General features: G+C 32.3%; 6 protein-coding genes across 23 annotated transcripts; 4 read left to right on the top strand and 2 right to left on the bottom strand.

Moving 5' to 3' along the window:
- Window positions 1-9,386: 9,386 nt before the first annotated feature.
- On the top strand, window positions 9,387-82,067 carry Aldh-III (Aldehyde dehydrogenase type III). Of its 9 annotated transcripts, XM_075313829.1 has the most exons (12): window positions 9,387-9,706; window positions 23,513-23,604; window positions 32,549-32,617; window positions 44,622-44,659; window positions 47,405-47,463; window positions 67,656-68,058; window positions 68,132-68,526; window positions 69,977-70,174; window positions 75,116-75,231; window positions 80,895-81,030; window positions 81,098-81,248; window positions 81,321-81,823. In XM_075313829.1, exons 2-12 carry the CDS (start codon window positions 23,535-23,537, stop codon window positions 81,339-81,341), a joined length of 1,656 nt encoding a protein of 551 aa, XP_075169944.1. In that variant the 5' UTR covers window positions 9,387-9,706; window positions 23,513-23,534; the 3' UTR covers window positions 81,342-81,823. The 9 variants fall into 9 exon arrangements, with proteins under 9 accessions (XP_075169944.1, XP_075169946.1, XP_075169947.1 ...); XM_075313831.1 differs by lacking the exons at window positions 9,387-9,706; window positions 75,116-75,231 and adding an exon at window positions 74,716-74,831 and having other exon boundaries at window positions 23,400-23,604; XM_075313832.1 differs by lacking the exon at window positions 9,387-9,706 and having other exon boundaries at window positions 23,401-23,604; window positions 81,792-82,067.
- Window positions 82,068-84,869: 2,802 nt separating this feature from the next.
- On the top strand, window positions 84,870-86,631 carry p47 (NSFL1 cofactor p47). Its single transcript, XM_075313841.1, has 6 exons — window positions 84,870-85,110; window positions 85,168-85,307; window positions 85,367-85,789; window positions 85,850-85,981; window positions 86,046-86,258; window positions 86,320-86,631. The coding sequence occupies exons 1-6, from the start codon at window positions 85,009-85,011 to the stop codon at window positions 86,450-86,452; spliced, it is 1,143 nt and encodes a 380-aa protein (XP_075169956.1). The 5' UTR covers window positions 84,870-85,008; the 3' UTR covers window positions 86,453-86,631.
- Window positions 86,624-88,433, bottom strand: LOC142241951 (uncharacterized). The gene is made up of 2 exons (XM_075313840.1): window positions 87,864-88,433; window positions 86,624-87,805 (listed from the first exon to the last, which is right to left on the bottom strand). The coding sequence occupies exons 1-2, from the start codon at window positions 88,109-88,111 to the stop codon at window positions 86,752-86,754; spliced, it is 1,302 nt and encodes a 433-aa protein (XP_075169955.1). The 5' UTR covers window positions 88,112-88,433; the 3' UTR covers window positions 86,624-86,751.
- Window positions 88,434-90,199: 1,766 nt separating this feature from the next.
- Balat (Beta-alanine transporter) lies at window positions 90,200-93,603 on the top strand. Of its 2 annotated transcripts, none has more exons than XM_075313838.1 (4): window positions 90,200-90,397; window positions 90,471-90,777; window positions 92,165-92,423; window positions 92,482-93,603. In XM_075313838.1, the coding sequence occupies exons 1-4, from the start codon at window positions 90,285-90,287 to the stop codon at window positions 93,564-93,566; spliced, it is 1,764 nt and encodes a 587-aa protein (XP_075169953.1). In that variant the 5' UTR covers window positions 90,200-90,284; the 3' UTR covers window positions 93,567-93,603. The 2 variants fall into 2 exon arrangements, with proteins under 2 accessions (XP_075169953.1, XP_075169954.1); XM_075313839.1 differs by having other exon boundaries at window positions 90,259-90,397; window positions 90,466-90,777.
- Window positions 93,604-95,290: 1,687 nt separating this feature from the next.
- On the bottom strand, window positions 95,291-104,351 carry Nmda1 (N-methyl-D-aspartate receptor-associated protein). Of its 9 annotated transcripts, XM_075313844.1 has the most exons (7): window positions 104,196-104,331; window positions 103,204-103,433; window positions 103,035-103,096; window positions 98,567-98,650; window positions 98,020-98,348; window positions 97,700-97,948; window positions 95,291-96,968 (listed from the first exon to the last, which is right to left on the bottom strand). In XM_075313844.1, the coding sequence occupies exons 4-7, from the start codon at window positions 98,601-98,603 to the stop codon at window positions 96,609-96,611; spliced, it is 975 nt and encodes a 324-aa protein (XP_075169959.1). In that variant the 5' UTR covers window positions 98,604-98,650; window positions 103,035-103,096; window positions 103,204-103,433; window positions 104,196-104,331; the 3' UTR covers window positions 95,291-96,608. The 9 variants fall into 9 exon arrangements, with proteins under 9 accessions (XP_075169959.1, XP_075169962.1, XP_075169957.1 ...); XM_075313847.1 differs by lacking the exon at window positions 103,204-103,433 and having other exon boundaries at window positions 98,573-98,650; window positions 104,196-104,351; XM_075313842.1 differs by lacking the exon at window positions 103,204-103,433 and having other exon boundaries at window positions 104,196-104,351.
- A 3,856-nt stretch (window positions 104,352-108,207) lies between these two features.
- On the top strand, window positions 108,208-111,110 carry AspRS (aspartyl-tRNA synthetase). Its single transcript, XM_075309560.1, has 6 exons — window positions 108,208-108,329; window positions 108,786-108,900; window positions 108,960-109,282; window positions 109,353-109,759; window positions 109,827-110,444; window positions 110,508-111,110. The coding sequence occupies exons 2-6, from the start codon at window positions 108,805-108,807 to the stop codon at window positions 110,669-110,671; spliced, it is 1,608 nt and encodes a 535-aa protein (XP_075165675.1). The 5' UTR covers window positions 108,208-108,329; window positions 108,786-108,804; the 3' UTR covers window positions 110,672-111,110.
- Window positions 111,111-123,734: the final 12,624 nt, after the last annotated feature.

Raw genomic sequence — 123,734 nt, forward strand, 5'->3', positions numbered from 1 at the left:
ATATATGCCATTTTTAATACAAATTGTAATTTTAATTTTAAAATTTTATTTAAATGAAATGGATAAAAAAGAAGTCGTTCAATTACCATTACTATATTTAATAAAGTACAAGCAGAAAAGGAGGAATATGATCCCTCCTACAGCGAAATTTAATTTCTGGATTGGTGAAATTGGAACATTATTGCCGCAAAAATTTTGTTTTCTCGCTAAACGTAAATTGGTTATCGAAATAAGATAAATAGTTCCCGAGAAAATAATATGATTGCGACCAATATGTTACATTTTCACCTTCGCGAAATAAAATATTGTTCATATTCCTTCTCTGGGTGTAGCAACCATCACCAAAACACAAGTTGATATGGTTGACTTAAAGTTGTATTTATATAAAATAAAATATTAAAAAAAAAATATATATATATACATATATATATATATATATATATATATATATATATATATATATATATATATATATATATATATATATATATATATATATATATATATATATATATATATATATATATATATATATATATATATATATATATATATATATATATATATATATATATATATATATATATATATATATATATATATATATATATATATATATATATATATATATATATATATATATATATATATATATATATATATATATATATATATGACATATATAACTATTTGTTTAATTTGGCGAAAAATGTGTTTAATTGTTGTTGAATAAAAAAAATTGCAATCAGCAAATCGAAGGCAAACATTCTGTTCCGGAAAAACACATTTAAATTTAAACATATTTCAGGCGAATGCTTTTCAAGTGCTTTCAGATGAAAAACTACACACACAAAATATCACCTAAATTTTTAAATTAAAATCTTTTATTGAATTTGGAACAAAATTGAACTAAATTGGACTTTTAATTTTTCGAGATTCTCTCAAAAAGTAAAGAAACAATTATTCGCTCCAAAGCATGGCCATATTTACCGTGCAAAGTTCATTCTTACTATTTTTGGGAATCGTACGAACTTTTTCTTCTGCTTCAATTTCGCATTCAAATTATTTGTAGGGTCATTGAATGTTATAAAGGGTGATTTGTTAAGAGCTTGATAACTTTTTTTTTAAAAAAAACGCATAAAATTTGCAAAATCTCATCGGTTCTTTATTTGAAACGTTAGATTGGTCCATGACATTTACTTTTTGAAGATAATTTCATTTAAATGTTGACCGCGGCTGCGTCTTAGGTGGTCCATTCGGAAAGTCAAATTTTGGGCAACTTTTTCGAGCATTTCGGCCGGAATAGCCCGAATTTCTTCGGAAATGTTGTCTTCCAAAGCTGGAATAGTTCCTGGCTTATTTCTGTAGACTTTAGACTTGACGTAGCCCCACAAAAAATAGTCTAAAGGCGTCAAATCGCATGATCTTGGTGGCCAACTTACCGGTCCATTTCTTGAGATGAATTGTTCTCCGAAGTTTTCCCTCAAAATGGCCATAGAATCGCGAGCTGTGTGGCATGTAGCGCCATCTTGTTGAAACCACATGTCAACCAAGTTCAGTTCTTCCATTTTTGGCAACAAAAAGTTTGTTAGCATCGAACGATAGCGATCGCCATTCACCGTAACGTTGCGTCCAACAGCATCTTTGAAAAAATACGGTCCAATGATTCCACCAGCGTACAAACCACACCAAACAGTGCATTTTTCGGGATGCATGGGCAGTTCTTGAACGGCTTCTGGTTGCTCTTCACTCCAAATGCGGCAATTTTGCTTATTTACGTAGCCATTCAACCAGAAATGAGCCTCATCGCTGAACAAAATTTGTCGATAAAAAAGCGGATTTTCTGCCACTGATTTTGGTAATAAAATTCAATGATTTGCAAGCGTTGCTCGTTAGTAAGTCTATTCATGATGAAATGTCAAAGCATACTGAGCATCTTTCTCTTTGACACCATGTCTGAAATCCCACGTGATCTGTCAAATACTAATGCATGAAAATCCTAACCTCAAAAGAATCACCCTTTACATATATGAGTACTCAAAAAAAAAAGTTAACTTGGATCCTTCTTAGATTTGTACCTTCCCTTAAGGATTTTGGTATTGATACCGAGCTAAAGATACAGCTTCTTTAAAATAAATACATTTTTTAGGGACCTATTTAGCTTTAAATCTGAAGTTTTATTCCATTTTAGCGATATATTAATAATGCTATTCAGTTTAAAAATCGAAATTATAACAAATACTTCAAAGTACAAATTGTTTTCTTAATTAAAAAAAAAAAAAAAAACAAAAAAATACTTTAAACCAAAGATGCAAAATCGTCAAAATAAGACATACCCTATATTTGATGCGTTTTTATCTTAAATCTTCAATATATCAGTTAATTTAAAAACGATTTCTGTAAATAAAACAAGGTTTTTCTTTACTTTAAGGAAACATTTCCTAACTTCAAAGACATACAACATTAACGCAGGGACGCATATTTCCAAAAGTCGTGTCCTAAATTTAAGAAAAAAATGTGAAGCTAGTTTTATACACTTTCTTCAAATTAAAATTTCATTATTTTAAAGAAAATTGCCCTTACACAATAAATTGCGTGTCCTAAGATTAGGTTGCATAATCCGTCATAATAGGTCAATATTTCTTTTAGTATTTGTGTCTAATATTTTATATTGATTTATGAATAATAAATATTTCCAATTGAACATTTGTTTATTATAAAGTGGTGCCCCAAAAAGTATATTTCACATCTGAAACGACTATACTATAAGTCGTTTCAGATGTGAAATTTACTTTTTGGTACTAAAAAAACTCACAAAAGTACTTTGCCCTAATTTAAATTTTATAATTTCTATATTCCCCTTGCGAATAAAGTATTTTTTTTTCTGTGTGTAGGATTTGCAGAAATATCGTATACCATATACAAACGAATATAATATAATGAATATTAAAAAAAATTTTAAAATTATATGTTTCATGGTATTAGAAAAAAATCGAAAAACTTGTTAAAATCGCCAGACAACTATTTCAAATAATTTATGCGTTTGTTTTTTTTTAAGATTCATAGGAAACTGTCTAGAAAGATCTCTTCCGCTTCTTTCTTTTCTTGATTTGTTTTCACAAAAGAAGAATTCCCCACTGGAATCACGTGAATACTTTGTTGTTATATGCATTATAACCAATATCCACTTACCATACCTATATTACACTTTTTCCATCAGTTAATCGTTTCCAAACTATAGCTCTATGATAATATTAAAACAAAACAAGTAACGAAAGTCTAAAGTCGGGCGGGGCCGACTATATTATACCCTGCACCACTTTGTAGATCTAAATTTTCGATACCATATCACATCCGTCAAATGTGTTGGGGGCTATATATAAAGGTTTGTCCCAAATACATATATTTAAATATCACTCGATCTGGACAGAATTTGATAGACTTCTACAAATCTATAGACTCAAAATTTAAGTCGGCTAATGCACTAGGGTGGAACACAATCTTAGTAAAAAACAAGTAACGAAAGTCTAAAGTCGGGCGGGGCCGACTATATTATACCCTGCACCACTTTGTAGATCTAAATTTTCGATACCATATCACATCCGTCAAATGTGTTGGGGGCTATATATAAAGGTTTGTCCCAAATACATACATTTAAATATCACTCGATCTAGACCGAATTAGATAGACTTCTGCAAAATCTATAGACTCAAAATTTAAGTCGGCTAATGCACTAGGGTGGAACACAATCTTAGTAAAAAAATATGGGAAACATTTAAATCTGAAGCAATTTTAAGGAAAATTCAAAAAAGTTTATTTATGATTTATCGCTCGATATATATGTATTGGAAGTTTAGGAAAATTAGAGTAATTTTTACAACTTTTCGACTAAGCAGTGGCGATTTTACAAGGAAAATGTTGGTATTTTGACCATTTTTTCGAAATCAGAAAAACATATATATGGGAGCTATACCTAAATCTGAACAGATTTCAACCAAATTTGGCACGCATAGCTACAATGCTAATTCTACTCCCTGTGCAAAATTTCAACTAAATCGGAGTTAAAAATTGGCCTCTGTGGACATATGAGTGTAAATCGGGCGAAAGCTATATATGGGAGATATATCTAAATCTGAACCGATTTCAACCAAATTTGGCACGCATAGCTACAGTGCTAATTCTACTCCCTGTGCAAAATTTCAACTAAATCGGAGTTAAAAATTGGCCTCTGTGGTCATATGAGTGTAAATCGGGCGAAAGCTATATATGGGAGATATATCCAAATCTGAACCGATTTCAACCAAATTTGGCACGCATAGTAACAATGCTAATTCTACTCCCTGTGCAAAATTTCAACTAAATCGGAGTTAAAAATTGGCCTCTGTGGTCATATGAGTGTAAATCGGGCGAAAGGTATATATGGGAGATATATCTAAATCTGAACCGATTTCAACCAAATTTGGCACGCATGGCTACAATGCTAATTCTACTCCCTGTGCAAAATTTCAACTAAATCGGAGTTAAAAATTGGCCTCTGTGTGCAAATGAGTGTAAATCGGGCGAAAGCTATATATGGGAGCTATATCTAAATCTGAACCGATTTTGCTGATATTTTGCAAGTTTTTCGAGACTCATAAAATATTCGGATATACGGAATTTGAGGAAGATCGGTTGATATACACGCCAATTATGACCAGATCGGTGAAAAATATATATGGCAGCTATATCTAAATCTGAACCGATTTTTTCCAAAATCAATAGGGATCGTCTTTGAGCCGAAACAGGGCCCTATACCAAATTTTAGGACAATCGGACTAAACCTGCGAGCTGTACTTTGCACACAAAAATACATCAACAGACAGACAGACAGACAGACGGACAGACAGACGGACAGACAGACGGACAGACAGACAGACGGACATCGCTAAATCGACTCAGAATTTAATTCTAAACCGATCCGTATACTAAAAGGTTGGTCTATGATTACTCCTTCTTGGCGTTACATACAAATGCACAAACTTATTATACCCTGTACCACAGTAGTGGTGAAGGGTATAAATATGGGAAACATTTAAATCTGAAGCAATTTTAAGGAAAATTCAAAAAAGTTTATTTATGATTTATCGCTCGATATATATGTATTGGAAGTTTAGGAAAATTAGAGTAATTTTTACAACTTTTCGACTAAGCAGTGGCGATTTTACAAGGAAAATGTTGGTATTTTGACCATTTTTTTCGAAATCAGAAAAACATATATATGGGAGCTATATCTAAATCTGAACCGATTTCAACCAAATTTGGCACGCATAGCTACAATGCTAATTCTACTCCCTGTGCAAAATTTCAACTAAATCGGAGTTAAAAATTGGCCTCTGTGGACATATGAGTGTAAATCGGGCGAAAGCTATATATGGGAGATATATCTAAATCTGAACCGATTTCAACCAAATTTGGCACGCATAGCTACAGTGCTAATTCTACTCCCTGTGCAAAATTTCAACTAAATCGGAGTTAAAAATTGGCCTCTGTGGTCATATGAGTGTAAATCGGGCGAAAGCTATATATGGGAGATATATCCAAATCTGAACCGATTTCAACCAAATTTGGCACGCATAGTAACAATGCTAATTCTACTCCCTGTGCAAAATTTCAACTAAATCGGAGTTAAAAATTGGCCTCTGTGGTCATATGAGTGTAAATCGGGCGAAAGGTATATATGGGAGATATATTTAAATCTGAACCGATTTCAACCAAATTTGGCACGCATGGCTACAATGCTAATTCTACACCCTGTGCAAAATTTCAACTAAATCGGAGTTAAAAATTGGCCTCTGTGTGCAAATGAGTGTAAATCGGGCGAAAGCTATATATGGGAGCTATATCTAAATCTGAACCGATTTTGCTGATATTTTGCAAGTTTTTCGAGACTCATAAAATATTCGGATGTACGGAATTTGAGGAAGATCGGTTGATATACACGCCAATTATGACCAGATCGGTGAAAAATATATATGGCAGCTATATCTAAATCTGAACCGATTTTTTCCAAAATCAATAGGGATCGTCTTTGAGCCGAAACAGGGCCCTATACCAAATTTTAGGACAATCGGACTAAACCTGCGAGCTGTACTTGGCACACAAAAATACATCAACAGACAGACAGACAGACAGACAGACAGACAGACGGACAGACAGACGGACAGACAGACGGACAGACAGACAGACGGACATCGCTAAATCGACTCAGAATTTAATTCTAAACCGATCCGTATACTAAAAGGTTGGTCTATGATTACTCCTTCTTGGCGTTACATACAAATGCACAAACTTATTATACCCTGTACCACAGTAGTGGTGAAGGGTATAAAGAGCGTAGGATCTTCTATATTATAGTATATAAAAACTATTTTGGTTTAAAAACATATAGTGTAAGTACAAACACATACTCTAAGCGCTCTCATCGTATTTGCATATGCGTGGACGGCGTTTCTCACCTTATTTGTATGTATGTGATTCTGAGATATTTGTAAATCCAATGTCGCACAGTGTTTTGTGCTCAAGACCACGGTTGCCACTCTAGCCATAAGCAAACTACCAACATTTGGAGAAAATTTGACCAAAAAAGTACCAAACAAACAAATCTTATTTAGCAAAAGTTTTATTTCTATAGAAAATGTTGTCAACATTTTATTTCTATAGAAAATTTTGTCAAAATTTTATTTCTATAGAAAATTTTGTCAAAATGTTATTCCTATAGAAAATTTTGTCAAAATTTTATTTCTATAGGAAATTTTGTCAACATTTTATTTCTATAGTAATAATATAAAAATTAAAATATACATTTTAGGATTTCCTGATTTGACGTCTTGAATTTTCTTCGTAGAATATAACCCCTTATAATCTGCTTTACATTTATGAACCTTTTTCTCTATTTTCATCCGATCTGATGGCGTGAAATTAGTATATGTTCACTTGCAATAATTTGTATACGTTTATCCATAATAAGAGGTAACCCCATTTAAGCTGATTTATTATTTGTGCATTCTCAAGGAAAAGTTTATACACCCTCAAAAAAAAAAATCGCTTCTTTAACGTATGTTCCAAACATATTTTGCAGGAAGCACATATATTATTGGATACTGCCGAAACATTAATATGTTTGTTTTATGTGAACATATTATATGTTTGGAAGCATTTTGATATGCTTGGAAGAATTTTTCGCAAAGACGATTGTGCTCATTCCCTAACATACTCGTAATTTTCACTTCCACGAAATAATTTAGTTCTTGGCACCTTTTTCTGTAATACAAATATTGTTGAAGAAATTATTCACTTTTATCAATTTTTTAAATTTTGCCTTTCGCCTGCACGGAGAATCGAACCGAGGACCATACAGTTTGTAAGCCAACACACTATCCACTGGACTACGTAGCTGTTATAGTTACCAGTAGATAATTATCGTTATAAGTTACATTTATATAGCATAGTTTGCAAGGCCCACGAGCCCATGCAAACATAACATTATTTAACAGAAACATACATTTGATTGCCACGTGGAGCAGTGGTTAGCATGTCTGCCTTGCATGCAAAGGATCGTGGGTTCAATCCCTGCTCCCACCGAACACTTTTTTTTTTAATTTACACATTTATATTTATATTTATACTATATTAAATTTTTATAATGAAACTTCAAATTGGGGATTATTAAAGATTTATAGTCAGTAACAGTGCTTGATACAAACGAAATTGACTGATTTTTGAATAAAATATTATTTATTTATTGCAAAAATAACAATTTTGTAACAAAAAACTGTTTAAAATTTGGAAGGAATTCAAAAACTCTAACAAAAGAAGAACGTGGAGTATAAACATACATAATTAATTTTATAATATAAACATAAATTTATTTAGGCGTGTACAGTTTTTTACTAGCATTTAACACCATCGCTCTAAAATGCCTTTTATTTTTCTTTTATAATTCATTTTAAAGAAAATAAACTTTTTAAATTGTTTTAGCTGCAAAACTCGAACTTAATGCCCGCTTTTATATTTGATGGTGTCCGTCAACTCCTCGTGGACTACTTATTAATAAAGAGGAACTAAACTTTGTTTTTATACATTTTACTGTGTAATTTTTCACTATTTCCTCCATTTTACTGTCCCAGCTCTAAAAAAGAGTATATTAGTTATTTTTATGAAGACCCCTGATTTCTTTTAACGAACCAAGAAAAAAATTGTGCCCATAATGCCAAAATGATAAACAAAACACATGTCCACACATACATAAAATGCTGCTCTCAAGGCGAAAACATATGCTGTTTGTTTTTCAAATGTCTATTCTCTTGGTTCCGAATGTCTATTCTCTTTATTCAAATTAAATAATATTTAGACTTAAGCATATCAAATTTTTGGCCTTATCATAAAATAGTTTTTCGAAACAACATACAAGCGGTTTCACAGAAATTGTTCTCTTTTGATTCTTTCGCTGTGTTATGTTGATATCTTTCGTCAACTCTCCCGGTTTCCATCTCTATTTCTTTCTCTATACTCTCTCTGTCGCTTTGAATAAAATATCATAACATATGTATGTTTAGTCGACATTTGTAAATTTATATATGTTTGCATTCACACATATGATTTTTATGAAACATTCAAGGTTGAATTACACACCATGCGCCAATCCGTGCGTTGATAGAAGGGTTGATTTTTTCTTATTGCGACAGACTATTCGAGCTTTTGATTTCAAAGAGAAATTTCAACTCTTCAATCATCGGACGCATCGCACGCATTGAACGCATGGTATGTAACTCTACCTTCATGCCCCAAACATAATATATTCTAACATATTAACATAGATGTCCCAAACATTTAGTGTTAGTTTAGGAACATTACATGTTTGCACTTAAATATATTGTGTTTAAAAACTGTGCCCGAAACACATTTTGTTTATATCGGAACATATGAAAAACATATTTTTAACAGTGTATTAACGTTTTCAAATTTTATACCAATTGTAACTAAAATGAAAACACTGTGCCTGCTTTGCGCACGCGTTTTGAATGTAAGATTTATTAATGAAGTGATTGAAACTAATCGAAGCCATAGTGGGAGAATGGAGAAGCTCCCAAAACTAATGTGTGTGTGCGTGTGTAAGTGAGCATGCGTGCTTGCCTTTTGTCTCTAAAAATAAGTCTGGAACATCAAACAACCACCAATTGTAAAGAATTATATTCATAAGGGGGCTAGCCAGCTAAGCTGCTGCCGTTCAAACCTTTTGCTCGTAGTTTATTGATTTTTGTTATAAGCAACGACGCGAAAGCGCTTACCTCCTCCGACTCTAAACCAAACTTTATTATTAGTTTAAATTGTGATATCGCCAGGAAAACAACAGCATTAGCCAAAGCAGCTCTATTTATTTATAAACCCGTTCTGAAGAAAAAACTAAAATTAAAAATTGTTTCCCCATTTTTTTTAATTGATTGATAACCAAATAACAACGAAAACGCTAAAAAAAAACTTCAAGTTATAATCATAAAAGTGTCGGGGGGCAAAAGATAAACAAACTCGCACCGCGACACGGTTGTTAATAAGTGAACGTTTTTTTTCGAGATTTTAAATCTAAATCTTATCTTGGACTTTTTGAAAGTGGTCATCGGTCAATTCGGTCTGTGTTTATTTGTGAGATAATCGCTGCTTATCACAATTGGTAATAATCTAAAATTCTCTCTCAACAAAAATAAAGAAACCAACAAACGAAGAAGAATCAGAGCATTTTGTGTTGTTGTATCAAATTGAAAGTAAATACTTTGTAAGTTGGTGAATGTATGTCTGTGCGTGCGTGTGTGTGTGAATAGTGTTTCCAACAGATTATGTAATTGAATAATGGTAATAGCCATTACCCGGTAAAATAAGTTACATTACTACTCCATTTATTCGTCCATCACATATATACGGCAAGACAAGATTTAGTGCAGATATTCCAAATGCAATCATACATAACGTCCACGGTCTTATTACCATAAGGCCAAAATGTGCGTACGATGAATATTAAAAAAAAAATTGTTGTTGCTTTAGTTGGCATTATTGTTGACAATTAAAATAACATTTAATATGTCACACATGTATTGTTTACTAAAAACAAAAGCAATCGTTTGGACAGTGACGTTGGAAGCAAAAAAAAAATATACAAAAGTTGACAAAATAAAATTTTAAGTAAAATGAAATTTTCATAATGTCCTTTAAGTCGAGGAGTAATATAGCATTAGCCAATTCAATCCAATTTTAATAAATGAAATAAAAAGTTTGCAAATATCCGAAATATAAGTCCATAGTACAGTGATAAAAAACCGGGTTTTTTAAAGTTGTGTTTTTTCGGTTTTAAAAACCCGAACTTTTTTTCCAAAACCGGTGGACGATGTTTTTTTAAACAAATAACCTGCATAACTGGCTCAACCGGTTTTCATAAAAATGGGTAATTTTGAAATGAAAATTTTATTCTATTATCATAAAAAAAATAAAGAAAAAATAATACGAACATCTATTGGGAATTGTTTTCATTGCAGTTTATTAACATACCCAGACGTATCTGCCTGAATTTTGCTTTAAATTGGCGATTTTACAATGAAAATATAAAAAATGAAAGTCGGTTGTTGAGGTCTTGAAAACACCGGCACTACCGGTCCCCCGAAAATAGACAAACCAAAAATTCGTGTAAGAAGATAAACCGGTCCATCGGTTTTGAACACTCTAGTACATAGCCTCGGTTTTTGGACGGTGTTTTTTTAAACAAATAACCGGCATAACTGGTTCAACCGGTTTTCATAAAAATGCGTGGTTTTTAAATGAAAATCTTGATTTATAGTCATAAAAAAAATAAAGAAAAAATAATTCGAACATCTATTGGGAAGTGTTTTCATTGTAGTTTTTTTTTTAAATACTCGGATGTATTTGCCTTAATTTTGCTTTAAATTGGAGATTTTACAATGAAAATATAAAAACCGAAAGTCGGTTTTTGAGGTCTTGAAAACACCGGCTCTACCGGTCCCCCGAAAATAGAAAAACCAAAAATTCGTGTAAGAAGATAAACCGGTCCACCGGTTTTGATCACTCTAATTTTGGATATAACGTATTCATTTATATTCAAAATTGGTAAGCACTATACTATTAAATGGATATCTTTTTTACTTTTGCAAGGGCATGTTTTATGGAAAAGTTCTTCTTTGCAGTATTACGAAGAGTTAAATTGTAAACGTTGATGAGATATGACCAAACACTGTAGTTTGGGAGCAAAAAAAAAACATAAATATATTTCCCAAGTGGTAATAGTCCCCCGAAAAAAACTGGGTAAGTAGTTGAGATAAAAAAAACTGCTTACCAACAACATTTGTACCCTAAAGGTGAGTACTAAGTTCGAGTTTAGCCGCTAAAGTGAAAACTAAATCAGTAAAAAAAAACATAAAATTATACATATTTGTTGCAAATTTTATTATAACTTGATGGGGAATAGCCCGAAGCAAAGTTTGTATTCCTTAAAATGGATTATTAAAGAAAAGTAATCGTGAAAAAAATACGATTTTAGCGGCTAAACTCGAACTTAATACCCACCTTAACCAATAACGTACGCTTGAGAAATGTCTTACCATCACAGGATAATTTCGGTTGCCATACATCAGATTTTCAGGACCCAGTAAATCTTGGAGGTAACTTAGTTAAAAATTGGCCTATTTAAAGCGTGCGAAATACCTTACGGGAAATTGGTTCTAATTACCACTGACTGACTTATCACAGGACTTGAACCTATGCTACATTCATTTTATTGCATTTTTACCCATTTAATATAATTTATTAGTTTCTAAACATTCAATATCAATTCTATACATTTATGCCCATTCCAGGTGAATGTGAATCAATTCCACGATTTTGGTGTCCTACAATCCACTTTCACCGGAAGTTTCGTGAAATCAATTCACTTGCAAAAGTCTATGTCCAAGATGGATGTATTTCCGGTTAAAAAAATACTCGCGTAAAAAATTTGAAATGTTTTATATTTAATTCACGCGTTTTATTAAAAATATGTAATTTTTTATTTAAAAAAAAGTAAATTTAAATAACTCTATTGATTCCACTTATTTTGATTTCCGCCTTAGTGAATTTTTGGGTGATTTGTGCAACCCAGGTGGTTACAGAAAAGTTGAAAAAAGAAAGTTGAAAGAAGAACACTAAATTTTCACGTTCGTGGATTTGACTATTGTTCCACCAAAATTTTTCCTGTCGGTTGCGATTCCGATACAATAAATGCAACGGGGAGTTAAGAGGTTGTTCCAGACTGACCTGTCTACACTCAAAAAAAAGTGAACTCTCTATTTCACTAAAGCCAATTTAACTTTATATTAGTTCATAGAATCATTATGTTTGGAAAAAGTTTACTTTACTCAAATAATTTTTTGCGTACGTTAGTTAAATGAACTAAAACACAGGAAAAAATTATACAAAAATAAAGCATAAAGGATTCCTAATTTCGTATTTCTCACAAAATAGTTCATTATTTCCTTAAATTTGTAAATTTTACCAAAAATGTGTCCATCATGAACTTCGTATGGCACTAAAGACATTCTTGCAATTTTGAACTCCAAGATTTCTCTTAAAACTACAAAATTTTCTTTAACAAGTGCAAAAACTTAGTTATGTCTAATAAATTTTCTTGAATTTGTCGAAAAATATTTACTTATTTTTACCATATCGGAGTGATGCCAGCGCTTGTAATACTGTTTAGTTAAAATTTTCTAAAAAAATTCAAAATTTTCTAAAATTAATCGAAAGTTATCTTTCCTGGTGGGTTCACTGTTTTTTCAGTGTATGGAGTGGTCCTACTATGGTAAATTGTCTCAGGACGTGTCTTTTGGAATGAGTCCAAATCGTGTCCTAAAATGTAAATTTATTCCGTCAATGACAAATCCATGTTAAAGTGATTGGTCCCTTTTATACGGTTTGACCAGAACTGGTCCTTACACACCAGGGACTAGTTCTGTACTAGCCTTGGGGATGATCCGTTTCCCGTAGGGTAGCTTGGACAGTGGACATTTTAAAAGATCTACACGCCAAAAAATAATTCTTCGCTGTAAAGTTTGTTTGGAAGAAAATAATATACTTTTTGTGACAATCGTTGATTCTTTTAAATGATGTTAAAATATTTTCATAAAGACTAAATCAAAAAAAGTCCTTTCTGGCTAATTGCATCTTCCCTCACATCTTTCTTACTTCCACGAGGTTTTCTAGTTCTGTCATGTAGAAGAAATTATTCCATTTTATATTTTTTTTTAAATTTTACGGAGAATCGAAACGTGAACTACACAGTTTGTAAACCAACACACTATCCACTCGGCTACATAGCTGTTATTGTCATCAACAGACAATTATCGCTATAGCCATCAATACACAAGCAACGCAAACAGTTATATTTATATAGGATAGTCTTGGCTGTCCACGAACCAATGTAAGGAAACTTTATTTAACGCACGACCCTTTGTATCCTCCTTGAATACAAAGGGTCGTGGGTTCAACCCGTGCTGCGATCGAACACCAAAAAGTTTTATTTTATCATATATTCAATACTGTGCGGAAGATTCCGAAGAGATGTTCGACATTACACACTACTATATGCAATAGTTAGCATGCCTGCCTTGCATACACAAGGTCATGGGTTCGATTCCTGCTTTGAATGAACACCAAAACGTTTTCAGCTGTGGATTATCCCACCTCAGTAATGCTGGTGACATTTCTGAGCTTCTAAAGGGTGATTCTTTTGAGGTTAGGATTTTCATGCATTAGTATTTGACAGATCACGTGGGATTTCAGACATGGTGTCAAAGAGAAAGATGCTCAGTATGCTTTGACATTTCATCATGAATAGACTTACTAACGAGCCACAACGTCGAATTTTCAGTGAATGGGCCCTAGAAAAGTTGGCAGAAAATCCGCTTTTTTATCGAAAAATTTTGTTCAGCGATGAGGCTCATTTCTGGTTGAATGGCTACGTAAATAAGCAAAATTGCCGCATTTGGAGTGAAGAGCAACCAGAAGCCGTTCAAGAACTGCCCATGCATCCCGAAAAATGCACTGTTTGGTGTGGTTTGTACGCTGGTGGAATCATTGGACCGTATTTTTTCAAAGATGCTGTTGGACGCAACGTTACGGTGAATGGCGATCGCTATCGTTCGATGCTAACAAACTTTTTGTTGCCAAAAATGGAAGAACTGAACTTGGTTGACATGTGGTTTCAACAAGATGGCGCTACATGCCACACAGCTCGCGATTCTATGGCCATTTTGAGGGAAAACTTCGGAGAACAATTCATCTCAAGAAATGGACCGGTAAGTTGGCCACCAAGATCATGCGATTTGACGCCTTTAGACTATTTTTTGTGGGGCTACGTCAAGTCTAAAGTCTACAGAAATAAGCCAGCAACTATTCCAGCTTTGGAAGACAACATTTCCGAAGAAATTCGGGCTATTCCGGCCGAAATGCTCGAAAAAGTTGCCCAAAATTGGACTTTCCGAATGGACCACCTAAGACGCAGCCGCGGTCAACATTTAAATGAAATTATCTTCAAAAAGTAAATGTCATGGACCAATCTAACGTTTCAAATAAAGAACCGATGAGATTTTGCAAATTTTATGCGTTTTTTAAAAAAAAAGTTATCAAGCTCTTAACAAATCACCCTTTATAAGTGGTTTCACTGCAATGTGGAACGCCGTTCGGACTCGGTTATAAAAAGGAGGTCCCTTGTTATTCAGCTTAACTTGGAATAGGGCAGCATTCAGTGATAAGAGAGGAGGTCCCCACTGTGGTATCACAATAGTCTAAGTGAGCCTGATACATCGGGCTGCCACCTAACCTAAGCCTACTACTATATTGATTTTTTATTATGAAACCTCAAAATGTGTCTTATTAAAGACTTAAAGTCAGTTAATATAAACGAAATTAAAAAAAATTGTAACAAAAATTTGTTTTTGGTAATAAATGTTTGAAATTTTCGATAAAAATTCAAAAAACTCTAAAAAGAAAAAGTTTTCGGTACACGTTTTCCAAATGTTTTTTTTTCTTTGCGTGTAGTGATGGTTAGGCATGAGGAAGCTTTCTGCAGAATGGTCGCCGCGTTTCCTCACTCTGGAGACATACGCGCCACTGTGATACCATTTATGAGAAGCATTGCAGGCTTTTTGTGGGTAAACCATGTATCCACTGATACCCACTGGCGAAACTGTGTACCGTACCGTGCAATCGTGCTCAGAAGACGACGTGGATGGTCTTATTTAAAAGTTATATAGTATATAGTACCAACCTTCACATGATTCGTGTCAAAATTTGACGTATGTAAGTCAATTAGTTTGTGAGATAGAGCGTCTTTTGTGAAGCAACTTTTGTTATTGTGAAAGAATGGAAAAAAGGAATTTCGTGTTTTGATAAAATACTGTTTTCTGAAGGGAAAAAATATGGTGGAAGCAAAAACTTGGCTTGATAATGAGTTTCCGGACTCTGCCCCAGGGAAATCAACAACAATTGATTGGTATGCAAAGCGTGGTGAAATGAGCACGGAGGACGGTGAACGCAGTGGACGCCCGAAAGAGGTGGTTACCGACGAAAACATCAAAAAAATCCACAAAATGATTTTGAGTGACCGTAAAATGAAGTTGATCTAGATAGTAGAGGCCTTAAAAATATTAAAGGAACGTGTTGGTCATATCATTCATCAATATTTGGATATGCGGAAGCTCTGTGCAAAATGGGTGCCGCGCGAGCTCACATTTGACCAAAAACAACGTATTGATGATTCTGAGCGGTGTTTGCAGCTGTTAACTCGTAATACACCCGAGTTTTTCCGTCGATATGTGACAATGGATGAAACATGGCTCCATCACTACACTCCTGAGTCCAATCGACAGTCGGCTGAGTGTACAGCGACCGGTGAACCGTTTCCGAAGCGTGGAAAGACTCAAAAGTACGCTGGCAAAGTAATGGCCTCTGTTTTTTGGGATGCGCATGCAATAATTTTTATCGATTATCTTGAGAAGGGAAAAACCATCAACAGTGACTATTATATGGCGTTATTGGAGCGTTTGAAGGTCGAAATCGCGGCAAAACGGTCCCATATGAAGAAGAAAAAAGTATTGTTCCACCAAGACAACGCACCGTGCCACAATTCATTGAGAACGATGGCAAAAATTCATGAATCGGGCTTCGAATTGCTTCCCCACCCACCGTATTCTCCAGGTCTGGCCCCCAGCGACTTTTTCTTGTTATTTGACCTCAAAAGGATGCTCGCAGGGAAAAAATTTGGCTGCAATGAAGAGGTGATCGCCAAAACTGAGGCCTATCTTGAGGCAAAACCGAAGGAGTACTACCAAAATGGTATCAAAAAATTAGAAGGTCGATATAATCGTTGTATCGCTCTTGAAGGAAACTATGTTGAATAATAAAAACGAATTTTGACAAAAAAAGTGTTTTTCTTTGTTAGACCGGGGACTTATCAGTCTGTTACTCGATACTCATTGAGGAAGAGCACACATTTCAAACACGTCTTCCTAATCAAGATCATTAATTTTTTTATTTATATTTATTGTAAAAATAACCAACTTTTTTTAAATTTTCTTTTAATTAAAATATCTTTACATTAATATTAAAAATTGTTGCATTCTAAAATTTATCAATTTACTCTATATTTAAGTTTAAAAGAGATAAGGAATAATATAATTTTTTACATACATAATTTTCATAAAATAATAAAATCGTCATTTCCCCAATTTAATTTGTTATTTAATTTAATTTATAATTCAAAAATTCTGTTTAGCTATTTTGTATTACTCTGAACCAGTGTTTGTATTATATTTGCACACAACATTCATTACAAGACGACGATGCCACCAATTTTGCTAATAATCTTGACACACAAATATCGAAATAAATAAAATACAACTAAGTAGATACGAATACAAGTCCCCATTTAATGACATACATTTTGCACATTATAGTGTGCAACGATATATCAATCCTGGAGACAATGACAAAATCTAAATTTGGAACATTTGATTCGACATCACGTGTTTCAATAATATTAGCGACAAAAAAAAAAATAAATAAATAAACAAATAAAGATTGAAAATACTAATTAGCATATTCATTAGAGAAATGTATGGTGAAGATTCATTCCCATGAATATAAAAGGTAATTAAAAGGTTTTTAGAACGTATATTGCATCAGTCTTTTATTAAAAATATTATAATTTTATGCGAATACAGAAGAAATTCTTGCTCTTATACACTGGTTTTGTTTATAATTTTATGTTGATGTTTTTATTTTTGACACCGAGCCAAATAGTTAGATTGGAAAAATGATTGATTTAATAACAAAGATAAAATAAAGATTAAAGAAATTATTATGATTTGACTACCGTCATCCCAGCTCAGCAAAAATGTAAACGGTCCACTATCGGAAAACAATAAATTCTCTAATATAAAGCTGATAATATAGCGACTCCGGACTATTTTAGCCCGACTGCTTTTCTAATTGCGCTTTTGCCTTTCGAAATCAGCCATCACTTTTCAGTTTAATCAAATGACAAGTAAATTGAGTGTCACAGGTAGCGCAACTATTTTAGTTTGTATTTGCTATCCGTGCCATTTTCAAAACTAGTTTGCAAATGACCTTTGAAAAATAAATAGTATATATAGAATTTTAATTTTATTTGGATTGAGTGCTTGAACTAACAAACTAATATATGCTGAGAACAGTGGCTAATATATTCTGAGAACTTAATAGGTTTTCTTAGACCATAACAATAAAAATAGCAGCAGTGATTTCCCTTTCTTTATGTAAAACTTTTGTAAATAATGACATATAACAGGTTGGCTGATAAGTCCCCGACATAACAAAGAGAAACACATTTGTTTGTCAAAATTCGTTTTTATTATTCAACAAAGTTCCCTTCAAGAGCGATACCACGATTATAACGACCTTCCGATTTTTTGATACCATTTTGGTAGTACTCCTTAGGTTTTGCCTCAAAGTAGGCCTCAGTTTCGGCGATCACCTTTTCATTGCAGCCAAATTTTTTTCCCTGCGAGCATCCTTTTGAGGTGGGAGCCACCGGGGTGCAATGGTTAGCATGCCCGCCTTGCATACACAAGGTCGTGGGTTCGATTCCTGCTACGACCGAACACCAAAAAGTTTTTCAGCGGTGGATTATCCCACCTCAGTAATGCTGGTGACATTTCTGAGGGTTTCAAAGCTTCTCTAAGTGGTTTCACTAGAGTGTGGAACGCCGTTCGGACTCGGCTATAAAAAGAGGGTCCCTTGTCATTGAGCTTAACATGGAATCGGGCAGCACTCAGTGATAAGAGAGAAGTTCACCACTGTGGTATCACAATGGACTGAATAGTCTAAGTGAGCCTAATACATCGGGCTGCCACATAACCTAACCTAACCTTTTGAGGTCTGAGAACAAGAAAAAGTCGCTGGGGGCCAGATCTGGAGAATACGGTGGGTGGGGAAGCAATTCGAAGCCCAATTCATGAATTTTTGCCATCGTTCTCAATGACTTGTGGCACGTTGCGTTTTCTTGGTGGAACAACACTTTTTTATTCTTCATATGGGGCCGTTTTGCCGCGATTTCGACCTTCTAACGCTCCAATAATAGTCACTGTGATGGTTTTTCCCTTCTCAAGATAATCCATAAAAATTAATCCATGCGCATCCCAAAAAACAGAGGCCATTACTTTGCCAGCGAACTTTTTAGTCTTTCTACGCTTCGGAGACGGTTTACCGGTCGCTGTCCACTCAGCCGACTGTCGATTGGACTCAGGAGTGTAGTGATGGAGCCATGAGCCATTTCATTCATTGTCACATATCGACGGAAAAACTCGGGTGTATTACGAGTTAACAGCTGCAAATACCGCACAGAATCGTCAACACGTTGTTGTTTTTGGTCAAATGTGAGCTCGCGCGGCACCCATTTTGCACAGAGCTTCCGCATATCCAAATATTGATGAATGATATGACCAACACGTTCCTTCGATATCTTTAAGGCCTCTGGTATCTCGATCAACTCTTTTTACGGTCATTCAAAATCATTTTGTGGATTTTTTTTTTATGTTTTCGTCGGTAACCACCTCTTTCGGGCGTCCACTGCGTTCACCGCCCTCCGTGCTCATTTCACCACGCTTGAATTTTGCATACCAATCAATTATTTTTGATTTCCCTGGGGCAGAGTCCGGAAACTCATTATCAAGCCAAGTTTTTGCTTCCATCGTATTTTTCCCCTTCAGAAAACAGTATTTTATCGAAACACGAAATTCCCTTTTTTCCATTTTTTTCACAATAACTAAAGTTGCTTCACAAAAGACGCTCTATCTCACAAACTAATTGACTTACAGACGTCAAATTTTGACACGAATCATTTGAAGGGTGGTACTATATAACAATAATATGCATTTAATACTAGCGACGCCATCTATGTGTCAGACCGGGGACTTATCAGCCAACCTGTTATGCAGAACTGATTTTTCTCACTAGTATTTCAGTACATCCAAAGCGACTGTCGATAAGTGAGCGTACACAGCAAAATAAATTTTTGTGAGACCAAAGATTTTATGTCCTTAAATACCCAAGCAAATTTTGCTTAGCATTGGACACGTTTTTCTCTGATATTAACTTTTTTCCTTGTCCAAAAGTCGATAAACTTTTCAATGAAGTCGTTTTGTCTTTTTAGTTAAGTGAATCGACTGGGGTATCCTAACATGAAAGGAAATTTCGTTTCACTAAGGTCAACTTGGCTTTAATACATACTTCTAAAAAAATTTCCAAATTATTATAAATCGTCTTTAAAATTGTTGACTTTTTGCAAAGTTAAAAAGTGTTTGAAAAATAGTAGAAGTTTTGTAAAACTTTATTTTAAAGGTTGTTTTTACTTGAAATATACTACTAGTAGTTAAGTATAATTTCGGAAATATAAAATGTCGTTAACACGTTTTTAATGGATTTTGATAGCACTTGAAGAAAAACGTTGAAAAACAATTAAATTAAAATTTGTTTCCTAGAATCAAGTACTCAATACACGCAAAATTTTGGGAAACGAGTACCGAAAACGTTTTTCTTTTGTTAAGAGTTTTTTCGAATTTCTTCGAAAATTTCAAAAAAATTTTTGTTACAACATTTGCAACAAAAATAATAATTTTTGATTTATATCAAACAATTTGTTTCGTTTCGTTTATATCAAGCATTGTTCTTTTCTGACTTTAACATAAGTCTTTAATAAGACACATTTTAAAGTTTCATAGTAAAAATTTAATATAGTGGTATGTAATGTCGGAACATCTTTTCGGAATCTTCCGAACATATTTGGACTATATATGATAAAAAAAACTTTTTGGTGTTTGGTCGAAGTAGGGATTGAACCCACGACCCTTGGTACTCAAGGCGGACATGCTAACCATTGCTCTACGGTGGCCAAATAAATGTATGCTTCTGTTAAATAAAGTTTGTGCAATCGGTTCGTGGGCGCCGAAAACTATACTATATAAATATAACTGTTTGACGTTCGCGTTGCTTGTACGTTGATGGCTATAGCGATAATTGTTTGTTGATGTTAATAACAGCTACGTATCCCAGTGTATAGCGTGTTGGCTTACAAACTGTATGATCCGCGGTTCGATTCTCCGTCCATGCGAAAGGTAAATTTCAAAAATTTATAAAAAAAGGTGCTAAGAACTAAATAACATCGCGGAAGTGGGAAAGATGTGAGGGAAAATGCAATTAGCCAGAAAAGATTATTTTTTGAGTTAGTCTTTATGAAATTGTTTTTACATCCTGTAAAATAATAAATGTTTATCACAAATAGGTTATAGGTTAGGTTAGGTTAGGCAGCCCGATGTATCAGGCTCACTTAGACTATTCAGTCCATTGTGATACCACATTGATGAACTTCTCTCTTATCACTGAGTGCTGCCCGATTCCAAGTTAAGCTCAATGACAAGGGACCTCCTTTTTATAGCCGAGTCCGAACGGCGTTCCACATTGCAGTGAAACCACTTAGAGAAGCTTTGAAACCCTCAGAAATGTCATCAGCATTACTGAGGTGGGATAATCCACCGCTGAAAAACTTTTTGGTGTTCGGTCGAAGCAGGAATCGAATCCACGACCATGTGTATGCAAGGCGGGCATGCTAACCATTGCATCACGGTGGCTCCCGTGTATATCCTATAAAACGGTGATCACCAGAATGAAACCCTTTTTAGTTTGAAAATTCCTGCCCATTCAATTTCTCGCACTTTTATTCGTCGATCATTTAATACCATATCATGGACTTTGGCTACAATTTCTGTTGTTGTTGCTGTTTTTGGACGTCCACTACGTGGTTCCACTTCAATGCTTGTACGACCACGTTTAAATTCAGCAATCCAATTTTTTACTGTTGCATATGAAGGAGCACTTTCACCTAACACATTCACCATATCGTTATGAATTTCTGGTCCCGATAAACCTTTTTTATGTAAATATTTAATAACAGCACGCATTTCTAATTTTTCCATTGTAAAAGAATTGCGGATGCGTCTTTTTGGAACACCTGTTTCTATATGAAGGCGTTGCCAGATGGATACAAAATTTAACATGTGTTCATAATAGAGATAGAAGTTTCCAAAACAATTAACAATTATATTTTTTATAGGATGGGGTATATTAACTTTGTCATTCCATTTGTAACACATCGAAATATTGCTCTAAGACCACATAAAGTATATATATTCTGGGTCGTGGTGAAATTCTGAGTCGATCTGAGCATGTCCGTCCGTTCGTCCGTCTGTTGAAATCACGCTAACTTCCGAACGAAACAAGCTATCGACTTGGAACTTGGCACAAGTAGTTGTTATTGATGTAGGTCGGATGGTATTGCAAATGGGCCATATCGGTCCACTTTTACGTATAGCGCCCATATAAACGGGCCCCCAAATTTGGCTTGCGATTGCTCTAAGAAAAGCAAATTTAATCCGATCCGGCTGAAATTTGGTACATGGTGTTGGTTATGTTCTCTAATGACCATGCAAAAATTGGTCCATATCGGGTCATATTCATGGTTGCCACTCAAGGCAAAAATAATCTACCAAAATTTTATTTTTATAGAAAACATTGTCAAAATTTTATTTCCATTGGAAATTTTGTCAAAATTTTATTTTTATAGAAAATTTTGTCAAAATTTTATTTCTATAGAAAATTTTTTCCAAATTTTATTTCTATAGAAAATTTTTTCCAAATTTTACTTCTATAGAAAATGTTGTCAAAATTTTATTTTGTCAAAATTTTATTTCAAGAAAAACTTTAAACTTAATTATATACGTATTTAATCGGCCTTTTTTAGTTTAATATATACCACGTATGGACTATGTGGTATATATTACGGTGTTAGGAAGTTTTAAGATACCTTACTATCGGCAAGTGTTACCGCAACCCAAGTAATTCGATTGTGGATGACAGTCTTCAGTAGAAGTTTCTACGCAATCCATGGTGGAGGGTACATAAGCTTCGGCCTGGCCGAACTTACGGCCGTAAATACTTGTTTCTGTTTATACCGCGCTTTTTGTGCTAGGCTAAGAAGTTTCCGAACTGCCCTCGTATGTTTGCGTCAAAAATTGTTTGGGTCGTTTCGTGGCAATCAACAAAACACTCTGGAAGGCGAATACTTGGTCCGAAAATTGTGATTGACATCGACTAGCCGGAGAAGTGTTAAATGTGGTGTGCCGAAAAAAATTTTCGCTCCAATCTATCTCTGGTTTCTGCATGGCTTTGTGCCCTGCTTGGTCTTCATGATATAGTAATTCTCAAAGGTATTAAATAAGCGCGCCAATAAAGTAATAAACTTTTGATATGCACTGTATGCCAAGTATCGAATGCACTTCTCAAGAATATTTACCTTCACTCAATCGTTTAAATGTATGCAATGAATAAATATTTCAAAATACATTCTACAAGTTTAAAAGTATCAACAAAAGCCCTACCGATAGGTCTATCGGTATAGTATAAAGATGATTGAGGATAAAATCCATAATTGTAGCAATAGAATAAAAAATTAATTGCACATAGACTTTAGTTCGGATGTTAGAAACATTAAAATTTCATGATTTTCACATGAACATTCTTCAAGTATAACCTGCATGAAGACACCTGCATGCAAATATGCTCTCATATACGGTCTTAATTGCCTCGCAATTGGAGGGAGGGAGTCTACATGGCGGTTGTTGACGATTTGTTGAAAATGTAATTAATTTCTTCGCCTAGAAATTTTAGACTAAAGCGAAACGGAAGAGAGAGGTCTCGTATTAGCATACTAGCCATTTAGTTTAACACGAGCTCTTTTAATGCACACGACGCGCCGTCATCCAACTTAAAAGAAAATTTTCATAAAAATTTTGCTGGATCACTATATTTTAAAATAACTTCACAATAACATTCATTCATTGTTTTGCAGTTGGAGTCATTAAGTTGGAAATATGGAGGATAATAATAAGGAGTTGAATACAAGCGAAGATACGGTGCTCGAAATACCATCGGTCTATGTTGGTGAGTATACAATTTAAATTATGTCTATAACTCTGTGCATGGTAGTAACCTGTTTTCAATTATTATAAATCCTGTTATTGTAAATTATTATTTGTTGTATAATTGACTTTTGCAAAAACTTTACGTTACATAGTAATAGCATAAATTAAATTTAACATTCAGACTTTGATCTTTTCTGTGTGTAGTTGTACACTTATTACAAACATGTTCAGTCAGATTTGCCCGATATGAAAATGTTTTGTTTAACAAAACATGTAATAATCTGCTGGTAATCCAGAAAGTGTCATTTGTAATTAAATGTATTAGAATAAGAAAGGCTCAAAGTTCGGCTGGGGCGAGTAATAACATACATATATGAACACAAATGGATATTTTGTTATGCTACAAACATAATGACAAATTAATTTACACATCATGGTATGATGGAATGTATAAAAAAAGTGTAACAAAATGTGCTTTAATTTTTCAAAAAGGAAAATGTGTATATCATCCATTTATAGACTATCTTTAGTGTAATCCAATGCAAGTGTATTACATTTTTTTTATATTTCAAGCATTACAATATTGCTTAAATATAACACTACGACTAGGCCATTATATGAAGACTAACTATAATATTTACTATAATATAATATATCTTTAGTGTAATCGAATGCAAGTGTTATTACAAATGATATTAGCTTACCACTTCCACCTTTATTTCATTAAATATTACTCTTTGAAATACTTTTACAACAATAATGGCGTAATTGAAAAATAATTGCCTATTGTTAGGCGCATATATTTTTACAATGATTGATTATTCGACTTTTATGTCGAATCGGGTTGCGAATAAAAACGATCAATTGAATTTCCATAAAATCCTAATCGTAACACACATCTTAATTCGAGAAAAGCAGCTCTAATTTGTAAACACAAAAGTAGCGACTGCCGATCAGAGAATGAAGCCGACCCATTTTTGTCGGCGGCGGCTAACACTAAATTTTCGCCTCCGGCGGCGGCGGCTTGACGGCTAAGCCGATAAAAAATTGTCTGTTCGGCGGCGCAAAATTATCTATTATAAAATCAATTTGAAGTTTTCCGAATTGTAATGAGATTAGTTGTACAACCAATCTTACAATCAAATTTACATTTAATTCAAATTTTTTGAGCTAAATTTTTGTAAAACTATTATAGCAACTTGATACTAATTGATTGAAAGTGGAAAGTTCAAAATTTTGGCAAAAACTATAACAAATATTATTAAATTTTTCTGATATAAATCAATATTTTAGATTAATTGGCGGCTAAATTTGAGTCGAGATGAGTCGACATATTCGGCGGCGGCGTCGACTGCTAAAAACGGGTCGGCGACGGCTAAAATCGGCGGCGCGACTCGGCGGCTTCATTCTCTGCTGCCGATAGACGAACAACTTGTACGTTTACGTGAATGCGAGAGGGAAATCGTTGATGGTTAATGCCATGTCGCCAATTAAAAATCAATTATAATAAATAATTAAAAATTGTCATGTTCTTATTGAAACAAAATGTAGGATATAAGAAAGTAATGCTGTATTGACGTCACCTCAACACTGAAAAAAAGATGTTCCAAAGATGTTGTCTTTACACCGATGATTTTGAATTGATTCCAAGCCATAGAAGCGGAGAATTGAATTAAGGACACATTTAAGACACAATTCTCTTTTAAATTTGAGCTTTGCGTACTTGATTCTAGAAAACAAATTTTAATTTATTCGTTTTTTAGCTTTTTTCTTTATATGCTATTAAAGTCAATTAATAGGGTTTTAACGACAACTTCAATTTACATATACAGAAAAAAAACGACTTCATAGAGAAGTTTATCGACTTTTGGAAAAGTAAAAAACCTTTGCATCAGGAAGTTGCGCAGTGTTGCTAGTATTTTTCTGGCTTTTGTCCCCAAATTATGATGCATTCGTCCCCAAAAATCCCCAATTTAAATTCCTCACAAAAATCCTCAATAAATTTTTGACAAGTTAAAAAACAACAATAAAGAAACAGAAAATGACTCTGCTGTGGAAAATCAGTAATAATTTAATAATAAAAAACAATATTTTAAACCCGCTTGTAGCTGCAATATGACCAAGATTTTAAACCACAACACCAAGAGGCCGGTGATCATCTTCCAAATCCTGGAGATATGAAAATGGGAATTCGGTTACCTTGTAGCTACAGTTGGTAAAATTCTACCAGAAATGGTAGATTTTTGGTAGATTTTTATTGTTTGGTTGATTGGTAGAATTTTTGATGTTTTGGTAGTTTTTGCAAAGAGGTACTTCATAAATTTTCTATAGAAATAAATTTTCTCTAGAATAAAATGTTGACAAAATTTTCTATACAGAAATAAATTTAACAAGTAAGGAAAGTCTAAAGTCGGGTGGGACCGACTATATTATACCCTGCACCACTTTGTAGATCTAAATTTTCGATACCATATCACATCCGTCAAATGTGTTGGGGACTATATAAAGGGTGATACGGTCAAAATTTGGTCAATATAAACTTGACGTATTTCTTTCAATTTTGCATTTAAAAAACCTGAACGCCCCTCATTTTGATTTTGGAATTCACTCTTCAGTTGTCAATATATAAAGGTTTGCCCCAAATACATACATTTAAATATCACTCGATCTGGACAGAATTTGATAGATTTCTACAAAATCTATAGACTCAAAATTTATGTCGGCTAATGTTAGTAAAAAACCAGTAAGGAAAGTCTAAAGTCGGGCGGGGCCGACTATATTATACCCTGCACCACTTTGTAGATCTAAATTTTCGATACCATATCACATCCGTCAAATGTGTTGGGGGCTATATATAAAGGTCTGTCCCAAATACATACATTTAAATATCACTCGATCTGGAAGAATTTGATAGACTTCTACAAAATCTATAGACTCAAAATTTAAGTCGGCTAATGCACTAGGGTGGAACACAATGTTAGTAAAAAAAAAATATGGGAAACGTTTAAATCTGAAGCAATTTTAAGGAAACTTCGAAAAAGTTTATTTATGATTTATCGCTCGATATATATGTATTAGAAGTTTAGGAAAATTAGATTCATTTTTACAACTTTTCGACTAAGCAGTGGCGATTTTACAAGGAAAATGTTGGTATTTTGACCATTTTTGTCGAAATCAGAAAAACATATATATGGGAGCTATATCTAAATCTGAACCGATTTCAACCAAATTTGGCACGCATAGTTACAATGCTAATTCTACTCCCTGTGCAAAATTTCAACTAAATCGGAGTTAAAAATTGGCCTCTGTGGTCATATGAGTGTAAATCGGGCGAAAGCTTTATATGGGAGATATATCCAAATCTGAACCGATTTCAAGCAAATTTGGCACGCATAGTTACAACGCTAATTCTACTCCCTTTGCAAAATTTCAACTAAATCGGAGCCAAAAATTGGCCTCTGTGGGCAAATGAGTGTAAATCGGGCGAAAGCTACATATGGGAGCTATATCTAAATCTGAACCGATTTGGCTGATATTTTGCAAGTTTTTCGAGACTCATAAAATATTCGGATGTACGGAATTTGAGGAAGATCGGTTGATATACACGCCAATTATGACCAGATCGGTGAAAAATATATATGGCAGCTATATCTAAATCTGAACCGATTTTTTCCAAAATCAATAGGGATCGTCTTTGAGCCGAAACAGGACCCTATACCAAATTTTAGGACAATCGGACTAAAACTGCGAGCTGTACTTTGCACACAAAAATACATCAACAGACAGACAGACAGACAGACAGACAGACAGACAGACAGACGGATAGACAGACGGACAGACAGACGGACAGACAGACAGACGGACATCGGTAAATCGACTCAGAATTTAATTCTAAGCCGATCCGTATACTAAAAGGTTGGTCTATGATTACTCCTTCTTGGCGTTACATACAAATGCACAAACTTATTATACCCTGTACCACAGTAGTGGTGAAGGGTATAAATATGGGAAACATTTAAATCTGAAGCAATTTTAAGGAAACTTCGCAAAAGTTTATTTATGATTTATCGCTCGATATATATGTATTAGAAGTTTAGGAAAATTAGAGTCATTTTTACAACTTTTCGACTAAGCAGTAGCGATTTAACAAGGAAAATGTTGGTATTTTGACCATTTTTGTCGAAATCAGAAAAACATATATATGGGAGCTATATCTAAATCTGAGCCGATTTCAATCAAATTTGGCACACATGACTATATTACTAATTGTACTCCTAGTGCAAAATTTCAACCAAATTGGGCCAAAACTCTGGCTTCTGGGGCCATATAAGTCCATATCGGGCAAAAAATATATATGGAAGCTATATCTAAATCTGAACCGATTTCAATCAAATTTGGCATATATGACTATACTACTAATTGTACTCTTTGTACAAAATTTCAACCAAATTCGGCCAAAACTCTGGCTTCTGGGTTCATATAAAAATGCATATCGGGCGAAAGATATATATGGGAGCTATATCTAAATCTGAACCGATTTCTTCCAAAATCAATAGGGTTCTATTTTGACCCAAATTAGGAACATGTGCCAAATTTGAAGGCTATTGGACTTAAATTGCGACCTAGACTTTGATCACAAAAATGTGTTCACAGACAGACGGACGGACGGACGGACAGACGGACATGGTTATATCGACTCAGGGACATACCCTGAGCATTATTGCCAAATACACCATGTGTCTATCTCGTCTCCTTCTGGGTGTTACAAACATATGCACTAACTTATAATACCCTGTTCCACAGTGTGGCGCAGGGTATAAAAAAAATAATCTATATAGAAATAAAATTTTTTGGTAAAATTTTCTCCTAATTTTGGTAGATTATTTCTTGCTCGAGCGGCAACCGTGGTGGTAAATCAATATTAAAGTGAATTGGCTACATCATTTCTGTATTTATCGAATATACGAGTATTGGCCAAATCGGTGATGAAAACTGATTACGGGGACAACGAGTCTGAAATTTTTGCAATTGTAGAAAAATACCTTAGCCAAAATTTAAAAAAAAGAGCTTGGTCTCCCGAAATAAAATCCTGTGTCCGTTTCTAGATAAAATGCTCCATTTTCGAATACCGTGGAATAAAGGACATCATAGTTTTCTTTTTTAAATGTTGACAAACCTCTGAACTTCTTTTGTAAAAATGTAGAAATTTGATGTTAGGTTAGGTGTATTGGTAGCCCGATATTTCAGGCTCACATAGACTATTCATTCCATTGTGATATCACAGTGGTGAACTTCTCTCTTATCACTGAGTCCTGATCGATTCAATGACAAATTTGATGTTAATTTATTATGTTAAACCGATTTCAAAAAAATCCTCAAATTTATGGAAATTCCCCATAAAATCCCCAAGTTCCCAACTCAGAAATCTCGTTGCCATTCACGTAAAAATATTCGCAATTTGGGGAAAAATCCCCAATACTAGCAACACTGCTTCTATGCTAAGCAAAATTCGCATACAAAATTTAAGGGCATGAAATCTTTGGCCTCACGACAATATTTTTTTCAGTGAAACATGTTTTAAGAACAAAATGTCAGAAATTAAAGCCGACCAATTTTTGTCGGCAGTAAACGACATTCATTGTTTTTTATCTGCTGGGGTGGCTTGACGGCAGATATGATACAAATTTGTGTATTCAGTGCTGGTAAATTATCCACTAAAACATCAATTAAACAATTTATGGTAGAAAATAAAATATTTATAGTCAAAAATCAGATTTAAGTTAATATATTTAGGCGTTTAAATTTAAGTCGACTTGGGCCGACATAATCGACGACGGCGTCTACGGACTGCGGCTAAAATCGTCGGGGCGACCCGGCCGCTTCATTCTCTGGTCAGTCGTATTCCTTTTTAATTTAACAACTGAATACGCTGAGCCGTGTCTTTTGTGACCTTCATACTTAAAAAAATATTGCAGTGATGCCAACGATTTCTTGTCCTCAAAATAGGAACGCTAATTTTGCTTAGCATAGAAGCAGCATTTCTACACGCAAAAAAATAATTCTTTCCTCCCAAACGAAATTTTAGACAAACAAAGTTCGTTTCTCATTTGCTTTTCGCTGTAAGGAAGTGTATTTGGAAGAAAAGTATATACTTTTTGTGATAAACGTTTATTCTTTTCCAGGATGTAAAAACAATTTCATAAAGCCTAGCTCAAAAAAAAAACATTTTCTTGCTAATTGCATTGTCCCTCACATCTTTCTCACATCCACGAGGATTTTTAGTTCTTAACACCTTTTCCTGTAATACCAACAATGTAGAAGAAATTATACGATTTTATAAATTTTTAAATTTTTTTTTACCTTTCGCCTGGACGGAGAATCGAACCGCTGACCATGCACATTGTAAGCCAACACACTAACCACTGAGCTATGTACCTGTTATGGTCATCAATAGATAAATATCAATATAAGTTATATTTATATAGCATAGCTTGCGGCGCCCACGAACCGAATAAACAAAGTTTATTTAACAGAAACAAACACTTAGTTTGGCACCGTGGAGCAGTGGTAGCTACGTCCGACTCTCATGCCAAGGGTCGTGGGTTCGATCCCTGCTTCGGCCAAAGTTTTTTTTTTGCTTTTGTTTTTTTTTTTTTTTACATATATTCCAGATATATTCGGAAGATTCCGAAAAAATGTTCAACATTAGATTGTACTATATTAAATTTTGAACTGTAAAATGTGTCTTATTAAAGACCTAAAGTCAGAAAAGAACAGTGTTTGATATAAACGAAATGGACTGTGTTGTTATTTCAAAAATAACTTTTTTTATTGAAAAAATAAAAATTTTGTAACAAACGAATTTTTTTGGTGATAAAAGTTTAAAATTTTCGAAGCAATTCAAAAAACTCTAACAAAAGAAAAACGTTTTCGGTACACGTTTTTCAAACGTTTTTTTTCTTTGCGTGTATGGTTTAAAGTTTTTTTTCTTAGTCCCGAAGTCGCCATACTTTTCAATAAAGTTGTTTTACACTTATAGTTAAGTGATTCGCAAAAAGAAAAAGTAAGAACATTTTTGTTGACTAAGGAATTATTTAAAAGAAAAAAATTATTCTGAAAAATTCTTAAAAATCAGTTAAATCGTCTCCAAATTTGTTGATCTTTTGTATCTTGACTACAAAGCAAAAGATCATTGAAAAGAGTAGTAAATATTGTTCATAATTTTATTTTGAAGACATTTTTTTAGCCATTTTTGAAGTCTGTTCTGAATTTGGAAATTAAAGTTGTCTTTATTATGTTTTTAAAGGATTTTGATAGCATATGAAGAAAAAAGTAGAAAAAAGGAATAAATTTAAATTTGTTTCCTAGTAGCAAATACGCAAAACTCAATTTTAAACAAGTATATACGGCCGTAAGTTCGGCCAGGCCGAATCTTATGTACCCTCCACCATGGATTCTACGAGAGATTGTCATGCACAATCGAATTACTACGGTTGTGGAAATACTTTCCGATGGCAAGGTATCATAAATCTACTTAACATCGTCTTCGGTTTACCTGAGGGCTATATATAACTATAGACCGATATGGACCTAATTAGGCATGGTTGTTAAAGGCCATATACTAGCACAATGTACCAAATTTCAATTTAATCGGATGAAATTTGCTCCTCAAGAGGCTCCAAAATCAAGTCTGGGGATCGGTTTATATGGGGGATATATATGATTATGGACCAATTTTGGCATTTTTGTTGAAGACCATATACTAACACCACGTACCAAATTTCAACCGGATTGGATGAATTTTGCTCATCCAAGAGGCTACAGAGTTCAAATTTGGGGATCGGTTTATATGGGGGGCTATATATAATTATGAACCGATATGAAGTAATTTTTGCATGGTTGTTAGAGACTATATACTTACACCACGTACCAAATTTCAACCGGATTGGATGAAATTTTCTTCTCTAAGAGGCTCCGCAAGCCAAATCTAGGGTTGGTTTATATGGGGACTATATATAATTATGGACCGATGTGGACCAATGTTTGAATGTTTGTTAGAGACCTTATACTAACACCATGTACCAAATTTCAGCCGGATCGGATGAAATTTGCTTCTCTTAGAGGCTCCGCAAGCCAAATCTGGGGTTGGTTTATATGGGGACTACATATAATTATGGACCGATGTGGACCAATTTTTGCATGGTTGTTAGAGACCATACACCAACGCCATGTACCAAATTCGGTACAGTTCGGATGAAATATGCTTCTCTTAGAGGCTCCGCAAGCCAAATCTGGAGGTCCGTTTATATGGGGGCTATACGTAAAAGTGGACCATATGGCCCATTTGCAATACCATCTGACCTACATCAATAACAACTACTTGTGCCAAGTTTCAAGTCGATAGCTTGTTTCGTTCGGAAGTTAGCGTGATTTAAACAGACGGACGGACGGACATACTCAGATCGACTCAGAATTTCACCACGACCCAGAATATTTATACTTTATGGGGTATTAGAGCAATATTTCGATGTGTTACAAACGGAATGACAAAGTTAATATACCCCCATCCTAGGGTGGAGGGTATAAAAATTATTTCTTAAATGTGATCTTACATTAATTATCCGCTTCTTTGTCTCCGAATATATACCAAAATCATTAGTGTAGAGAACATTTTTGGAGCCGGATAACCTTTTTCAGTGTACAGTGGGAGGTTGTTATTTCAGACTCAGGTATTTTTATTGTTATATTTTTATGTTTAGGTCATTGACAAGGGACTTGCCTTTTATAGCCAAATCTGTATGTCACAGCACAATTCCTATATAAATGAAATTTGGACAAAATTTCCGTTGAAAAAAAAAACATTTTAACAAACTTTAAAAATTCTTAAACAAATATGAAACTATTAAAACATGCATGCAAACCACATTGTTTCATACATTTTCTTTATTTTTATTTTTTTACAGAGGAAGAGAATAAATACAATAATCACTATCATGGAAACGATTCAAATAATGTGGAAATTATTGACATAGGTAAGTGACTCTCGCATAAATTATTCATAATAATCATCTCAATACTCTTCATTCATTAGTTTAATTCGGAAATTAGATTGAAATTGATTTGTAAAAAATTGTTTGTTTGTTTATTGTTATGAGTATTAAATATAAATATTATTATTTGGCATTATTCAAATGTTTGGATTAGATAATGCAAAAAATTAAGACAATTTTTAACTTAATATTCAAGAGAATTGAGATAAATGGTATTTACAACTAAAAACGTATAACATTTTCGCATAGATATCATATTTAAATTTTTATTAATATTTATTATGCACTATGGACTATAGATTAATGAATGAACGAAACAATTTATAGAGAATTACTACTAATTCGTTTACTTTCGTATTAAATTAGTTTGTGTTTTTAAGTAGTTCCCTGCTACTACTTCTTAAACATATTCAACGGCTACGACGAATTTCTTATGTAGCCTTGTACACAGAATTGTTGCCGAAACCCATATATGCTTTACATAGCCCTCAGTCGAAAATACAAAAATATTTAAATATTCACAATTCTATTGTTTATGTTCTGATTCAATTCTTAAAATGTTCATGAATTTCATTTGCTTTTGTATTCCGTATCAAAGGTGTCATCCCCGGTTGCTCTATATGTACTGATACTTACTCGAACAAAAACAAAAACAATAACAAAATGAACTCTGTCTACCCCGCAATTATTGTTCTACGAGGGGATATATGGAAGTCAGTACAAACGTATAGAGATAATCATTCGAATATTTAACTTCGACAATTATTAAAGATATCGAGGCACACATATACAAGTAAAGTTGTTGCAAATGAACTTCAGTACATAGGGATATCAATGAATGTGAATACCCCATTATGGGAATACGAAATTCCCACAGTGTTCAGAGAACTAATTGTTTGATACATCAACTAAATGACTAATGGTTCGAACCATCAACTGAGTCCAAAGATGTCACTCGGGATATATTATATATATATAATTAGATCAATCCAGACATACGTGCTAAATGTAAATATCATATGAAACCAGCGGATTTGTTATCTCGAAATATTGTAGACTATATCGATTAGGGCGGTGGAGCTATGTTACTACTAAACGAGTTCGCATTTGGAGAATGAACCACACCCAGAAAAAAGTGACCCCTTCTTTAAGTTAAAATGAACTCATTGTGAAGAAAGTTGAACTTCGTATAGCGCCAAAGACATTTTTATTTGTTTGAACGATGTGATTTTCGTAGAAATTAGGAATAATGCATTCCATATATTAGTTAACATTTTCCTATATTTATATACCACTATACTACAGAATGAAAAAATTTAACTAATTTGAATTCATATATGGAATGATTTTATTGAAATTTTTTCATTCATTTCGACAAATCTTACACATTTGTGGTAAAACTTTTACTTCATAATTAGAACTGCTTACCTTCGTTTTTAAATACAATTTTATTTATTTCTATAAGCAATTTTATCTTCAATAAAAGACATGTTTTATTAATATATTGAATATATTTATTAAGAATCAACAGCATCGAATCTCTTTGAAATATTAATTTATTATTCCACTATTTCCAATTGCCGTGTGATATTATCAACTGTAAAACGCACTTTTTCTTCTTCTTGTAGTTTTCACTTTTAATAAGTTGCTGCCTAACGATTTTGTCCTCCTTTTACAATTTCAATACCTACAAATATAAAAAATCATAAAACATTTTTGTTGCAAAAGGTTAGCGTCACTGAATATTACCTGATAATTGAAGATTCCAAAATGAAGACAAATGAAAGGGTTGTTATTCTGCTGGTGTTTTCTTTCTTTATACACTATCACGAACATTGATAGATTTATTTAAAAAAACGAAAATTTTTCTCACTAATTTAAAATAACAAATATTTTATATATTTTATTTGTTATTTATTATATTATTTTACCATATTATTTTTTAACAATCTCTTCGTATACCAAAACAACGCGATTCCAACTAAAAAAACAACCGACGCGCAAATATATCGATTACACCCACGCGCAAACACATCGATTACGATTACAGGTATCGATTACAGGTAGACAATAGAAATGTAGGAAAATTTCCTATATTCTAACAAGTGTGTTTCCTTAAGTTTTGAAAGGATTGCATACTTCTTAGTACGAATGAACTAAAATATTTTTCTATGCCAAGTGTTGTTCGTATGTATGAAAAACTTTCTATTATAAAGGAAGTCGCAATTATCATTTTATAAGAAATTTTACTAATTTTGAGGAAACTTGGTTTTAGTTCGGTTTTTGTTTATTTTTACGAATGCTTTGTTATCGGTGAATAAAATTTTCTTTTTCAGTAGTAAATTCTTATACCCAGCGAAGAAAATAGTATGAGTAAAATTCCATGCCTTATTCAAGTTAACGAACTAATCCTAACTGCTTACAGTTTAGGATTTTTTTACTGAAACGAGTAAATTTTATTATTTTTCACAAAAATTTACCTTAATGGAAATAAAATGGATAAACTATATTGATGAAAATTTTTTCCTTTAGTTTCGAAGGCACTTTTTTCTGGGTGCATTACATGATACACCAATAAAAGTGGTATATCCTCTAATTGTTCTACTGTATCTAACATAGTAATACTGCTACAACACAGAGTACACACTGAAAAAATATTTTAGTGATATTAAAGATTACGCAACCTCATTCTTAGGATGCGCATTTTACACACTTTTAAGGACAAATTTCTTTAAAAAAAATGAAATTTTAATTAAAAGAAAGTTTATAATCTTAGCTTCAAAAATTTTTTTTCATTAAATTTAGGACACACATTTTAAAAATGTGTGTCCTTTTGTTAAAGTTGCATATCTTTAAACTAATTCGAATTTTCCTTAAAGTAAAGAAACACATTTTTGATTTAAAGAACTCGGCCTTAAAATAACTCAAATATTGAATCTTTAGATTTAAGATAAAAACGCTTCAAATATAGTCCAAGACTTATTTTGAGCATTTAGCATCTTTGGTTTAAAGTTTTTTTTTGGAATTACGAAAATAATTTTTACTTCGAGTATCAGTCATAATTTGGATTTTTAAACTGGCATTTGTTTGTACGTGAATAAATTTATTAATATACCGTTAATATAGAATGAAAATCCGATAAATAAGATATGTATCCTAATTTTAAATTTATAGATCCTATATTTATAGCCAGATAGGTCGCAAAAAATTTCCTTACTTTTAAAGAACCCGCATCTTTGGGTCAGAATCAATACCAAAATCCTTAAAGAAAGGTCAAAATCTTTGGATCCAAGTAAACTTTTTTTGAGTGCACTGACCGTTGAGTACCAGCTTATGCTCCCGGAATGATAGTTATGGGTCTAGTGGAAACACCTAATACGTTTAAATTTTCACACAGATGAATAAAGAACTAAAATTAGGAGAATATAGATGTACTTATGGAAATTTCAGCAATAGCAGAATGTGTGAAATGTCTCAGCACCAGCATTGCCACAACGAAATTTTATTTTGGATCATTTTTTTCTAAAATCGAACCAAAATTCTCTCCAGCGGACCAAATTGCCAATTTGCCTTAAACAATAATATATTTTTTGTACATTGTGCTTTTACTAAAAAATAAAGTTTACTAAAAAATAAAGTTTACATCGGAATGAAAACGTGGACTTTTAAACTTTTTTTTAATTTGGAAAAGTTGACTTTTTGAAAAGATCGAATTTTTAAAACCAATTTCAGCTACCAAAAAAAACGGAAATTCAATATTACTACAAGTTGGCTTTCGACTTTAGAGGTATTTTGAGACCACAACAGACTCTCATTTGGTCCCATGAAGATCGTTTTTACTTCTTTAAAGAATACAATAGATTTCGGAATTTTCATCCGAAATTTTGTAGTGTTGTTCCCAAAACTTGATGCTTCACATCTGGTTTATATAGCTCCATATTCTTATATAGTTAAATACCCCTATTCCATTTCTTGCCCACATTCGAATATGTGGGTTAAAATGGTCCAAAAAGATATAAAACCTGAGCCAAGGCCTGAATCGTGAAATTACCATCCGATTTTCTTCTAAATTAGAAGTATAAAAGTATCCAAGGAATTTAAGATTCCTCTACAACTTAAACGTAGTTTCGTAAAGATCCAGAATCAAATGTAGTTTCCATATGTAAAGTGGATAAATTTGACTAAATTTATCAAAACGGACGGCTCATTGACTCAAATCTAAAAATTTCAAATCTTTTGGACCAATTTTGGTCCGATCGGACCAAAATGGCAACGCTGCTCAGCAACAACAAGAGTCTGACAAGGGTGAATATATTCAGAACAGAGAATGAAGCCCACCCATTTTTGTCGGCGACGGCTGATACTACATGTCCAGCAAAAAAATTTGGAAGTTCTTCCAAAGGCACAACTTTAAAAGCACTTCCAGAAGATGTACTCCCAATGATGTTCTTTATTTTAACTACACAGGAAGTTTTTTTCATTCAATTTTTTATAACATGCTTTTTTCATATTGTTTCAAATTGGTTAAAACACTTTAAGAATTAATAAAATGGTACAAATTATTAAAATTTTGTCAAAAAAAAAAATGCTAAATCCAATCTGAAAAAATTGTGAATTTTGGAAAATATTTGAGGTCAAATGTTTCAAACAAGCGTTAGAATCCATTAAAAATTATTTATTTGACAAAATATCACACAATTTCTTAATTTACATCCAAAACAATGAATTCGGATCACACCAAAAGAAGTAATGCAAATTCAGTGCACCGGCTGTTGAAATGGAGGACTTACGTCCTATGACAAGCCCATGTTAAATTCATCGCTTCTGCGTCAATTTTGCACCACTTCCGGATCCAAAAAGAACATTTTCATTACTTTTTTGGCGACGCTTTTTTTGCTGGGTGTTTGCATCCAGCGGCGGCGGCTTGATGGCAAGGCGATATAAATCCATTATAAAATAAATTTGAAGCAGAGAATGAAGCCGACCCATTTTTGTCGGCGGCTGACACTAAATTTTTGCCTTCGGCGACGGCAGCTTGACGAGTAAGCCGATATAAATGTATTAGCAGCTTGAAATTGATTGAACATTTAGGCAAAAAATACGACGATTATTAATAAATTTTTCTAACCTAAATCGATATTTTTGATTGATTTGAGTCAAGATGAGTTGACATATTCGGCGCGACTCGGCGGTTTCTTTCTCTGATTTGAAGTTATCCGAATGTTAGTAAGATTAGTTCTACAACCAAATTTACATTTCTGTCAAATTTTCTGAGCTAAATATTTGCAAAATTATTATTGCAACTTGATACTGATGGATTGTGGGTGAAAACATTTGGCAAAAAATATAACAATTATTAATACATTTTTCTGGTATAAATCAATATTTTTGATTAATTGGGGGCTAAATTTGAGTCGACATATTCGGCGTCGGCGTCGTCAGACAAAAAATGGTCGGCGGCGCGACTCGGCAGATTCATTCACTGTTCACGAATGATTAAGACAAACAAAATTACATAGTAAATGCGTTAGGATAGGGAGAATCCCAGGCAGTCTATATTTTGAAGCGTGACACTTTCCAATAATTGAAAAATACTCATACAAGCTGCCGATTTTATATCCGTTTGAATAAGTTGGGTACGATCCCTTAAATCATAAATTTCCCCAAAAATATTCTTTTTGTATTGCTTGGCATAGCAACCCTACCATGTATACATTGCTTGGGTACTATTGGATGGACTACTGATAACAATATAGACTCACTCACATATCATCATTTGTGATGATTAAACTACACTTCCAGACAATGTTCGAATGAAATTGAGGAGAGTTGCAGTGAAACAGAATTTAACATAAAAATTTAGTTCAAGTTGAAACGTTCTTAAGAGTAAACAGGTTAGTTCGTGTTCGTGAAATAAGTGGTGGTGTTGTTAAGACTGTTACAAATGTATCGTTAAAGTTTAATAAATTAAGATAAAAATGTTATTAAAATGCATTAATTAGTCAGAAGCAATAGGCATGTAGTGAAAAACAAAACTGTCGTATATGTTACTACAACATTTATGGAAAGCGAAAGTGTTATCTGAAAAAACCTTTTTCTTGTGAAAAAAATTTATTTTTTTGTTTATATATTGCAAATATATCAATGTGAAATAATAAATCCTATCCTCAGTGAAATATAAACTATCTACGAACTAAGTTTAATTATTAAAAAAAAATCAGTATCAATGGGCATCAAGCTCGAAGTCCACGTCACGGCAAATAAATTACAATGGCTTTCAGTAAATATTGAAATGTAACGCATAATTAAAATGTAGAAAGCAATTATTTTGTTATCCACACAGAAATAAAAAATAAAATAATATAAAATCATGTAAAATAATATAACATAAATGTCGACATGATCTAAGTAGTACAATTTTTACGAATGTTCTTATCAAATGAATCGTTTTAATTCGTATTTTTATTCCATTTTTTTGCTATAACAAAAACAACATTTTTGTACTTTGCTATGACAAAAACATTTGAAATTGAATTTCCCAACATGACAAAAATATCAAATGATTATTGCCAACAGATGACAGATACTCGCCATCAAGTCAATTTTTGTTTCAACTATATTCCTTCCTTCCTTTCCTTTTTTTCCTTTTTTTATAAAAATTTTCACAATAACAAGACTTGATTCTGCCAAAATTTTATATTTAGTAAACTAATGATCCGAAATCTGTGAAAACCTAAAATGATATTGATTTAATTCTAGTAGTGCGACCTATTAGGATTTTCAATATGACATCCAGACCATCAAAAGGCATATTGTAAGACTGGGAGATATGCGAAATACATCATAAAATGGATCGATATCAGGGATGAAAAATCAATTTTTTGAATTGTACCAACAAGAATAAAAAAGTGTACTTTATGGGTTAAAATGTACCAAATTTTAAAAACAATGGATTGAAGTGTAGTAACCGGAATATAAAAATTACTTATCAACTTGTAAAATAACGAGGGTGCTATTTGTAAAGGTTTTGTGCGAGTCAAAATTCAAAATCTGTTTCCTTCCAATGTGTTTTTGGTGTCAAAGCCTTCATCATATCTTCATATTCTAATAGTCAGTCAAAGACGTAACAAAATTGGGGATTTGAACACAAGAGCTTCTTAAAGGACCACAAGACTTGCCATTTTTGCTCAAAAATTGGCCATTTTTGCTCAAAATAAGGCATTCAATATTGGAAATTAATTAAATGGAAAAAAAATTTTCACTCAAGAGTTGTTCATAACATGACCTCAGTTTCAAGACTAAAGTTCCATGGAAATGCTTCACAAATTCTGAATATAGTTTTTTATCCATTTCAGGATATAGAAAAAATGGTCTACGTGGCGTCCTCATTTGATGTATTGTATTTTAAATATTCAGCTTGCATTTAATATTCCCAAATGTTATATTTTATTGTCAGATGTCAGATACAAATCGAACTCCAAATTTTAAATTTCTTACCCCTTTTGGTTAGTACCTAAAATATGTGTACAATATATTTTTTATTGGACAATTGATTAATTAGAACTTCTCGAGCATTTTGAAGACAAACTGAGTACTTCAAATTGTACCAAATAGGTCATTGTAGTACCATTGTACTTTTAAGAAGTGGAATGTACCAAATTTAGTACAATTGCACCAACTTTTACATCCCTGATCGATATAACCCACCTTCGAATTTGGTCCTCTTACAGACATCTTTGAATTTGATCAAATGACAGACATCTTGGATGCTGAGAAATCACTAGTCCCAAGATTTACAAATATAATGGTGAACTTATTATAGCATCCATCCATTATGAAAGTACACAAAATATTTAGTTCTCAGGGAAAGTACACATAAAATGTGATATTTGTGTGCCACCTTTTTGTCATATTGCGGAATTTTCCCTATTTATCATATTTTCAGTGGGCACTAATGCCGCCTAAAAGTATGCAACGAAAAAATTCTGGTAAACTACCGGCTTAACAGCCAATTTCTCATATCCGAAACGAACGCTTTCGTTCGACTGAAATGCCAAAAACAGCCTTTATAAATTTAGCTGTTTTGGGCATTCTAGTCGAACAAAAGCATTCGTTTCGGATATGAAAAATTGGCTGTAAATTTTTACATACTAAATTTTAAAGAATGGTTTTCAATAAAATCGAGATAAAATTTTAATTTTAGGTCAGTGAGGAGGTGAATTGAAAAATTTTATTTCTCAATTCTATATATAAAGCACTGATAAAAATGTGTTTAATTGTGACTTGTTCTATTTGAAAAAATATGCCACTTTTACAATGAGTGTGCCACCTTTTATTAGAGTTGAGATAACAGAAAATAGAATGAAGTCTGCAATCAAAACTTTCAAGCCTTATTGCCTAAATTCAAAACGACCCTAGACTGACCTGACGTTATTAACAAGAACATATCACAATAAATAATTACATGGCATACTACTAAACATATTACTATTATAATACCACACTAAATATCATAAAAAAAAACATGGCTATTACTTATCCTGCAGTAATGGAGCGTACAATGAACTGTTTTTCAAAGTTCATAATACGAGTAATTGAGATTAAAGTTATATTTAAGTACATATATATATAACAATGTGTATATATGTATGATCATTTTGCAATGTATTCAGCTTAGGGTTCTAAAGGAATGCGATTGAAGATTAGATTATTATACGTATATGAAACTACGAGTATGTACTTACGCTATAAAATCTAAGTTAGCTTCAGATACATTTAAATAAAGTAATTATAGATATTTTATGAAGGTAGGGGTAAAAACAACAAATGGACATTATACCACAAACGAGTTCTATAATTATCAGAATATATTGTGTAGTTAATATAATATGAAATTTCAGGTTGAGCAAAAATGGAAACAGAATAAAATTAGTATAGCATGTCTTCGTTGTAATAGGAAAACACATTTTGCATGAAAGGTAATTAAAATTAGGATTCTAATTTTGGGTTTTGATGAATGTATACACCGAGAGAAAAACATCTTTTATGCTCCATATGCAGCTCTAACAAAATAAAAATAACTAAACGGAAGATGGGACAGAAGTTTCACCTACATGAACATGACGAAGAGGAGATGTGAACAGTGTTGCCAGTATTTTTCTGGCTCTTGTCCCCAAATTATGATGTTTTCGTCCCCAAAAACCCCCAATTTAAATTTGAATTCCTCACAAAAATCCTCAATATATTTTTGACAATTTTTTTACGAAAAAAAGCAAAAGGCTCTGCTGAAGAATATCAGTAATAATTTAAAAATAAAAATTTTGTTAAATCAAGCAAGCTACAATAAAATCACGATTTCGAACCCCAACACCCAGAGACTGGTGATCGTCTTCCAAATGCTGAAAATATGAAAATCGGAGTTTGGTCACATTGTATTTATGAACGAAAATCTACTTCTAAATATTCAAGTAGTAAAATTTCTATAGAAATTCCCAGCAAAAAAAGCGTCGCCAAAAAAGTAGTGAAAATGTTCTTTTTGGATCCGGAAGTAGTGAAAAATTGGCACAGAAGTGATGAATTTAACATGGGCTTGTCATAGGACGGATGTCCACCATTTCAACAGCCGTTGCACTGAATTTGCATCACGTCTTAAGGTGTGATCCGAATTCATTGTTTTGTGAATTAAAAAATTTTGTTATATTTTGTCAAATAAATAATTTTCATAAATTTTTATGATTTTTAATGCATTCTAACGCTTGTCTAAAATGTTTGAATTAAAATATTTTGAAACATTCGCAATATTTCTTGAATGGATTTAGAATTTTTTTCGACAAAACTTCAATAATTGATACCATTTTATTAATGACTACTATGTTTTTAACCTTTTTGAAACACAAAAATTAAATTGACGCATTAAAAATAAGACAAAAGCGTGTTGTAAATAATTGAATTAAAAGAACTTCCTGTGTTGTTAAAATAAAGAACATCTTTGGGAGTACATCTTTTGGAATTGCTTTTAAATTTGAGCCTTTGGAAGAACTTCCAAATTTTTTTGCTGGGAATAAAATTTTGACAAAATTTTCTATAGAAATAAAATTTTGTCAAAATTTTCTATAGAAATACAATTTTGACAAATTTTTCTATAGAAATAAAATTTTGAAAAAATTTTCTATAGAAATAACATTTTGACAAAATTTCCTATAGAAATAAAATTTTGAAAACATTTTCCATAGAAATAAAATGTTGACAAAACTTTCTATAGAAATAAAATTTTGAAAACATTTTCCATAGAAATAAAATGTTGACAAAACTTTCTATAGAAATAAAATTTTTAAAACATTTTCTATAGAAATAAAATTCCCAAAGTCCCCAACTCAGAAATTTCACCCCCATTCATGAAAAAATATCCCCAATTTGGGGAAAAATCCCCAATATTGGCAACACTGGGTGTGTGCTGATGCTTTTCTTCGTCAATCGTAGATTCCGTCAAGATGTACTGTCTATGCGTACTTTGGAGCTGCTTCACTATTTCCTATTCTTCAATGTGTAACAGTGGGTCCATGTTTCAGAGTCTCTCACGAAACGACGCAGAAACTTCCACTGTTAACTGCCATATATGTACAATGTGTCTACTCTTTGCCCTTTAGACACTAAATCTTCTTAACATGTGGCACAAAGTCTTACTTTTGATAATAACTCACAAATTTCTTGAATGTGAACAATCAGCCCCCGAGTTTAGCTATTTCTTTCTTATTTTAATCAGAATAAATTTATTTTGTAATATTAGAATCTTCAAATATAAAAAAGAGAATTTGAGACATTGGCTCCTGCTATGAATTTGCAAAAAAAAAACATTGTCTACAATTTTATGTGTTAATGAACCTTAACATTAATTGTTAGCGCCTAAAAATATGTTAACATATTTTCTGCACAAATAACACAGACCAAATTATAAACGGTCTTTGCAAACATCTACCAATAATATATTCAAATACATATTGACCGTTATGCTTAACATTGATACAACCCTGTCTGACAACTGTCATTTGGACATTTTATATTGCTGCTCTCTTCATTGAATATTCTGTTGAGAGAATTCTACGACTGTACAAACAAAACAGCTGATTTAAATTAGAGGAGAGAGAAAACACGAAAGTTTATTCAAACGTTATAAAATATTGAAGTCTCCTCATGCAACTACTTTACTGTTGAAGATATATTGAACAAATCAGTTTACTTTTAACGCTTGTCTTATTAAAACGTGTTCACCGGAAACCTCTGCAGTTTTTATTCGAAACTTTGCCGGCCGAAAAAGCATTTTTTTGTCATACATACGAACGGAACCGTCGAATAATATACACAAGTCAAAGAAAACATACCTACTTACCTAGCAACATCTGAATTTTTGTTTTGGGGGTTTATTTGGTTGATTCTTTTCTCCTTCGTTTTGATCTGTTGTCTCATTCATTAATGGTAATTTAACAAAGTGTTCCGTGTTGTTTCTGCTCAAAGTGAGTGAGTTGGGGTATCATTGAAAAATATAGCAAAGATTATAACTTTTCGTAGACCTCTCAGTGTGGGTCGGCGGTCTTCTGAGTGGCCCTCGTTGATTCATCTTCTTCACATAGAACATAGAACAACAATCAACCCAAACGAATAAATTGAACAAAACCCCAAGAAAAGTTTTGAACATAACAGAGAAGAGTGCAGATGATATAAGGCTGCTGTTCCAACTACATTTATGTGCATTCCAAATTAGAATTCAAGTCGTTTGTTGTTGTTGTTGTTTTTTTTTTGTGGAATAACATTGAAACGAAATCTGCTGGTGCAGAGTGTGAATGAAAGAAACAAAAAATAAAGAAAAAATAGCGAAAGTAATTTAAGTAATTTGTGAGAATTTTCGAGTAATTTTTAGAAAAATAAAGAATTGAAATTAAAAAAAGAAACAATTGCTAATTCCACATCCTTTTTTGGTGCAAACTTTCAGATACTCAGCCAGAGGACAAAATGACCAGTTACGACGATGTAAGTAAAACATTTGTTTTTGCACTCACATGCACATGAACACACATGTGCATACAAACCTATCTTGATACCTTATTGTTCATTGTAGGCTAAGTCGATTTGGTATACTTTGCATTTTATACATTTGAATGCGTTAATTTACCTTAAGAAAAAAAATCCAGTCATATCGTAGTCTTTTCCAAATATGTAAAAATGCCTTACAGATTAAAACTATGCATCGCTGATACAATTGTTTTGTTTTTATTTATTTTACAATTTTAATGCTAATTTGGGAAGTTAGTATATAAGACAAAATTGAGCCATCACCCCCTTATTGGATTTGTACTGAAGACTGTGTACGTATAGTGAGGCATGCATACATTGGTATCTGGCATTTTCTTTTCAAGTACTCAAATAAATTCAAAAATCTTGAATATAATAATAATTATATTTCGAAACAACTTATGGCAAAAAATATCGTCAGCTGTTAGAGTAAAGCCATTTTGTTAACATGCGCAGTACATAGAATGATGCCATCCTTAATGGTGATGTTACCATCAGAATGTCAGATACTTTTCGGCAAGAGTTGCCCTCCAAAAAATTCAAAATCGAAGTTTTAAAAAACAAATAATTGTACAAAATAAACAATAAGTAAAATAATTTAAACGAGTTTTATAACCAATATACATATGTTCAAAATTCTTACTTTATGCGCAATGCAGACTATAATTTTACCGGACGACAGTGGTCGTGTCGAACATATCCCATATATTGGTTAAGTCCGAAGGTATAATCGATACTGCTGCATGCTTATGGGATCGATAACACATTTACCGATTATTTAGTCATCGCCGACAATTCGTATCGATTCGACACACTGTAAGATTCTTTACAAACACAAACATTCCGTCCGGAAAAACTTATAGTCTGGAGGACGCAATACCCTCATTGATCGGGGATCATTTAATGAAATGTAGACATGTGTAATTGTTCACATATGGCAACCCTACACACAAAGAAAATTTCATTAAAATTGAGCCAACGAAAATTTTTCATTTATATAATGAAACATTTGCATTAAGACCAATAAATCGTTAATTGTACGAATCGTTTCGTTGATTAACAGAAAATTCGTTATAATAACGAATTCGGTATATGCACAGAAAAAAAATTCACGAAAATTTTTGCAATTAAAATCTTAGTTGAGTTTTAAAATATATTCAATTAAAAATTGAATTGATTCAATAATTTTTTTAATTGAAACAAAAATCTATCACAAAAATTTATTGTATCAATTAGTTTTTTTAATTGGATCAATTAATTTTTTAATTCTACAATAATTTGCAAAAAAAATATGATTTATAAATTTTTATACCCTCCACCATAGGAGGGTAACACATCGAAATATTGCTCTAAGACCCCATAAAGTATATATATTCTGGGTCGAGGTGAAATTCTGAGTCGATCTAAGCATGTCCGTCCGTCCGTCTGTTGAAATCACGCTAACTTCCGAACGAAACAAGCTATCGACTTCAAACTTGGCACAAGTAGTTGTTATTGATAAACCGATCCCCAGATTTGGTTTGCGGGTACTCTAAGAGCAGCAAACTTCATCCGATCCGGCTGAAATTTGGTACATGGTATTAGTATATGGTCTCTAAGAACCATGCAAAAATTGGTCCATATCGGTCCATAATTATATATCGCCCTCATATAAACCGATCCCCAGATTTGACCTCCGGAGCCTCTTGCAGGAGCAAAATTTATCCGATCCGGTTGAAATTTGGAACGTGGTGTTAGTATGTGGTCTCTAACAACCAAGCCAAAATTGGTCCACATAGGTCTATAGTTATATACAGCCGATCGCCAATCACACAAAACTTGGTCCATATCGGTTCATAATCATGGTTGCCACTCGAGCCAAAAATAATCTACCAAAATTTTATTTCTATAGAAAATTTTGTCAAAATTTTATTTTTACGGAAAATTTTGTCAAAATTTTATTCCTATAGAAAATTTTGTCAAATTTTATTTCTATAGAAAATTTTGGCAAAATTTTATTTCTATAGAAAATTTTGGAAAAATTTTATTTCTATAGAAAATTTTTGACAAAATTTTATTTCTATAGAAAATTTTGTTAAAATTTTATTTCTATTCTATTTTACTTCTATAGAAAATATTGTCAAAATTTTATTTCTATAGACAATTTTGTCAAACTTAATTATATACGTATTTTATCTGCCTTTTTTAATTTAATATATACCACATATGGACTCCCTTGCAATTTAGAAGTTTTAAGATACCTTGGCATCGGCAATTGATACTGCAACCCAAGTAATTAGATTTTGGATGACAGTCTTCAGAAGAAGTGTCTACGCAATCCATGGTAGAGGGTACATAAGATTCGGCCCGGCCGAACTTACGGCCGTATATACTTGTTCTATGTAATATTAAAATAACAACTACAATCGACTTAGCTTAAAATAGAAATAAGGCATCACGATCCTTGGTTTTCATTTCTTTGCAAAACCTCCATTAAAAAACCCAGTTTTTCCAGTCACTTTTCATTGCTCCATTGTAATGCTTAACATGAATGTTTTTCACCTGGTTTCATAACATTAATTTCATAATATTTGTGTTTTTGTTTCTCTCTTTTTATATTTGGTATGTTTTACATCGACTCCCGTCCAATATGACCATATCGTGTAATGCTATCCCAACTACACCACAAAAATAAAACAATGACAACAACAACAACATCAACAGATATTGCAAAGATGCCGTACAGCTTTTGTCAATGGAAAAACGCGAGATCTTAGTTTCAGGTAAGTGAACCTACTACATTCCTACAATGTTACCAGATTTCCTATTTAATCATCCCCAAAAACATAGCAATTTTTTGCTAAAAATCTGTAAATATTACACGGTTTTACTATACGTCAGATACACACAAAGAAAAAATACTTTCCTCGGGGGCTATTTTTTAGACAAGCGAAATTTCCCTTTATTCTAAAGCAATAAATTTAAATTCATGACAAGCGTTGCAACGATTGCCTGTACACTGGTAGAAAAAGTTTCGTTATATGTGTCATTAAAATTGAGCCAATGAAACTAATTCATTGATATAACGAAATTTTTCGTTATTGTAACGAATTTTCTGTTAGTCAACGAAACGTTTCGTACTATTAACCAATATTTTCAATGTCTTAATGAAAATGTTTCGTTGTATCAATGAAAAATTTTCGTTGGCTCAATTTTAATGAAATTTTCTTTGTGTGTAGTATTTTTTATTTGTACTTAAAGAAATTTTTCGTTTCGTTCCTCAGAAAAGTAAACTCTTCTTTCATAAATTATCTCTCAAGTAAACTGAAGAATACCTAATACTACAGGCTGGACAAATTCGTTAAAATAATGAAATTTTAATTAAAATAAAGTTTATAATCTTTGCTTCAAAATTTTTTCATTAAATTTAGGACACAAATTTTGGAAATTTGCGTCCCTCCGTTAAAGTCCCATATCTCTGAACTAAGGCTAATTTTCCTTAAAGTAAAGAAACACATTTTTGATTTAAAGAAATTAAATTAACTGAAATATTGAAACTTTAGATTTAAGATAAAAAAGCTTCAAATGTAGGCTATGACTTATTTTGAGGATTTAGCATCTTTGGTTTAAAGTTTTGTTTTTTTTTTTGGAATTAAGAAAATCTTTTTTCTTTGAGGTATCCAATATAATTAGAATTTTTAAACTGGCATTTGTTTCTACGTGAATAGAAGAAGCTGCATCTTTTGCTCGGAATCAATACCAAAATCCCTAAGGGAAGGTCAACATCTTTGGATCCAAGTAAACTTTGGATCCATATCTTTGAACTAAGGCTAATTTTCCTTAAAGTAAAGAAACACATTTTTGATTTAAAGAAATTAAATTAACTGAAATATTGAAACTTTAGATTTAAGATAAAAAAGCTTCAAATGTAGGCTACGACTTATTTTGAGGATTTAGCATCTTTGGTTTAAAGTTTTGTTTTTTTTGGAATTAAGAAAATCTTTTTTCTTTGAGGTATCCATTATAATTAGAATTTGTAAACTGGCATTTGTTTCTACGTGAATAGAAGAAGCTGCATCTTTTGCTCGGAATCAATACCAAAATCCCTAAGGGAAGGTCAACATCTTTGGATCCAAGTAAACTTTTTTTGAGGGTAGGAATTCAAAAATCGTCATACTAACTTTCGAAATCCTAATCAAAAATTATACCGTGTCGAATCCTGTCATTTATAACTTTAAGAAATTGTATGGTGATTGGCCGAGATTCGGAGAGAACGCGCATCGGGTTCTATAAATAGTGGGATTGCTATTCACTGTATCACAGTGTCTTCCTTCTCAAGTCACTAATATCATCAACAATGTTTTTAAAAGGTTCTGCCACTCATTGTTGCACTCTTTTCCTACTTGAATCCAAACAAGAAAAGTTTTATTTGATTTTAGGAAGCTACAAATTAAATTGGAAAGTATTCATGACCACAGAATAAGTATAAAAAAACAATAAATCCAAAATCACAATTTGTAAGATCCTCATTTTCAATTTTTGGTCCTAAAAATCATCAAAGTGTCGGTCACTCATCGCATATGGTAACACTAACCTACTGTCTGGATATCAATCAGATGTTACAATACCAACAAGCTTGTGGTGATCTAATGCATCAATAGATAATAGTTCCACACAGAAATGTGCACAAAACTATGCAGGTTGTAATTGAGAAATAAATTTGCATATTTTTTTTCAAAAAGGTATGCATGAAAAACAAAATTAACAGATTTTCCGCAACAATTTCCGCACATGTTCTTTAAATATTTTGATTGGAAACTTCATTTTTGACATTGTGTGGAATTTTTAAATATTTAAATGTAATATAATTTTTTTTTTTAATTTCTCTCAAATATTTAAGTGTTAGTTGATAGCTACGATTGTATATTTGTATATAAAAGTTATAGTTTAGATTAGAACTAATTTGTTTTATGTTCTCAAACAAGTTGAACGACCTAGATAAACACAACCTACCTCTTCAACCCTCCAAATTCATTATTCATTTCTACAAAATATGTAAACAAAAAACTAAAAATTCCATCGTATTGAAAATGAATTTCCAATACATGTTGGAAATAGCACGTCATTGTGGTTGTGATAGACACAGATTCCTATAACATCTTCAATTTTTTTTACAACATATTCGTGTATGACGAAAAAATTCTAGTATGAATTGAGAATGAAGTAGTTTCATTGTCACAAAACCACACATACACAAAGTAGTGTCTGTGAACGTTTCAATTAAAAGAATTTAACAATAGTGACATAAAAGTCTACTAAAAAGGTCAGTCTACGAATGTAACATCTACAGAAAACAGTGAACAGTTTTAATGGAAAAATGAATTACCTCTCTTAATTTATACTCACGCTGAGTTTAACACAGGGTTGAAAAGTTGACACTTTTCTGCTTTTTTCAATACATTTCGACTGCAAAAAGCACCGTGGCACTACCGCGAGCCATTTGGTACTTTTTCATCACAATTGCTCTATATAGAGTTATTCTGCCCTAAATGTGAATGTGTCTCAGATATCAACTCTAAAAATTATAAATAGCGGACATTGAAGAAATAAACATATTCCAAAATGAGGATATTTTAGTTTTTATTATAGGATCTCAACATTTTTCAGATGAATATTCGTACGCAAATGTGAAACGTGAAATGTGATTTTTTCTTGATTTTGGTAGTTTTTAGAAAGAGGTACTTCTTCATAAATTTTCTATTGAAATAAACTTTTGACAAAATTTTCCATAGAAATAATATGTTGTCAACATTTTCTATAAAAATAAAATTTTGACAAAATTTTCTATAGAAATAAAATGTTGTCAAAATTTTCTATAGAAATAACATTTTGCAAAATATGATTTTTTTTAGAAAAATTAAAAAAAAAAAAACAATGTCCAAATCGGGTTCGATTTAAATATACGTATACTTTTACAATAGTCTTTAAATTTGATATTATGTAATTTTAGCACCTTTTGGCTTCGTAAATTACATTTTTAATACGTTAGTACTTTTTCGTCAACATCATTTATCATCCCTGGTTTAACATTAGGCTGGGAAAAAATTCTAAAAATTTTTAAAAATAAACTAAAACAAAATATTTTTTTTGCAATAAAAATAAGTTATATTTAGCATGAGTTTAACAATGGATTTTTTCTGAGTTCTTACAATAACAGAACTGCCAATGTTACTAACATTTGATACTAACATAATTTTATTGACTTACTGCAGAACTTGTAGTTATCGGGTCTGCTATGGCCACCCAAAGAAAAAAATACTTTCCCCTGAAGTATAGTTCAAAAAAGAGAATGAAAATTCGATAAAAATAGCCTAGGTGTAAAGCCACACTAAAAAAAAGTTTAGTTGGATTTAAAGATGTTGCTCTTTCATTAAGGATTTTGGTATTGATTCCGAGCCAAAGATGCGGATTCTTTAAAATAATAAAATTTTTAGCGAGGTATCTGGATCTATAAAATTAAAAATAGGATACAGATCTCATTTACGGAATTTTCATTCTATTTTCTCGGTATATTAATAAAGCTATTCACGCACAAACAAATGCCAGATTAAAAATCCAAATTGTATACTTCAAAGTAAAAAATATTTTCTTAATTCCAAAATAAAACTTTAAACCAAAGATTCTAAATTCTCAAAATGAGTCTTAGCCTATATTTGAAAAGTTTTTATCTTAAATCTAAAGATTCAATATTTCAATTAATTTAAGGACGATTTATTTAAATCAAAAATGTGTTTCTTTACTTTATGGAAATTTTTCCTTAGTTCAAAGACATGCAACTTTAACGAAAGGACGCAAATTTTCAAAATTTGTGTCCTACATTTAATGAAAAAAATTTTGAAGCAAAGATTATTTCATTTCATTTAATTAAAATTGCATTATTTTAAAGATATTTGTCCTTAATAGTATGTTAATTGTGCATCCTAAAATTGAAGTTGCGTAGTCTTTAATACCACGTAGTTAGTTTTTCAGTGTAGGCAGCATCTTCGGCACGGAATAATCCTAATACGAAATCCTTAAAAACTTCATAAAGTGGGTTTATCAAAAACATACGAATTATTACAAAGTACTTCCTAAGAAAGTTGAAATGTTTTCCATAAAGAAAAATATCTTTTTAATAGATTCTGTTCCTAAGTGTTGAGTACATTTTTGTGTCCTAAAATCTAGGTCATTCAAAGAAACAGTTTTTCTTTGCAGATTATTTTCGAATGTTTTATTTTTTGTATAGAAAAATATTTACTATCCACAAAGAAAACCAGCTTTTCTTGTTTGCATAAAAAAACAGATGCTACAGTAGTTCAATATATGCAGTTAAAACATTTCTGAATCTTAAGTTGAATACTTTCTTTATCTTTTGTTCGAAATTTAGATTTGTGTACAGATACTGATCTTTATTATTTTCATTTTCTTTGTTTTTCAATCTAGTAATCGCTGCAATTCTTTAAATTTTAGTGTGACATATTTGTATTTATAAAGATCCACTTTTAAATACAGTGAAACCTCCCAAAAGTGTACATCCAGAGTCCCTAAAAATTTGAAGGAATTTTGAAGGAGTCTCCTTACAACATAAGAGATAAATTTTATGTGAAAATATAGTGAACGTCTCACGTAAGTTGTGCACGTTTGAGAGGTGGCCGCTTTTCAGAGTGTTCACGTTTCAGAGGTTTCACTGTACAATAATGCAATAGCTACCACAAGAAATGTATGAAGGAATGGGAAACTTATAATTAAAATTTCAAGACCAGATTGAAAAAGAGCATCATAAAGTTTGGAGTTTTTTGTACTTCACAAATGTCTATAAACTTAATTGAAATATGTTATTCGTCAAGACAACATATAATGTAACATAATACCTCATTCACATTACACTTGCAAAATCCACTTTAACTAGATTTCAACTGTCATTTGCCTTATAAAAAGGGGATTTCAAATCCGCTTTTACTCGATTTCGAGCCTAATGTGAATGAGCTATAAGAATAAACTGCATGATCCATCCCCCTTGGATGCGAAAAGATAGAATAAATTAAATTAAATTAGTATAGTATATCACTTGAAAAGTTCAATTGAACTTTAATCATTTTTGATACAAAAATATTTAAATAAGAAGAAAGTTCAAAACCCTAATTTAAAAGAAATTTTTCAAGTAAGGAAACTTTGTCCTCAATGTTAAGAAAACCAAAATGATTTGAAACATTAAATTTTTGATGCAAAACTTGTAACTCAACTGGATCCAACGATTTTGAATTTATGTTAAAGATTTTGGCATTGGTTCCGAGCCAAAGATAAGGCTTCATTTAAATAAATTTTAATTTTAAATTTAAATCTATAAAATTAATCTATAAAATTAAAATAAACAAAATCCATTGTCTCTTCGCAATATATTAACAAAACTATTCATGTGCAAATAAACGTTAGTTTAAAAATCCAAATTATTACAGTTACTATAAAGTAAAAAATATTTTCTTAATTTGAAAAACAAAATTAAACCAAAGATGCAAAATCCTCAAAATAAGTCTAAGTCTATATTTTTTCTCATATTGGAACATTTTTAACTAAAAAATATTGATTTCCATTGACTAAAATAAAACTCAAATGGCACGTTTTTTTTTTAGTGTATTTGTTTCGTATAAGCATATCTATGTTTCATATATCCATACCAACGAAATAGCAAAAAAAAAGATATTGAATTCAAACCATATCTTCTGAAAAAAAAAACGTATAAATGTAGACTTAGTCTACTATACATTTAACGTCATATCAATGGACATTAGGAAAACATTAAGATTTAACATTGATTTTAATATTCAAATATTCTAGACATTAATGGAAGCATTAGTATCGATACCTTTACATAATTTTACAACTTAACCAAACAGAAAAAAAGAAGATTCAAATATTTATGGAAAAGAATTTTATTGTTTTTTTCTTAGATCTTGAGAAGTGATTTTTTTTCATATACAGATTTGTTATTATAGTTGCTCAGGGTCATTAACAAGTTTTCTTGTACTCTGGCTTAAATTAAAAATTTAGTTTATTTCTCATACTTAGGGTCTATTAAAAACTCTCAAAAATTTCATAAATAATATAATTTTGATTGCTCTAATGTTACTACAATATTTGCAACATCATTGTTTAAGGGTCAAACCACCAAGTAGCAGACAGCAGCCCCAGCGAGTTTGTTAATTGGCTGACTGTTAGTTCGTTTTAGTGTTTCATTTGAGTTTAAATTAAATACTATAATATAATTGTAGATCACGTAGATGCCATAATTGCACTATCTCACCGGACGGTAGAAGTTTATAGTTATAATAATCACGTTTGTATATTTTTTTTATGTAGTATATATATATATATATTACGATTGCAAAATCATCCATACAACCAACACCATGTATTCGCAACTCGCCGTAAATGTCCACTAGAAATGAATCTGATAGTATTTGTTTGTTCATGGTGGGGTTTAATGATGTTGTTATTTTTTTGTCGTCTGACGCTACGTTGCCGTATGGTCATTTCTCACATTAGTCAAGAATATATTGATATATAGAAAAAAAACAACGTTGGATTTATAACCAGTGAATGCAATAAAATAGCTCTTTTTTGCACTTTAAAAACTACAAATCATTGTTGTAACATCCATTACACACATGATTTAATATAATTTAATTGTCCATTATAACATTCAAGGGTCTAAAACGACAGGTTCCATAAAAACTACTGTTATTGATATTTACACCATGACTATTAATTATATGAAGTTAGTATATATTTTATAGTTAATTTTAAATTTATCATTATTAATAATGGAACAAGGATGACGAGGCGTAATGAAATACCATGCAAATTTTTATATGAGTATGCAAATATTTTTATAGTGTCTCACCCTGGCCGGGAATCGAACCGCGGTTGCCATAGTTGGTAGAATTCTACCAAAACTGGTAGATTTTTTACTGTTTGGTACATTGGAAGAGTTATTGATGTTTTGGTAGATTTTGCAATATATTCAACTCCCACAAAGAGGTACTTCAATTTTCTATATAAATAAAATTTTGACAAAATTTTCTGTAGAAATAAAATTTTGACCAAATTTTTTATAGAAATAAAATTCAGAGATTTTATAGAAATAAAATTTTGAGAAAATTTTCTATAGAAATAAAATTTTGAGAAAAATTTCTATAAAAATAAAATTTTTGACCAAATTTTCTATAGAAATAGAATTATGAGAAATGTTTCTATATAAATATAATTCTGACAAAATTTTATATGTAATTAAAATTTTTAGAAAATTTTCTATAGAAACAACATTTTGACCAAATTTTGACTATAGAAATACAATTCTGGGAATTTTGTATAGAAATAAAATTTTGGGAAAATTTCCAAAAGAATATAATTTTTAGAAATAAAATTTTGGGAAAATTTCCTAAAGAATATAATTTTTAGAAATAAAATTTTGACTAAATTTTCTATAGAAATAAAATTTTGAGAAATTTTTCTATAGAAATAAAATTTTGAGAACAGTTTCTATAGAAATAAAATTCTGAGAATTTTTTATAGAAATAAAACTTTGGGAAAATTTTCTATAGAAATAAAATGTTGACCAAATTTTCTAGAGAATTAAAATTTTGACTAAATTTTTTTATAAAAATAACATTTTGACCAAATTTTCTATAGAAACAAAATTCTGGGAATTTTTTATAGAAATAAAATTTTATATAAAAATATATCTTTTAGAAAATGTTCTATAGAAATAAAATTTTCACCAAATTTTCTATAGAAATAAAATTTTCACCAAATTTTCTATAGAAATAAAATTTTCACCAAATTTTCTATAGAAATAACATTTTGACCAAATTTTCTATAGAAATGAAATTCTGGGAATTTTTTATAGAAATAAAATTTTGGGAAAATTTTGTATGGAAATATAATTTTTAGAAAATTTTCTATAGAAATAAAATGTTGAGAAAATTTTCTATAGAAATAAAATGTTGAGAAATTTTTCTATAGAATTAAAATGTTGAAAACATTTTCTATAGAAATATAATTCTGACAAAATTTTATATATAATTAAAATTTTTAGAAAATTTTCTATAGAAGTAAAATTTTGACCAAATTTATATAGAAATAAAATTTTGAGAAAATTTTTAGAGAAATAAAATTTTGTGAAAATTTTCTATAGAAATAAAAAATCTTCTAACAATTCAATATCTTTATTCTAAATTTTGTGTTTTTTCAACTCAAAAAACTGTCGCTGATAGGAAACAGTTCATTTCAAGAAAAAGTTTTTTTTTCATACTAACAACAAAAAGTTGATCAAAAACTTCAAGGCAAGATTTTTTTTAAATTTGGTAGATTTGTGGTAAAATTTTCTTCAAAGTTTGGTAAATTATTTTTGGCTCGAGCGGCAACAGTGAATCGAACAAAAAGTTGATCAAAAACTTCAAAGCAAGATTTTTTTTAAATTTGATAGATTTGTGGTAAAATTTTCTTCAAAGTTTGGTAAATTATTTTTGGCTCGAGCGGCAACAGTGAATCGAACCCGCCTCCTTTGCAAGACTAAGGCTATGGTCACACTAGGCAAATATTTGACCAAAATGAGGGTTAAACATTTTTCCAGAACCATTTTCCAAATTTCTGGATACGGATTTTCGAGAATATTCCTACCATGTTGATATATATCCAATGTGAGCTCAAAATGTCTGCTGCCTTGGCTGTGGCGATGGATTCTTTTTTGATGTCTGTCAAATATTTGTCCAGTGTAACGCAATTCCAATGAACTACCGAAGAACATCTCATACGACTTGTTTATTTTTTCACTCAAACCACTAAAAATTTCGTATGTTTTGTAAGTGTTTTTACGAAGGAATTTCCCATTGTTACTTTATTTCATACACTTGAAAAAATTACTTCCCATTGTTCTCCAACGGTCAACTGTTGAAAAGGGTGGAGCGAGAAAACCCGACATTCAATCTGACCGGTTTTTTGATCACTGTACACTGAAAAAAAGCATGCCCGGTTCCAAAGTTTTTGTAATTACACTATTTAATGATTTTTGATTTGATTATGAACGAAAGAAACGGAAAGTAGAAGTAAGGAAACATATTTCCCATAACATAGTTTACTTTTTTTGTGTTTTTAAGCGCTTTTTTTGCTTTGTTGTCAAGAGCAAAAAGTCAACAAATTTAAATACTATTTCATTAATTTTGAAGAATTTTTCACAATTATTAAAGACAAGTTGACCAAAGGCAAACAAAATTTTCTTTCATTTTAAGATACCCAGTTTTAACTCGAATCACTTCACTATAAGGTCAAAACCCCTTCATTGAAAAGTTCGACTTTTGGACAAGAAAAAAGACATAACTTAGAGAAATGCGTTTTCTATGCTAAGCACAAAGTTTTTAATTTATGGACACGAAATCTTTTTTACGTGTAGTTTCCTCATAAATAAATGGTATTACTGAAATTTCCCCAACACAAAAAATGTGTTTTTAATGATTCGACCACTTGACCTCGACTTATTTTGACAAAAATGTTGTTTATGCAAAAATTCTAACATATCGCCAATTAAAAAAAAAGAGTTAAATAATTCTAAAAAAAGTCTTTTCCCATTTTCGAACTTTAATTCTATAGAATTTTCTTTTAAGTAAAATATTAATTGTATAAAAACAATCACCAACTTATTCAAAATTTTTTTCTCTAGGTGTAAGGGCCAGATGCCATACAATTAATATAAACATATATGATATTATGCACTGAGCTTACAGGCAGGCAGGCAAGTGCTTGGAAATATTTTTATTATATTATAAATAGAATATTATACAAATTTAAACTGGTTTCCATGCCTTTCATAGCGATCTTTAGATATACATCTGTTCCATGAGTTAATCATGTACTAGTAAACTTTGTTTACTTTGAATTTTCTACAGGGAACACATTCCCATCGATCAATTGTATATGTATACACATATACAACAAAAAAGGCAATTTTATATAAATAGTAAATAAAAACAGAAGCTTTTTAAAATTTATATTTACCTAGAACTAATTTTGATCGTTAAAACGATGCAAAATTTAATTTATTTTTATTGCAAAAAAATTGGTTTTAGTTTAATTTTACTACTATTTCCGAAAATTTTCCTTGCCCCATGCAATTTTTGAACTTAACGTAGGTATAAAATTATTTGACACCACAAATAAGTTCAATGTAAACTAAAACAATTTCATATGTTACCAAAAAATATCCTTAGATATAAGCCAACGAAAATTTCGAGAGGTGATTTCAGTTAAATTTGCCAAATATAAAAAAAATCTTTATTTTAATTATTTTTTGCACACTTGAATTATATGAACTAAACATGAGAAAACTAGTTTTTCGTGGATGGTTTCTTAAAAATAAACTAAAACAATATTAATTTTTTCGTAATAAAAATAAGTTAATTTTAGCATCAGAACTTTTTTCTGTATATACAAATATTTAAATTAAAAGAAAGTTCATATTTGTTTAGAAGAAATTATCTTTAAATTCACGGTACTCGTCTTAAAAATTGACGTCTTCCTTCTAAAGATATTTTGAATATATGGCGATTTCGATACTAATGAATAGTGCACACAAAAACATTTTTTCTGATTCAATCACGAAATTAATTGATCCAATTAATTTTTTAATTGAAATGTCTTCAATCACCGAAATGATAGTATCAATTAAAAAATTAATTATTAATTAATTAAAAAATTTCACGAAAATGTTTCCAATTAAAATCTTAATTGAGTTTTGAAAAATATTCAATTAAAAATTTAATTGATTCAACAAATTTTTTAATTAAAACAAAACCCAATCACAAAAATTAATAGTATCAATTAATATTTTAATTGGATCATTAATTGACTTTCAATTAATTTTTTTAACCCTCCGTCATACACATGTCACATTCGTAACACATGGGGCCTGGCCAGACCCACTATGTATTTTAATGTATTTTAATGTATTTTAATGTATTTATATGGAAAATATTCTATTTTGTTGATATTATTACATTATTACTGTCGTATTTCCGTCCTGATTTATTCACACATCGATAGGTAATACACTTTTAAGAGGGTACCTGAAGTTTTAAGTCTCTAGCTATAGTATAAATGTATTTTAATTACAATTAGAATCGAAAAAGGTCTGGCCAGACTAATGTGTCTGACCGAGGTTTAATTGATACTATCATTGCTATGATTGAAGACATTTGAATTAAAAATTAATTGGATCAATTAAGAATTTCAGTGGAAAAATTTTCGTGAATTTTTTTTCTGTGTGCATTCTTGAAATTGATTTCAAAATACGAGCGGCATTTTCACAGCTTTTGGATATAGCTAAAACCAAAGACAATACACCTAAGGAAGATGGGAAATTGGCATGCGTCACACCAAATGTTGCATTGACGGTGTTATTTCCATACATGTTTGGGAGCCGCCGTGGTGCAATGGTTAGCATGCCCGCCTTGCATACACAAGGTCGTGGGTTCGATTCCTGCTTCGACCGAACACCAAAAAGTTTTTCAGCGGTGGATTATCCCACCTCAGTAATGCTGGTGACATTTCTGAGGATTTCAAAGCTTCTCTAAGTGGTTTCACTGCAATGTGGAACGCCGTTCGGACTCGGCTATAAAAAGGATTGAGCTTAACATGGAATCGGACAGCACTCACAATGGACTGAATAGTCTAAGTGAGCCTGATACATCGGGCTGCCACCTAACCTAACCTATACATGTTTGTAATTTTTTTATTTTTTAAATGAAAAACTTAATTTTCTTAATGAAACAAAGTTAAATTTTAGGCAACAACAAAAGAATACATTTTCCCCTTTATGGAAATTTATTTCCTGCACTTAATTTCTTTTTATTTGCATTTTAATGCTTTGTCAAACTTGTCGTATACGCGTTTGGTTCGATAAACGAAAAGTATGGAACTAACCCCGTAAATGGTTTGATGTGCTCAGTAGCCAATTTCCCATCTTCCTTAGGTATATTGCCTTTGGCTAAAACCATCATATTATATATCAATTATAACTTTGGCGAAAATATAATGAGGAAAAAGTAGTATAGCACCAGGATAACGTTTTCGTAGAACCGAAATCGGTTTAGGTTACTTAATTTTTAATTATATTTTATAATAAGGAGTAACAACCACCGTTGCCACAGTTGGTAGAAATCTACCAAAAATGGTAGATTTTTGACTGTTTGGTAGATTGGTAGAATTCTTGATAATATGGTAGATTCGGCAAAATATTCCTCTTCAACTAAGATGTAGTTAATTTTTTATAAAAATACAATTTTGACAAAAATTTCTGGAAAAATAAAATTTTGACAAAATTTAGTAGATAAATATAATTTTGACCAAAATTTCTATACCAAAAAATTTAGAGTAATAAAATTTTGACAAAATTTTCTTGAGTAATAAAATTTTGACAAAATTTTCCAGAATAATAAAATTTTGACAAAATTTTCTAGAATAATAAAATCTTGACAAAATTTTCTAGAGAAATAAAATTTTATCAACATTTTTTAGAGAAATAGAATTTTGACAAAATTTTCTAAAGTATTAAAATTTTTATAAAATTTTCTATAAAAAAATTTTTTTTGCAAAATTTTCTATAGAAATAAAATTCTGACAAAACTTTCTACAGAAAAAGTTTTGACAAAATTTTCAAGAGCAATAAAAAAAATATTCTTAAAATTTTGGTAGACTAATATGTTTTTTTTTTTTTTGTTTTTTTGCGTGATTGAATGGACATTAGCATGGCTTTATCTATATTATCAGTAAAGCAGACAAATCATTAAAGCCATGAAAGAACAAAATTGCTAGAATGCATACGACAGAATGATTGGAAAGAACCAAACCAAAAAAATCATCATCAATAACATCCAATATATTCCGGGTTGTTTGAAATGGATGCGGATAACAAAAGTTATTATGTTTTTTTTTTTCTTGATTTTTATTTTCCAAAGAAACGCATTCGCTTCTTAGACGGAAATATGTCTGTCCAATTACAAGGTTGGACATATAATTCTTGAAAGAATACAAAAATTAATCGACCACCAACTGTATGGTAATTAAAAAATGCAAAAACAAATGATATTATCAACGAAGGAATTTGAATAAAACTTTAAACGAAACGCATTCTAGGGTGATGTTCTTTGCTAAGACAAAAGAATTTAAACATTGGATCACAATGTCATCTAAAAGATGCAAATCTAATTCTAATTACTTTTCCATACAATCGTGTGTTGTAGGTTGGAAAATGTCAAAGTCTACTGCATATACAAAAACATCGCTATACTGAAGAATATGATGATGATCATGACGAATTTATCCAAAGATACTTTTGTAATATTCATCAATGTGTTAATTGATTGAGCATTATTTTCACCACTTCTCTATTCTATACCATCGTAGTAGATTTGACCTTGCTCTTGCCCATGTGGATGAGTGAATAACTGGCTGGTTGGCTGGCACGCGGACAGCGATTAAAACGTTAGTAATTTTCTATAAAGATAAATAGTAAAAAAAAAACAAATCAAAAGAATAGCTTAGCCACTAGCTAGAGCTGGCTTCTTTGTCTTGTATGCACGTTTCTTTGGCCACTAAATATACCGTTTTGTTTTTTTTTTCTCTTATTTTTGTTTTATTTAGTTGTCGTTTTTTGTATCGTCATTTTACATACGTTAATTTCAAAATAGTACAAGTCCAAAATAATAACTTGTAGTACATGAAGTATAACAGTTTCATGGTTACATGAAGTATAACAGCTGTCTGTCCGTTACGGTATAATATTTATGCAGTTACGGTATAATATTTAAGTGCAGATCAATAAAATATCTCTATGTTGAATCAAATTGTAAATTGACATAGCGGTGGCAGTTTTTAAAGAATGTTCCTCAATTTGTCAAAAAGAATTTGTATCAATTAGTAAAATTTTCCAAAACTTCTTTATCTTTTTTTATTTATTGCAAGGATTTCTATCATCATCTAAAAGTGTATATTTCATAATTGTTATTTTTTTTTTAATAAATTGGTACCTTTTTACAGAAAAAGTACTAAAAAAATACGAAGTTAGCGACCTTTTTACACATCCTAGGGATTGTAATGAGAATAAAAAAATTGACGTTTTGAAAGTAAAGACTTTTAGATTTTTTCAAAATTTACCAAAACCTAAGTGAAGTAGGACCCCAAAAATATATGCAAGTAATTTCATTTCAATTTTGGGGACCGTTTGCATTATGAACCCCAATATTTCAAATGAAAATAAACCCCAATCTCCTTTCTGAGATTGTGCCTCGTTTTCAAATGGGGCGTATTTTAGCATTCTGTGATTTCACAAGGGTTGCAACTGTATATACTTTTTTCATTTCATTTCATTTCATTTATTGAATGGTATTTCCAGCACAACAAGATTGAATCTTATGAATTATAGTACTGGAGTAACATGGTTAGATTACAATCAGAGATGGTCTGTATCAAACTTTTTTAGGTTTGCAACTGTCGCAAAGTTGTAAACGTCGTAAACGTCACATACGCGTCGCAAATGTAGAAAAAGTAACAAAATACTTTAGTCGCGTCAGCTAGGCAGCGAATTCGATGATATCCAAGATGATGGTATGTGCGAAGAAGTTTCAATTCTTAGGAAGGTTCACAATTTTCGATTTTAGTCCCCACATTTTCCCTATTGCCTTTTGCACGAGTACAGGGTAACCGTTGATTTTCTCGTCCTTTCTTAGGTTTAAGTTCAGTCTCCTGTCCAATATAACCCCAAGGTATTTTGAACACTCACCAACGGGAAATTCGATACCACCTTAGAAAATAGGCTTGACCATGGGAAAACTTTCACAAATTTCTGCAGAAACTCACAGCCAATGCTGACAAACTAAATTCAAAAATGTTCAGGATTTCTTCTATTCAAAATTTGGTTTTCTACAGTAGGTTTGCGACTTTTGCGACATACGTATTATACCGTCGCAAATGTATGTCGCAAAAGTCACAGTTTGTGACAGACCAACCCTGATTATAATATTGTTATTAAAATGTATGAAATTAAATTACAATCAAAATTAAAATAAAATAACATATAAGTATAAATAAATAACAGTATTCTAAAATGTATTATTTTAGTGTTAAAAAAATGTAGCTTCCCCAGTACTAAAGTATTTCACATGGTTTAATAATATTCCAGGATATTCCTCTTGAATCGTTGTGTATTGGTTATTAATTGCAGCTTATTAGGGAGTTGATTCCAGAGACGGATCGTGCTGATAAAAAATGTCTTTCTGATGAGTGACGACGGTTTGCGATTTGTACAATGTTTTCCCTTCTTGATGATCGGGCGAAGATCAAATTCGCATATAGATATGAAGGTTTACTGGTGTGAATTATTTTATGTAACAATACTAATGATTTGCAAATTAAGTATCTTTCCAGTGGCAACTTCAGTATCAATAATGAATATAGTGGCACTCTGTCAAATCGCCTTAAACCAAAAGCATTTCGTACTGCATTGTTAAAAGTAGTTTGAAGTTTTCTTTTGTCAGTTGTATTTATATCAGCGAATACTTCAGAAGCATAGAGTAATGTAGGTAATATGTAGCTTTTTACTAACAGTATTCTAATATTCAGTGGTGTGAAGTGTTGGGTAGTCCAACGATTTCTTAGCATTGAATATACTTTTCCACAGGCCGAAGAAATATGGTCAGACCATGTAAGATTCTTATTAAAGATTACCTCAAGATTCTCTGCTTTATCCACAATTTCAATTTGTGTGGATCCTAGATAAATTTTGATGTTATCACCTATGTCAACATTTTTGTTATGGATTGGAATTGCCTTCGACTTATTAGGATTAAGTATTAAACAGCTCTTTGAGGCCCAATTCAGTATTCGTTGCAGGTCTGCGTTAAGATTCGATACATAAGTCGCTATGGAATTCAGTTTACATGAGGAGTAAAGCTGTACATCATCAGCGTACATTTGAATATGATTATGCTTAATTTGGTCAGGTAGATCATTCGAATACATTGAGTAGAGGAGGGGTCCAAGGATCGATCCTTGCGGTACCCCTCTTGGCAGTGGAAGGAGTAAAGAGTTGTTAGTTCCATCCGTTGTGTATTGCAATCTTTTGTTATGACATCGCATCAGATTTGGTTTTTTCGGTGGACGACCTTCGGCCGGGGTTCTATCTTTTCATTCTTTCCCCTATGGACAGAGTCCAAAGTGGGCTTACTCAAATCCCAAGAAATTCGTAATGAGTAACACATAGTTCATTTTTTCTTAAAACTTTATACCTTTTACATCAGTGTTTATTTTCAAACGGTCTCTTAAATCAAAAGAAAAAATGAGCGCTAATTTTATTTTGGAGTCGATTTTCGATGCATTTGGTTGGAGATTATTTTCATGAAGCTCATATTCATTATGAATCGTCGTCTCACATTTGTGGCCCTGTTTCATTTGGATTTTGGGGCTTATTTTCCTGGGGCCCAATTCCATAACGCCTCAGAAAATGCCAAAGTCTATTTTTAATATTACAAAAAGTCGACTACGATTTTTCAATTTATTTTAAACGACAAATTCTAAAGTCGATTTCCTATGCCAAATACGGGCTTCACATTATATTTACAAAATCCAGTTTAGTTACATTTCATTTGTCATTTTCCTTACAAAAAAAAAGAGATTTCAAATCTCGAAAAAATTGGATTTTCAATGTAATATGAAGAGCCTATAACCCAGCTACTGCACTATTCTTGTTTTTGCCGAATATATTCATCTAAAATGTCATTATTTAAATCCAATGATATTTGAATTGCATGGTAAAATCTTTCTACACATGCCAGAAACGATTTAGCATATTTTTAAATGAAGGTTGTGCAAAATGTATCTTTTTTGAGTTATGCTCTGCCTTGATTTGGCATGCAAAGAAGCATCACAAGCATTAATAACATCAAAGTCCATTAATACATCTGCTAATATTTACGCCGTCATCTCCCCTCCTCAAACCCCTAACCTTTGTTTTGTTCAAATTCGGAAGTAATTCTCCAACTCCCTCCGTCATTAACAAAGCACACACACAGTCGAAACGATTTGCGATTAATTTATGTATTTTCTCACGTTACTTTTGAATAGAAAATTAAAACAAAAAAAATCGCGAATTGCCATATATGACTAATCCAACCCTTAGCTGACAATCGACATTATATTCATGGGTTCTTTAAGCATTCTCATCAAATACAAAGGCAATTGGAATTTCAATTTCATTTTCTTTTGCACAGTGATTTTCAAACCTCCAATTCTAAATTTTGATGAGCTTTTTGCCTTGAAGCTAATATTTATTTTTAGTATTAATTAGCATAAATAACCAATAACTGGTTCAAAATGTTTGCTATAAGTTTTATTTTCATTATCAAAAATATTAAAAGCTAAGTAAAATACTTTTAAATTAAATTTCTGCTAATGAATAAACTTTCCAAATATGTGAATCATTTTTTGTCGAACTAATAAATATAACATTTATATTAATATAAATGATGAATTATAAAAGAAGTACAAAGTTATAGATTGTGCCTTTATTTGATACCAAAAACTTCAACCACCAATAACGAAACATTTCCAAAATACACTAATAACAAAACAAATTTACTTTAATCCAAAGATTTTAACCTTACCTTAAGGATTTTTGTATTGATTCCAAGCTAAGGATGTCGCTTCTTTAAAAGATATTTTTAGGTAGCTAATTTTCATGCTCTTTTGCAATATATCAACAAATGTATTCATGTACAAATAAAACCAAATTATAAGAGATACTTCAAAGTAAAAATTATTTAATTAAAAAAAAAAAAAAAACGGAAGATGTAAAATCCTCAAAATAAGTTTTAGCCTAATTTTGAAGCTTTTTTCTTTAATCCAAAAAAATCAATATCTCAGTTAATTTAAAGATAATTTCTTCTAATTTTTTCGACGTAATAATTATAAGATTATTTGTTTCCTAACTTTACGGACACTTTCCTTTAAAATCCTAAATATAATTAAAAATTTTTATACCCTGCGCAATACTGTGGAACAGGGTATTATAAGTTAGTTCATATGTTTGCAACACCCAGAAGGAGACGAGATAGACACATTATGTCTTTGGCAAAAATGCTCAGGGTGGGCTCCTGAGTCGATATAGCCATGTCCGTCTGTCCGTGTAATCAAAGTCTAGGTCGCAGTTTTAGTCCAATCGACTTCAAATTTGGCACAAGTATGTGTTTTGGCACAGAATAGAACCCTATTGATTTTGGATTTACACTCATTTGGTTTGAGGCCAATTTTTTGCTCCGATTTAATTGAAATTTTGCACAGGGAGTAGAATAAGCATTGTAGCTATGCGTGCCAAATTTGGTTGAAATCGGTTCAGATTTAGATATAGCTCCCATATATATCTTTCGTCCGATTTACACTCATATGACCAGAGGCCAATTTTTTACTCCGATTTAGTTGAAATTTTGCACAGGGAGTAGAATTAGCATTGTAGCTATGCGTGCCAAATTTGGTTGAAATCGGTTCAGAGTTAGATATAGCTCCCATATATATGTTTTTCTGATTTCGACAAAAATGGTCAAAATACCAACATTTTCCTTGTAAAATCGCCACTGCTTAGTCGAAAAGTTGTAAAAATGACTCTAATTTTCCTAAACTACTAATACATATATATCGAGCGATAAATCATAAATAAACTTTTGCGAAGTTTCCTTTAAATTGCTTCAGATTTATATGTCGAATTCTGTCCAGATCGAGCGATATTTAAATGTATGTATTTGGGACAAACCTTTATATAGCCCCCAACACATTTGACGGATGTGATATGGTATCGAAAATTTAGATCTACAAAGTGGTGCAGGGTATAAAATAGTCGGTCCCGCCCGACTTTAAACTTTCCTTACTTGTTTAAAACTAAAAAATGTTATTATATTACATGTTAGCCTGATACCGAAACAGGCAATTGACGTCCAAATGCATTATATCTAATTATACAATTATTATTCGAGCTTTATGGACAGATATAGATTAAGGAACATGGTTAATAGAGCCATTGAAAAGAAAACGCCAGATACAAATCTATACACGCCTGGACTGTACATGTTTCGGTTCGGGCGAATGAAATGTTATGAAATGTTATGTTGTAAATTTTGAAAATCCTACGTTTGACCTTTACAAAGGTTTGGTTTTCAACCTATCGAAAATTTAAAAAAATTTCGAATTTTCGAAATTTAGAAATATGGACATATGTGACTTTTCATTTTTCTTCACTTTTCCTGTCATTTCAGCAAAGTGATACCTTAGACTAAAAAAGACAGGAAGAAAAATTTTGGTTAATTTTAGAAAATCTAGATAATTTTTACAAAATTTTAAATAAACGGTGCTACAAACGCTGACACCACGTCAATATCACAAAAATAAGTTTAAATTCAAGAAAATTTATTAGCCATAATTAATTGTTTTTAATTGTTAAAGAAAATTTTGTAGTTTATAGGAAAAAATTTGAGTTCATAATTGCAAGAATGTCTTTAGTGCCATACGAAGTTCGAGAAGTGCGAAATTAGAAAATCTTTGTTTTTTTTTTTAATACCAACTTGAACGTTTGCATAATTTTAGGTTTAAATCAATATCTCTAAAAATATGCAATATTTGTACCTACGGGATTATTTAGAGACTGCCTAAGTCGACCAAAAAGTATCATAAGAATAAAAAAAGTCCAAACATTTGGCGCAACGTTAAAATAGTCGAAGTGAGCCTGAAACTTAATCGGGCTGCCACTTTAACCTAAAGATTTTTGTAACTACCAAATTATTCGAAAAAAAAATTTCCATTTAGAAAAATCCTAATCCTTCACATGTTCTTTTCTTATTTACAGAAAGAAACAATTGGAAAATTTATTGCGTATGTATGAGGAACATGAAAATGATATGGTCAATGCCTTGGACGCCGATTTGAGAAGGCCCAAACAAGAAAGTGTAGTTGCAGAAACGGAATTTTTGAAGAATGATATCAAAAATATTCTCTACAACATTGATGAATGGGTCAAACCTGAAATGCCATCCAAATCATTGGTTAATGCCTTAGATGATGTCCAAATATACAAAGATCCATATGGCGTGGTCTTGGTTATCGGAGCATGGAATTATCCATTACAACTTTTATTGGTACCCGTTGCCTCAGCCATTGCAGCTGGCAATTGTGTTGTAATCAAACCCAGTGAAGTGGCTGCTAATTGTGCGAAATTCATACAGGAAACTCTGCCCAAGTATATCGATAATGTAAGTTTATAATTTCTATTTTCCCAAAGGACAACTAATTTTCGTCTCTGTTTTTTTTTTGGTTCTCATTTAGGAATGTTATCCCGTAATCTGTGGTGGTGCCCAAGAGACATCTGAATTACTGAAGCAACGTTTCGATTACATTTTCTATACAGGATCGACACGCGTGGGACAAATTGTCCATGCCGCTGCCAATAAATATCTAACACCCTGCACATTGGAGTTGGGTGGCAAGAGTCCATGTTATGTTGATAAATCTGTAGAAATGAAGACTGCTGTTAAACGTATCTTGTGGGGCAAATTGATGAATTGTGGTCAAACCTGTATTGCTCCCGATTATGTGCTATGTTCCAAAGAAACTGAAGTTGAATTCATTAAAGAAGCAAAAGAAATTCTCAAAGAATGGTATGGTGATAATGTAAAAGATAGTCCCGATCTCAGTCGTATTATAAACAAAGCCAATTTTGAGTAAGTACCTTAGGATTCGATTTCATAAGATACTAATCGTTAAATATAATTCGAGATAAATTTTTTAGTTAGTATAAATAAAAAGTATTTAACTCTAAGTGCACAGAAAAGAATATCACGAACATTTTTCCAATTACAATTTTAATTGAGTTTTAAAATATATTCAATTAAAATTTTAATTTAACAAATTTTTCAATTGAAACAAAAATTAGTTGTATCAATTAATTTTCTAATTGACTTTGGTGATTGATACAATCATATATGTGATTGAAGACATTTCAATTAAAAATTAATTGGCTCAATTAATTTCGTGATTGAAGAAAAAAATATTTTTTTTGTGTGCGAGTTAAGAAAAAAAACAATTTGCTGTATTATCAAACGGTGACTGTTTTCTCCGGGTTTCGCAACCTTTTTTTTGCACGTTTTAATCTATTGCCTTTTTAATTTGTAAAGCAAATTGTTTTTAGGACAACTTTTTATTGTTTTACTCTTAAAATAAAAATTTAGTCATAAACTATGGAAACACATACGTTTTATGTCTGCTGGAGTAAAGGGAATGTAGTCTTGATTGCTAAAACAGCAAAATTTCTGTGGCTAATTCGACTAAAAACTACTTGATACCAGAGAACTGCAACCGGTGGCTTTTTTTCGTATTGCAATCTTACCCACAAAATATCGGTGGCAGTGAATAAGACACCAATTACCGTGCGATCTCTTAAGCAAAAAAAAAAAAAAAACACCACCAGTATATACCCATGTTCGTTTGCAGTGTTTTGCGGTGTTAAACCAATCGGCATCGTAGCAATGCTCGGTAAACAAAAAAACGAGTGTGATAGTATACATACACTTAAGTGTGATTGCACTCAACAAATTAGCTTAAAGAATTGAGAGAGTACCAAAGAAGAGAATACTAAACTGCTGATATATGAGGTAACCAATTTGAGTGATTGTTAGTTTACGTTGTTTTCAAGAGACCAACACTCACCACCGACTGCCATCGGTTGCGTTGGATATTGGTGGTTGAAATTCATTTTACCAATTGGTGTTTTCAGATTGCAAATATTGGTGTTTACTAAATACACTAGTCGGTCGCGGTAGATCGCAGCCGTTCTCTGCTTGATACTTCAGCAACAGTAATCTTCTGGTTTTGCCAACTTAAAAGCTTATATCTGAATATTCAACTAAAACATAAGTTTGTGTCGGCATTTTCATTTCATTTATTTGATTTGGATTTTCAGTACAACAAGATACAAATCTTATAAATTTAGTACTGTTAGTAGTCGAATTTTTTCAGACAACTTTTTTCCGTTGTTTAAGTTAAATTTCTCCTGGTACTACTAACAAATTTATTTAACTTAGGCATTCCCTGTATTATATCGAATTATATTTAGCTTGCTTCCAACAAAATTGATATACTATAACTAATCCATATCTTCCCTCTCTTCTTTAGCCGCCTAATGGGCATGATGAAACATGGCACTATTGCAATTGGTGGTAAATCCAATGCCAATGAACTCTTCATTGAACCAACAATTATTGTAGATGTTAAACCCGACGATCCTGTGATGCAATCTGAAATTTTTGGTCCTATCTTGCCCATTGTTAGCGTTGAAAGTGCATATGAGGCCATTAAATTTATCAATGCCAGGTAAAACAAATGTTCTTTAATCGAAATTCAAGCACTGAATATCATCTTCATTTAACGAAAAATTAAAAATTATTTTTGTTAAAAAAAAATCTAGGATACCAAAACAGGATATTAGAAAATTTTATAGGGTTATGGAAAACAAATTTAGGCTGAATGTCGGGGTACTATGTGAGGTTTTCGCTCAGAAGAAGAACTTTGTTTAAAACAATTATCACTTATATAAAAAAAATCTGGCCATTATATCAAAAGACATATAGAGACATCATGTGAAAACGTCGACTTCTCTTTACTATGGACTAAATTTTTTTATTGTTTCTAAATGAGCTGGTGAAAAGCTCAAATCTACAATTTAAGTTTAAAACGTTAATCAGTTAATGTACTATTCATTGCAATATTCAGTTCAATTTTTTAATGAAATTTCATCATACTAAATTTACGATGTTACACAGAAAAACTATAAGCAAAATTTTAAGCAATTAGAATTTTAAATGAATTTTAAAAAATTAATTGATTCAACTAATATTTAAATTAAAACAAAAAATTTGAATTGTTGTTGTGATTGTTACTCCCATTTTCATGACGCTGCGTTAACTAACGAACTTTTAAACCGTATTATGGGCATAGCTGTCAGTTAAAGTTAACCGGGGAGAAGATATTTGGAATTTACTTTCTATTAACTGGCAGTTAAAGCCTAACGGAGCTAAGTGAAAATGGCCGTTAGTATAATTTCTGTGATTGAAGAAATTGCAATTAAACCATATTTGGATCAATCAATTTTATAATTGAAAACAAATTTTTTTTCCTGTGTATACATAAACTTATAATTTGTTTTTAGAAGAGTTTCGCAACGAAAACCAAACATAGTAAGTACCTCTTGATAAAGGATGAGCAATTTACTAGTAAATTTGATAGAAACATATTTGAGAATTTATTTATTAGGAAATTAAAAATTTTAAACTGGTATAAATCTACTTTTATTTTTATTGGTATATGAAAGCAGCAATTTTTATAAGGTTATATAGTTCATTACGACAAATACGATGATTATGATGATTATTAGGGATTTTCAGTATATATAAATTGAAATATTTTCAAAACTTCTATTCACCAGTTTTCGAATCAAACCCTTAAAGATTATAATTTGGTAGTTAGTTCCTTGTTTTTAGTTTATAAAATTTATTTACATTTTTATTTTGTCTAAGAGCATAATAAATTTTAATTAATTCCCTTTTATAGTGTATGGAAAATTATAGATAGTGGTAGATTCAATATTATTATTGTCATTTGTCAAAAGTCATAGAACAATTGTTACAATATCAATGAATTGATTTTAGAGGATCCACATGCATCATTTAAAGATTAGTTTTATTAAATTCACATAGTATTTGATCCATTTAAATCTCATCAACGTTTATCATGGAATTAAATGTTAAATATTGTCGAAATATACAGTATGTCAGAAATCATTTTAAACATTGAAATAAATGTGCATCTTTATTGACATGAAAATGAGAATACAGACGACTCTCGTTATTTTGAAATTCAAGGGACAAGAGAAAAAGTTCAAATTACCAAGAGGTTCAGAAAAATAAGAGTTCAAATTAAGTTCAAATAAACAAGATTATTAATAAGTCAGGAAAATTAGTTTTACTTCATATTATTTTGAAAAAAAAAAATGTGTTATTTTCTTCTGAGTTAGCGATCTATCATTATCTAATGAATTTTCTATTGTTATGAGTGCTGAATAGAATTAGTCACTTGTGTCAGTTCTAAGGGCTTAGGAGCGTAGGTTATTAATAGATTTCCTTGCCTCGCTCAATGTGACTGGATTCAGCGGTTGGTCTTCTTCATTTTCCTCCTTGTTTTTGTCCAAAATCTAAAAGTTCAGCATCAGTAAGAACTCCATAAACACAGATGTCAGTATCAACTTGAACAAAATCCTCAAAAGTTAAATATCCACAGTTAGATAGAATTCCCCACCCAGGGTCCGTACTCGAAAATATTGATAGTTCTGATAACTATGGCTCATTATCTGTTTGTCTAAATCCGCACTTTTTGAAACAGTTTTTAAGAGTCTTAGGGTTGACATTTTTCCAGGCCTTATCGAGCATCGTTACAGCGGCTAAAACAACTATGTTCACCTTTTCATTATTTTAATGCTATCCAACACAAGAGAAACAATTTCTTTGTGATAGAGAGTTTTAAAGTTTTGCATAATGCCGAAGAATCACCGACTTCAAAATAGAGAGAGAGTAAAATAACAGAAATTAAATTATAGAATGTTGGCGAGAAAGATGTCATTCCTACGGCTTCAAATTATCAAAGTGTCAAACTCGTACTGTTTTTTTTTTTTTTAAATTTATCGAGTTTTTTAAAAAGTTTTTTAAAAAACTTCAAATATTCAAGAGATTCAAATTAACGCACTCAAAAAAATAGCAAACTCACTATTTCACTAAAGTCATTTTAACTATATTTTAGTTCATGAAATTATTATATTTGGAGAAAGTTTCATTTACTTTAATAATTTTTTCCGAACGTTAGTTAAATGAACTAAAACACGGGAAAAAGTTATACACAAAATAAGCATAGAGATTTACTAAATTCGTATTTCTGATAAAATAGTTCATTATTTCTTCACATTTGTAAATTTTACTACAAAAGCGTCCATCATGAACTTTGTATGTCACTCAAGACATTCTTGCAATTGTGAATTCCAATTTTTTCAAACTACAAAATTTTCTTTAAAAAGTGAAGAAAATTATTATTTTTGTCTAATAAATTTTCTTGAATTTGTCGAAAAATATTTACTTATTTTTGTGATATCGGTGTGATGCCAGCGCTTGTAAAGGGTGATACGGTCAAAATTTGGTCAAGGGAAAACGCGTGTAAATCGGTGAAATCGTTTATTTAAAAAATCAAATTAAATTTCTTTTTTAAGTTCAATTAGTATAAAATTCAGGAAAAATATTCAGTTAGGCTTTCGCTTTTCCAAATTCGCATTGCCGGGCCTCACGCTTAACACCTGTCATCAGATTTTGTACAGCCACCTTGTCCACCTTCTTCGCCGCAGAAAGCCAGTTTGCCTTGAACTGCTGCTCGTCCTAAGCAGTTTTTTTGGTCCTCTTTAGGTTCCGCTTCGCAATAGCCCAGTATTTCTCAATTGGGCGGAGCTCTGGCGTGTTGGGAGGGTTCTTGTCTTGTCCAGCCTCCGGGATCGTATTTTGTTCATCATCGCGATTTGGAGTCACTAGCTTCTTGTAAGTCGATAGTCCGGCTCGTTTTTTGGCTCGATGCACGGTTGTAGACCATACACCCAGCTTATTTGCGGCATCTCGGAGAGAGAGTTTAGGGTTTCGCTTGAAACTACCGGCAACTCTCATTGTCGTCTCAGCGGCTTCCGGTTTTCGATTTCCCCCCGATCCAGACTTCCTGGCTGTCGACAAACGTTCCCCAAACACTTTAATTACATTTGTAACGGTTGATTTGGCAACTTTTAGCGATTTTGCCAGCTTTGCGTGCGAGTAGCTCGGATTTTCGCGATGCGCGAGCAAAATTTTGATACGCTGCTCTTCTTGCTTGGACGGCATTTTGACAACTGAAGAGTGAATTCCAAAATCAAAATAGGAGCAACATTCTACACACACACACACCTTCAAAATGAGGGGTGTTCATGTTGTTTAAATGCAAAATTGAAAGAAATACGTCAAGTTTATATTGACCAAATTTTGACCGTATCACCCTTTAATATTGTTTAGTTAAAAATTTCTAAAACTATTCAAAATTTTCTAAAATTAATCATAAGATTTCTTACTTGTTTTTTCAGTGCGAGTGTCAAATTAACGAGAGTCGACTGTATATACATTGCTCCTATAAAAAAATTGGCAATCACAAAATGGCAAATATACTTAAGGTGCAACTAAATTAAATAGGGATCATTTTTTGTGTCTTTTCACAAGGCTTTTTCAATAAAGCCAATTAAACTTTATTAAAGTTTATGGAAATTATTATTGTTTAGTCAATATTTCCCCAATATGAGGAAGTTTCGTTCACTTTAATTTTTTTTTTCTTAAGTTACATAAACTAAAAAGGAAGCATTGAATTTTACTAAATTCGAATTTTGTGCTAAATTTGTTTAGTTTCTAATTTCCAAATTTTTTTAAAATTTTTCCAAACATATATCCATCCATCTTTAACTTTGTATATAAAGTGATTTTTGACATACTAAATAGGCTTAAAATATATGTTCTCTATACACTTGCATAAATATGTTTCATTATGACACCTTATCATTTCAATTGTCGTCTTTTATTTTATTATTATATTTTTTAGTGTTTTTATTTTGAAATTTTAGTACATTTTGTGTTTTTTTTTTCCATTTTTATATTTCTCATTTATCCAAACCTAAAAAAAAACAAACAATGTTGATTGTCCTCCTGAACATTTTCTCATCGTTGCTCCTTGTCATAAATGTTTACTCATCGTCCTTACACAAACACACACAAAATCAAAAATAAAAAAAAAATAAAAAACAAAATGATTAGAGAAAGTCCGCTGGCGATGTACATTTTCACTACGGAACCAGACATACAAAATTTATTCATAAACAGTACACGATCCGGAGGCATGTTACTTAATGACACAATCATGCATTACACTGGTAAGAATCTTGATCAGCAAATACAGAACAAATATGGCTTTGTTATCGCTAATGTCTGGTATCTGGTGGAGGAGGTTCTTGGTTTAGATATTTTTTTGGTAAAATAGTTATCACAATTTTCTATCATCCAAATAGTATTTAGTTGTACATAACATAAGTAGACTCACTTAATTGCTTTTGTTTTTTTTTAATTTTATAAGGTGTGGTTTGAATTAGTTATCCCTGTCCTGTATTTGTAGAATGTCCTCATGTTTTTCCTCTTTGATATTTTTACTTTTAATCAGGGAAAAGCCGTTAGCGATTTATGTCTTCTCCAAATCAAACAAAACGGTAAAACAATTTAAAGATCATACTACCAGTGGTGGATTTTGCAGTAACGATACCATAATGCATATCTCAGGTATTTTTAATAAATGGTCAAATAGTTCTTCTTCTATAAACTGCATGCACTTAAACTTATATAGTATAATGTAAATTTAATGTTAGATATATATGTATTTGCAGAGAAGCAAACGCGTTCATTATAAACCCCATTTTATTTAAAATCTATATCACAAATATCCTATATTGTTTGTGATCTTTACATTTTAATTAACTTTTTAATTTCTTTGTAACTAACTGATAAATTATATACTATAGAGAGAAACCTTTGGCTTTGTACGTTTTGAGTAAATCGAAGAAAACAATTGAATTGTTTAAAACCCACACATCTAGTGGAGGTTTTTGCAGTAACGACATTTTAAGTCAATTTTCAGGTATGAAAATAAATATTGTTGTCACACACAAAAAAAAACTTTTTAGAATCCAGACATAATGATGATTCTATCGATAAACAAACTAAAGAATAGCAATTAGTTGTCTCCAAAAAGTAAAAATGGATACCATCGTAAAACATTGCCTCTAAATAATGAAAAGGTTATAATTCTAAACAAATTGGATATAATTACCAAACTTTTATATTTCATATTTTACCAAACTTTATAATACAATGCAAACATATTTAGGTTGTACTTTCATTGGTATAGCATTGATTATATGGTATTACCATAATGATATGGTTAATATTAGGGCTGTGGAGTCGAGCGAATTTTGCTCGACTCCGACTCCAGTATTTTTCATTAGCCTCGACTCCGGGTAACATAACTAAATCTCATTTTAATACCACTAATTTTTAGTTCTATTCACAGAAAAAAATTTCACGAACATTTTTCCAATTAAAATCTTAATTGAGTTTTAAAAAATATTCAATTAAAAATTTAATTGAATCAACAAATTTTTTAATTGAAATAAAAATCAATCACACAAATTAATAAAGGGTGATTCTTTTGAGGTTAGGATTTTCATGCATTAGTATTTGACAGATCACGTGGGATTTCAGACATGGTGTCAAAGAGGAAGATGCTCAGTATGCTTTGACATTTCATCATGAATAGACTTACGATCTGCCACAACGTCGAATTTTCAGTGAATGGGCCCTAGAAAAGTTGGCAGAAAATCCGCTTTTTTATCGACAAATTTTGTTCAGTGATGAGGCTCATTTCTGGTTAAATGGCTACGTAAATAAGCAAAATTGCCGCATTTGGAGTGAAGAGCAACCAGAAGCCGTTCAAGAACTGCCCATGCATCCCGAAAAATGCACTGTTTGGTGTGGTTTGTACGCTGGTGGAATCATTGGACCGTATTTTTTCAAAGATGCTGTTGGACGCAACGTTACGGTGAATGGCGATCGCTATCGTTCGATGCTAACAAACTTTTTGTTGCCAAAAATGGAAGAACTGAACTTGGTTGACATGTGGTTTCAACAAGATGGCGCTACATGCCACACAGCTCGCGATTCTATGGCCATTTTGAGGGAAAACTTCGGAGAACAATTCATCTCAAGAAATGGACCGGTAAGTTGGCCACCAAGATCATGCGATTTGACGCCTTTAGACTATTTTTTGTGGGGCTACGTCAAGTCTAAAGTCTACAGAAATAAGCCAGCAACTATTCCAGCTTTGGAAGACAACATTTCCGAAGAAATTCGGGCTATTCCGGCCGAAATGCTCGAAAAAGTTGCCCAAAATTGGACTTTCCGAATGGACCACCTAAGACGCAGCCGCGGTCAACATTTAAATGAAATTATCTTCAAAAAGTAAATGTCATGGACCAATCTAACGTTTCAAATAAAGAACCGATGAGATTTTGCAAATTTTATGCGTTTTTTTTAAAAAAAAAGTTATCAAGCTCTTAACAAATCACCCTTTAGTATCAATTAATTTTTTAATTGGATCAATTAATTATTTAATTGACTGTCAATTAATTTTTTAATTGATACTATCATTTCTGTGATTGAAGACATTTCAATTAAAAAATTAATTGGATCAATTAATTTCGTGAAAAAAATTTTTGTGTGTTGTAGGGAGTACCGTAAATGCGAGCTATATCAAGGTTTATATTGCCATATGCATGAACCTGAACCGATTTAGACAAAATTGTATACACTTGTACAAAATCTAAGTACTTCAAATTTAAATCTAACGTTATGGGACGAAACACAATTTTACTAAAAAACAAATAAAGAAAGTCTGAAGTTGGACGGGCCGACTATAATATACTCTGCACAACTTTGTATTTAGATCTACATTTCGATAAAATCTAAAATACTTCAAATTTTGAGAAAATTTGCTATAGAAATAAAATTTTGAGACAATTTTCTGTAGAAATAAAATTTTGACCAAAATATCCATAGAAATAAAATTTTGACAAAATTTTCTATAGAAATAAAATTTTAACAAAATTTTCTATAGAAATAAAATTTTGAAAAAATTATCAATAGAAATAAAATGTTTACAAAATTTTTTATAGAAATAAAATTTTGCAAAATTTTCTATAGAAATAAAATTGTTACAAAATTTTTTATAGAAATAAAATTTTGACAAAATTATATATAGACATAATTTTTTGAAAAAAAAAAAACTTTCTATAGAAAAAAAAAAATTTGAAAAATTTTCTATAGAAATAAAATTTTGCAATATTCTATATAGAAATAAAATTTTGCAAAATTTTCTATAGAATTAAATTTTGCAAAATTTTCTATAGAATTAAATTTTGCAAAATTTTCTATAGAAATAAAATTTTTACAAAAATTTTATAGAAATAAAATTTTTAAAAAATTTTCTATAGAAATAAAATTTTGACTAAATTTTTTATAGAAATAAAATTTTTACAAAATTATAGAAAAAAATTATATAGAAATAAAATTTTGCAAAATTTTCTATAGAATTAAATTTTGCAAAATTTTTTGTAGAAATAAAATTTTTACAAAATTTTCTATAGAAATAAAATTTTTACAAAATTTTCTATAGAATTAAATTTTGCAAAATTTTCTATAGAAATAAAATTTTTACAAAATTGTTTATAGAAATAAATTTTGTACGAAATTTTCTATAGAAATAAAATTTTGACTAAATTTTTTATAGAAATAAAATTTTTTCAAAATTTTCTATAGAAGAAAAATCTTTACAAAATTTTCTATAGAAATAAAATTTTGACAAAATTTTCTATAGAAATAAAATTTTGAAAACAATTTCTATAGAAATAAAATTTTGACAAAACTTTCTATAGAATTAAATTTTGCAAAATTTTCTATAGACATAAAATTTTTACAAAATTTTTTATAGACATAAAATTTTGACAAAATTTTCTATAGAAATAAAATTTTGACAAAACTTTCGATAGAAATAAATTTTTGAAAAAAAATTCTTTTAATATTCGACATATGTATATAGGTAAATATGGTCTTAAAATAAAATTAAAAAAATAAAATCGATTGTTCGAAATATTGCAAATATGTTAACTTGTTATGGTGGTGGGCATTAAAATGTATCGATTCAGCCCATCTGCTAGTCTAACATTCTAGGAAACATAAAATGGTCTCCGTAATTGGAAGTTGCTTTTCATTTACAGTCTTACCGTACATTGATCTAATGAATAACGCAATGGAAACTGCGTAAAAACTTGTTTAGTTACAAAAATGTGAAGTGTTTTACAAAAATTAGTTTATCCGGAGTTGGAGTCGAGCAAAATGTTTACGACTCCGACTCCAGCAAAATCTTCAGACTCCGACTCGACAGCCCTGGTTAATATATGATATTACCTTATAATCAATGGTGTAACAGTGTCCTAAACGATTCTATTTTAAAATATGTAATAAGAAATTTCTTTCGATAACTGCTACATGCAAATGCGATCTGGTCACCAAAGTCTTCAATTTCATTTTTTCCATACAAAAACATTAAAATGATGATAAATCTACACGGAGTAGATAGAACAATTTATTGATAGAATTAAGTTCATGATCTTTAGTGTCACAATGGTCTTGTAGTCGAAGGATATCTGTAACAGCAGAAAGTTTGCATACCCAATCTAAGGTAACCTACAACAATGTGACAGGTGTATTCAGTCTAAACTCCTACAATTTGCAGTCTTTTGGTATAGAAAAAAAGTAATTTTTACATATGATTAGTGAAAATCAAAAAAAAAAAAAAAATAATAAACAATTTATCTATGATTTATATAGCTTCGCTAATTTTCTATGGAATGAATGTGGCACAATCGCATTTTCAAATACTAATAGATTCGTTATATAAATAAATACATATAAATAATAATGTAATGACAAAAAAACACTAAAATGTATATTAGCTTTTTACTAACAATATAAAATAAAGCTTATTTTATGCGTGACTACAGCTTGTATATATGAGTAATAACTAGCAAAAATCCTCTTCCATTTTTTTCCTAAATAATCGAGTTTTTATATTCTTTATTTATACTTGATATTGATTAAGGAGTTATACACATACAAAAAGTAAATATTTTGTTTTTTTTTTTTCAAACACAAAAATAAAAAGATCTTTTTAACAATTTTGTGTTATCCAAACGTCTATGTGTATGACTCCATAACAATTTTGAACTTTCAAAAAAAAAAAATTTTAATTGAATATTTAATTTTGAAATTCGGAAAGTATGCTTTGTTATTTTCTTGTATTTATGTATGGTACATAAGAAATAGAGCTATGTAGAGTGCTTTAAGTTAAATCTTGTGAATTAAAACTCCTTACCAAAATATAAAAAAAACCTTATCAACGTCCTATTCCAAAGTTTAGAATATGACACAAATGTGGGATGTCCGACTAAATCAGCCCCACCGCTAGAAACATAAGTATCGCAAAATGATGATTCCTATCGTATTGTCAGTCCACGTACCCGGCTAATACCGTAATTTCGAAAGGCAAGAGGAATATAAGTCGGTGATTCTTTTCTGGTTTTTAGATGGTAAATCCCACAGCACAATCAAAGATCGTTTGGATATTGTGTACGTTGAAGTAGTCGCACCAAGAGTTTTTTCAGTCGCCCCGAAAGCATGGAGAACAAAGTTGCAACAAACAAACAATTTCGTATTGCCATCCCGGTAAAGCCCAAACACAAAAGACAAGGTTTCCAATTATTATACTTATTCAGAGACTTATATTGGCCTAAAGACTTGGTTATTTTTACAATAAATATAAATAAAACAAATAAATGGAGGAATTGACACCTGTACATACGTATATCGGAAAAAACGGGCGCACTTTAACCATGATAATGCTACGGTTGAATCATTTTGTCTCACTACAGTCAATATGGTCGAATTGTTTTACCAACTATAACCTCATCTATTTTATTTCTAAACTTAAAGAAGTCACTTGCCATACACACATTTTACCGGAATGAGAATCTTATCATCGAAACGGAGACCTATTTTACAAACCTCGAAAACTGTATTTTTCAGATGGATGGATCTATGTAAATACTAATACTCTGTATTATGCGGCCCACACTTGTGCTAAAATATTTTTTGCTGGATTAGACATGACAATTTTTTTATATAAGAATTGTACAGTGCATTTGCGTTTCCTATTTTTCTAAGCCTATCCATATAGTACATACATAGCTCTGTTTTGCAGTTATTATCTTATGGCTTACTCTTATGGCAAAACCTCAATTTATTTAATATGTTCCCCATTCTATTTTATCTAGTTGACACACTGCCCTTCGGTGGCGTTGGATTCAGTGGCATGGGCAGTTATCATGGTAAATATACATTCGATACCTTTGTCCATAGGAAATCCTGCTTGGGTAAAAATCTTAGAGCTTTGGGCGAAAAGCTATCATCGTAAGTTGTAATCTTCACATATTGATGCAAATTGACAAATTAAACATCGAATCTTTTTCTATTTCAGTGGCCGGTATCCTCCCTATTCGGAAAATAAAACCAGCATCTTGAGTTTCTTGTTGCGCAAGCGTCGCCCCCTACCAAATCTGTATTTGACACATGTTTTCGTCTTTGGTTTGGGCGTTGGATTAACATTCCTCCTAAATCACTATATGCAGGTAAATAGACTGCGTCTAAGTAGCATTCATGCAAAATTCATGACAAATCATTCACTTTGGCAAACATTAAAGGGCAAACTGTTGTCGCGTTAAGAAACATCAAACTGCACCAAAAATAAAAAAATAAAATGCTAAATACCACCACCACCATCAACAACACCTTAGACTGAAAGTCTGCAACAGTTTATCTGTGTCTAGTGGAAGCGGCTTTTCCTAAACCCCATAAAGATCATAAATAAATACGCCTGGGGGCAAAACAAACACACACAAAATAACTTTCTCTCTATCTTGCATATACCTATTTAGTACTTGGCATGTTTGGGTATTATTATTATTCTTATTACTATATTAAAACTATATTAGATACAAAACAGAAATTTCCTTATTGTTATTATTACTGCATTATATCCCCCGGCGGTCCTTTTTTTTGGCATCAAAAAATATAACATAGTATTTTTGTCAACTGCTTCATCGATGTAATTTTGTAGTGCCTCCATATTGTTTTTAATTCTGATCCTATAAATTTATTTCTATTTCTTACAGAATGATAACAAATAAAAATCATACTATACGAAGTTTTGTTACATAAATTCTTAGAGGTTAATGGAACTGGTTTCAAAAAAGAACTATTAACTGCTTTTGTAAATTATTATCATTATTATTTAATTATTTGTTGATTTATTTCGAGGTTTTGTTTTCTTCATATATATGTTTTGTATGTATATTTTTTTTAATTATTATTACTATTTTTTACTATTATTGTAAAACATATGAAATAGTATTTTCTTTGAACAAAATAAAGTAGATGAAAATATTAAATATTGAAGAGTTTGATATTTGGAAAAAAAACAAAAGAAAAATGCATTAGACAATATACTTTAAGGATAACTTTATTTCAGCAGGCGTAAAAAACAACAATATTGCCGAATTTACATACTAAGATGCAGAAAAGAAAATAAAGTATCAAGACACTTTCTCTATGGACTGTTTAGTGTAATAAGAATTTTGTAAAACAGCTAAATTATTTTGGGTATATTTTCGAAAACATATGTTTTACAAACAAAAATTGTTGTCATTTTTTAAATATAATAAAAATATTTTTTATTCAAATGTTGTCTCGTTGTATTAACAAAAAACCTGGTAAGTAAAGTCTAAAGAAAGGGGGGGCCCAACAAATTATAATAATATATACATATAAGCAAATTAAATAATTAAGTGGCTCCTTTGGTTCGAGTTATCATTGATACCAAAAGAAAATAGGATTGTCTCTGACTCAAAAAAAACGACCTTGTTTCAAATTTTGACTAAGACCGGACTGAGCAGAACTTTGATTGTCCGTATTTGCTTAATGACATAGGCGTAGCTAAAGGGGTTTTACCAAAATACCATGCAGTATTTCTTCAAACTATTATATCATTGAATTAATATTCCCATCTACACGAATTAATTGTTTCTCTTTTTGAGGTATCTTACCAATGGGCACACATTGTAGCTTTCACTCCTTAGGAGAACGTTGTAACAAATAAAAATTCAAAATAAGTTTATTTATAAAAAAAATTAGGAACATTTATTTTGCTTTAAATTTATTACAGAAAAGTATCGAAATAAATGGTCCTCAAAATTTATGGTAAGAATTACTTCAATTATTCGAACTGCCACATATTTCCTCATTCATATATGTAGGAGGAAATGTGTGGCAGTTCGTACACTCATAAAAAAAAGTCTGCTAAAAACAGCAGTCGATGTCTGCTGTTATATTTTTGTACTTCAGGGCCAAGTGAACAACAATTTATAAAATTTTTAGGTTATAAATTTTTCCCCAAAGCATATCTAAGAACCAAAAGTAGTTTTGGTATATTTTTGCACTGTAATATACCTACAAGCTCCTAAATACGATCAGCAAACATTTTGTTTGCTGTTATGCCTCAATTCGATAAATATTCAGATTTTTGGTCAAATACTATAGATATTCATAAAATATTGTTTTAATTATGTTAGGATAGCTCCTAAGTTGACATTTTTATTTGTTTTAGCCAAAATAAAATATCTTTTAGTGTAATCGAGCTTCAAAAATAGCAGGAAATTTTTGCTATTTCGCAAACAGTGACTGCTGTCCCTTTTTCAGCAGACTTTCTGCTGTTTTAGCAGACTTTTCTGCTGTCCCTACTAACAAATTTCTTTCGGTGTAAGAATAACACCATAACAGTTGACAAAAGTGGTGACTTTGAGACACTAAACACCAGTCTTCCTACAGGGTATGTATTTCGAAGCATACATCGATAGATTTCCAAATTTTCTCTATTTTAAATTTCCCACTTGTTGAATAAAGTTTCAATTCGACTGACAATTAAATTGGCAAATGGCGGCGGACATTGTTGTTTCTGTAGTACTGAAACTATCTTCCTCAATATGCCTTGGGTGGAGCTTTTAAGAATTGAATGTTATACTGATTATAATGTCATAGCAAAAGTTGGGGTTTGGTTCATTTCCAAGTTTGGGATCTTAAGGAAAAGTTTATTAATGTTAAAATCATTAAGCATATACAACTCTATGACATGTCAGCTTAATGGACTTAGAAAGAGCCATGAATAGCTAAACCTTACATTACTGGGTGGTGTCATAACCCAAAATATGGTGAATTGCCACTAACGGACCTATCACAGACTTGGTACAATAGCCACAGTTTGTCCCAGATTGGTTCATGAGAATCTCTCTATAAGATAGTCGTACTAAATTGTCTCAGAACTTGTCCTTTGGAGTAAGTCCAAAACGTTTACTAAAGAATACATTGACCCCGTCAATGACAAACACATGTTAAAGAGACCAGTCCCTTCCATACATTTTGATCAGAACTGGGGTTGATCCACTTCCCGAAATGTTCTTTGAATGGCACGGAGGGGATCAATGTCTCCACAAAAACATAATATAGGGTAACATTAAAATAAGTATCCACTAAAACTATTGTATATTTAGCACACATAAAGAACTTATAGAGAAATTTATGGAGAATCCTCTCCAACTCCAAAGAAAATACAAATGGCTTCAATGTAAGAATAGTTTCTTCTTTATATTTAATGTAGTATTGATAAAAGCTCGCTTACCTCAGGACTATCATTTTCTGTAAATTCACTTTCAACGGTTTAAAATAAACTGAATAAGCGAAATCGATTTTAATTATTAGAATAACGTAACGCAATAGGGTAATATACTTTTCAGAAAATTAGTGACAATTAGCCAGCCACGTGTGGTATGTATGGTTAGCGATAGATTGTAAACACTACCTTGACGGCAGTCGGCTAATGCGCCGTTCAGACTATATATAAGTTTATCCGGTAATGCCATAAATAAAAATTGTAAATATGTCGACGATTTATTAAATCTTATCAGAACCTGATAGAATAGTATTAAAGTATTGATTGCGTACAATTTCATTTTTTTCCATTGTCCGGAACTTCCGAGGAAGAATTATTTGACCAGTGGCCAACACTAACAATTTCATTTATTAATATTAAATATTCAAACACCTGTTAACGCTTTCATTTAGAAGCGTATGGTGCCGTTGCGATACGACAATGCGCATTTACTAATCGACTCAGATGTTTTGCAAAAATAGCACATTCTCGACCCCTGACAAAATTGCATTCATTGGCTATCGGATTTAATTTTTGTGAAATCATTGTAATTGCGGTGTCCGAAAATTTAATAGATCCAAAAAATTTCTCTCGGGGACACTAAGTTTATTAAAAAAAAACGGAGTAGAATGGCCGACAACGACGAATTGATTGCCCAGTTTATTGAAATAAGCGGATGTGACGAAAATGTTGCTCGGTTTTATTTGTCCAGCAGCAATTATGTTTTGGAGGTACGTGGGAACACAATAAGTCACTTTGTTTTGCCTTAATAATGTATTTTTGTATAGGATGCTCTGTCAAACTTTTTGGGTAACCAAGGAGAAGGCGATGCTGAAAATAACTCGGAGACTCCAGAAGCATCCAAATCTGGAGCAGGCGGGTCCTCAAAGAGTGAATCCTTTGGAAAACAAAGCACAAAGCCGCCAAGGTAAAGGAAAAATTGTATGTATTTAAGTATGGAATTATTTTTAGAATATTTCCTTCCAGGTTTGCCACCTTGGGTGACATGTCTAAGCGTAACAGTGGAAATAATGACGATGAGGAAGGTCAAGCCTTTTATGCCGGTGGCTCTGACCGTTCCGGCCAACAAGTACTTGGTCCTCCAAAACGGAAAAATTTCCGTGAGCAGTTAACAGACATGTTCCGCATGGCCCAAGAAAGTAGTGCCAACATGGAAAATAGTCCCACACCTAGCACATCTTCTGGCGTTACTTGGGGCCAGGGAATTCGTTTGGGTATGACCGATAATGATCACTCAGTTGTTACTCCATCCAATAAAGAAGGGGAAAACAAAACAAAGCCAGTCGTGGTATTAAAACTATGGAGTCAAGGGTTTTCTATTGACGACGGTGAATTGCGTTTGTATGATGACCCTCAAAATAAGGAATTTTTGGAAACCGTTATGAGAGGGCAAGTAGAATGAATACGGTATTCAATGAAAACCTGGTTTTAATTATAATGTGTATTTAGGGAAATACCAAATGAGTTATTGGAAATGGGGTGGATGGTAAATGTTGATGTAGAAGATCACCGACATGAAGATTATAAGAAGAAGCCAACAACGGTGAAGACATTTAAGGGAGCGGGCCATTCTTTGGGAAGGTAATCTATAGTTTGGAAATAAAAAATCAATTTGTATAGATAATATCATTCGGAAATTTGGCAGTCCAACTCCAAATATAACAGAAGAAGTTGCAGTTGCCGCCTCAACCTCAAGCACAGATGCTAAATCCATTGACGAAGCGGCAAAAAATAAACTTAATGTTGACACCTCGGCTCCAGTCACAACAATCCAAGTTCGATTAGCAGATGGAACTCGTTTGGCGGCTCAATTCAATCTAACACACACCGTAGCCGACATACAAGACTACATACAAATGTAAGAAATACCCAATGAATTCATTTGCAGTAAGCCAATATTTTTATTTGCTATCTTACAGGGTTCGTCCGCAGTATGCCAGTCGTAATTTCATTCTTGTCTCCTCTTTCCCCACAAGAGAGCTTACCGATATGACCGCAACTATAGATTCAGCCGGCTTGAAAAATGCGGCACTAATGCAGAGGCTAAAATAAATATTGAACTCTCTGTTCGAAATACCATCCAAATATTTTTGTAGGAAAGGAATTTCGCGGAACACCAATTCCATCTCAAAAGATTTTTATATATGAAAATTAGTTTATGCATACCAGTCGTCTAGTTTTATTTTCTTTTGTTAAATTCTATAATAAAAAATGCTTACAAAATCGTAAAAGTCCACTTTTATTGTGACAATGCCAGGATAGCTTCTATAACTAAAAACACAAAAACTTATGTTAATACAAAATATGGTAGTGGGAAGACTAATCTCTTTACTAAAAACACTAATACAAAATTAAATTAAAAGCTGCATTTCTTCCTTCAGTCTCTGTAGATGTTGCATAAAATCATCGCGGAGTGAATTCCGCCAATCATGTAATCCGTCTTTACCGACATGAAGACAATTCACGTATCGATGTACAAGAGCCTTGGACACTGGAAGAGAAGTATGACGACTGGTCTCCTCCGAATTTATGGGCAACACATTATCCTGAGGTCTGTACAAACAAACTTCATGTGAAGACCTTAGTTCTGGATCATACAAAGTATTCTCTATTAAATACTTGTGACGTTGGTCTTTACAAATGGCATATGTGGTCAACTCAAATTGATTAACTCCATTCTCATAGCTTCTCAGAGAATGCAATAAAGATTTCTCATCATCTAAGTTTGTATTCGGATAGAAGAACTCATTTGCATCCAAAAGAATTGAGTGGGACGCTCTGTTTATGTTTCGCAATATACAATCCATTTCAGCTATTTTTCGGATTCTGTCTGTAGAATTGCTTGCAGAGAAGGGAAAATTGAAAGGCATGGAGTGTACTCGTATATTAAAGCGGCCCAAAAACGGATGTATTGTGAACGGCATATCGTCGGCACTATAAGCTATAAAATCTTCTACTCCCAAAATATAATGATGTATGAAAAATTCCAAAAGTTCATGAGGCTGTCTTTCCAACGAAGTCATATTAAAGAATTCCTTGCTGTACAAATTAAGACAAATCGTCAAAGGATGTATGGCCATCTTTTGCATTCCCTTGTCCATGATTTTGAGCATTCGTAATTTAAGGGATTGGCCGCCATACTTTGTCGCCGGTATCTCATTGAAAGTCACAGTATCAGGAGTACCAAAATCTCGAGTTACTTTGCAATAGAAGTAATAGCGGGTAAATTCTGAATTATCATCCTCACCATCCTTATCGACACGTTGAAAACGGAACTTGCCTTGGATATTAGAGGAAGTGGCACTACCTTTGAAATTAAATGAACATTTGAAATTTAAAACAGCACCTTTCCGTCCAACCACAATGGCTATGGCATCACCTCCAGAAACGAGCTCATTTCTCCTCCTATAAAATAAAGCATTTAGTTTGTTGCCTTGTATTCCAAAACAAGATGTACTCTTACCAATACGCTGAATATGCATGGAAATTATTGCCTATAGATTGCCAAACCGCAAGTGGATACGTAAAATCCCTTAAATATATCGAGGAATTGGTTTCAATTCTTTTCATTATCGCCGCATCGTTTCTTGAGAAGAAATTAATGACTTGGAGAACACCTTTCAAATGGTTGTTTTCCGATTTATACATTAAAAGTATTCCCACGCTTATACATGATATCAATAACAGTGCAAGCTGTTGGTATTTTCTCATATTATTCGTTTGGTCAAGTCAATTTATTTTGGTCCAAGCCAAAATCTAAAATCTCTTGTATCTTGTTTATTGTGTGCTGATGGGCTGATGGGCTGGTGGGTTGATTGCTACATCCGTATAGTAATGTGTTCGTTACGCATCATATGTTGGTAATTCGTAATTGGTATATGAGAGATTCAAAAAGAATACGTCCGTTAATCAGCGATTATACAAATATGAATATTGTTAGGAACCCAGAATAGAACTTGAATTATATATTACAAGCCCTAATAATTCGCCAGTTGTTTTCTTTGAATTATCATTATTCTTGTCCTTATGTTACATGTATGTATTTATGCCTGTTTATCTCTTTGTTTCTCACATTCTTATATCCATACTAGGGCTATCACCCGGGATAAATACCGTCCCGAAATCCCGGGATTTTCGGGACGGAATTAATCCCGAATCCCGGGATCTTCTATTTTGAATGCTGGCATTTTCGGGATCCCGAAAAACTAATTCCAATTGGTTAAATTTGGGACTTTTTAGCATTATTTATTAATAAATTGGAGTCTCCATTCAGTGCAAACGGCCCTTAGATTTCATACCCGACAAATTGAGTTAATAAACATTTATGGTACTCCTTGAGTAAGAATTTATTATACATGAGGTTACTACAAAAAGCGCAATTTCATCAAAAATCGTAGTAAACGATAAGGTCCTCCTTTGAACAATGAGTTCATGTGAATTGGAATTCTTGCCACATAAAATAATAAGCAAAATGTCCGTCAACAATATAAAATGTCCGTCAACAATATGACAAGATCGCGTTTATCTGATAAAAATTTGGATGCCTTAATATTTCTAAGAAGTTACTTAAAATGATTAAGTACCAAAGGTTAACACAATAGTAAGAAAATATACCTAATCTAATCAACCTTAACGCCTGAGTGGCGGCCACTGGGCCACATTTAATCTCCAGCTCCTGTTCTACGATGGTTGCTGGAGGAGCTAGGGAGTGCTATCGAGCGTTCGTATAGAAACTCCAGTACCAGGTGGAGCTACCAGAACCGTATAATTTCTCATGTGGTATTTCTGTAGATGGCCTATATGGGGGCGGTTCATACACAAACATTAATATATTTTTTGTTGTGGACTGATGTGTTTCTGTGGATAGCTTATATGGCGTCAGCTCATCCACACACACATGTCGTTCTCGGAAATGTCTATATGAATTATGAGGCGGCAGCTCATCCACAAACATTCATGGAGATCATTTAGTTGCATTTTTTATGTGGGGTCACTTTGGAAGAACTCCGGTGATCATGGTAGGACGGGCGGCTGGAGGTCTGGGTGAACTTTCCACTAAATGGAATGTGTTTCTAATAATGTTTTTTGTGCAATCTACTTAATTGATGTATCCCTAGGACTAGGGGATTTGGGATGGGACCACTCCTGAAAGGCGACGGGGTTAGCCGGTGAGGTCTAAGCTGAATATCCTTAGCCACACAATAGTAACAAGTTTAACACATTTATGGTCAATCTTAATAGCTGGTATATTTGTTTCTTCTTGCTTCTTAACCTCTTAGGAAGGGTTGACGTGGCTACAATTCCTTAGACTCTGGTTTACAACTCGCTATTGCATCAAGGATTATTAACGTCTGTTGGATGTATTAAAGTCCTCATCTAATAATAAATTCCATTTTTGAGAATATTTTGCATTTTCTTTAGAATTTTCCGCACACAAGCTCGACACTCGGTATGTAGTTGGGACAACTGAGCACTTTTACAATGAACGGGCGATTGGTTTTAAAGAATATAATTTGCCGTTACAAACATTCGTCTCTGTGTTTTCTATAATCATATTCATTGTGTCCCATGACGACTGTGTGCTCTCCCATGGTGAAGACCTTCAGATTCGGTGGTAGGTAGGCAATTAATTAAACACTTGTACCACTAATACAATTATGAACAATTTAAATTTTGTAAGCAAATCAAAGTCAAGGCACACATTTTTGTCTACTACCAAGCAATAGCAGCATAAAGTTTCCTTTGCTGTTTTCAATTAGCAAAATCTTCAAATTAAATTGAATTTTTCAACTGCCCACCAGCAGCATCCCAATCAAATGAAATTGAATTTAGTTGGTTTTTTGCTGTGTGGTGCTTTAGATTGGTGAATTTTTGTCGAAGAAAAATGGATTTCGATAAAGTACTTATGGAGGTTGGATCCTTTGGCTTATATCAGAAAATTATCATTTGTGCTGTTCTCCTTCCCGCAGCTCTGCCTTGCGCCTTTCACGCCTACAGGTGAGATTGGCAATTTGAAAATGAATTGAATTTTGTCGCAAAAGGATGAATTAATAAAACCTACATAGTTTAGTCAATTGTTTATTGCAGCAACTCCACAACATTGGTGTCGCACACCCGAATTGGAGCCATGGGTTGCAGACTACACAGAGTTAGTAATGAATCTGAGTATTCCCATTAAAGATCAGAGTTATGCTCAATGTAACATGTATGTAAGAAATTACTCGGACATAGTACGCTATTTGGAGTATAGAACACCTTTGGAATTACAACGAGATAAGGTGTGGCATATTGGAAATCCTAAAGGATCGCGTTTAACATCTTGTCAATATGGATGGCATTTCGACAGATCACAGTATCCAGCAACCGTTGTAACGGAGGTGAGAATAACAATTCCAAATGTCTTTGCTTGTGGTAATATAAAGGGATATGTAGCCTGTTTATATGAATCCATAAAAATGTTCTACTGGAACTGTATATGTGCTAAAGTTGTATGTTAGGCTTGTGCTGTGATGTTGTTTACTTGCTGAAGCAATAGCAATTATTACGCAATCCCAGACGAAACCTATTGTCTTTGCTTGTGGTAATGTAAAGGGATATGTAGCCTGTTTATATGAATCCATAAAAATGTTCTACTGGAACTGTATATGTGCTAAAGTTGTATGTTAGGCTTGTGCTGTGATGTTGTTTACTTGCTGAACCAATAGCAATTATTACGCAATCCCAGACGAAACCTATTTCAATATGTTGTTGTAGCAGCTTGGAGAAGAAACTGATGTGATAATCCTTAAGTTCATGCTGACTTCAACATAGTTTTCTTTGATGATGAACTCTAATAGTCTATTAACAAGTGGAGTCGAGCCAAAAATAATCTACCAAAATTTGGAGAAAATTCTACCAAAAACATAACAAACAAAAAAATCTTCTGTAGAAAATTTTGTTAAAATTTTATTTCTAAAGAAAATTTTGTCAGAATTTTACTTCTATAGAAAATTTTATCAAAATTTTATTTCAATAGAAAATTTTGTCAAAATTTTATTTCAATAGAAAAATTTGTCAAAATTTTATTTCAATAGAAAATTTTGTCGAAATTGTATTTCCATGGAAAATTTTGTAGAAATTTTATTTACATAGAAAATTTTGTTAACATTTTATTTTTATAGAAAATTTTGCCAAAATTTTATTTTTATAGAAAATTTTGCCAAAATTTTATTTTTATAGAAAATTTTGTTAAAATTTTTTATTTTGGAGAGGAATACATTGGAAAACCTACTAAAACATCAAGAATTCTACCAATCTACCAAACAGTAAAAAATCTAAAATTTTTGGTACAATAGCTAACGGACACGAGTAAATCTCATATAAGAAAAAACGCATACTAGAATGATAGTAAAAGTACCATTCTTTAACTTTAAACGCATATAAGAAACAACAAAATATTTTTTCTTAGGTTTCTTATACCTGTTAACTATTGCGCCACTTAAATTTAGTAGTATTTAATGGCGGGTGTATCCACTATTTAAAATTTGGTGTTTCTGTGTCTGTGATTGAACCTAATTACACAAGGCAATTCTAGAGCTACCACAAGATCAATTCGTTTTGTTTTCATTTTAAAACATTTTCCCACTCAATGTTCGGCACATCCTATAGAGAGGCTTTATAATGGCGAAATACTCAAATATGTCTATGGAGAAAATTTATGAAATATGTGAACATATTTATGAAATATGTGAACATACTACAAGAGATTTTTTATTTTTATTCCAGTGGAATTTAGTGTGCGACAGAAGCTATTTAGTAACATTTGCCCTGGTAATTTTTGGTGTTGGTGGTCTATTGGGTAATTACATATTTGGCTACTTACAAGACGGCTGGGGCAGACGACCCAGCTTTTATGCCTATCTGATGCTGGAAATAGTGGCATGTGCTGCGAGTGCTTTTGCGTGGAATTTTGAAGTTTGGATTGCATTCAGATTCATCGTCGGTCTCACAGTTCCAGCCATTCTAGCAAGCCCCTACGTTTTAGGCAAGTTTCGATTCTATTTCAATTCTCCATGTATTTTTAATTGAACCTTTGTTTTCAGCCATTGAAATGGTTGGACCTGAGAAACGGGTTTTCTGTACCATTGTGTCCAATATAGCTTACTCATGTGGATTGGTTTTACTAGCCGGTGTTGTATATGTTGTTCGTGATTGGAGATATTTGACATTGGCCGTCTCATTACCATTGTTGCTTTTGTTTTCTTGCTATTTCGTTTTACCCGAATCTCCACGATGGTTAATGGCTGTTAATCAACCTCGGAAAGCCGCAAAGATATTAAAAGTAATGGCTCGAGTTAATGGAATACGTGTCGTTCCGAATTTTGTCAATTTGGTGGAACAACGATTTCGTAGTGCTCAAGGACCCAATGAGTCGGCAACATCCCATGGTATCTTAGATTTATTTAGGACTAAAAACATGTTCCGCAAAACCATGATAATTACCTTAATATGGTTTGCCAACACCAGTGTTTATGTTGGTTTAAGCTATTATGCTCCTGCCCTTGGGGGAGATGAAATTTGGAATTTCTTTTTGGCCGGGGTGGTGGAGCTTCCTACATATGTTCTACTTTGGCCCGGACTAAGTTATTGTGGCCGGCGCTCTATATTATGTATATCCATGTTAATGGGTGGAATAGCTTGTGTTAGCACCTCGGTATATAGTGATGATACTGATATTATGTTGATTTTATATTGTGTTGGTAAAATGGGTATTTCTTCGGCATTTGTTGTTCTGCCATTGCTAGCCTCGGAAATATATCCAACCGTCGTTAGAGGTTTGGGCATGAGTTTTAGTTCGGTAATCGCAATGATCGGTCCCATAGTTATTCCAATTATAAATCACATGGGACAACAAATGCTTGTACTACCTTTAATTATTATGGGTGGCCTGTTGATTGGCGGTGGAGTCCTTAGTCTATTTCTACCTGAGACACGCGGTAAAAACTTACCACAAACAATAGAAGAAAGTGAAAATATCCCTCTTAGTTTCCTATCTAACTGCTGTGAAGAGAACCATCCAAAAAGTAATGTCAGTAGATGTGCAAATAATACGGCTAATTGCAATAATTCACGTCCTCACATGGTTTGTAGTATATGTAAATCTGAGATAACAATTCGTAGAAATTAAGAGTAATTGGAAAATAAAGTAAAGTAAATAAGTAAAACTGTCAAGAAAGTGGGTGGTTGGGTAAGTACTTAGTAATTTCATCTACTGGCGAAATTTTAGCTAGTTCGACTCGTTTATTATACCAATTGAGAAGTGGAAGGGTAGAGTATTTTTATAAGTTAAGTACTTATTGAACCATCGACGTATATAATTATTTAGAGCTTGTTTATGGCAGAGAAGTACAAATAGAAAAATGTTTAACTACTTACATCAAAGGGAGTCACCGGGATGTGAGTAGTTATGTAGGGATAGCAAAATTGATAGCTACTCTAAAGGTTTTTGAGAAAATTGAGGCGGATATTTTGTCTCATAGCATTTCTTCGATATTGGATCTGTACCAGCACGGCTTTTGTAAGGAATTATACAGTCTTTTCACATTGGTTTTCTTAAAGGGATTTAGTATACCAGAATGAGTTTGCACCGCGGTTGCCACTCGAGCCAAAAATAATCTACCAAAATTTTACCAAAGAAAAAAAAATTATTATGCAATGTTTGATTAAATTTTTGTGGTTACTATGAACAAAGTGTTTCTTATGGTTTATTATTTTATTTTAATATTTACTTTATTTTAATTTTCTTTTTTTACAGAAAATTTTTCAAAATTTTCTTTTCTATAGGAAATTTGATCAAAATTTTATTACTACAGAAAATTTTGCCAAAATTTTATGTCTGTAGAGAATTTTGTTAAAATTTTTATTTCTATAGAAAATTATGTCATTATTGGCATGAGAGGAATATTTTGCAAAATCTACCAAAACATCAAGAATTTTACCATTGTGCCAAACAGAAAAAATCTGCATTTTTGGTAGAATTCAACCAACTGTGACAACAGTGGTTTGCACGGCTAAACTTGCTTAGTTTATTGGGGTCAAAACTACGTTGGTTTGTCGTGGAAAGGAGGATCCGTTAGGTAAATAGTTAACCTACTATCACAGAAGTCGCCATGGATTTTTGCCATAATTTTCATTGACTCGTCATACTTCAAAAGCCTAAGCTTTCTATTCGTTGTTGATGTTTCTTCCATTTTAAAAGTTTCGATTGTTTCGCGATCATCATGCTACCTGTCTGTTTTGTTTCCCAACACTTTGGTTTTGATTGATCATGTGTAGCTCATTTGTATCGATGCCGATTGAAGCTCGGAATGAAATGATGAAGGAGCTGTATATATTGTCATAAATGGAACGAAGCAAACAAAAACTCGCAGTTGTTTCACTTATGACTCTTCCGAGACGATACCCATTTTGTATAGTGCAGTGAAATTTCTTAATATCTAAAATATCTAAGGATTTTCTCACATTGTAGCAATGTTTTTCGTGTGAAGCTAATGTATCTTGCTAGCAACGTTGCTAGCAGTGGATAAACATGTGTTTCAAGTCTTTTTTTGCATTCTCTTAATTGAACTGGTTACTATATTGGGTTACCTAATTATGGGACTTCACCCCCTTTTTATCTTAATATCATACACCTTTGTTGTTATGGCTGGGGAGCCGCGTTAGTGTTAGTATTAGACTAAAAATAGTCATTAAATATTAGATTTATTACAGGATTATTTAATGCTCAGGTACTTGTTAAGAGTAATATGTTTATTGGTCTTGAAGGCTTAATATTATTTTATGATTCAATAAATAACAAAAAATAATAAATAAAATTACGAAATCTCCTTGGCCAATGAAAAACACTTGAAGTTTTGATCCAATCCTTAGCAATCAATAGATTGACTTTACTTTTATTTGTCTCAATCCTTACATAAGGCTTCACGTTTCGCTTCTTTTTTTACATAATAGGTGATCTTAATTGCTAATTATTTTGTTGAAGAAATTTGAAACTCGTATATTTTTGTAGATACTTAAAATGGTTTCGATTGTATTTATTTATATTTGGTTTGAAAAGTAAAAGCGTTTTTCGTTAGGTAAGTTACAGTATATATGTTAAATGTTCAAACTTATTGTTTTTTACATACATACATACATTAATTGAATAAAATCAAAATATATAGTTGGTATGGATATAATTTTTTTTAACTCTCAAATCCTTATAAATAATTCAAATAAGTGTTATTCACATACACACAAACGGTATTATTTTGTTTTTAGAAGCAGCAATACATTTGCATGTTGTAGTTAAATTCATGTTTAATAATTTATGTTAAGACTAACCAAGGTTTTAAATTTTTATTTTATTTTTGTTTGTTTTTGGTATAAGAAAAAAAAATTAAAAATATAACAACAAAACAAAAAACTTAGAATTAGAACAGGAATACTTAGATTATTATCTATATAAACAACAATACAATGTATATACCGATAGCTAAATTCTATAGTATAGTCAAGGTATTATTATGCAAAATTCTAAAAAATTTACAAAATTCAAAAACACCAAATGCTCTACATTTATCTTGAACTAGAATCAATTAAAGTGATATACATGAGCAGCCCTATACACAAAGAAATAAGAATATTGAAATATTATATGAGTTTAGTTTTGACATTCCATAGAAGATAGGTATCGATATGATAACATATATAATTAAGGAAAAATGTTATCCACTTCAACAGGAGGAAGGAACAGTTGGTAATATATTTTTAATATCTTATGTTGCTCAACTTTGGAGTAAATATTATTTGTATGATTTTCGAAAATCTTTATAGAATATATCTAATGAATGCTATAAGAGATTGATAAATTTGTATATAATATGAATAGAAAATAGATATATTAAACTAATAGTTAATAAAGACTAGCCACTAGGCCCAAATAACAAATTAAAACATTACAAAGAGAAAAAAGGAAAACGGTATGTTAGCATATATACATGTTCACATACTGAAATAAATTCTTTTGTTATTCGTAGTTTTTCCACTGATTTTTAGATGTTTTGTTTTTGTTTTCGTAATAATATTATCAAGCAACGAGATGTTCTCTTATTGGTTTGTCTTATTGTTAAGTGGTATTGTTGTTGTATGGTGTTGCATCTTCCTCTCTACATCGTTTATACATTTAGTCCTAGTCCCTTGAAGATCCAATTATGGCCAAAATGTACATGAAGATATTGACAATATCCAAATAGAGATTTAGAGCTGCGAAGATATATTCTTCGGGACTAATAGAATATTTATGACTGCCTCCCATCATGAGCTGTGTATCGTATACCAAATAAACGGAGAAAAGTAAGGCACCGATCGATGAATAAACCAGTGTCATTATTTTTCCTGGTAAAAATATGGCCACAATACCAAATATAACAAAGACAACCATGCAGACCAATAAAACTCCTCCGCACATAGTAAAATCGTATTTAGTTTGGAAAGCGAAGAGTGTTAGAGCTAAGCAAACGGCTGCAGTTATACCAACTGCCATTAGAATCTGAAAAGAAGGAAAATTGTCATAGAATTTGTAAAATATCATTCTATACAAAATTATTGTGCCTTCATAATAATTATGATGGTGAAAAAAATTATTATGGAGACAAGTGACCCTTAAAGTGATCATGAGTAGAAATCAAATCACAGGTAAGATCATGTGCAATTTCATGTTTTTGGAGTTTCAATAGTTGTTCATCTCCTCTGAGTGATGTTGGTGGTATTTATGATTGTCTCATAGATGGATGGGTGCATATGATCCTTGCTATCCGGCACCCTATCAATATATTTTGTAAATTGATTTATAAAATATATAGGAAATAAATAAATAAATGATTGTCTCATAGTATCTCACAGGCACTTTTGTAACTAGAGTGATAAAAATTGGGGTTTTTGAAGTCTGTGTTAATAAGCGCACCAGCATTGATAGAACCCGCATGACCAGTTTTTTCATAAAAAAACGTAAGTCACAGAATCCCCCAATGTCATTTTAAACCCATTTCTATAACCGAAAGAAGAGCATCAACCACTTGCGGTTATAATTAAGCAAAATTTGGGGCTTAAATTAGATTTTTGAATACTTTCACATTGCTATCAAATGTTATGGCCTTTGAAACCACAATTTCAATAGTAATAAACTTTTTGGCAACATTATTGAATTTAAAATTAATTTAAAATATTTACGATTTCATGACTGTTTCAAGAGTTTCTCCATTAATATAAAAGAATTCTTACCTCTATGGGAGCAAATCGACTAGCGGACATGGCCAATAAAAATGATTCTGCTAAAGTAAAAAGCCCCAAGAATATAAAATTCATGGGAGTTTTACGACGTACACCTTCGCAACAAGCCATTGAAATCATTGTTACCAAAAGAACAGCCAAAGCTATCCAAAACAGAGACGGATGGCGCATGGCATATTGTTTGGATGGTTCGTGCAAAGCAAATAATGCCACAAATCCAAAGGTTACCAAAAGTTGACCCTGCGTAATAGAGATTAGATGTCAATGGTTACTGTTCATAAGTTGATCTGTAAATATGCCAATCTACTTACCATTAATATCATATAAACTTTACGTATAAAACCCCGGCGAACACTTTGGTCATCAAAAGAGAAATTCTTGGGACCTTCGGGATCTTCATAACCGCCACCATAATCATTTTGTGGTGGTGGTGCAAATCCGGGCTGAGGAACAAACCCGGGTTGGGGATAGCCTCCTTGGGGTGGTGGGTAGCCTCCTGCTGGAGGATATCCCCCAGGTGGAGGATAACCCCCTTGAGGATAGCCACCAGGTGGAGGATAGCCTCCTTGAGGATAGCCGCCTGGTGGAGGATAACCTCCCTGAGGATATCCACCGCCACCATAATATTGCTGATTAGGATCTGTAAATAATTAATAAAATTAAAGTTAAAAATGGTCCTATATAATGGAGGAAACACTCAAGCAATATCTAAATGAATCTAGTAAATGGTGTCAATGTATTGGTTAGCAGGCATCTAGTGTTAGAATTTAATATTTGTAACAATTCGAAATACATGCTATAAATATCTATTTTGTACTACTTCAAATATACTCCTAAATTATTTATGAAGATACTTTCCTCCTCCTCCTTCACCTTGATTAACTGATTGATACATTTTATTAAATTGTAGAAAATATTTAAACACACCTCCTTAGACTGTTACTAAAAATTTAAAATAATAAGAACTAGTGGTTAATCATCGTATAGAAACAAATTTATTATTTTCCAGTAAAAGAAAAAATGACTCAAATGGAAGCAGAAAATGTTCACTCTTATCGTTCATAGATAATAACGAATATCAGTAGTCCAAATGTATATAAATATATAGAAGTGTACACTGGAATGGAACAGTTGCGTACTAGACCGATGTTGTGGATGAAATTGAAAGACGATGGCCACATGTGTTAATGTATACAAACAGTTGTGATCAAAAGTATACATCAAATAATTGGGATTAAAACAATAGATGAAAATGCTGATGATGGTATGCTATGTATACTGCGTAAGAAATGGAGTAAATCATTCAGCGAAATGAAAGGGTGTTTTTGATAATGTTGCCATGAAAACGGTACACTGAGAATAAAGTGAAAAAAGTCGATGATCTAATATTAACAGATAACCGATAGAAGGTGCTCGAGTTAGCTGAAACCATTTAAAAGATGGCAATAGCAGCTTACAATATCGCGTGGTTTCTTTGGTATGCCGTCTTTGCTCGGAACAACAAGCGCTACCGTTAGAAAATTTAAAAGCAGTGTTTGATTTTCTTTGCCATTTTGTGAAGCCGAGAAAACATGGATCATCTGGTATCGGATGCCAAGGTTCAGAAAAAGGCGAATCCTGTTTCATCATTCGAAAGGTTAATGCCACCCTTTTCTGGCAACCACAATGGCGACATAGGAAAGTGTAAACTCAAGATTAGCATGTCCGTCTTCCATGCACAAGAGTCATGGATTTTCGTAGTTTCGACGGAACACCAAAAGTTTTTCGGCGACTTATAGCTATAAATGAGTCTTAATATAACCGGCTGCCAATATATCTAAGCTAACCTATTAAATGGTTATACTATACCGACCTACATTTGAAGGAAACACAGACGCTTACTTGATAACTAAATACATTTTGTAAATGAATTTATAATTCCGTAGAAATAAAAAATATATATTTAGGAAGATTGGGTATGAACATTTTTGGACACCACTATACTTCTATATACTTTCCAATATTCTATTAAACAAAAAGAAAAAAAAAAAAAAAACAAATATAAATGTTACTCCCTACTTAGTAAGAAAATATGAGTATTGACAAACAGCAGACACCTGCCTTCATTTCAAACAACTTTAATGTCAACAATTCTGCGAATAAAAACATATATATGATTTATTATCAGTTTCGTCATTTGTAAAGAATTTTTTCCTTATTTCTAATTTTCTTATTCATAACAATTTTAATAAAGATAAAAAGTAAGGCTGCTCCTGACCTATGATACAATTGTTGAAGCATATCGTAGAACGATAAAATGATTGGGAGAGGCTAAATTGCAGCAGAGTGGACTATACCAAGCCTAAAACAATTTTATTTATTTGCTTTTCAAGAACTGTCTTCAAAGTATTAAAACGATATCCTAGAAATTAAAATATGTAGATTTAAATATTTTGGAATCACTAGCGCACTAACCTCCATATGGGATTAAACAACATTTACACAATGTTTATATATTCATATAAGTATGATCATGTTCGCAATTCCACAATCTATGAAAAGGGTCAATGTGTTGATTCATTATGTTTGTTTTAAATGTTTATTAATTAGTATTACTGCTCACGGAAAGAAACAAAAAAATAAACAATAGAGAAATACGTACTATATTTTTAATTAAATTAGAACTGTGGTATGTATGTGTAATACCGTCGATTTAAAAATGGCATCAATACTCCATGAATATATGTACATATGTGGATGATGTTTTAAGATGATGAAATTGATGTGATTTGCACTGAAGAAATACACATTTCTTGATCTTAAATGGCATGTGAATACGTATTGATGATATACGTGAAAGGTAAAATGTCTACTTTGTCTAGTCACTTATAAGACAATTGGTCAATATATGGCGATTGACCAACAATATAATGTGATTTACAGTTCGGGAATATCTATGAGCGTTTTCGTTTCGCAAAATATATGTTGCCTTGGCGTTGCACTACTTTTTCCCTCAATGTATTTTCGCCCAAATGTTAGCGTCATTCCAAAGTTATTGTTAATTTGTAACATTGTGAGGAATCAATTTCGAGAATGTTGCACCTTTTTTTCCAATCGAAATCGCCATATGATATAAGGAGTTCTCTTATCATAAAACCAAATATATAATAGGTCACCATTCATTGATAAGAGAATTGGGAACACAATCGCCACAGTGAAACCTCTTAAAACGTGACTCCAACGGTCGCCTAAATTTTGTCCACTTATGAGAGATCACTTTTAATACAATTATATGGCAAATTGTCAACTTTTGAGATGTGTCCGGTTTTCAGAGTGTCCAAGTTTGAGAGGTTTAACTGTATACAGTTTTGAATTATTTTCAATCTAATTCATTTAAATGTAAGAATTAAGCTGGAAGTTGATGTATTGAATTTAAAAGTTTCAGGCATTTACCAATTTTTGGAAAAACTAATTCTAAAATCTTTAAGCATGGCATAGCTCAACATATCCTGAACGAACTTAATTCAGTTTTCATTAATTTTTGTGAATTTTTAATATTTGTATTCTTTGAGCTCTGATTTGGCAACGAAATATAAAACATTGTTACGAAAGTTAGTTATCACTGCTGATATTTGTGATAACAGGTCGTTGCCTGATAGGAAAATTGGCTAAAAAATTGCAACGATTACACCATGATCTGGCTATAGCGGGCCATTAGTGCATTTTGTGAGGGTATGAAATTGGTTCAAAAAAGATGTATAATTGGGTTGGAATTAAAGCAAATACTTTTTTCAATTATGGATTTAATTGTTGTAGTTAATTTGGTTGAATTTGTTTCTGTCAAGAAATTTGAAAAATAGATAAATATCCAAGTTACTCCAAAAAATTAATTTATTTATATTTGTTCAAAGCATATTTGTTTTGAACATTGTACATGGTCCTTCGAGGCGGATTTTAGGTTTGTACAAAACTGAGTTTTCCCCACCAGAGATAAGAAACTCAGTTAAAATAAATAAATTAAGGGAAATATAAAAATTTGGTCCTTCATTAAAAAACGAGCTATTCCCCACAAAAGGTAAGAAGATCTATTGAATTAAAAAAAATAAATTGTTTAATAACAAAAAATATAATATAAAAAAACAGCACCGCCATATAGAGCGGATAATTTGAAAACAAAAATTGTTGCTGAAACACATAAAAGGAAATAAATCCTTATAGCAATGATTTTTGGTTCATATATACAAACTGAGATTTCTCCCATAAGAGGGAAGAAAATCAGTTGAACCAAAACTTAAAAAAAAAATTAATGAAACACAACCCCCACTTCATTTTAGTTAAGCGCGGTTATTAACTTTTGAAATGAACTAGGTGCTTCTCTTAGCTACTGACATTTTACGGTTAAAGTGAACTGATAGTGTTTCTGAAACTTTGTTAGAACAAAGATAGCTGGCCAACTTTCATACCGTACAACAGATATTAAATAATATTTTCAGTTAAAATTTACAGAAGCAAATCTATAGTAACTCTGTAGATTTTAAAAGAAATGCGTATGACATACGATGAATACGAATGTACAAAATTCTAAAAGTTGGAATGTCAAGTTTTCCAAATTTTGAAAAAAAAAGGTTTTTTTATAACCATTTTATATTGGCCTAAAGGCTTGGTTATTTTCACAATAAATATAAATAAATAAAATAAAAAAGTCTTAAACTTATAAAATAGACTTTTCGGTTTTGATTACAATTCCTAATATGGAAAATACTAAAAATACTTTCAATGACGGCGTAAAACGGTTTTAAGCGTTTTTTTGTATTATTCTGTGATTACAATACCATTCTAGATCAAAATTATCCTTTCGCAAAAAAAAATAGTAAGGAAAAAAATAATCTACATAAAATAAAACTACACCAATACAAGGTCATTTACCTCTGTAGTAAGTACGGAAAAACAACAAGACAACAACTACACATAATAGTGTGAAGAAAACTCGAAGTCATCTAAGTCATAGATGACAATTTTAATAAGAATATTGTGATAGATATTTGTGTATTTGTAGCCAACTTTTTAGTATTTCAAATAGTTAGTAGAGAAGGTAACATGCTCTAAAATGTATAGCGTCAATGTGTGTGGTTTATTGTGTTAACAGAGAGAGAGGGAAGGAAGAGAAATAGTAATATAAAAAAAGACACCTTGATAATAAGGTCCCCCTTGCTGCCAAGACATTTTAGACTAAATTTTAAAGATTCTCAAATGGAATGTTCTCCTTTACTACGTATAAACTTTTTTAACTAGACTGAAAATGAAAGAAACAAATTTCTTTTAGTTAGAATTTCTTGCCAAAACTCACCAGCCATTTGTTTATATGCTGTGTTTTTATTAGATTTGTCCCAAAATGTTAATGGATTATACCTGAAAATAACAAAAACAATACATATTAATTAGAACGTCTAAATTATTCATATGGATTAAACATGAGAACTTGCTAAGGCAATACGAATAGATCGTATCATAATTACTCTAATAATTATCGCCCTCTTAGTGTGTCAACTGGAAATACACACATCACCAACCATCCATCAAGACAAAACACACGTATTATTCACTATTCGTGGTATTGCCCATAGATTGTTTTTCATAAGTTTCAAACAAGATAAGATAAATAACAGAAACTCAACACGGCATGATAAATTAAACTATAGTGTGTGTACGCAAAAGTCCAGTAAAATTATGAGATTGATTATTATACCTGAAAATAACAAAAACAATACATATTAATTAGAACGTCTAAATTATTCATATGGATTAAACATGAGAACTTGCTAAGGCAATACGAATAGATCGTATCATAATTACTCTAATAATTATCGCCCTCTTAGTGTGTCAACTGGAAATACACACATCACCAACCATCCATCAAGACAAAACACACGTATTATTCACTATTCGTGGTATTGCCCATAGATTGTTTTTCATAAGTTTCAAACAAGATAAGATAAATAACAGAAACTCAACACGGCATGATAAATTAAACTATAGTGTGTGTACGCAAAAGTCCAGTAAAATTATGAGATTGATTATTAGTGCTAATAAATTATCCAGTATTGCCGAATATGTATACTTTTGACATCATAGTATTTAAGGATCAACCCGTTTCCGTTCCCTGCTACGATGTCAAGGCAACAATTGACGAGCTAAGAGGTAGAGTAAAGGTGGTTTTCTATATTGGCGAAATTCGATGTCGTCATGTTTGTTGAAATCGGTAAATAAGATTTCTGGTTCATACACCTTCGCACAAACCAAATCCATTTAAGTTGTAAACACAAAAACAAAACAATTCATTGAGACAGTTTTTACTGGTTGATGGGTGAGTCATGAGGCGGTGCATTTTTTTCATGGATGTAAAAAAATTGCAATAGGCAAAATATACCAGTGGCTATTGGTATTTACTATATTATTTTATGGCGTCACATTATTACGAAAACAATTTCTACTTAAAGCATCAAATTACCTTTCAAGTAAATTAACACTTTACGTTTAATTATTAATAATTTGTTAATTTCACTTCACAATGTTGTTATTTCCGCAATCAATAAATTGTTTAAGATTTCTGGACTTCTCGAGAGCGGATTAAAAACTTCTATGCTGTTATAAGGTGGATTAGTTAAAAAGAGTAGCGTAACGTATGAAAATACGATAAAACGACAAAAGTTATCCGATATTTAACGTAACGTAGCATGACTGCTGATGGTTACCTTCCCACTATCAACGAAAGTTATTTCTTCTCTTTCTGAACAGTGTAACCACTCTATCTTGGACATTCTGAAAAGCGGACACCTTTTAAGTGTGGAGAACTTTCCGTTGCTATATTATCACATTAAAATTAAGCTCCTAAATGTGAACAAAATTTAGGCGACCGTGGGTGTACACATCTGAGATTTTCACTGTATAGGCCGGTACCCTGCCAACATTTTTTGAATTTGGGGGCGCTTCTGAGAATCCCCACTACGTCGAAAACAATCATATACGACATCAAAAACTCGTCGGAAAAAAAGCGCCGTCACTATTGAGAAGTTGTACCACGCCAAGTTACTACGAAAAAGTTTCTCATCAGTGCAATTATTAGATGCCTATTTATATCAATTTCGAAGGACGCCAATAAGAACCCCTGCAAACTATCAGAAAAAGTGCATTTTAAGGTAATTGTAGAAGAATCAATTTGGTCAAGTAAAACACGATTGTGTAGATGTTTATTGATTTGATTAAACATTTATAATTTCTTATAAATATAACAGTTTTCGGTTTATCTCATAACATTTAACATAATTTTTTGCATTAATAAAAGAATGATGTTGAGTTTTAAGTAGCAAGTTACATATTGCAGCGTCTATCAGCCAGTTTGTTTATTTTCGATGGAGACAGCGTGCCTGGAAAAATATTTGAAAAACGATCACTTTATTCTATTTGGAAAGTCGAAAATTGTTCACCATATACCTTTCACAATTTTAAGCGTAATATCTATGTTTTCAGAACTTTATTTTCGTTTTTATTTAAATAAAATATAACAAGCTGGTTGCGCTTGGCGTTTCACAAAAAATAAAATGGCTCTTCTAACAGTAGTGATGGCAAAATACTTTCATGTACATTTTGTACTTTGTGATATGCTTCCCCCATCACAGTTCGCGATGGTTGTGGTGACATTTACGGGTCTGTGGTAGCGATGAGGATGAAATGGAACTTTGAAATGCTGGCAGGGATACACCTCTAGCGAAATTTTCGGTAGCAAAAATTTATTTAAGTCTACAACAAAAAAACAGGGCTGTGTACACAAATTTTAAGCCAGCTAATCGCTTTTAAAATTTTTTAATATATGTTCCAAATATTCCTCAAATAAATTGTTTATTATTTACAGACCTTTTAAAACTTTTACGCACACAATGATTGTAATAAATTAAATGTTTGCTGCCAAAATATGCTTTTGACAACCCTGTTATTGTCATTAGAGGTGCGTACCAGCTTACGAAATTGAACGCTACCGAATATTTCGTTAGCATAAATAGCAATGCATTTCTTATGGGAATGAAATTTTTCGCTAGAGGTGCATACCGGCCTTAAGGTAGGTACTATGTTTATTGGCACGAAAAAAAGTCCCTAAATCATTCTTTCGCGTTGAAAAATGAGAGTGTTGACAATAGATTTCGAAGGAAGAAAACAGCCTTTTTGGAAATATTTCGCGTTTATTTCTCCGAAATTTAATTGACAACATCGCCAAACGTCATAAAATTATTACATATGTATACGCAGCAGCTGATTAGATTGTTTACAAACACGCATTCATGATAATTGTTTCGTAAAGTTTTTTCTACCAGTTTTTAAATTGTTTTGCAACCAAACCTCAGACAGCACTGGACACTTATAATTGTTAAGAATAAAACGCCAGCCGCTCTACTCCTGGTGTCTTACCACATTCGGCAACAGCTTTAACGACATGTGGTACATTGTCGCCTTCTTCAGCTTTTCCAAATGGATACCGTCAATTTGTAACGCCCATCTAACAAAAATATAATTCCGGTGTTATGCTAACTTTTACATCATGCGCAGCAATGGACTCATTCATCAACAAACTTAATTCGTTGGTGTCCACAATATCTACACAATCGCATTGCAATACCAGCGGACAAGAGTGTACTTATGCCCATGCTGTTGCCGCCTCACTAGCAATTTCAAATCCAATGGTCACCACCACGGTTCCCACAAAGGATAATAACGCCATTTCATTTGCCAATGTTGTTACCTCGGGGGGAACAACATCATGGGGTGACCAGTTAAAACACGTACACCATACAATAGCTATAGTCAAAGTGCAACTTTTTGTTCAATCAACATAAGCCTATAAGTCACGTTCAAGGGCAGTTCCTAAGCAAAAGTCACTGTTCCCGACTTATATTTCGCAAGATAATTCGTCACAAAGGGATGTTAGTGTTCTATACCAGGAACTCTTCGTTGACTGAAATTAATACATTGAGATGCAAAGTGGCTGGTTTACTGAAGAATGTTTCTTGTTATACTCTCCCAATGTATAATTTTATAACTATTTCAGTCACGTTATAAAATTCAACCAGTGTTTTGAATCGATAAAATGCAACATATATGCATAATTAATTTTTGCACTTTATTTTTGGAACATAGCAATTTATTCTTGTGATTCCATTCGTAGCTACCATAGTACTGCAATATCAATCGCACTGCCTTCTTTATAATTACAATGCACCGCCAGCATTTGTGTTTATTATCCCAATACCCAGTAAAAAGAAACGATTGTAAAATGAAATTCACTAAATAGAACTTTATTTTGTTAACACTTTTGTATAAATTTCATGTTATGTACATTATTTCTATTCTATCATGTAGTAGGGAGCCGCTAGATGGTGGCTTTATTACGAAAACACCACTCCAAGTTATTTTTATTTTGTCAATCGATCTTATTGCATTTTTAAATAACAATGCGAACCACATTTGTGTTGTAATTTCACACAAATCATTTGAATAAATAAATTATTTCTTATTTCACATTGCAAATGGCGCCATGTTTTGAAACTAACTAATCTCAACATATGGAAGGATTTAACACGATCTAATTAGGGACTGTGCGCTTTAAGTCAGTTTTTCAACTCGAAAAAAACAAAGTACCACAAATGAAAAAATATTTCGGTAGTTTTTCGCATTTTTGGTTTTGTATGGGATTTCGCTGCGGAAACCGAACGTAGTACCTACCTTTATATGGAGAAATAGAGTTTACGCAATAAATACTAACTTCTAGTAAACTTAAGGACGATAGTTTTTCAAATGCAACACCAATTCAATGAGAGTGATGCGCTTTACAGGCTATCAGTTATTCCGGACGACAGTACTCGTCTTGAACATGTTTATGGGATCGATAACACATTTACCGATTATTTAGTCATCGCCGACAAGTCGTATCGATCCGACACACTGTTAGATTCTTTACAAAAACCGACATTTCGTCCGGAATAACTGATAGTCTGTAAAGCGCATGAATCCCATTCTCCACATTAATTCAAATGGGCATACTTTCAAAACATTATAGAATGTTTCAAAAAGTATTTTTATTGACTCAATTATAGACGAAATCGTAAAAATTTAGATGAAAGTGATTTGAGAAGACTTTGGGGATATACTATGGCTGTTTTATGCCTGCCTCTTGCAGATTTTTATATAGTATTTCATTCACAAATGGTTGACGAGTTATTAAATTGTCTATTGAAGTATACCTATTATGTTACTTTTCAAAGTATTTTAAATTAAAATTTCTACTGAGTGTTTACTTTGTGTTTTTTGTTGATGCGCAGTTGAGTTGTGATTTATCTCGAAAATATTATTATCGAATTTATTGGACGAATAAATTTTGTAGTATTAACGACACATGATCCTCGGACACTACCTTTTTATTTTTATCAGTGGCAATAATTGTAGAACCAAAATTTTTTGATATGGCAGCACTAAACTCTTCTTCTTTCTTTAGCCACGACAGCCTGTCACTATTATTATTCATCAGTTTAAAGGTTTAAAAGAGCCGAAAATACGAATTTTCGGCAATATTTAAAAATATTTCGGTTATTTTAAGGTAATAAATATAAATAAGCCGCGAGTTGTATGAAATATATAGAAAATAAAAATTTTGTTCCTTGCTAAAATGTTAACTTATTGGGCGGACCTAAAGCATATGTGAAACATGTGGCCAAAAGTTTTGGATTATTTTGACTGAAATAAAATTCAATTGTTTAATACAAAAAATAACTTTGATGGAAAAATTCATATTCTTCGTGTTCCGGTGTTTATTTCAAATAATGCAAGACATTCCATAAATAATGTGAATAAAACATTCACATGATGCAATAACCGCACCAGTCATGTAAGAGAGCAATAAGACATTTCTCTTATCTCGACATGTAGGCCATCGATAATTTCTTATCATAAATTAGGCTCTTATATTTTTTTTACATTTTTATAATTGCAATGTGTGCAATTAAACCGGATAATGTGGTGATTTGGTTTATGATTTTTGTTTGTTGTTTAACAGATAAAGAAGCCTTATCAATATGGTGACAGAAAATGAAACAGTCACGGCCACCACAGAGGGACCATCCAAAAAAGCGGCAAAGAAACAGGCCAAGGAAGCTCTAAAAGCCGCAAAAGTATGTATGAGAAAAATATTGGTTAATTTTTATCTAATTCTCTTCATTGGTATCAACAGAAAGCCGAATATAAGGCAGCATCTGGCAAAGTGGAAAATGACAATAATGCTGGAGATTCTGGAGAAGATTGTTCGGCTGGACGTTATGGCACATACGGTATCATCAATTCTAAAGAGAAACATGATGATCGTAATTTTGTCACAGTCACAGATTTGAGTAGTTATATGGGAAAAGGTGCGGTCTGGGTAAGAGGTCGTGTCCATACATGCAGAGCTAAGGGCAAACAGTGTTTCTTGATCTTGCGTCAGCATAGCAGTACCGTTCAATGCATTTTGGCAGTGGGAGACAATGTATCCAAACAAATGGTGAAGTTTGCTGGCAAGTAAGTAACGTGAAAAACAAGCCAACTAAGAACAATTCTAATCGAACGTCATTTCCCCTCTTGCGGTTAGCTTGAACAAGGAAAGTATTATCGACATTGAAGCTCAGGCAGTTAGTGTTCCAAGTAAAATTGAGTCTTGTACTGAGCAAAATCTTGAGCTTTCCATTAAGCAATTATTTGTAGTTTCGCAAGCTAAAGCTCAACTGCCCTTGCAAATCGAAGATGCCTCTCGGCCAGACAATCCTGATGACACAGAAGGTCTTAATATTCGAGTCAACCAAGATACGCGTTTGGACAATCGTGTTTTGGATTTGCGAACCCCGGCCAATCAAGCCATCTTCCGTTTGGAAGCTGGTGTTTGCCGTTTATTCCGTGATATACTCACCGATAAAGGATTCACCGAAATACATACCCCTAAAATCATATCAGCTGCCAGTGAGGGAGGTGCCAATGTGTTTACAGTCAGTTATTTCAAAGGTAGGCAAATAATTTCAAGCTTAACAATTTATCAAAACTATAATAATTAGAACATTTCGATTTTTAGACTCTGCTTATTTGGCACAATCACCCCAACTGTATAAACAAATGGCAATTGCTGCCGATTTTGACAAGGTCTTTACTGTAGGAGCCGTATTTCGGGCTGAAGATTCAAATACCCACAGGCATTTAACTGAATTCGTTGGTCTTGACTTGGAAATGTCCTTTAAATATCATTACCATGAAGTCTTGCATACCATCGGCAATACGTTTACCGAAATATTCAAAGGCTTACGCGATCGTTACAGTCGGGAAATAGCAGCTGTGGGTCAGCAATATAAAGTGGAGCCTTTCAAATTTCTGGAGCCTCCATTAATTTTGGAATTTTCTGAGGGTGTGGCCATGTTAAGGGAAGCTGGTGTTGAGACCGGTGACGAAGAAGATCTTTCAACTCCAAATGAAAAATTATTGGGTCGTTTGGTGAAGGCCAAATATGATACCGATTTCTATATTTTGGACAAATTCCCATTGGCTATAAGACCGTTCTATACCATGCCAGATCCCAATAATCCCATGTACTCCAATTCCTACGACATGTTTATGAGAGGTGAAGAAATATTGTCGGGAGCTCAACGTATTCATGATCCCGATTTCCTAACAGAAAGAGCGAAACATCATGCCATAGGTAAGTCATGGCTTATCAATTACATTGAAAAAAGTGTTAATCACGGTTTATTTTAAATTTCAGATATCAGTAAAATTGCGGCCTATATTGAATCCTTCCGTTTTGGTTGTCCCCCACATGCTGGTGGTGGTATTGGTATGGAGCGTGTGGTTATGTTGTATTTGGGCCTTGACAATATACGCAAGACTTCCATGTTCCCACGTGATCCCAAGCGATTGACTCCTTAAGCGTCCACAATAGTTGTTTATTAAACAAATTTAAATACATAAATAAGATACACAAGCTTTAAGCTAAAAATATGGCACAGTTTCTTTTTATGTATGTAATTTATCGACGTTTTTTGAAATTATTTTGCAACAAGTTTGCTTATTATACAAATTTGTATTTAACCTTTTCGCAGACTTCCCAGTTTTCCTCTTATTTTTCTAAAGTCGACCTACTTAACAATTGTACTGAAGCTTATTAGTTTACTTTTTAAAATATTAGTTTTTGTTGTATAACAACAAATTCGCATGACGTCTCTATACGAGCAGGAACTCTATTCGGAATATCCCATAAAGGCTGATTTATTTTATAGCCAAGAAAGAACTAACTTAATCAATTGTCTGAACTATTATAAACATTTTTCCAATCAATAAAATCGTATATTTTTTATTGCATAAAATAGCTATGTGTGTGTGTTTTGTTGATAAACCCTATTTAGGTAGAGATATTGGGTGTAATAAGTAAATGGGTACATATTTTACTTTTTGGCAAAAAAAAATCAAATTGTCTTACTGCAATTGGTATTACTAAAGGGTGATTTGTTAAGAGCTTGATAACTTTTTTAAAAAAAAAAAACGCATAAAATTTGCAAAATCTCATCGGTTCTTTATTTGAAACGTTAGATTGGTCCATGACATTTACTTTTTGAAGATAATTTCATTTAAATGTTGACCGCGGCTGCGTCTTAGGTGGTCCATTCGGAAAGTCCAATTTTGGGCAACTTTTTCGAGCATTTCGGCCGGAATAGCCCGAATTTCTTCGGAAATGTTGTCTTCCAAAGCTGGAATAGTTGCTGGCTTATTTCTGTAGACTTTAGACTTGACGTAGCCCCACAAAAAATAGTCTAAAGGCGTCAAATCGCATGATCTTGGTGGCCAACTTACCGGTCCATTTCTTGAGATGAATTGTTCTCCGAAGTTTTCCCTCAAAATGGCCATAGAATCGCGAGCTGTGTGGCATGTAGCGCCATCTTGTTGAAACCACATGTCAACCAAGTTCAGTTCTTCCATTTTTGGCAACAAAAAGTTTGTTAGCATCGAACGATAGCGATCGCCATTCACCGTAACGTTGCGTCCAACAGCATCTTTGAAAAAATACGGTCCAATGATTCCACCAGCGTACAAACCACACCAAACAGTGCATTTTTCGGGATGCATGGGCAGTTCTTGAACGGCTTCTGGTTGCTCTTCACTCCAAATGCGGCAATTTTGCTTATTTACGTAGCCATTCAACCAGAAATGAGCCTCATCGCTGAACAAAATTTGTCGATAAAAAAGCGGATTTTCTGCCAACTTTTCTAGGGCCCATTCACTGAAAATTCGACGTTGTGGCAGATCGTAAGTCTATTCATGATGAAATGTCAAAGCATACTGAGCATCTTTCTCTTTGACACCATGTCTGAAATCCCACGTGATCTGTCAAATACTAATGCATGAAAATCCTAACCTCAAAAGAATCACCCTTTATATATTTATCGGAAAATTTATTCATTTGTTTTACAACTTACAATTTCATAGAAATACAAAAGTTTAAACAAAATTAAAATATCTTGTTTGAGGTATTTTTTAATCGGATAACTGAATATTTTTGAATTCTGATATTTTTATACCCTGCGCAACACTGTAGAATGGGGTATTATAAGTTAGTGCATATGTTTGCAACACCCAGAAGGAGATGAGATAGAAGGGCCGGGCCCTTAGTCGAGTCCAATCGACTTCAAATTTTGCAAAAGTATTTGTTTTGGGTCAGAATAGAACACTATTGATTTTGTTTCAATTTTAGATATAGCTCCCATATACATCTTTCGCCCTATATCTACTAATATACGCCCAGAAGCCAGAATTTAAGGCTGATTTAAATTTTTCGCAAGGAGTGCAATTAATAGTGTGGTCGAGCATCCCGAGAGTGATAGAGCAAAAAGGAGAGCCTCTCGTCGCATACGTGGTCTCGAAGCCGATAACACACCACAATTTACCACAGCCGAAGTTACCAATGTTATCAACAGCGCGAAACCATCTAAGGCGCTGGGCCCCGAAGGAATTTCAATGTTAATTCTGAAGCATCTGGGAATACTGGAAGTTGAGTACCTGACCAGACTCCTCAATTTGTCCTTGGAATCACTCATTATACCCAGGGTTGGCCTGTCGCAAACTGTGACTTTTGCGACATACGTTTACGACGGTGTAATACATATGTCGCAAAAGTCATAAACCTAATGTAAAAAAACCTAATTTTGAATTAAAGAAATTGTGAATATTTTTTAATTTAATTTAGTTGGGCTTCCCGATAAAAGGATGCAAAAAAAAATGCTTTGTTCAAAACTCCACTAGTTTTACATACTATTCTTGGTTTGCGTGGTCCATAATGTCCACCTAAGCCTTAGTGGCATCAGCGAATGACTAGCTACAATATTTAAAAAATTTAATTTGTATGGAAATCGGCTCTAATAAGCCCAGACGTGATTTTATAAAATTCTCTCTAAACAAAAATTCACTTTTGCAAGACTCAAGTAGTCTTCTTTCCTTCTAGTTTCTGAAGAAATTTTGGAAAGAAAGGATGAGCGAATGCCGGCCGTCACGTTTACTGCACCATCAAGTAGTTCATTGTAATTTCGGCTTGGAGTCTCCAATTGAAATAACTCTATTCTCAATTTTTTTAAACTCGTTAATATCTTCCTGAGAATTTAAATTTCTTCGCACATATCATCATCTTGGATATCATTCGCTGCCTAGCTGAAGGGACTGAAGTATTTTGAGTTTGCGACGTTTCCCACTTTTCTTAGATTTATGACGCGTATGTGACGTTTACAACTTTGCGACAGTCGCAAACCTAAAATAGCTTAATACAGACCATCTCTGATTATACCCGATGTCTGGAAGATGGGTTGGGTGATTCCACTACTGAAGCCAGGTGAAGATTCGAATAAAGGTGAAACGTACAGACCGATATCCCTTCTCTCGCCAGTAGCCAATACACTACTCCTCCCCAGTCTTGTGGAGAATTTTCCAGCTGCCCACCGGCAGGAACGAATGATGAATTATCTGTGCGGACGCCAGTCGTACGTGGAATTCAGGGACAAGAAGTCAAAACCCCGGCACTGACTAATCTCTACCTGTCCTCGATTCCACTCCCTCCTGACGGCGTCGAGATTGTACTCGTATCATATGCGGACGACTGTACAACAGTACAAAGTACAAAAAAGGTATTTTTTGAGCGAAAAAGTACTTTTCACTAAAATTAAAAAAAATCCATTGGAAGATTATTGTCAAGAGCTCCTCAGACTGAATTTTAAAGAAAATAAAATTTTGTTCGTCAACTCCTCAATTTTAAATTTTTTTTTAGTTTTATATCCGCTTACGAAGACTACCGTAGTGTTGTAGTCAAGTTTGCCATAGTTGTTCTTCATGGTACTCCATAAATTTTCTGTAGATAAATAATCATATATTTTTGACAAAATTTTATAAAAAAATACAAAATTTACCATAGAAATAAAACTTCGACAAAATTTTCTTTACAAATAAATTTTTGACAAAATTTACTATAGAAATAAAATTTTAACACAGTTTTCTATAGAAATTAAATTTTGACAAAATTTTCTAAAGAAATAAAATTTTGACAAAATTTTCTATAGAAATAAAATTTTGACAAAGTTTTCAATAGAAATAAAATTTTCAATAGAAATAAAATTTTGATAAAATTTTCAATAGAAATAAAATTTTGACAAAATTTTCAATAGAAATGAAATTTTTACAAAATTTACTATAGAAATAAAACGTTGACAAAATTTTCTATATAAATAAAACTTTGACAAAATTTTCAATAGAAATTAAATTTTGACAAAATTTTCAAGAGAAATTAAATTTTGACAACATTTTCTATAGAAATAAAATTTTGACAAAATTTTCAATAGAAATAAAATTTTGATAACATTTTCAATAGAAAAAAAAATTTAATAAAATCATTAATAGAAATAAAATTTTGAAAATTTGATAATTTTGATTTACAAAATTTACTATAGAAATAAAACTTTGACAAAATTTCCTCTATAAATAAAACGTTGACAAAATTTTCAATAGAAATAATATTTTGACAACATTTTCTATAGAAATAAAATTTTGACAAAATTTTCTATACAAATAAAATTTTGATAAAATTTTGATAAAATTTTCAATAGAAATAAAATTTTAAATAGAAATAAATGTTTGATAAAATTTTCAATTATCAATAAAATGTCAATAGAAAATTTGTATCAGAATTTTTTATAGACATAAAAGTTTGCTAAATTTTCTATAGAAATAAAACGTTGACAAAAAATAAAATAAAATTTTAACCAAATTCTCCACAAAAAAATTTTACAACATTTTCTGTAAAAATAAAGTTTTAATAAAACTTTCTGGAGAAATACAATTTTGTCAAATCTTTCTGAATAAATAAATTTTTCCAAAATAATATTTTTGTCTCAAGTTTCGACCGTGATTGTAATGTTTATTTTAGTACGTGATCGATAACTTCTTATCTAGAAAGTGTTTGTGTGGAAGCGTAATATTGAAACACACGTTTTTTTCGACTAAAATATTCTTGAAATTCAATAAAATCGTGTTTTAACTATGGCTTTTACAAAATCGAGATTTTTTCCCGCATGAACTTGTCTGTTTTTTCGAATTTGCAAAAGACTATTAGCAACTAAATTTGTTAAAGACTTTCTCAAAATATTAAAATATTTGGTCAAAACTATTGTACCATAAGTCTGATATCAGCTCAAAAATGTCTACACAAAAGGTACTAAATAATTCGAGGTACTACGGTACTGACCAGGGTGAAAAAAGTACTATAGTACTGCATTTTCCATCCGTGCTGTACAATCATGGCATCCAGGCCTATTGATGATTGTTCTACATTGCTGATCTTATCAGTTATTTCAATGCAAGAAATTTGAGAATATCTGCCACCAAATCCTCAGCCACACTGTTCACTACATGGACGGCGGAAGTACGTAGGCAGTCGATGGCGAAATAATTCCGACAGTAAACTACCCCAAGATACTCGGGGTCACATTCGACAGCCTTTTTAAGTCGTCTGCCCATGCCACTGCAATTTGTAACAAGCTCTGCGGTAGAAACAAGGTCCTCAAGTCGCTTGCCAGCAGCACTTGGGGTGCGGACAAAGAAACCTTGCTGACTACTTATAAAACAATTGGCCGGTCAGTGGTAAACTATGCAGCGCCAGTGTGGACACCTCAAATAAGCTACACGCAGACCTTTAAGAACGCTGCCGTTAGAACTGCAACAGGATGTCTCCGCAGTACACTCCTGGATCACCTTTATGCGGAGACCAAGATCATCCCGGTGCGTCGACACAATTACATGTTGTCAAAGCAGTACCTCTTGGGTTGCTATCGAAGTTGTCATCCGAATCACCATCTTGTGGATAGGCTAACCCCACCCAGGAATGTAAGAGCTGATCTTCACCATCTAGAGCGCGAGATCCAGCGTTACAAAAGTGAGCTTCTAGATCAGGCAGAATATCAGGCAGGTCTGAACAGGATTCATGAAGATACTGTAGCTGAAGCGGTGAGAAGCTACAAGGTTAATCCTGTTCTCGGAGTCCGACCACCGCCCATAGCACCGGAGGAAAGAGAACTCCCACGGCAGACTAGGGTGGTTTTAGCTCAATTAAGATCAGACAAGTGCAGCCGCCTCAATTCCTACCAATCAATGATTGATAACGGCGTAGCTGACGTAAGTGCCATCTATAACCAAGGGCCACATGACACTCGTCACCTTTTCGCTTGCCCAGCTAAACGTACCTGACTCACCACCAGATCACTCTGGACCCTTGTCGCAGAGTTCCTAGATCTGGATACCAGTTGAAGTACCAAAGCATAGAACAAAATGGATGAAATTACATTACAATTACATGCCGAATTTGGTTTAAATTGGTTCAGATTTAGATATAGCTCCCATATATATCTTTCGCCTTCACATATATGACCCCAGAAGCCAGATATGCTTTAAATTTTGTACAGGTAATAGAGTTAATGTTCTCGATATATATGCCAATTTTGGTTGAAACCGGTTCAGATTTAGATATAGCTCCCGTATAACCTTTCTGGGGTCATCATATCAGAATCATCAACACGTTGTTGTTTTTGGTCAAATGTGAGCTCGCGCGGCACCCATTTTGCACAGAGCTTCCGCATATCCAAATATTGATGAATGATATGACCAACACGTTCCTTTGATATCTTTAAGGCCTCTGCTATCTCGATCAACTTCATTTTACGGTCATTCAAAATCATTTTGTGGATTTTTTTGATTTTTTGTCGGTAACCACCTCTTTCGGGTGTCCACTGCGTTCACCGTCCTCCGTGCTCATTTCACCACGCTTGAATTTTGCATACCAATCAATTATTGTTGATTTCCCTGGGGCAGAGTCCGGAAACTCATTATCAAGCCAAGTTTTTGCTTCCACCTTATTTTTCCCTTCAGAAAACAGTATTTTATCAAAAGACGAAATTCCTTTTTTTCCGTTTTTTTCACAATAACAAAAGTTGCTTCACAAAAGACGCTCTATCTCACAAACTAATGACTTACAGACAAATTTTGACACGAATCATTTGAAGGTTGGTACTATATAAAAATAATATGCATTTAATACTATCGACGCCATCTATGTGCCAGACCGGGGACTTATCAGCCAACCTGTTATGTAGCTATTTTATCACTGCATAAATCTGTAATATATTGTTAATTGGGCCAGGTTTGGCTTTGTATATATTACTTTGGAAAATAATAAATGCATAGTCAATTTATTTATTAATGGGTGCTACCATTTATATACATCGGGATTAAATAACATTTGAAAGGAAAAAGAGAAAGAAACTTTTTTTCTTTGAAATTTAACAAATGGTACACCCAAAGAAATTTGTTAGTAGGGACAGCAGAAAAGTCTGCTAAACCAGCAGAAAGTCTGCTGAAAAAGGGACAGCATCACTGTTTGCTGAAATAGCAAACATTTCCTGCTACTTTTTGAAGCTCGATTAAACTAAAGCATGTTTTATTTGGGCTAAAACAAATAAAAATGTCAACTTAGGAGCTATCCTAACATAATTAAAACAATATTTTATGAATATTTATAGTATTTGACCAAAAAATCTGAATATTTATCGAATTGAGGCATAACAGCAAAACAAAATGTTTGCTGATCGTATTTAGGAGCTTGTAAGTATATTACAGTGCAAAAATATACCAATAACTATAACTGTTTTTAGCAGACTTTTTTCTATGAGTGTAAAAACATATCGGTCAAAAAATTCAGAATTCCACTGTGATTTGATTATGCAAAATTACATGAAATAGATTTGGATGATATTGCTTTTCATTATTGACTACATACTTTATGCTTTATTATATCTGTGGTCACAACCCTTAACAGCCTAACTCGAGTTAGGACACAATTGAGTTATTAGCACCATCGTATTCAGCGTATCTAAATTTATTTGTTCTAAATTTTTCATGTTTGTATCTCTTCTAGGAATCTGTAGCAAAGTTTTCCAAAAAACACCTTCTCCTGATCTTCAATGAAGATTCAAAACTTTAAACTCCTGTACTGAAAATATTGAAAAACAGACTTAGGCTGTTATGGGTTGTGACCACAGATATATTATTATTATAACATCCTATTATTTATGTCAAAAAAAACAAATTTTTCTTTGAGTAACAAAATAGTATCTCTTATGCGAAAAGTCTTTACAAAAATATAGTCCTTAAGAAGATCTTCGATTTCATCAAGTTTGGTTTTGCTGCGGCTGTTATTGCACTTGAAATGAAATAAAGCATTTGTAGGTAAAATTTCCGTCCATTTAATTAAAAAAATATTTTAACAAAAAAGTAAATGACGATCTTCGTGTGGTTCATGCATTAAAAATGACGATTTGACGCATATGCATTAAAAATGACGAATGGTATTCATAGCAGATTATTTGCTGTTTCAGAAAAAAAACTGATAAAACAGCAATATTTTGTTTGCTGAAAAATAACAGACAGTGTTTGCTTTTTCTATGAGTGAATGAATTTACATGGTCTTGTCATAGGGCGAAAGTAATCCATTTTTGGATCCTTAGCATTGCTTTAGAAGTTATTCCCTGGAAGTTTATTTGAAAGAAGTAATTTGAAAAACTGACAAAAAATTCTCTAGTTTCACTTTTTGTTTTAACCAATTTTTTAAAAATTGAAAAAGTTTTTCGCTGCGACCGGCAATTAAATCTGAGTTGATGGTACAACCGAATGCCTTAAAAAGAAATGTTTGTGGAACAACATTCAGTTTTTGACGGTTTATTAACTTTGGGTCTTTTAGATGACCATAAGGGCTCACTTAACATCTCTCTTATCACTGAGTGCTGCCCGATTCCATGCTTAGCTCAACGACAAGGGGAGAAGCTTTGAAACACTCAGAAATGTCACCAGCTTTACTGAGAGTAGGATAATCCAATGTTGAGAAAAGACAACCATATTTTGACCTATATTAATAATAAATTCCGAATTTAATGCTATTCGGATAAAATGGGAATTAAGGCAATTCTGTATGTTCAAAAGTCAAACCGGAACATTGTTAAGTATAAATAAGGACCCATATAGCCATAGTCCACTTTCGAACGGTGCCCAAAAGCTAAACATTGCAAAAAACGCTTGGAACCATTTGAAAAAGGTTGGATATGAAAATGACTCGATGTAACAGGTTGGCTGTCTGTCCCCGGTCTGACACATAGATGGTGTCACTAGTATTAAATGCATAATATTTTTATATAGTACCAACCTTCAAATGATTCGTGTCAAAATTTGACGCCTGTAAGTCAATTAGTTTGTGAGATAGAGCGTCGTTTGTGAAGCAACTTTTGTTATTGTGAAAAAAAAAATGGAAAAAAGGAATTTCGTGTTTTGATAAAATACTGTTTTCTGAAGGGAAAAAAATACGGTGGAAGCAAAAACTTGGCATGATAATGACTCTGCCCCAGGAAAATCAACAATAATTGATTGGTATGCAATATTCCAACGTGGTGAAATGAGCACGGAGAACGGTGAACGCAGTGGACGCCCGAAAGAGGTGGTTACCGACGAAAACATCAAAAAATCCACAAAATGATTTTGAATGACCGTAAAATGAAGTTGATCGAGATAGCAGATGCCTTAACATATCAAAGGAACGTGTTGATCATATCATTCATCAATATTTGGATATGCGGAAGCTCTGTGCAAAATGGGTGCCGCGCGAGCTCACATTTGATCAAAAACAACAACGTGTTGATGATTCTGAGTGGTGTTTGCAGCTGTTAATTCGTAATACACCCGAGTTTTTCCGTCGATATGTGACAAAGGATGAAACATGGCTCCATCACTATACTCCTGAGTCCAATCGACAGTCGGCTGAGTGGACAGCGACCGGTGAACCGTCTCCGAAGCGTGGAAAGACTCAAAAGTCCGCTGACAAAGTAATGGCCTCTGTTTTTTGGGATGCGCATGGAATAATTTTTATCGATTATCTTGAGAAGGGAAAAACCATCAACACTGACTATCATATGGCGTTATTAGAGCGTTTGAAGGTCGAAATCGCGGTAAAACGGCCCCACATGAAGAAGAAAAAAGTGTTGTTCCACCAAGACAACGCACCGTGCCACAAGTCATTGAGAACGATGGCAAAAATTCATGAATTGTGCTTCGAATTGCTTCCCCACCCACCGTATTCTCCAGATCTGGCCCCAGCGACTTTTTCTTGTTCTCAGACCTCAAAAGGATGCTCGCAGGGAAAAAATTTGGCTGCAATGATCGCCGAAACTGAGGCCTATTTTGAGGCAAAACCGAAGGAGTACTACCAAAATGGTATCAACAAATTGGAAGGTCGTTATAATCGATGTATCGCTCTTGAAGGGAACTATGTTGAATAATAAAAACGAAAATACTCGTAGATCGTAAGACAAACAGTTCCAACTACGTGCAATTCTAACGACAAAGGCCCTTGCATACACGCAAAAAAATAATTCTTTCCTCCCAAACGAAATTTTAGACAAACAAAGTTCGTTTCTCGTTTGCTATTCGTTGAAAGGAAGTGTATTTGGAAGAAAAGTATATTTTTTTGTGATAAACGTTTATTCTTTTCCAGGATGTAAAAACAATTTCATAAAGACTAACTCAAAAAATTTTTTTCTGGCTAATTGCATTTTCCCTCACATCTTTCCCACTTCCACGAAGTTTTTTAGTTCTTAGCACCTTTTTCTGTAACACAAACAATGTAGAAGAAATTATACGATTTTATAAATTTTTAATTTTTTTTTACCTTTCGCCTGGACGGAGAATCGAACCGCGGACCATGCAATTTGTAGGCCAACACACTATCCACTGAGCCATGTAGCCGTTATTGTCATCAATAGACAATTACCCATATAACTAAGTTATATTTATATAGCATAGCTTGCGGCGCCCACGAGCCGATTAAACAAAGTTTATTTAACAGAAAAATACATTTAGTTGGGCACCGTGGAGCAGTGATTGCTACGTCTGACTTGCATGCCAAGGGTCGTGGGTTCGATTCCTGCTTCGACCAAAGTTTTTTTTTACATATATTCCAGATATGATCGGAAGATTCCGAAAAAATGTTCAACATTACATTCTACTATATTAAATTTTTACTATGAACTGTAAAATGTGTCTTATTAAAGACCTAACTTTAGAAAAGAACAGTGTTTGATATAAACGAAATGGACTGTGTTGTTGGTTCAAAAATAACTTTTTTTACTGAAAAAATAAAAATTTTGTAACAAACGAATTTTTTTGGTGATAAAAGAGTATACTTTTCGAAGCAATTCAAAAAACTCTAACAAAAGAAAAACGTTTTCGGTACACGTTTTCCAAACGTTTTTTTTCTTTGTGTGTAGAGTGATCTAGCAACATATTAATAAAAATTTAAATTTCCCATATAGAGAACGAAGACCCCCCGTGCTGACTATTTTATAGAAAAAAGACAAATTTCTAAATCTCACAAAATCAGCAAAGGAACAAGCGAGAAAACGCTTAACATGACTTGTGATATGCTCCCTTCTACCCACATTATAAACAAAACGTACGATCATGTTAACAATTACTCTGATCCTGTTCATAACCTTCGAACCGCAACCCGAAACAATCTCCAACCCATATATTATGTGACTCATTAGGAGAGATTTCGCCACCCTAAACCTGACATGAAGAGGTAATATATGTTAGCAGCATATATACGTCGCAATGCTGCCCAAACACGTTCTGATACCAAATTCACTCAAAAAAAAAATGTGAACTCTCTATTTCACTAAAGCCAATTTAACTTTATTTTAGTTCATGGAATTATTATATTTGGAGAAAGTTTCCTTTACTCTAATAATTTTTTGTTTACGTTAGTTAAATTAATTAAAACCGAGGAAAAAATATACTCCAATGAAGTATAAAGATTAACTAAATTCGTGTCTTCCACAAAATAGTTCAGAATTTCTATAAACTTGTAAATGTTACCAAAAATGCGTCCATCATGAACTTCGTATGTCACTAAAGACATTCTTGCAATTTTAAACTCCAAGTTTTTCCTTCAAACTACAAAATTTTCTTTAACAAGTGAAAAAACTTAGTTATGTCTAATAAATTTTCTTGAATTTGTCGAAAAATATTTACTTATTTTTATGGCATCGGCGTGATGCAAATGTTTATAATATTGTTTAGTTAAAATTTTCTACAAATATTCAAAATTTTCTAAAATTAACCGAAAGTTTTCTTCCTGGTGGGTTCACTGTTTTTTCAGTGTTGACATGATGGTCAAAGTTCAACCTCGTATCAAGAACAACACCAAGACATTTATGATGATCAACAAAATCACTTGGAGTATTTCCTAAAGAAATTGTAAAGTCATGAAGAAACAGCTCATTTAAACCAAAAGAGAGGGCTTTAGTTTTAGATCGATTCACACAAAGTAGTTCATTATTTCTTAAAATTTGTAACTTTTACTACAAATGCGTCCATCATGAACTTCGTATGTCACTAAAGATATTCTTGCAATTTTGAACTCCAATTTTTTCCTTCAAACTACAAAATTTTCTTTAACAAGTGAAAAAAATAATTATGTTAACAAATTTTCTTGAATTTGTCGAAAAATATTTACTTATTTTTGTGTTAGTTAGTTAAAAATTTCTAAAAATATTCAAAATTTTCTAAAATTAAGGTGGGTATTAAGTTCGAGTTTAGCCGCTAAAATCTCCATTTTTCACGGTTACTTTTCGTTAATAGCCCATTTTATGGAATACAAACTTTGTGAAAATTTGCTTTGGGCTATTCCCCATCAAGTTATAATAAAATTTGCAACAAATATGTATAATTTCATGCATTTTTCTTACTGATGTAGTTTTCACTTTAGCGGATAAACTCGAACTTAATACTCAACTTTAACCAAAAGTTTTCTTCCTGGCGGGTTCAATGTTTTTTCAGTGGACGGAAAAATATTACTCACGCACGCTAACGCACGATATTTTTTGGTAGGACTCACGCACATGTGCGTCACGAAAAATTTCGTGAGTAACGACAGTTTCGAGTCATGTGCCCACCCCTAGTTGTTATGCATCTCCCTTATAGTCCAGACCTGGTACCAAGTCGTTACAATCTGTTCCTGCCCATGGCTTCTATGAGAGAGGCGTAATGAAATTACCTTTAAAATAACAACAATTTATCTAAGAAAACGGTCGTTATTTGACATAATTCACCAAAAGAAGACATACTTTCCTCCAGAACGAAATTTTAGAAAAAAATTTTCTTTAAAAGCAAATAACCTCCAAGTGTTGTAACTTGTGTCTTTAATCGTTTTTTTATTAGTTAAAAAAAAAATTCTTGACCTTCAGTATAAAACTTCGTGTGTCTAAAATTTTGATTCTCAGAAAGTAAACCTCTAATTTACATCTCATATTTTAAGACTTAAGGTGACTTAAGGTTTTTTCACCAAAACACTAAATTAAATGTA

Source organism: Haematobia irritans, chromosome 5, assembly GCF_050003625.1.
Source record: "Haematobia irritans isolate KBUSLIRL chromosome 5, ASM5000362v1, whole genome shotgun sequence".
In the NCBI taxonomy this organism is placed as follows: Eukaryota; Metazoa; Arthropoda; class Insecta; order Diptera; family Muscidae; genus Haematobia; species Haematobia irritans.

Excerpts from the sequence above, each read along its gene's own strand:
- Aldh-III (XM_075313829.1), top strand. The coding sequence starts at position 23,535 with ATGGAGGATAATAATAAGGAGTTGAATACAAGCGAAGATACGGTGCTC. Across the intron at positions 44,660-47,404 it reads AAATGACCAGTTACGACGAT|ATATTGCAAAGATGCCGTAC; the intron begins GTAAGTAAAACA and ends CAACATCAACAG. Across the intron at positions 75,232-80,894 it reads TACCATAATGCATATCTCAG|TTGACACACTGCCCTTCGGT; the intron begins GTATTTTTAATA and ends TATTTTATCTAG.
- p47 (XM_075313841.1), top strand. The coding sequence starts at position 85,009 with ATGGCCGACAACGACGAATTGATTGCCCAGTTTATTGAAATAAGCGGA. Across the intron at positions 85,790-85,849 it reads TTGGAAACCGTTATGAGAGG|GGAAATACCAAATGAGTTAT; the intron begins GCAAGTAGAATG and ends ATGTGTATTTAG. Across the intron at positions 86,259-86,319 it reads ATACAAGACTACATACAAAT|GGTTCGTCCGCAGTATGCCA; the intron begins GTAAGAAATACC and ends GCTATCTTACAG.
- LOC142241951 (XM_075313840.1), bottom strand. The coding sequence starts at position 88,111 with ATGAGAAAATACCAACAGCTTGCACTGTTATTGATATCATGTATAAGC. Across the intron at positions 87,806-87,863 it reads CATGCATATTCAGCGTATTG|GAGGAGAAATGAGCTCGTTT; the intron begins GTAAGAGTACAT and ends TTTATTTTATAG.
- Balat (XM_075313838.1), top strand. The coding sequence starts at position 90,285 with ATGGATTTCGATAAAGTACTTATGGAGGTTGGATCCTTTGGCTTATAT. Across the intron at positions 90,398-90,470 it reads TGCGCCTTTCACGCCTACAG|TCAATTGTTTATTGCAGCAA; the intron begins GTGAGATTGGCA and ends TACATAGTTTAG. Across the intron at positions 90,778-92,164 it reads CAGCAACCGTTGTAACGGAG|TGGAATTTAGTGTGCGACAG; the intron begins GTGAGAATAACA and ends TTTTTATTCCAG.
- Nmda1 (XM_075313842.1), bottom strand. The coding sequence starts at position 98,603 with ATGTATCAATCAGTTAATCAAGGTGAAGGAGGAGGAG. Across the intron at positions 97,949-98,019 it reads AAGTTTATATGATATTAATG|GGTCAACTTTTGGTAACCTT; the intron begins GTAAGTAGATTG and ends TCTATTACGCAG. Across the intron at positions 96,969-97,699 it reads GTCGATTTGCTCCCATAGAG|ATTCTAATGGCAGTTGGTAT; the intron begins GTAAGAATTCTT and ends CCTTCTTTTCAG.
- AspRS (XM_075309560.1), top strand. The coding sequence starts at position 108,805 with ATGGTGACAGAAAATGAAACAGTCACGGCCACCACAGAGGGACCATCC. Across the intron at positions 108,901-108,959 it reads AAGCTCTAAAAGCCGCAAAA|AAAGCCGAATATAAGGCAGC; the intron begins GTATGTATGAGA and ends TGGTATCAACAG. Across the intron at positions 109,283-109,352 it reads ATGGTGAAGTTTGCTGGCAA|CTTGAACAAGGAAAGTATTA; the intron begins GTAAGTAACGTG and ends TCTTGCGGTTAG.